The 142,036-nt window shown below is 48.5% G+C and overlaps 4 protein-coding genes and 1 pseudogene across 14 annotated transcripts; 1 reads left to right on the forward strand and 4 right to left on the reverse strand.

Annotated features, from left to right (window-relative positions):
• The first annotated feature begins 2,291 nt into the window (after positions 1-2,291).
• On the forward strand, positions 2,292-15,735 carry LOC138843096 (ATP synthase mitochondrial F1 complex assembly factor 2-like). 3 transcript variants are annotated; one of them, XM_070061750.1, is made up of 8 exons: positions 2,292-2,565; positions 9,728-9,772; positions 10,000-10,145; positions 11,494-11,591; positions 12,194-12,274; positions 13,778-13,890; positions 14,255-14,370; positions 15,379-15,735. In XM_070061750.1, exons 1-8 carry the CDS (start codon positions 2,454-2,456, stop codon positions 15,514-15,516), a joined length of 849 nt encoding a protein of 282 aa, XP_069917851.1. In that variant the 5' UTR covers positions 2,292-2,453; the 3' UTR covers positions 15,517-15,735. The 3 variants fall into 3 exon arrangements, with proteins under 3 accessions (XP_069917851.1, XP_069917849.1, XP_069917850.1); XM_070061748.1 differs by having other exon boundaries at positions 2,298-2,565; positions 13,778-13,929; XM_070061749.1 differs by lacking the exon at positions 13,778-13,890 and having other exon boundaries at positions 2,302-2,565.
• A 326-nt stretch (positions 15,736-16,061) lies between these two features.
• LOC138843228 (dynein regulatory complex subunit 3-like) lies at positions 16,062-81,261 on the reverse strand. Of its 9 annotated transcripts, XM_070061709.1 has the most exons (16): positions 81,138-81,261; positions 80,796-80,888; positions 71,901-72,014; positions 47,981-48,091; positions 44,848-45,012; positions 43,883-43,999; positions 39,462-39,628; positions 35,635-35,781; positions 33,237-33,356; positions 32,572-32,684; positions 30,765-30,939; positions 25,773-25,901; positions 24,301-24,371; positions 23,334-23,457; positions 16,835-16,966; positions 16,062-16,715 (listed from the first exon to the last, which is right to left on the reverse strand). In XM_070061709.1, exons 1-16 carry the CDS (start codon positions 81,259-81,261, stop codon positions 16,605-16,607), a joined length of 2,013 nt encoding a protein of 670 aa, XP_069917810.1. In that variant the 3' UTR covers positions 16,062-16,604. The 9 variants fall into 9 exon arrangements, with proteins under 9 accessions (XP_069917810.1, XP_069917811.1, XP_069917812.1 ...); XM_070061710.1 differs by lacking the exon at positions 80,796-80,888; XM_070061711.1 differs by lacking the exon at positions 47,981-48,091.
• Positions 58,855-84,538, reverse strand: LOC127485305 (estradiol 17-beta-dehydrogenase 11 pseudogene; annotated as a pseudogene).
• A 15,065-nt stretch (positions 84,539-99,603) lies between these two features.
• Positions 99,604-101,734, reverse strand: LOC100349893 (tropomyosin alpha-3 chain). The gene is given in 2 exon segments (XM_002708609.5): positions 99,604-101,451; positions 101,454-101,734. Coding segments are annotated over 2 exon segments (744 nt in total). The 5' UTR covers positions 101,650-101,734; the 3' UTR covers positions 99,604-100,903.
• Positions 101,735-127,064: 25,330 nt separating this feature from the next.
• On the reverse strand, positions 127,065-135,733 carry LOC138846315 (leucine-rich repeat-containing protein 37A2-like). The gene is made up of 4 exons (XM_070061718.1): positions 135,137-135,733; positions 131,944-133,709; positions 131,535-131,639; positions 127,065-129,013 (listed from the first exon to the last, which is right to left on the reverse strand). The coding sequence occupies exons 1-4, from the start codon at positions 135,237-135,239 to the stop codon at positions 128,960-128,962; spliced, it is 2,028 nt and encodes a 675-aa protein (XP_069917819.1). The 5' UTR covers positions 135,240-135,733; the 3' UTR covers positions 127,065-128,959.
• Positions 135,734-142,036: the final 6,303 nt, after the last annotated feature.

The following is a 142,036-nucleotide window of genomic DNA, read 5'->3' on the forward strand; positions in this document are numbered from 1 at the left end:
TGTGTCCACGTGCTGCAAAGAGAAGACACGCAGATGAACAACATATCCAGCGGGGGACACGCCGCGGTGCTGCGAGATCCCGCCAGGCCAGGCTGGGGAAGGCGGCAGAGCCCAAGGCTCCCCACCAGCCCCCGGGGCCCTCAGGAGTCCCCTGTACACATGCGCCAAGTGGCCTGTAGACAAAGCCAGCTGGTCCCAGAACGCTGTCAGCTCCCTGCAGCTGAGGACCTTGGACCGCTCACTGACCGCTCAGGCCTCTGGCTGGGCTGCAGGCTGTGGCACGAGCCCTCCCCACCCGTGCACGTGGTGCCCGCCACCCCTGACCCCGGCTGACTTCTCTCCCTAGTCCATTTCCGCGTCGGTGCTGCGTGACCGTCCCACGAATGGGCAGAAGACTCCAAGCAGCCTCTTAGCAAACCCCCGTGGCACAGCACGTGCCAGCCACAAACTAAGATGCCAGTCAAGCACCCTGACCACCCTGTGAGTGCCCGCCCTGTCCACACGCTCATGTTTCTAATGACAAGAGCCAGGAGCCCAGGAGGAAGAGGCGCGAGGGGCACAGTGGATTCTGAGGGTGGCAGCCGCCAGCCGATGCCCACCCACCAGCCAATTTCCTCTTCTTCCACGCTGGCCTCCCCCGCCCCAAGAGACCTGGTCAACCCTGTTGCCCTTGGAGCCATTAGGTTAGGGATGGAGGGCTTTCAAAGTGGTGAGTGAGCGAGCAAGGGCTTTTGCTACCCGGTGGCTGGAGGCTCTGTGTGCAGGGTCCATTCTCGGAGACCGAGACAGATGGGACAGGGAATGTCAGGGTTGGCTGCGAGGGAAGGTGGAAGATTACCGGGCCCGCTGTGGGTCCCGCCAGGAGCCAGCCTGCAACCACACCAGCTCCACACGCCTCGAGGTGTGCTGTGACAGCTCCAGTGACTTCTTATGTGGCTCTGAGACCGGCATGGTTACTTTGTGGCTGAACTCGCATAGTACACCCACACCCGTGGCGTCATCCTGAGCGGGATTCCTGGCACAGGAAACCCTCGGATTAAAGCATCGTGCTCCCTGGAGCACACGCTGAGATGTTTCACGTCACGCGAGGGCTCGGGCTGAGAAACTGGACAAGTTTTTGTGCCATTTATCAGGTCTGAGACGGCAACTACTTCCGGGTAACGCCATAAATCAGACACTAAGGCAAGGCCTCCACGCGGCAATGAACTCGGGCATCCAGAGGATGCCAGCACCGCAGGGACGCCGAGGTGCCTCCAGGCTTGGTGCTGGTGACAAAGGTGTTCCCTGCGAAACCTGCCAGAGCACTTGTAGGTACCGTCATCTGCTGACCTTGGCACTGGGGAAGCGTTTGGAACAGCTGAGCCACACTCGCTCACCCACAGCTCTGACCTGCAGCTCCCGTCCTGTGGGCGATTCTCCCTGAATTCCATAGAGTTTGGGGGTTTCACAGCCGCTCGAGAGGGCGGGGAAGGGCATGGCAGTTAATAAGATGCTGACAGCACCCGGGCGGAAAGTGCCCGGTCTGAGCAGCCAGCAGTCGTGGGTTGCACCGGGAGATCCTGCTCTGCCCGCAGCAAACTCCAGCAGGAGGAGGGCCCCAAGAGGAGGACCCTGGACAGCGGGTCTCGGTCTGGGAGACTCGGGGAGGCTCCCTCAGGGTCTTAGCAGGCGGGAGGACCCGGCCAGAGGGTCCTGCAGCACCACCTCTATGTCGTACGAATTCCCCTTGCTCTTCTGGTGGGCACGGAACTCGGAGCCGCTGTAGAGCAGGCTGGTGGCCACGCCGGGCTGCTGGGTGTTGATGGGCGGCGGCGGGTTGAGCGAGGCCGCGGACGCGGCAGACGCACTGGCCGGCGGGGGGCACTCGGTGCGCACCGGCATCGCGGGGAAGGGGCAGGGGAGGGGAGAGGAACCGCCACCGTTGCCGCGCGGGTGCCGGGCCGTTAGGGGCACAGCGCGCACGCGCGGGGCACGGGCGGGGGGGGGCGCCCGCTCGCTGCGCACCGAGCACTCCGGCCGCCCCCGCGACCCTGGACCTGCGAGCAGGGCCTCCCGGTACTGAGCTCGGACCCCTACTCTACTTTCCCTCCACCTGCTCCGGAGCGCCGGGGAGGGCGGGAGCAAGCTCACGCGGCGCTTCCGCCCATTGGCGAGCAGAGAAAACACGTGGCGGGCAGCGCGAGGGCTCTTCTGGGAATTGTAGTCTTATTCCGGAGGCGCGGCGCGGAGGAGGGGCGGGGCGAGGAGCGTTTGTGATGCAGGTTCTCCGGCGGGGGCGGGGGCGGTGTGCGCAGGAGGCGCGCGGCGGCTACGGTGCGCCGTAGGGCTCATGCGGAAGATGGCGGCGTCCAGAGGCGGCTGAGGGGATCCGGGGAGGCGTGAGAGGTTTCCGTACAGCCGGACAGCGCGGCTTGGTCTCGCGCCCCGCGTGCGCCCGAGGCCCTTGGGGCGCGATGTGGAGGAGCTGCCTCCGGCTGCGGGACCGGGGGCGCCGCCTCCTGACTCGGCCCGTGGGGCCGGGGCCAGCCCTGGGGTCCCCGGCCCGGGCCTACGCGCCGCCGACAGGTGAGGGGCCACGTCGGGCTGGGGTGGGCTGAGAGCGAGCTTTTGGGCGTGCAGGGCCGGGCGGCGGGACCGGGCTCGCATGGTTAATGGGAGCACGAGGCGTCTGCTAAGGGAAGCGAGGGTCAGCCGAGGTTTCAAACGGGGCAGGTTTGGGTCGCGGGTCAGGACTTGGCCAAGGTCACAGGGCAGAGGTCAAGGCTGCAGCTTCCTGGCCGTGTCTAGCCGTCTGTCCTGAACAAGTGGGCGACCCCTCTGCCTCCCAACTCGAGGAGGCCTGTGGGAGGCGGTGACGCTGGTTCCCCGCAGGAGCGGGGTTTGGGGGTGGGGCGGGGGGACATCGGGAGTGGCGTCTCTTTCCGCTGTTTTCCTGGGCCGGGGGCGCAGCAGGGGTGAGTGTGTGTAGCCAGGTGACCAAGCTGAACCTCTAACCCGCCGCGGCGATCCGAAGTCAGGAGCCAGGAGCTTTTTCGGGTCTCTCACGCGGGTACAAGGACTTGGGCCATCCTCCACTGCTTTCCCAGGCCACAGCAGAGAGCTGGATCAGAAGTGGAGCAGCCGGGACTCGAACCGTAGCGCATATGGGATGCCAGCACTGCAGGCGGCGGCTTTACCTACTACACCACAGCGCCGCCTCCTGGTTATACAAATGAGATGTGTCGTGTGTGTGTCGGCCCCCCCCCCCCCCCCCCCCCCCCGTCAGGGCCCGCAGGTGTGCCAGGAAGAGCCATTAGCAGAAAAGGACGGGCGTCCCCAGTGGGGCCCAGCACCAGCAAAGGGCGCAGAAGGAAAGGGTTGAAATGGAGGCCGCTCACTTGGCCTTGGACCCGCCGGCTTCCTCTGGAGTGCGGATCCCCCGGATGTCCCCGGTGCGTGGTCGGCAGTCAGATGCAGAGAAAACACGCGTGGATGAGGGAACGCAGCAAGGGGCGAGGAGACACGGAGACCAGGCCCCCGCGTGCACGCGCGCGCGTGTGTGTGTGTGTGTGCGTGCGTATGTGTGTGGGTGTGTGCGTGCGTGCATGCCTGTTTGTGTGCGTGCGCTCATGTGTGTGCGTGCATGTGCGCACGTGCGTGTCTGCGTTCTAGAAGGCTCCTCCAGTTCTCAGCTTCAGCGTGGGGGAAGTCGCGCCAGGCCGGTTGTTCTCGGGGGAGACTGCAGTGTGGCCCTGAGGTCATCAGAGGCCGGGGCAGGGGGGTTAGGAGAGGGTCTCTGAGGCGCTGGGAGACTTGATGTGACAGCCTGGCTCCATGCTGCCCCGTGTGGGAGGTGTCCTGGCTGCGTGGGCATGCCCAGTGGGGCCTTGTCTGTCGCCTGGGCCACACGGCTGCTCCAAGTGTGTACCGGCACCCCCTACCCCAGCCCCGGCAGCCTCCTAGGGTGCGCTGTGAAATCCAGGCAGGGTTTGTTATGCGTAGACCAGGAAGCTAGCCTGCTACTTGTTTTCTTTTTTTTTTTTTTTGGAGCAAATGACAAATAAAGTTTTATTGGCACAGAGACAGTGCTCTTTCATTTACCCGTCATTTCCAGGTGCTTTCACCGAACGGGCAGTTGGGAGTTCCCAGCAGAGACCGCGTGGCCTGCAAGGCCTGGAACGTGTGCCTTGTGGTTCTTGTTTTATTTATTCATTTTTATTTGAAAGGCAGAGTTACGGGGGTGGGGAGAGAGGGAAAGAGACAGAGAGAGAGAGCGCAAGAGCACTTGGGCCATCTTCCACTGCTTTCCCAGGCCACAGCAGGGAGCTGGATCAGAAATGGGGCAGCTGGGACTCGAACCGGCGCCCATCTGGGATGCCCGAGTCACAGGTGGCAGCTTAACCCGCCATACGCCACAGCACCAGCCCTGCCTTGTGGTCTTGACAGGAAGTTTGTCAGCCCCTGGCCTGCATGTCAGAGCTGTCTGGAAAATAGCGTGTTCATACATTTGGCCTGGGGCAAAAAAAAAAAAAAAAGAGTTGAGCACTTCATCGAGAGCTGATTCGCTTACGCTGCAGGTCATTCTCTTTCGGTCAGATTCAGGGGGTGTTAGTACATCCGATCGCGCACTCTGCATCACGCTCAATTTTGGAGCATTTCTGTCACCCCCAGAAGGAACTCTTACCCTGCAGTTATCATCTCCCCTTACCCTGTCCACTCTCCAGCCACGGGCAACCGCTACTGCCCTGTCTCCATTTCTAGATTGCTCTGCGTTGGACATTTCAGGTAAAGAGAGTGTAGTCTTTTAAAACCTATGTAGGGGGCCGGCGCTGTGGCGTAGCGAGTAAGCTGACGCCTGCAGTGCTGGCATCCCATATGGGCGCTGGTTCGAGTCCCGGCTGCTCCTCTTCCCATAAAACTCTGTGCTGTGACCTGGGAAAGCAGTGGAAGATGGCCCAAGTCCTTGGGCCCCTGCACCCATGTGGGAGACCTGGAAGAAGCTCCTGGCTCCTGGCTTTGGATCGGCACAGTTCCAGCCGTTGCAGCCATCTGGGATAGTGAATCAGTGAATGGAAGACCTCTCTCTCTCTCTCTGCCTCTCCTGTCTCTCTGTAACTCTGACTTTCAAATGAATAAATAATTTTTTTAAAAAATCTATTTGTAAAACCTTTTTAGCTGATATATAAAAATTGTACACTCTGACGGGGTCCCACATGATGTGTCAGTGCATCGCACACGCCGTGAGAACTCAAATCGGTTACCATGGGAGTCCCGGGGCTGGGAAGGTTTCAGCCCACAGGCCGTGTAAGGAACACAGAACCATGTGGTCTCAGCAGGGCTGGACAGAAATTCAGTAAACCTGCAGCAGGCTGAGTTTCTTTCTTTCTTTTTTTTTTTTTAAAGATGTATTTATTTATTTGAATGTCACAGTTACACAGAGAGAGAAGCAGAGGCAGAGAGAGAGAGGGCAGGTCTTCCATTCTCTGGTTCACTCTCCAATTGGCCACAGTGGCTGAGCTGAGCCGATTTGAAGCCAGGAGTCAGGAGCTTCCTCCAGGTCTCCCTCGCGGGTGCAGGGCCCCAAGCACTTGGGCCATCTTCTACTGCTTTCCCAGGCCACAGCAGAGAGCTGGATGGGAAGTGGAGCAGCAGGACTTGATCTGGTGCCCATATGGGATGCCGGCGCTGCGGGCAGCAGCCTCACCCACTCTGCCATGGCGCCGGCCACCTGTGGTGGTTCTAGCTGTAGTTTCTGGAGAAGCCTTTGTGTTGCCTTGCACCGCGACTGCGCAGATTCCCACCCGCAGCCTCCGAGGGTGCCCTCCCTCACCTCCTAGCTGGTGTGCGTTATCTCCTGCACCTGACAAGGGAGACGCTCTCTCCCCGGGCTGGCTCTGCGCTCCCGTGGCGATTCGCCGTGCTGAGCCTTTGCTCGGGTCCCTTTGGGCATCTGTGTGTCCTCCTTCGAGGGGTGTCTGTGTACAGCTCTTGCTCTCTCTCTGGCTCCTTTGGGTGCTGTTTTTGGGCTGAAATTGCTTCTTTGTGCCCCCTCGTCAGGGGCAGAGTTTGTGAATATTTTCTCCTGTTCTGTGGGTTGTGCCTTCGCTCTGTTGATTGACTGTTGCACTGCTGTAAGAGGGTTTTTAGTTTGATGGGACCCCCACTTGTCTCTTTTTTGCCTTCGTCTTTAAGGTCGTATCAAGTATTCGTACTTTTGGTTCTTTAAAGATTGATTGATTGATTTGAAAGGCAGAGTTACAGAGGGAGAGAGAGAAGAGAGGTCTTCCACCCACTGGTTCACTCCCCAGATGACTGCAATGGCTGAAGCTGTGCTGATCTGGAACCAGGAGCTTCCTCCAGGTCTCCCACGTGGGTGCAGGGGCCCAAGTCCTTGGGCCATCTTCTACTGCCTTCCCAGGTCATAGCAGAGAGCTGGATCGGAAGAGGAGCAGCCGGGACTAGAACCAGTTCCCATGTGGGATGTTAGCACTGCAGGTGGCATTTTAATCTGCTACGCCTCCATTACTTTTTGTCACTTGATGTTCCACTGTGTACATGGACTGTATTTCATTTTATCCGTTCATTCACTGATAAGGCATTTGGATTGGTTCTACTTTTTGCCTATTATGAATAATTTTGCTGTTGACATTTGTGTACACTTTTCAAAAAATTGTATTTTCATTCTGTCTGAAAGGCAGAGACAGACAGAGGTCTCCCACTCACCAAAGGCCCACAACGGCCAGGGCTGAGCCCAGGAGCCCAGGGACTCCACCCCAGTCTCTCCACAGGAGTGACAAGGAAGCAAACTCCTGAGCCATGAGCCTCCGCCTCCAGCACACTGGCGGGAAGCTGGATTGGAAGCAGAGTAGCTGGGGCTCGAATGGGCAGCTCTGATCCAGGGTGTGGGTGTGCCAGCAGCCATCTACGCTGCCGTGCCAGGCACCCGCCCTGTGCGTGCAGGTTTTCTGTGGGCCCTGGAACTGCCGGGTCAGATGGTGACATTAACTTTCTCCCGACGGGGGCTGCGCTGGGTCACAGGCCCCGGCAGCAATACGTGGGGATTGATTGCTCCACATCCTTGCCAACAGTTACTGCTATTTTTTTTTTTTTTTTTGACAGGCAGAGTGGACAGTGAGAGAGAGACAGAGAGAGAAAGGTCTTCCTTTTGCCGTTGGTTCACCCTCCAATGGCCGCCGCTGCAGCCGGCGCACCGCGCTGATCCTGGCAGGAGCCAGGAGCCAGGTGCTTTTCCTGGTCTCCCATGGGGTGCAGGGCCCAAGCACCTGGGCCATCCTCCACTGCACTCCCTGGCCATAGCAGAGAGCTGGCCTGGAAGAGGGGCAACCGGGACAGAATCCGGCGCCCCAACCGGGACTAGAACCCGGTGTGCCGGCGCCGCAAGGTGGAGGATTAGCCTATTGAGCCACAGCGCCGGCCAGTTACTGCTATTTTTAAAATGTTTATTCGGGGCTGGCGATGTGGTGCCGTAGGTTAATCCTCCACCTGCCGCACCACCATCCTATATGGGTGCCGGTTCTAGTCCCAGCTGCTCCTCTTCCCATCCAGCTCTCTGCTATGACCTGGGAAAGCAGTAGAGGATGGCCTAAGGGCTTGGGCCCCTGCACCCACATGGGAGACCCGGAGGAAGCTCCTGGCTCCTGGCTTTGGATGGGTGCAGCTCCGGCTGTTGTAGCCATTTGTGGAGTGAACCAGCGGATGGAAGACCTCTCTCTCCCTCTGCCTCTCTGCAACCCTGCCTTTCAAATAAATAAAAATCTTTAAAAAGCAGAAAGCCCAGAGCTGGTGGTGGGAACGCAGTTGCGTGAGCCATCACCCCTGCTTCCCGGGGTCTGCACTAAGCTGGAGTCGGGAACGAATCAGGTGTCAAATCGGGGCACTCTGACGTGGGACGTGGTGTCTCAGCCTCTACACTAAACAGCTGCCCAGGTCTTTTTGACAACAGCTATGGGACAGGGCGTGAGGCGGGATCTCCACCTGTGGTCTTGGTTTGCATCTCCCTACTTGTGAATGACCTCACGTGTGTTTGCACGTGCTTCTCGGCCACGTGTATATTTTCTTTGAGAAAAATGTCTATTTTAAAATCCCTCTTCCATTTTTTAATTGGGTTGTCTTTCTATTGTGGATTTGTTAAGGGTTCTTTATGTTATCTCGCCTGGAGATTTTGCTACCTAGAAATACAGCTGCCCCTAGGGGTGCAGACAACAGAGGCGGCCACCAGATGGCACTGTTTTAAAGGATAAAGGCGCTGGGGCTGCGCTGAGACCGGCACTTCCTCTTCCTGGTGCACTGTGGGAGTTGTAGTTCCTGAGACTTTGGGCCGGTCCAAACAGAAGGCCAGCCTGGACACTGGCGGCTGCTAGGTTTCCAGGCCATTAGCAGGAAGCTGCTTAGTTGGTTGGGGACACGGGGTCCCCGTCCTTACTCTACGGGAAAGCAGAGAGACAGAGACCCCCGTCTGCTGCCCCCCCAGTCTGCACTGCCTGCAGCATGCATGGCCGTGCCGGGCTGAAGCCAGCAGCCTGGGACGCAGGCCGGGTCTCCCCCGTGGGTGCAGGGACCCAGCCGCTTGGGCCATCGCCTCCTGCCTCCCAGGCTGCACTGAGGCAGGGAGCCGGGACTCGTGACCCAGGCACCCTGACGTGGATGCCGCCGTCCTGTGTGACGTTCAAGTGCCCACCAAACACCCACCCCGGCTTCCTGTCTTTAACAGGAGTGACACCGGTGTGGCGTGGAAACATGGGAACCCTGTGTCTGGCGAGAAACCCACGCCCTCTGCCCATCGTCCTGGGCCCAGGATGCACACGGCAGGGCCTTTGAATCTTCAGAGTCTGTTTGGATGAGTTTAACTTAACATTGCCCTTTTTAAAGCTTGAGAGCAAACTAAGGGATCTCCTTTTCCTCCACACACTACATTGCCATTTTCTGTAAAGATTTATTTATTTATTTGAAAGACAGAGTTACAGAGAGGGAGAGACAAAAAGACAGACATCTTCCATCCGCTGGTTCACTCCCTAAATGGCCGCAACAGCCAGAGCTGAGCTGATCTGAAGCCAGGAGCCAGGAGCTTCCTCCAGGTCTCCCACGCAGGTGCAGGGGTTCATCTTGGGCCATCTTCCACTGCTTTCCCAGGCCATAGCAGAGAGCTGGACCAGAAGTGGAGCAGCCGGGACTTGAACCAGTGCCCATATGGGATGCCAGCACTGCAGGCAGTGGCTTTACCTGCTACGCCACAGCGCCGGGGCCAGGCCTTAGGTTTTAATCCTTGCAGGGTAAAGAAGTATGTGTTTACAGCATCGTCCAAGATATTATTCAAGTTGTTTTCAAAAGAAAATGCTGAACACTGATTTTTTTTCTTCCCCTTCTTAAAGCAAAGGTTTGGAGTTCCTGCTGAATAGATGTGCAAGCCGGTTAATTAGGTTAATTAATTGGAGAGAGGGGGTGGGAGGCGCTCCTGGGAGCTCTACCTCCTGCCCACACACCACACACGCGTGCACACACACGCGTGCACTGCACACGCACACACTGGCTTCTCCTGAGAGGCCCAGAGTCTTGCCCGAATGGGTCTATGACTTTCACCCAGTCTGGGATGTGTGCGGGGCGTGGGCGGCCGTGGGGGTGGCCCAAAATCCATCCACGCTAGCGAGCCGTCTGCACACACAGGGCGGGGGCCCCCAGAGCCGCGGCAGCGTGGTTTCAACTGCCTTAATGAAGCAATCGTCTCTTACAGAGAGGAAGAGGTTTTACCAGAACGTGAGCATCAGCCAGGGCGAAGGTGAGTGTCTGAGCTCTTGAGCGTGGACGGCCAGCAGCGCGGGCTCCTTTGCTTGCTTGTTTGCTTGCTTGTTTTATTTTTTTCTTTATCCGCTGCCACTTCAGTGGCGGGATTGTCCTTTGCGCTTTCGTCCCTACGCGTTTCCGTAAAGGGACTCCGGCCAAATACAGGCTCGGCCCCCGCTGCCCCGTGACGACCCCTGAGAGGCCTTCATTTGCTGTCCCGAGGTGGCTTTGAGATAAACCTGGACCACAGGAAGCTGAAGACGCCCCAGGCCAAGCTCTTCACTGTGCCCAGCGAGGCCCTGGCCATTGCCGTGGCCACCGAGTGGGAGTCCCAGCAGGACACCATCAAGTCCTACACCATGCACCTGGTAACAAGCCCGGGGCTCCCTTCTACGTCCTGGCAGGGCCCGGGGGTGGGGGTGGGAGGGCTCCGGCCTGCCCAGGACAGCCGCACGTCTCGCCAGGCTCTCTCCCCAGCGGCCTAGCCACCGCAGTCCCTTGCGTGGCCCCTCGCATGGCCAGCTCTGGTCTGAGGACATTCGGACATTCGTCACCTCTGCCGGCTGCCCGGCCCTCTTCTCTGTCACGGCGGCTCGTCCTGCATCCGGGTTGTCGCTGTTGCTTTTTTTTTTTTTTTTTTTTTTTGGCGTCTGCACAGGTCCTGTCTGTCTCCCCTGCTGCCCGATGAGCGAAAGAAGGGCAGGGGCCACGTCCCTTGCACTCTTAACCAGCGACAGCCAGCCCCTGGCGGGAAGCCTCATTGGCACTCAGTAAATCCTGGCTAAAGGCAGCAGGGGCAGGAAGGCTCCCATAGTGCCAGCCCCACCCGTGCCCACCGAGGGGGCTGCTTGAGGCCCCCAGGTCCAGCCCGCAGCTGCCTGACGGTGACCCTGGGCAAGGGGCTCCCTGACGGTGACCCTGGGCAAGGGGCTGCCGCTTGCTCGGCCCTGGGCCCCCCGCCTCTAAAAGGTGGGTGAAGAGCACCCACCTCAGGGAGCTATGGTCAGCGCAGGGGGCACCCCGCCTGAGGATGGTGCTCCCACCCTGGCCTACCAACCCGGAGGGCGTCCTGTTGAGGGGCCAGCCTGCTCCTTGGCCAGCAGATGAGCCGGGGGCGACCAGGGCCGCAGACAGAGCACTGAGCAACCTCTTACTGTCCAGGCAGATCTGCAGAACCAGTGTGGGTGCGGCCTGGATGTCAGCATCCCCGCTGCCTGTGTGCTAAGGGCGCCCGCTGGAAAAGCCGTTCTGTCAGATCTGTGTCCCGTTCCTGCCTGCGGGTCTTATTCACTGTGTCTGACCGCCCCGGGCCTCAGTCTCTTACATCTGTGAAATGGGTATGATAATTGTACCTACTCCAGAGCTTTGTCATGGGGATTAAATTAGATAGGTACTTTGTTTTTAAATTTTTATTTATTTTAAAAGTCAGAGCTACAGAGAGAGGGACAGACACAGAGAGCAGTCTTTCATCTGGGGGTGAACTAGCGGGTGGAGGATCTCTCCCGCTGTCACTTCTCTCGTTCTGTAAATCAATGAATCCCGAGACCTCGGGGAGGCCCACCGCGCTGCTGCGAGCATCCCACAGCTGCCCCGGCACACGGGAGCACAGTCCCCGCCGCTCCAGGGCTCCCCGCCCTGCTGCCCTGCACCCGGCTTTCGGCCGAGCCCAGCCGGTGCTGACGGCCGCCCCCTCCCCTCACCCACCTCTTCCCGCAGACCACCCTGTGCAACACGTCCTTGGACAACCCGACCCAGTGGAGCAAGGACCAGCTGATCCGAGCGGCCATCAAGTTTCTGGACACTGACACCATCTGGTAAGTGACGCCCTGGCGGTAGCAGGTCCCGGGGGCCCTGGTGGGTGGGGAGGGGCCCGCTGTTCTGCACACGCACGGCCTCTCTCCTCCTCTCCCTTGCGCGAGACCATGGCTTTCCACGGCGCCCACCTGGGTTGCGGTCCCGTGACACCCCTGCAGCCCGGCTCCCCCTTAGCCAGCTGGGTCTCCGTGTCTCTCGGTCAGCGCGAGGGCCACAGCCTGGCCTTGAGGACCGTGTGTCCACACCGAGAGGGGGGCGGGCTCCTGAGAAGGCAACGGGCCATTCGTGTGCGTCTCTGGGAAGGCGGCAGCGACCGGGCCGGGGCTCAGCCTGCGTGCTGTGGCTCTCGCCCCAGAGGGTCCGGTTTCTGTAGATGGGTGGGGTGGGGTGTGTGGCCTGGGAACATGCATTTCTCACGGGCTCCCAGGTGCTGCCGCTGCCGCTGGCCCCAGGACTGCCACTTTAGGGGAGAGCCTTGCAGGGCTGGGGGGCGGGGCCAGGGCGGAGCAGCCTGTGCCCTCCCCCTTTGTGGTCCTTTGCGGTCACCGAATGAAAGAATTGTACTTTTCCATTAATGAAGGTGGTTTTTGCCATGAATTAGCTACAGGGTGGAAGAGCCCGAGACCTTGGTGGAGCTCCAAAAGAATGAATGGGATCCAGTTATAGAGTGGGCTGAGAACAGGTAAGAGGTGGCACAGACCGGCAGGCCCGGGCAGGCCGTGGAGGCATGGCTGGTACCACACCGCCAGCGCCCCGAGCGTTCGGAGCTCAGGGCGCCCTTGGGGCCCGGCTCCCCTCGGGCGTTCCGAGACCGCCCGCCTTACAGAACAGCGGTCCCTTGGGAGACACGTTCAGCGAGCCCGCAGCAGGCGCAGGGCCAGTCTGGCGCCCTCCGGGAGGGGCAGGAGCAGGGCAGCGGTGCCGGTCTGCGCGCCAGCTCCGTGACCGTGAGCGGGAGCCGTGTGCCTCTGGGCCACTGAGTCCGTCCAGCTTCAGTTTCCTCGTCTGCGAGTGGGGCCGGTGGTGTGGGGAGGACCCCAGGAGTGGGTGCGTTCAGTGCCGAGCCCACACTTAATGCGCAGATTTGGGGGACACTTTTCATTCTTCTCTTCATCGCCACGACTGCAGTGTCAGGCAGAGTGGTGGAACAGCGCGTAGGACACACGCACATGGAGAGGGTCGGGCGCTGCTCATGCGTCACGGGTCACGTCCGTGGGCGCAGGGTTCAAGGAGTTGCTGATACCCAGCGTCTTCCTTAATGGGAAGAGCTTTTTTTTTTTTTTCTTTTAAAGATTTATTTATTTGAAAGGTGGAGTGAAGAGGCAGAGAGAGAGAGAGAGAGGTCTTCCATCTTCTGGTTCACTCTACAAATGGCCATGATGGCTAGAGCTGTGCCGATCTGAAGCCCGGAGCCAGGAGCTTCTTCTGGGTCTCCCATGCGGGTGCAGAGGCCCAAGCGCTTGGGCCATCTTCTACTGCTTTCCCAGGCCACAGCAGAGAGCTGGATCAGAGGTGGAGCAGCCAGGACTCGAACTGGTGCCCACATGGGATGCCAGCACTGCAAGCGGCGGCTTTACCCACTATGCCACGGCTCTGGCCACCCTAAAAGGCTTTTTTTTTTTTTTTTTTTTTGACAGGCAGAGTGGATAGTGAGAGAGAGAGAGACAGAGAGAAAGGTCTTCCTTTGCCGTTGGTTCACCTTCCAACGGCTGCTGTGGCAGGCGCACTGCACTGATCCGAAGGCAGGAGCCAGGTGTTTCTCCTGGTCTCCCATGGGGTGCAGGGCCCAAGCACTTGGGCCATCCTCCACTGCACTCCCTGGCCACAGCAGAGAGCTGGCCTGGAAGAGGGGCAACCAGGACAGAATCCGGCACCCCGACCGGGACTAGAACCCGGTGTGCCGGCGCCGCCAGGTGGAGGATTAGCCTAGTGAGCCGCGGTGCCGGCCACCCTAAAAGGCTTTTAAAATATTTGAAAAACAAGTATCCCATGCTGTATTTAAAAAAAATTAATTTGATGTATTTTTAAAAATTATTTATTTGAAATGTAGCAAGACAAGATAAAAAGGGTCTCACTGCTGGTTCACTCCCCAAATGCCTGCAACAGCCAAGGCTGAGCCAGGCCAGAGTCAGGAGACAGAAACTCCACACAGGTCTCGGGCAGGCTTTAAGCCTTCTCCTTGCAGGTACGGCGTGGAGATCGGCTCCTCCACCAGTATCATGGGACCCAGCATCCCCGCCAGGACTCACGAGGTGCTGGCCAACCACCTGGCGTCCTACAACATGTGGGCCCTCCAAGGTGTGCCCGGAGAGCGCGTGCGCAGCTTCCTGTGGGCGGGTGACACACACTCGGCACCCCAAGTGAGGGGTGGGGCCCGGGTGGGGGGAATGTCTGGGAGCTGGCCGTCCACACAGCTCCGCGCCTCCTAGCAAGAAAGCGGGGCTTGGCTCTCCAGCCGATGTCTGCAGTTACAAGCCCTTTGGGAACCCACTGCGGGGCTGTGGGGCGGGGCTGCTCTAGTTGGCCAGGCTGGGTGGAGGAGGACGCCAGGGAAGAGAGCGCGGACCCCAAGGGTGCAGCACACTCTCCCCCTCCCTTTCCCTGCTCAGGGGTGCAGGGGCTGCCTGAGGGCGTGGGCCTGACTCCGCTCGCGGCCCCGCAGGGATCGAGTTCGTGGTGACCCAGCTCAAGTCCATGGTGCTGACCTTGGGCCTGACCGACCTGCACCTGACGGTGGAGCAGGCCGCGCTGCTGTCGCTCCTGGAGGAGGAGTACCAGGTGAGGGGCCGCGGCCCGGCGGGGAGGGGCACCGCACGTTCACCTAACCCTGGCCTGTGTTGCCGTCGAGTAAGTCCAGCCACCAGAATAAGGCCCGTCAGAGGCACTGGCAGGCACAGGAAGTGCCCCCACCTCCTCTTGTGCACAGCCCGGCCAGCTGGGGGCTGTGCGGGTGCCCATTCTACACAGGGGGCCCCTGAGTCACAAGGCTGTCCCTCTTGGACCTGTGGGAGCGGGTTGGAGGGCTGCTGGCTGCCTGTGGGTGATCACCACGCCACCCTGGCCTGACTCAGCCCCTGCTTTGGCCAAGCCTGCCCACCCCGAGTCTCTTCCCGGCAGGGGCTGCTGCGTTCGCGGGCTCGGGGTTGCCGTCTTGCAGCCGTGCCTCCAACCTCGGCTGCTCTGAGGACTAGACAGAGAAATGCCTTCCTGTACCGTGTGCCCCTCCCCCGGCCTCTCAGGAGAGCCTCGGGGACAGGCACTGCCTGCGCCTGGCGGAGCATGCTGGGTACTCTGGATGCCAGGACCCACCGCACAGGAATGGGGAGGGGAGTGGCTGGGGGAGCCAGCTCGTGTGGTGTGGCAGAGTCCAGGTCCCTGGGCGAGCGGGGGCAGCAGCCGGCCTGGCCTGCCGGGCCCTGGCCAGGGATGAGCCCACAGGCCAGTTTGGAGTCAGAGATGTTCAGACGGCCACGTCGTGTGTCCGAGGAGCGCTCAGTCACAGGCCACTCCACGCCGGGGTCCTGGGAGCAGGGGCTGCAGGCGGGCTGGGTGCCCTCCCAGGAAATCCATGGGTGGTGTGGGTGCCCAGCCCGCCCAGCCGTGGGCAGCCACCGCCGGCCCGGGCCTACACGCAGCTCCTAGACCACACAGGGAGGGTCGCCTGCTCCGGCCATCCACAGGAGTGGGTGACGGGGGGGTCCTCCCCCAGCGCCCCTCAGCCACGCTGGTCTCCCACGTGATGGACCCAGCCAGGCGCCCGTCAGCGGCTGCTCTCCTCCTCCTCAGATCCAGAAGTGGGGCAACGTGGAGTGGGCCCACGACTACGAGCTGCAGGAGCTGCGGGCCCGCACGGCCGCCGGCACCCTCTTCATCCACCTCTGCTCCCAGAGCTCCACGGTCAAGCACAAACTCCTGCAGGAGTGAGGCCGGGCGTCCAGGGGCGGGGGGGCAGGACAGAGGCTGCACGGCCACAGCCCCCATCCCCCCAGCCCGGCCTGCACATCCTCCCCGAGTCACCCCAGGACTGCAGCCGACTCGGGGTGCCGCGGGCTGGCCAGCGGTGACGGAGGGGTGGGGCCGAGAGACTGGGCGAGAGACTTCCCCTCGACCCTAACTTTATTAAAATAGCCCTTTGCACTGGCAGTGTGTGGTGCCCCCAGGTCTCCCCCGCCGCAGCTCGGGGTCCCGAGATGGAGCAGCAGGGGAGCTGCAGGCTGCGTGTGTCCCTGGCTGTGACGAGGCCGCCTGTGGAAGGGCGCCCCCTCGGGCCAAGCTGCTCGCTTCTTACTGTTCTGGAGAGAGCGACCCCTCGCTCTGGAAACAGCCCAGCGGGCCGGCACAGTCGCCGGGCGTGGGTGTGTCCGCTCAGCCTCCCCACGGGAGCCCAGAAGCCTCCGTGGCCCCGGGAACAGGCAGTGGGGCGAGCCCAGGCTTCCTCCGGCTGAATGTCCTCCCAGCTGCTCATCCCTGCTTCCCACGCGCTGTCTCCTGGGACCCCAGGACACCCCGGGGGGGAAGGCACTGTCCGGTGTTGTAAAATAGGCCACTCTGCCCACCCCCGCTCAGAGAGAAGCATGGTCGGCGGCACCCGCTCCTGCAGGGGTGAACAGGAGCCACAGCGCCCAGCTGGGCGGCTTGGCCCCGGCACCCAACACTGGGGGCAGCTGCAGCGTCTCCTGCAGGCCTGGCTCCGCAGCACCCACGGGCCTCGGGCTCGGCCCCCCGACCTGCAGCCCGCACGGGCGGTGCCCGGGTCCCAGGGGCAGCCGACGCCGGCCCCGCCCAGGCCCCAGCCTCTTCCTCCCATTCATACACGAACGTGGACTCGGGTTTGAAAGCACAGGGGAAGGGCGGCTCGGCCGTTTATTTCTCTCCGTATCTGGATGTTTTCCCACGAGCAGGGGAAAGACAGGTGCGAGGGGGCTGAGACCCCCTCCCCCCCCAGCCCCGTGGCCGTCCTGGGACAGCCGGGGGCGCATGCGCGCTGCCGCCGGCTGGGGCCGCCGAGGCCGCTAGTCCATGTCGGGGCTCTCCAGGCTCTCCAGCTCTCTCTGCGCGTGGTCGATATATTGATTGATCTCCCGCACCCGCTTGCGGTTCCGCGTGATCTCATCCCTGTGAATCTGAGGAGTGAAACCGAACCCCAGCGCCCTCCGTCAGACCCCTGTTAGCCGCAGCCCTCGCGGCGGTGGGGGTGGGGTGGGGGTGGGAGGGGTCCAGCGCCGGCCCCGCGCGAGCTCACCTTGTCCACCAGTTGCGTGCACCAGGAGTTGATCCTGGTCACCAGCTCGTCCTCTCGGTTGTCAATCTTCAGCAGGTGAATGTCGTGCGAGGCCCCGACGGCGTTAACGATCGTGTCCTTGTCCACGAACAGCTGGGGGGGGTGGGGAGGGGGGATCAGCACGCTGCTCCGAGCCCACCGAAGGGTCCCCCAGCCCTGCCTCGGCTGCCCCGGGCACCAGCAGGTGGTACCCCGCACCCTCCCTGGCTACCAGGGCAACCTCGCTCAGCACACCTGTTCCCATGATGCTCCCCTCCCTCGGGCACCGACAAGGCTCACCTGCCCCAAACCTCTGTCAGCCAGGTGGAGACCGCTGGTGGCAGGCGGAGGACAGCGGGAGCCCAAAGCCGCGGGTGCTTGCCCGCAGTTAGGCTACACTGCCTCTCACGTCCACAGCAACACACTTGGGAGTCCAGGAGGGGTCTCCTCTTGCCTGCCCTTGCTCCTGACCTTGGTTTTGCCTTACGAAAAGCTGCCAAGGGGCTGGCATTTGGTGTCGCAGAGAAGACACTGCTAGGGACACCTGCATCCCATATCCTCCGTGCCGGGCAGCGCTCCTGACCCCAGCTTCCTGCTGAGGCAGACCCTGGGAGGCAGCAGTGACGGCTCCAGTCGTCGGGTGCCCGCCACCCACGGGGGAGATCTGGACTGAGTTCCTCCTGGCCGCCAGCCTCGGCCTGGCCCGACCTGGGCTGTTGTTGGGGTATAAACCAGCGAATAGGAAATCTCCGTTTCCCTGCCCAGCAAGTCAATAAAAATTTAAGACACAGCATGTTACGGCTCTGCATCTCATGTCGGGGTGCTGGTGTCAGTCCCAGGATCCCAGATTCCAATGCAGCTCCGTGCTGATGTGCCGAGGAAGGTAGTGGAGGGTGGCCCAAGTGCTTGGGCCCCTGCCACCCACGGGGGAGACCCAGAGGGCGCTCTGGGCTTCATCTTGGCCCAGCTGCACCTAATTTTTTTTTTTTAATTTATTTGAAAGAGTTACACAGAGAGAGGAGAGGGAGAGAGAGGTCTTCCATTCACTGGTTCACCCTCCAACTGGCTGCAACAGCCAGAGCTGCACTGATTGGAAAGCTGGAGCCAGGAGCTTCTTCCAGGTCTCCCACACGGGTGCAGGGGCCCAAGGACTTGGGCCATCTTCTACTGCTTTCCCAGTCCATAGCAGAGAGCTGGATCAGAAGTGGAGCAGCCGGGTCTCGAACCGGCACCCATATGGGATGCTGGCACTGCAGGTGGTGGCTTTACCTGCTACACCACAGCGCCAGCCCCTGAGATGTCACTGTTTCTGCAAAAAATACTCTGGCCAGACAGGTCAGATGCATTTGCGAAAACCGGCACATCCCGGGCTGCTCCTGAAGATTCCCCAGGCCCAAGGGGTTCTGGGTCTCGGCAGAGTCTGGTGGGACAGAAACCGTTTTCACCTTGTCTGTCTCGCCTCCCTGACTGGTCTGGCCACGGCTCCTTCTCAGAGTGCATGCTAACTTCTGGGGTGCTGGTTTTCTGCACCGTGCCACATCGGGGGGACCAGGGGTTGGGGGGCCAGGTCAGCTGCCATGGGGCATGGGGCATCTGGACCCAGATAGCACAGTCGGGGAGAGAAATAAGAGGAAGTGACCAGGTTCCTTCTCTGTATGTCAGAAAGCCATGCCAGGTGGCAACAAGGGTTCAATGACAATCGCCGGTGCCGTGGCTCACTTGGCTAATCCTCCGCCTGTGGCGCCGGCACCCCGGGTTCTAGTCCCGGTTGCCCCTCTTCCAGTCCAGCTCTCTGCTGTGGCCCAGGAAGGCAGTGGAGGATGGCCCAAGTGCTTGGGCCCTGCACCCGCATGGGAGATCAGGAGGAAGCACCTGGCTCCTGGCTTCGGATTGGCGCAGTGCGGCTGTAGTGGCCATTTAGGAGGTGAACCAACAGAAGGAAGACCTTTCTCTCTGTCTCTCACTGTCTATAACTCTCTCTGTGTTTGTCTCTCTCTCTCACTGTCTAACTCTGCCTGGCCAAAAAAAAAAAAGACATACAATCTCAGGGCAGGCGTCTGGCGCAGCAGTTACGTCATCGCTTGGGATGCCCATGTTTCCATACTGGAGCGCCTGGTTCAAGTCCTGCCTACCCTGCCTTCCATCCAGCTCCCGGCTGCTGCCCGTGCGTCCTGGGAGGACAGAGGTGGCTCAGGGACCCGGGTCCCTGCCACCCACGTGGGAGACCCCAATCGAATCCTGGGCTCGCGGCTTTGGCCTGGCCCAGCCCGTCGTGGGTCTTCGCGGGGAGTGCTCCAGTATACTGATCACCCCACCGTTTCCCTCTCTTGCTCTCTCTCTGTCTCTGCCTTTCACATGAAAATGAAAAAAGAACAAGTGTGCCATCTGCCCACCAAGAGCCTCAGGCAAGGGCTCAGAAGTGGGCGTCCTGGTTATTCTAGAAATAGCCGCCAGCGCGTCGATCCGTCCTCCCGGCTCCTCCTTCACCCTGGGAAGTGGGTCGTCGTGGCTGCCCTCTGAAGCCAGGCGGAGCGATGGGTCTCCCCCGGAGCCCGAGCGCAGAGAGGGGCTCTGGAGAGGCCATGCGCCCGGCCGGCAGCCTGCTTGGATACCATGGCCTGCGTGCCGTTTGTAAGGGGCCAACGAAGGCAGCCTGGACCAAGGCGGTTAGGTAGGAATGGGAGCTGTCAGTTCTGGTCTCCAGGTGACCTGGAGGGGGCGGCCACTTCTGTTCTCTCCTGGACTGTGCTGTGCTTGGGATCGGGCTGGCCTCTGCTGCTCATACTGGAATTATTGTTATTTTTTTAAACATCTATTTGAAAGGCAGAGGTGGGTGGTGGGGGTGGAGGATGGTTTTCCATCTGCTTGTTCACTCCCCAAATGGCTGCAATGGCCAGAGCTGGGCCGGTCCGAAGCCAGGAGCCAAGGTCACCCATGTGGGTAGTAGGGGCCCAAGCACTCGGGCCATCCTCTGCTGCTTTCCCAGGTGCATTAGCAGAGAACTGGACTGGAAATGGAGCAGCTGGGACTCGAACCGGCGCCCCTATGGGATGCCAGTGTTGCAGGTGGAGGCTTAGCCCATTACACCATAGTGCCAGCCCCCTTTGTGGGCCAACCCTTCCCCACCCCTGCGAGACAGTCTGCGTTGTTAGGGAGGGCCTGGCTCCTCCCGCCAAAACCTGCTTGCGAGGTAGAGCAGCAGCAGGCCCCGCTGGGGCTCTGAGCCTGTCCTGGTATCCTGTGCCCTGGGAGCTGGACACGCCCCTCCTCTGCCCCACCCCCCGGTCTCCAGTATGCCCCCGTACCCACAGCAGCCCAGGAGTAGTTCTTACGGAGAGACTGTTCCAGACTCCCCTGCAGCTGCTGCAGAGTTCCAGGGCGAGGCAGGGGCCACTGCTGTGCCACCCCCCCTCTGTCTGGGTCTCACGGCTGTGCAGATACATGTCTTCCCAAGCCACTGCTCAGGGGCGCTTCTGAGAGCTGGTACCCCACCCCCACCCCGGAGAGCCCCTGTGGTGCCGGCAATCAATCAGGTCATCCTATCCATCTCCCACCCCAGGGCGCCCAGGACCCCACAAGTCCTCACCCCCACCCACAAAGGAGCCGCTCAGCCTGATGGGGCAGGGACTTGTGCCAGGGGAGGGAGGCAGCCTCCTGGGCCCGGCTGGGGCTCCTCAGGCCTGCAGTCACTTGGGCCCTCCCTGGCCGCCAGCTCCAGGCGAGTCTAGCCCTAGGAACACAAATCCCTTCTTGAGAGACGGCCTCATCCATGGGACTCCACCGGGTGGCGCTCATCACCAGGTAGGAGGAGCTCAATTTTTGCACAGTGGACATTGTTGCAAAATCTTGGGGTCGGGCTGGAGCTGTGGCGTAGTGGGTAAAGCCGCCCCCTGCAGTGTCCACATCCCATATGGGCGCCAGTTTGAGTCCTGGCTGCTCCACTTCTGATCCAGCTCTCTGCTGTGGCCTGGGAAAGCAGTGGAAGATGGCCAAGTGCTTGGGCCCCTGCACCTGCATGGGAGACCTGGAAGAAGCTCCTGACTCCTGGCTTCAGATCAGCGCAGCTCCAGCAGTTGTGGCCAATTGGGGAGTGAACCAGCGGATAGAAGACCTCTCTCTCTCTCTCTCTCTCTCTCTCTCTCTCTCTGCCTCTCCTTCTCTAACTCTTTCAAAAACAAAACAAAAAAAAAGTGCAGTTTCACTTGAGGTCAAGTGGCCTGTGGGCTCAAGTCCAGCGCCTGGACGCCTCCCCCCCAACTGGAGTCCACAGTGAGGGTCCCCATGGTGGCTCTACAGTGACAACAGCCCAGGCTCTGCTTCAGTCACCCTAGAGCCTGGTCCTTGAAAGCTCTGGCACCTCGGCCAGTACGCCCGACCTCTGCCAGCCCCAGGTGCACCTGCTGTCCCTCATCTGTAAACAAGGGTGATAGACAGGTCGGGTATGCCCCATGCAAAAGTGCCCAGGCCGGAAGTGCTTCCAGTTTTGAAGCTTTTTTTTTTTTTTTGAGATTCTTGAAATATCATTTGCATAGACTTTACCAGTTTGAACATCCCCAGTATGTGTATGTGTGTGTGTGTGTGGGGGGGATTCGTAAATCCAAAATGCTCCCAAAAGTGACAGTTTTCAAGGTGCCTACCGAAGCACCTCTGTGGGTGCAGTGAGTGACACGGATCATGGGGCCCTCGGGGGGGGGCTCTGCACTGCCGGCTGCCTCGGTCAGCAGGTGCCACCCCAGGGTTCCCAGGCCTCATGAGCCGGCGGTAGATGGGTGGGAAGGGGGGCTGGCCACCGGAAGCACCAGCCCGGCCTGGTTCTCAGCCCTCGGCCTCCAGGACCCATGTTTCTGGCAGTGTTGCGGCCGTGGGAGCGAGCACCTGTCTGTCCTGTACCCACTGGGTGTCACAGAGCTGCGGCGGGGCGTGGCGGTCGGCATTGCTGTGTGGACGATTCCAGAGCGGGCTCTCTCTGGGGCAGCCTTGCCTCCCGGCTCCAGGAGGGTGGCACTCTCCTCTGCTGGCCCACAGCAGTCGGCTGGGGTTAACACTGTGGCGTAGCAGGCAAAGCCGCTACCTGCAGTGCCAGTATAACCTGTGGGCGCCAGTTCGAGTCCCGGCTGCTCCTCTTCTGATCCAGCTCCCTGCTAGGGCCTGGGAAAAGCATCAGCAGATGGCCCAAGTGCTGGGGCCCCTGCACCCACGTGGGAGACCCGGATGGAGTTCCAGGCTCCTGGCCCAGCCCTGGCCATTGCGACCACTTGGAGAGTGAACCAGTGGATAGACGATCTTACTCTCTGTCTCTCCCTCTCTGTGTAACTCTGACTTTCAAATCAAGAAATAAATCTTAAAAACACCGCCATCAACAACACACAGCACCATTCAGCTGTGGTTCGTGGCTGAGAGAGGCAAAGCCGGGGACAGAGAAGCCCTGTCCCCCATGCTGTCGGGCGTCTGTCTGTCTGTCTGTCTGGGACCATGGGACAGAGGCTGTGTCTGCAGGAATCAGCCGAGCACGTGACAGAGGAGGGCGTGGTGCACACACCTGCACCATCTGGGGATGCCTCCCGGCTTCCATGCTGTGCCCCGTGCCCTGCTGCCTGCACAGAGAGACAGACAGAGGGAGACCCACCTACACCAGACAGCGAGGGATGGCAATGCAAGACAGAGACCCTGAGGGTGTCTCCTCCAAGGGGCGGACGCTGGAGCTGGGGTCTCAGGGGCACAGAGACCACAGGAAGAGCACACCGGAGAGCTGGACTCTCAGCTGCCCGGGAGATGGGACTGGCTCAGGCCGGGGCACTGGGAACCGGGCATGAGAAGGGCGAGAGGCAGTTGCTGACGCAGGGCAGGCCCGGTCATCGGCGTGTGGTGGGCTGCAGGAAGAGCTTGATCTAGGAGCCACAGGAAGCCATTAGCAGGCAACAGTGTCACAGGCTGGAGGGCAGCCTGAGAGGGTTCTTCTGGGGCTGAACGCACAGGGTGGCGGTGACTGGGCTTGGCGTGACCAGCAGGGCAGGGGAGAGAAGCTGAGAATGTGGAATGCCAGCAGCAGGCATGCCGGGACACCTTCCAGGCCCCGGGCCCTTCCTGTCAAAGCCTGGGCTTTGTCCCAAACACATACACAGGCCAGGGCTGTGTCTGCAGCTGGGCCCACCCGTGCACAGGCCCCGGGCAAGGAGCGGGGAGCCTGGGCTGCCTCTCGCTTCCTGCCCACGTCCATCCCTGGACCGGGCCGGTGGGAAGCGGGAGAACGTCCCGTTGTATCAGGAACCGTGCTGCTAAAAGTAAGACGACCTGCACGCGGGGGCCACCTCAGACGCAACACGTTTGTAGTGGTGTCTTGTAGAAAGTTCCAGAAGCCCCGGCCTGCTGGAAAACTGACGCCACCCCCTCCTCGCGCCCTCCTTGGCTGACGGCGCCCCCACCGGGCACCTGCTGCGGGCTTCCTGTCTGGGGGGGGGCCCTCCCCCGCGGCCGCACTCACCGCTCGCACGTCGTCGGGCAGGTCCTCGTCCGGCTCGCCCTTGACCATCTTCTCCAGGGTGTTGATGGAGATCTCCAGCAGCTTCTCGTGGTGGTGGTTCTCCAGGTCCCGACACTGCGCCATCGTCCCGCCGGGAGTCAAGCAAAGGTCCCAGGACAGCTGGCCGGGGCTGCCCTGTGCCCCTGGGGTGGCGGCCGGGGCGGGGGTAGGGGCTCTAGCAGGTGCATGGCAGGCCGAGTGGCTCAGCCAGGGCCAGGCTGCCAGGGCCAAAGGTGGCTTCATCGCCTTCACTGCCCACAGGGTAGGAGGAGCTTAGGGGGCTGGGTGGGAGGTGCCTAAGACACTGGGTAGGAGGAGCTTAAGGGGCTGAGTGGGAGGTGCCTAGGGGACTGGGTAGGAGGAGCTTAAGGCACTGAGTGGAAGGTCTCTAAGACACTGGGTCGGAGGTGCCTAGGGGACTGAGTGGGAGGAGCTTAGGGGGCTGAGTGGGAGGTGCCTAGGGGACTGAGTGGGAGGAGCTTAGGGCACTGAGTGGAAGGTCTCTAAGACACTGGGTGGGAGGTACCTAGGGTACTGGGTGGGAGGAGCTTAGGGCATAGGGTGGGAGGTGCCTAAACACTGGGTAGGAGGAGCTTAGGGGGCTGAGTGGGAGGTGCCTAGGACACTGGGTAGGAGGAGCTTAGGACACTGAGTGGAAGGTCTCTGAGACACTGGGTGGGAGGTGCCTAGGGCACTGAGTGGGAGGAGCTTAAGGCATTGGGTGGGAGGTGCCTAGGGCACTGAGTGGGAGGTGCCTAAGATACTGATTGGGAGGAGCTTAGGGCACTGGGTGGGAGGGGTGAGGGCATGACCCTGCAGACGCTGCCGGCAAGGGGTCCTTGCTGGGTTTGCTTCACCCTTCCTGGCCCTCACTCCCCCTGGAGGCCAGGGCAGCCCTCCCTACCCTGGGCCGCAGCAGCTAGGATATAGGCTTTGCACGTTCTCAATGAAGAGCCCCACCAGGTCGACAATGTTCCTCTCAAACATGCTTATGGTCTCCTGGAAATGAGAACGCAGAGTCACTGTGCGTCTTCAGACGCCCAGCACCACGGCATAAACACCCTGGGGACCGAGCAGCCGCCTGCCCGCTCACACACCAGCCACCGCACCCTCTCAGGCCCGACTCACTCATCGCCAGCACCCTCCGAAGTGTCATGTCGGTGCCCTGTGCCGGGCCCACCTGTCACAGCCTGACTCCTCTCAACCCCCCCCCCCCCATACACACACACACTCAACAGACAAACGCTGGAGGCAGCCCTCAGGGGCCGCGTCCCAGCTCCACCACTGTGTGTGACTCTGGGAAAGTCACCTGACCTCCCCGAGCCTCGACTTCCTCATCTGTGAAATGGGTTCCCCACAGAATGCTTTGCAGGCTGCTGAGCAGAGTGCCCCCCCCCGCCATGAGCGCTGGCTGTTACCCCAGAACTCTCCCCATCAGTGTTGCTTCCTGCGCTTAGAAGGGCACAGAGGCCTACGTGGGGACTTCTGCTGGCTCCCTCTGGAGCGCGGACACCCCCCCCCCGCCCCGCCTGATCCGCGGTGGGCCGCAGCTGGTGCAGTTGCACAGGGGAGGGGGGAGGGGGCCGAGCGCGGGTCTGCAGGCCCAGCCGCTTCCTGGTAACACAAATAGGGCAGTGCCTGGGCTCCGGGAGACACGTGGATGTTGGAACGTGGTCTCCCTGCCTGGACTGCGTGGGAGAGCCGCGGCCCAGCCCTCCCCAGGGCCGCCAGCCGGCCAGCGCTCAGCTGCCTTTGCAAGTCCCCAGCGGGGGGGGGGGGGGCGAGCCAGCCTCTGCCTGGGACGGGAAGGGGGGAATCCATCCCCCAGCGGCGGAGGAATCACTTGAGTATCGATTCGGCGCTACCTCTTGGCCCAGCCGTGGCAGCCCCTAATGAGGTTCCAGTCATTGTCACATCCCTTCCCACTCCGGGCCCGCGCTCCTCCTCCCGGGGAACACGCGAGGCTCGCCCGGCTGCTCCAGCAGCCATCCGGTATCATTTCTACCGCGTGCTGAGCGGCAGGTGCTTCGGTCTGGTCCCCAAGCTGCGTGCGCGCGCGTGAGAGTGGGGGTGGGGTGGCCCGCCTGGTCTCGTGGGCACCCGGCCCCGCTCCTGAGGTCGCATCAGAAACCCTTCCCCACGGAGGAGGCTCGGGGCTCTCCCAGGATGTGGGGGAGAAGGTGATGTGGGAAGGGGCTCACTCTTCAGTTCCCCTGCAAGGACCCCTTCCCGTCTGAGTTTTTTAAATGGACGAAAAGCAGACGCCGGGCTGGCAGGCGCCGAGTGCGCAACAGGGGCGCGCGCCCAGGGTGGGTGGGTGGTCTGCGGTTCACAGGTGCGCGCGCAGCTGCGGGACCAGGTGGCACCTGCGCCCGCCCATCCCCCCCGGGCCCGCCTCACCTCCAGCTGCTCCGCCAGCTGCATCTCCAGGGTCATGAGCGCGTTGAACAGCTCGGTGATGTCCTGGTCGCACTCCGCGATCCTCTCCGCGGTGGGCAGCTCTGATGCCTCGCGGATGTTGCTTAGGCTCTGCGGGACAAAGCCAGGGCTTGAGCCAGCCGCGCGGGAGAGCTGAGGTCCCCCCCCACCCCCGGCAGGTGCCAGCCTTGCGAGCTTGCAGAAGCCACCGGCCCTCTCTCCTGCCTCAGTTTCCGTCTGTAAAAGGGGAATGCTAGCCGGCGCCGCGGCTCACTAGGCTAATCCTCCACCTTGCGGCGCCGGCACACCGGGTTCTAGTCCCGGTCGGGGCGCCGGATTCTGTCCCGGTTGCCCCTTTTCCAGGCCAGCCCTCTGCTGTGGCCAGGGAGTGCAGTGGAGGATGGCCCAGGTGCTTGGGCCCTGCACCCCATGGGAGACCAGGAAAAGCACCTGGCTCCTGGCTCCTGCCATCGGATCGGCGCGGTGCGCCGGCCGCAGTGCACTGGCCGCGGCGGCCATTGGAGGGTGAACCAACGGCAAAGGAAGACCTTTCTCTCTGTCTCTCTCTCTCACTGTCCACTCTGCCTGTCAAAAAAAAAAAAAAAAAGGGGGGGGGGGAATGCTGAAGCACAGGCTCACGGGCACCAACCGGGGCTCGCCGCTGCTCGCGTGCGTTTCTGTCCCTGCGAGCAGGGCCAGGTGGAAGGTGCCGGGGCTCGGGGGGCTTCTGAGTGCCAACCCCCTACGCCACACCACTTTGCCATGTGGATCGCTTTTGAGCCGAAGACACTTGAAGACCGCAGCTGCAAGAAGTCATCTGTCTCCTCCACTTTTTTACCTTGAAAGAGCAGGTGAGACGTGCCCTTTCCTGTGCCCCAAGAAGAAGCCATTGCTGTCTCCAGCAACCAGAGCTTGGAGGCGGGGGGCCAAGGGACCACTGCACACGTGAGCCTTCTCTGTCCGTTGGTCCTGCGCCGCCGTGCCCGGCCCTGGTCTAACCACACTGTTTTGGTCGTTTTCACAGGGTGCGGCTCTTTGTCCAATTTTGTGCTAAGATTCCAGCCCCAGCTGTGTCTTTGGGTCTTCCCGTTACTCTGGTGTGTAATATAGAGATCACTAAATAAAATGTACATGTGCACATCATGGAATAAAATGTGTATGCTTTTCCCCTCTTCATCTGTCTCGTGCAGGTTGCTTTTTTTTTTTTTTTTTGGACAGGCAGAGTTAGACAGTGAGAGAGAGACAGAGAGAGAGGTCTTCCTTCCGTTGGTTCACCCCCAAATGGCCACCACGGCCAGTGCTGCGCCGACCTGAAGGCAGGAGCCAGGTGCTTCTCCTGGTCTCCCATGGGGTGCAGGGCCAAGCACTTGGGCCATCCTCCACTGCACTCCCAGGCCACAGCAGAGAGCTGGCCTGGAAGAGGGGCAACCGGGACAGAATCTGGCGCCCCGACCGGGACTAGAACCCGGTGTGCCGGTGCCGCTAGGTGGAGGATTAGCCTAGTGAGCCGCGGTGTCGGCCAGATTGCATTTTTTAAAAAAATGTATTTGCTTTTATTTACTTGAGGGAGACACAGAGAGAGACAGAGAATGAGAGAGAGAGAGGGAATCTTCCATCCACTGGTGCACTCCTAAATGCCCCCAACAGCCCTGGCTGGACCAGGCTGATGGCACGAGCCTGCAATGCCATCCAGGTCTCCCACACGGGTGATGGGGACGCCGGCACTTGAGCCATCAGCTGCTGCTGACTCCCAAGGTGAGCACAAGCAGGAACTGGACCGGAAGTGAAGTAGCTGGGACTCGAACCAGGCACCCTGATATGTGATAGCCTGACTCCAGCGGTGGCTTAACCTGCTGCTAACACCACGACACCTGGTCCTCAAGGTATTTCATTCTTGGTCCTGGTCAGAGACCCCTCCCCCCAAAGGGGGCAGACAAGCAATTTTGTCTGTCCTGTAATATCGGAGTCAGGTGGAGCTGACCCACGATGTGCAGTGTAAGCTTGGCACGGCCGCTTAGCGTCTCGCAGGCTTCCTGCGCTCACAGGGTCCTGGGGACCATGGGCCTTGTGCGGGAGGCCTGGCACACACCGTGGGCTCCAGTGGCTCCTATAGCAGGCACAGGTCAGGAGAGGTGCTGGACAGGGAAGAGGCAGCCGCACCCACAGGCAACCCCAGGGGGCAAGTGGGAGACGTGGATCCTGGACCCATCTGGAGGGAGAGGGTGCTCTGGCGGGGGGAGAGAACGAGCCAGGCTGAGGGTGGCACTGCATGCCAGCTGTCACCAGGGAAGGCCCGGGACGCCCCTGGTGCCAGGTGCCACGTCCACTTGTCTCGTGGATGCTTGGCATCAGTCCCGCCGGAGGACAGAGTAACTGGGCATGATTCGGAGGGATGAGCGCTGTTCTCATCATGGTTTCCCCATTGGGAGAAAGACAGAGCTGGCTCCCTGACCTGATGGGAGGGAAGATTCCCATGAAAGACATAAACCCATGGGGGACCGGCGCTGTAGCGTAGCGGGTAAAGCCACTGCCTGCAGCGCCGGCATCACAAATGGGCACCAGTTCGAATCCCAGCTGCTCCACTTCCAATCCAGCTCTCTGCTGTGGCCTGGGGAAGCAGTAGAAGATGGCCCAAGTCCTTGGGCCCCTGCACCCACGTGGGAGACCTGGAAGCAGCTCCTGGCTCCTGGCTTTGGATCAGCGCAGCCCTGGCTAGTGCGGCCAATTGTGGAGTGAACCAGTGGATGGAAGACCTCTCTCTCTCTCCTCTCTCTGTGTAGCTCTTTCAAATCTTTAAAAAAAAAAAAAAAAAAAAAAGAAAGAAAGCAAACCATGGAAGGGCTAATAGAAGAACACGGGGTTTTTCCAATGATCTCTGAGTGAAGAATTCCTTCCCGAATACTAGCAACAAAACAGACTGACAAATACCACGTTAAAAAAAATTAACACTGAGTGGCCAGGTGGGTGTCGGGTGCAAGAGTTGAGTCTCTGCTCGGGGTGCCCACCTCGCATACCCAAGTGCTAGGTTCGAGTTCCAGCTACTCCCCTTCTGATCCGGCTTCCTGCTGATACACACCCTGGGGAGCTGTTGGTGACCGATACAGCACGTGGGTCCCTGCCCCGCGTGGGAGATCCCAACTCAGCCAGACCCATACCTGGCTGAGGGGACATTTGGAGAGGGAACTAGCAGCAGGGATGGGGGACATTTTTTTCTGCCAAGGGCCTTTTGGGTATTTGTAATATCACTCATGGCCCATATGAAATTAATTAGCCTGCTATAGATCGACTGGATTTTGAGTCCTGCCTATGGTTGCCTCGGCAAGGCCAGACTTCATGATTTCGAGGGCCTTGTGTGGCCCCTGGGCTGGATGTTCCTCACCCCTGCAGTACGTGAAAGCTCTCTCTCTCTGTCCCCACCCTGCTTCAAATAAAGTGAAAATTGCAATAAAAATCGCAATGGTGAGATGCAACACAGACAAGATGGCAAGACGAACAGCAAAGTGGGGGAAATGTTTGCGACTCATCTCACGGAGACAGGGCTCACCTGGAAATCTCTAAAGCACTCCTATATGGTAATTTTTTTTCTTTTTAAAGAAAGAGGCACAGAGAGTGAGAAAGACCAAGAAACCAAAAACCAAATAGAAAAAAAAATGGGTAAGGGCAAACACAGGCAGACGTAGTTGACAGAATAGGAGATAACGATGGTTGGAGGACAGGTGCAGCTCGCCTTGCTCAGGAGAAAATAAAACGGCTCTGCGGGGCGCAGCTGGGCCACAAGCATTGTGGGAGTCACTGTGTACCAGCAGCAGGTGTTACGTGCAACGGGGAGGGGTAGGGGGCCTTCAGGGCCTGTGGGTCCTGGGATCTCCCCAGACAGTGGACTCTGAAACACCTGGGGAGCTCTGGCCAGCCCCAGTGCCCGCAGGCCACGCCCACAAGGCCTTCAAGGAGGGCGCCCGGCCCCAGGCCCGCTCTGTGCAGCTGGGCAAGCTCCACTGCCCTGGACCCAGGCTCAGGCGAGTCAGCTCATGCCTGGTGGCCTTGTAGGAGGAGGCAGCCACTCCAGACCCTGGGAGCAGAGTCCTCATCAGCCCCGTTCTAGCTGCTCCTGCTTCCCCAGAGGTACCTGTTGCTCCAGGAAGCACTGACCGGCTGACCCCCTGCCATCCTAAACCCAATGGCCACTGGGACCAGAAAAGAGGCGTCACAAGTGTGGGGCCAGGGTCGCGACACTGGCACCCCATACGAGCGCCAGTTCCAGTCCCTGGCTGCTCTGCTCCGATCCAGCTCCCTGTTTAAATGCCTGGGAAGCTCCTGTCCCTGTTTGGAGAGCTTGATGCAGTGGCTGGGATTTCTCTGTCTCTCTCCCTCTCTCTCTGCCGCTCTGCCTTTCAAATAAATAAAAAAGGACGTCCTGGGGCCGGCGCTATGGTGTAGCGGGTAAAGCTGCCACCTGCAGTGCCGGCATCCCCTGGCTGCCCCACTTCCGATCCAGCTCTCTGCTATGGCCTGGGAAAGCAGTGGAAGATGGCCCAAGTCCTTGGGCCCCTGCACCTGCATGGGAGTCCCGGAAAAAGATCCAGGCTCCTGGTTTTGAATCGGCTCAGCTCTGGCCATTGTGGCCATTTGGGGGAGTGAACCAGCGGATGGAAGACCTGTCTCTCTCTCTCTCTCTGCCCCTCTTGAACTCTGCCTTCCAAACAAATAAATAAAATAAAATAGTGACAGTTAACAGATGAGGTAATGCAGGGCGAGGATGACCTTGAACCCCGGGGCATGTTATACGATGGAGCCACAGCCCCACCTTCGTGGCCACAGTGGAGCAGCAGGGGAGGCGGTGAGTGGGCTGGGCCTTGGCTCTGCTGCTCGCGGCTGTGTGACCCCCTGGCCTGGGCCGCAAGGGCCAGCAGGGGCACAGGTGCTGCAGCCCTTCGGCGGGCGCAGAGCTGCGGCTTCGGGAGGGGCGGGCCCTACCAGCGAGTGCTTCTCCTCGAACTGGGCGATCTTGAGTTTGCCCTGCTCCTGGTTCTCCTGGATCGCCTCCTGGATGCACTCAGTAAACGTGTCCAGCTCGATCTTCCGCTTTTCCTGCTGTTTCAGGCCGTACTCGAAAATGTTCACGCAGATGGTGACAAATTTGTCCTTGTAGGTGGGTGGGCGTTAAGGAAGCTCAGGGCAGCGTCTCTCTCCCTCGGAGCAGGCCACCGGGGAGGGCCACAAGGGTGCAAGGGCTTGCTACGCTGAACGTGTGTGTGTGCAGGACTCGAACTCAGGGTCTCGTCTGATGGAGGAAGCCACTGAGGGGCCCAGAGACCTGGCACTGGAGATTCAGAGGGTAATGGTGTGGCTGAGGTCTCGCCACCATCGGAGGCCTGGTGGGGGAAGGAGCTGGGGACCACGGGCAGAACCCACAGGGCAGAGCAGGCCCCAAACAGACTGCTTGGCGGGACAGGGAGGGGCTGGCAGCCCGAGGAGCCAGCCCTGGCCAGGGGATGAGGTGGTGTGTGTTGTCTCTGGTGTGTGACCGAGATGGGCTCTTGGGCAGAGGGCCCATTTTGCTGCTCAGCTGTGCTGGGGTGGGGTAGGTGGGGGTGGAGGGGCCAGGGGTGGAAGTGGAGGATCCAGGTTCAAGTCCTGGCCCCGCCACTGCCACTGGGAAAATTGTCAAGATTTGAAAACAGAGTCATCCGTGTCATACCTTGGCAAAGCAGAGCCAAGGCAGGCTGTGGGGCGGTGTGTGTGTGGGGGGGCTGGCAGTGCAAGATGTGCCTGATCAAAGGGACTGTCACACACCCGCTGGGCCACTTTCACGAGAGCACCTGCCGGACAGTGGCTCCACCAGCCCCACCCCGCACAACAGGCTGCGAAGGCCTCGAGGTGTCAAGTCTCGCCCAGTGACTGCTGGTACCCATGAACCTTCTGCTGTAACAACTTAACATGGGGCCGGTGCCGTGGTGCAGAGGGCAAAGCCTCTGCCTGCAGTGCTGTTATCCCATATGGGCGCCGGTTCTAGTCCCGGCTGCTCCACTTCCGATCCAGCTCTCTGCTATGGCCTGGGAAAGCAGAAAATGACCCAAGTCCTTGGGTGCCTGCACCTGTGTGGGAGACCCGGAAGAAGCTCCTGGCTTCAGATCAGCCCAACTCCGGCTGTTGCAGCCATTTGGGGAGTGAACCAATGGATGTGAAACCTCTCTCTGTCTCTGCCTCTGCATCTCTGTAACTCTGCCTTTCTAATAAATAAATAAATTTTAAAAAAGAAGATAGCCCTCCTCCGCCTAGCAGCGCCGGCACACCGGGTTCTAGTCCCGGTCGGGGCACCGGATTCTGTCCCGGTTGCCCCTCTTCCAGGCCAGCCCTCTGCTGTGGCCAGGGAGTGCAGTGGAGGATGGCCCAGGTGCTTGGGCCCTGCACCCCATGGGAGACCAGGAAAAGCACCTGGCTCCTGGCTCCTGCCATCGGATCAGCGCGGTGCACCCGCCGCAGCGCGCCGACCGCGGCGGCCATTGGAGGGTGAACCAATGGCAAAGGAAGACCTTTCTCTCTGTCTCTCTCTCTCACAGTCCACTCTGCCTGTCAAAAAATAAAAAAAAAAAAATAAAAAAAAATAAAAAAGAAGATAGCCCAAGTGCTTGGGCCTCTGCCACAGACATGGAAAACCCAGATGGAGGTCCAGGCGTCTGACTTCAGCCTGGCCCAGGATGGGGAAACAGTCCCAGCAGGGGCTGGGGGCTCCGTGAGCAGGCTCTGCCAGACAAGAGGCGGCGAGAGCCGGGGCGGATATGTCTCCAGCAGCTCCCCGACGCCGGGCAGGTAGGACAGCTTGTTGCCTTCCACATCTTCAGCGTACATGCTGTCAAACAGGAAGGAGTCGTTCAGGCGGTCCACGAAGGCAGCCTGCGGGCAGAAACAGGGCCCCGCGGTGACCCAGGCGGGCTCCAGGGAGGACGCGCTGGGCACGGGCCCCCCGGCTGGGCACTAACACAGACAATACCTCTTGGACTTCAACCCTCTCCGATGTAGAGGGGCGGCGGGAGGGGGTGGTGGAGGGGTGCCTCCCAGGCAGAAGGAACAGCAGGTGCGAGGCTGCTTCGGTCTGGCTGCACGGAGGGGTGGGGCTCATGGCGGGAGGCCGGCAGGTGCCCTAAGTGCTCAGCCTGTTTCTGGCATGCCATGCCGTGGTGGAGGGTGTGTGGGGAGGGGGCATCTGCCCGAGGGTCTTAAGGCGCAAGACTGTAGCACCCTCTCGCGGCCCAGAGTGTTGGACGCAGGGGTACGCCAGCAAGCGCGGGACAGGACCGACCGGGAGTCTGCGCTGTGGTTGGAGCCAGCCCCAGGGAGGGGGGCGGGGCGGGGAGGGGTTCGTGGCCTGTGCGTGGGGCATGATTTCTCCCAGGGCGCCCAGGGATCCCGGCGGGCCTGCGTTGAACGTGTCCGTCCGCGAGAGACCTTGTGCGCCTCCAGCTCCGCGCGCTGGGCCTGCTCGGCCTCCAGCCGGGCCTGCGCCAGGTGCTCCCGGTGTTTCAGCTCGTCCGTGCTGTACTGGTGCTTTGCCTCTGCGAGCTCTTTCTGGTCGGAGAACAGCAGGTGGCACCGTTAGCCGTTAGCGGAGCTCGCCTGGATGTCCCCACCACCACCACTTCCCTCCCTGCCGTGGGCTGGGGGAGGGGGCCGGGCCGGACAGACCCCTTCACAAGGCAAGGTTGGCTGAGGGGTCCCAGGGAAATTAGGGAGCTGAGAAGGCCCCTTCAAGAGCCTGGGTTTCGTTTCCGATTTGTCCGGATGATTCTAGGCGAGGGTCTGAGTCTGGAGGGGGCCTTGGTTTGCTTCTGGGACTCTGTGCGCCCTCCCCTGCCCCTCATCCCCCAACCCCCGACCCCTGCTGTGCTGGGGGGGGCTGGGGCACTGCTCAGTGAGAGCCTTTCTTTTCTAAATTCTTTTATTGTTAGATTTTAAAATAAAAAACATTGAAAGGCAGTGAGAGAGCGAGAGAGACATCTTCCATCTGCTGGTTCACTCCCCATATGCCTGTTAACAGCCAGCGCTGGGCCAGACTGAAACCAGGAGCCCAGAACTCCATCCGGGTCTCCCACGTGGGTGGCAGGGACCCAAGTATTTGGGCCGTCTTCCGCTGCTTTCGGGAGTAGCCGGGGCTCCCAATATGGGATGTGGGCGTCCCAAACAACTTATAGCTAACACCTGCCTCTGTCCTATTTTTATGATGTCTTTATTACTATAAAGAGAGCAGATTTTATGCTCTCTATAGGTGCAGGTCCAAGGTGCCCCATGGTTTCATAACAAGAAGAGCACACTCAAACAGGTATGTGGCCAACCCAGGCATCCTAGAGCACTGTTGCCTTTAAAACTGGCTCCGGGGCCCGTGCTGTGGCTCAGCGGGCACAGCGGGTCAAGCAGTGGCCTGCGATGCCAGCATCCCACGTGAGCCCCAGCTGCTCCACTCCCTACTGATGCACCTGGGGAACCGGAACATGACCCAAGTGCTTGGGCCCCTGCCACCCACGTGGGAGACCCGGATGGAGTTTCCGGCTCCTGGCTTTGGCCTGTTTGCAAGCCATTTAGGGAGTGAACCAGCAGATGAGAAATCTCTTCTGTCTTTCTGTAACTCTGCCTTCCAAAGAAACAAATCAACCAATAAATCTTTAAAATAAAAAAAAGGGGTGAGGCAGTGCTGTGGCATCACAGATAAAGCTGCCGCCTGCAGTGTCCACATCCCATATGGGCGCCAGTTCTAGTCCTGGCTGCTCCACTTCCGATCCAGCTCTCTGCTGTGGCCCGGGAAGGCAGTGGAGGATGGCCCACGTGCTTGGGCCCCTGCACCCACGTGGGAGACCTGGCAGAAGCTCTGGCTCCTGGCTTCAGATCAGGCCAATTGGGGAGTGAACCAGCGGATGGAAGGCCTCTCTCTCTCTCTCTCTCTCTGTGTAGCTCTGACTTTCAAATAAACACATAAATCTTTTTAATAAAATAAATAAAATAGATACAGCTGCAGTCTCAGCTTCCGGTCCCATGCAGGGACAAGAGAAAGCCTGTGGCGGGAGGAGGGGACTCCCCCTGAGGTCACCTCCTCTCTAAGCCTCCACAGCGGTGCTTGGACGGCACCTTGGCCCACCCAGGAGAGAGGGGGCTCCGCTCACTGCAGGTTCTGGGGGCTCAGAGTTGAGGCTGGGGGCCCACCCTCCTGCCTGCCTCTCCAGGGTTCCCCCCCCGGGGGGGTCATTTTAGTGCTCCTCAACACAGCTCCTGTCTGCAGGACAGGTACCAGCAGGCAGGTCAGCTGGCCGGACTCAAGGTGCCACCCCAGTCCCAATGGGTCAGTACCCCCCTCCCCCGCCACCCCTTCCCACAATGGATCACGCTGCCCAGAGTGAGAAGCAAGGGCTTCACAGCAGGGGGTGGGGGGCGGGGAGGGAGGCAGGCAGGGGGCAGCAGGAAGACCCTCCCACAGGCAGGCAGCTCACTCACAGGGACTGACTCCCAGCTCCAGCCCCGCCCACTGGAGTCCCCGCCCTTGAGCGCCAGTTTGGCCACTGGGACGACAGCGGGGTCCTGGCTGGCTGGTGGTGAGACGGCGCCATGGGCTTGATTGATGAACGCCCAATAACAGCTAGCTCTTAATATTGCTCCCGGGGTCACAGAGACCAGGGTGGAGGGGGTAGGGGGGAGCCCTCTCCACTGTTTCCTTTAGGAAACCACACAGTGGCTGCGAGGTGGCCTTGGGACAATGCGCAGAGATGGGGGAGCCCTGGTTGCTGGGAGCCTGGGCGAGAGGGCACCCACGCAGGTGCTGCGGGACCCCACGGGGGTGGGGGAGGGGGAAGACACGTGCCATGTGGTCACCGATGCGCCGGAAGTCCAGGTACACGAGGTCGGGCAGGTAGGCGTAGATGAACATCTTGTAGTCCTCCGCTTGGGCGATGGGGTTCCCGGCGAGGCTGAGCGTGCGCAGGCACTTGAACCGCCGCAGGTAGACGAGCTGGGGAGGAGAGGACGCTCCGTCCTGGCTGCCTGGAAACACACCCCCGCCTTCTCCCTGCAGCCGGGAGGGCCCTGGCACCTTCAGGCCTCAGGCAGGGCGGGGGGCGGGGCACAGGTGCAGAGTGGGTGGGTGGGGGTCCAGGCCTGCAGGTAGGGGACTAGGTAATGCCCTGAGATATTGGATCAGGCACGGACAGACGGGAGCTCCAATCCCAGCTATGGGCCCTTGGGCAAGTTCCCCTAAGCCTCAGTGCGTGTAGAATGAGGAATGAGCGGAGGGATGTTACGTGTGTTACAGCCGTCGTAAAGCAAGGCCCAGATGAAAGGCGCCTGACATCCAGACACAGAAGCCAAGTTAGGGCTGTGGTGGTTGTCGTCTGTGGGCCCTCGGGGCAGGGCTTCGTGGATGCCCCACCCCCACCCCATCTCATCCATCAAATGGATCAAGACCGGCGGCCAGCCAGCGGGAGACAGCCATGCGCAGCTGCGCTAGAACCGCAGCGCACAGCGCCTCCCAGCTCCCAGTGTCGGAACTGCGCCCAAGGCCGTCAGTCATAATAAATAGCATTCACGACCAAGCAGGCAGCAAGCCTCAGGTGTGTGCCCAGGGAGACCAAAGCCCACGTGGACCCCAGAGCTTACACGGTGGGTGGTGCTGGGAGTGTTTTTAAAATTAAGTAGCATCATCACAGACTAGGCAAAGTGCTACAAGGAACGTAAAGACAGCACCGACCGTGAGAGGTGGCATTTATGGGAGACGGGAGGGAGCCAGTGGTGGTAGTGCAAGGAGAGCACTTTCTCAGGAGCCAAAACAGCACGGGCAAAGGCCCTGGGGCAGCGACAAGTTCAGGGTACACCAGGAACAGAGAAAGGCTGGGGCAGCTGCAGTATGATGGAGGAAAGACTTGATACAAGTGTGGAGACAAGGTCAGGGGCTGGTTCATGTAAGACCATGCTGGCTGGGGCCAGTGCTGTGGTACAGTAGGCTAAGCCTCCCCCTGTGGCGCTAGCATCCCATATGGGCACCGGTTCAAGTCCCAGCTGTTCCACTTCGGATCCAGCTCCCTCTGTGGCCTGGGAAAGCAGTAGAAGATGGCTCAAGTGCTTGGGCCCCTGCTACCCACGTGGGAGACCTGGAAGAAGCTCCTGGCTCCTGGCTTCAGATCGACCCAGCTCTGGCCATTGCGGCCATTTGGGGAGTGAACCAGCGGATGGAAGACCTTTCTCTCTGTCTCTCCCTCTGTCTGTCTGAAACTCTGCCTCTCAAATAAATAAATAAATCTTAAAAAAAAAAATGCAGGCTGTGGTCGAGGGTTTGGATTTTGCTCTAAGGATGATGGAAGCCAGTGGAGTTTGAAGCGTGTATGAGAAAAGACGGGGCCGGATTTCATTTTTAGAGATCTCCCGGTGAGATTCCATTTCTCAGCTTGTTGGCAGGCAAAGAGAAAAGCCTCAGAAGCGAGCGCACTATAGAAAGTTGACAGGCAGCGGGCCACACCGGGGGGTTTGTAAACGGTTCCACTTCCCCGGAGGCCGAGTTGGCAGAGAGCCGTCCAGATTGAAGATGCACCTGCCTTCTGGTCCAGCAACCCTCGCTGGGAGTGTATCTTACATGTGGGCTGACCCAGGCACACGTGACCCCTGCTCGAGGTCATCCTGGGGTTCAAGGACATCTGAGGTGGTCTGTGTGATGCCACCAGCTTGGAGCAACTTCAGCGTCCACCTCCGAGGGACGGGGGAAGTACATCGCGTGGCATCGGAATATGGCGCAGGCAGTGGAGTGGGCTGCTAACGGGGGTGGAGATGGGACATGAGGGCGGGGCTTGGAGGGCAGCTGGACAGAGCCAGGATGCCTGGCCGCAGCTGTGGTCTCGGCCAGGGACGCAGGTACAGAGGGTGAGGGGGTAACAGAGGCTCTTTCCCGGGGGCCCTGATTTTGCTTCAAAGTCCGCGTGTTTTGAAATGGGCGCTGTGGCTCATGGGTTGAGATGCTGTCTGGGGACCCCACACTGGAGTACTGTCTGAGTCCCGGCTGCTTTGCTTCTGATCCGGTTCCATGCCCCTGCACCTGGGAAGCACCGGCTTGGATCCCTGTCACTCAAGTGGGGGATCTGAGTGGAGCTCCCGGCTCCTGGCTTCGATGTGGCCCTCCCCTCGGCTGTTGTGGCCATTTGGGGAGTGAACTGGCAGAGGAGAGCTCGCTCTCTCTCCCCTCCCCTCTCTTTCTCTGCCTTTCAAAGGCGCACGCACACACGTGCACACACACACAGACCTTGCATTCACTGTTTTCACTCCCCACATGGCAGCAACAGCCAGGGGCTGGGCCAGGCCGAAGCCGGGAACCAGGAGCTCCATCCGGATCTCCCACGTACGTGGCACGGAAGCCGTCACCTGCCCACCCTCCCAGGCTGCACAGCATAAGACGCTGGAACTGACAGCAGAGCCAGGACCCAAACCCAGGCACTCGGATACAGCTAGGTGGAGACAACCGGGGGTCTCCAGGACCCGGGTGCAGCCTGGCCGCAGGAGCTTCTGGCCCCGGCCACTTCTCCCTAGGGGCCTTCTCTCTCCCCGACTCTGGGAACCAGCAACCCTGCCTCTCACACATGTCAGGTACTGAACACTCTGGGGTCCACTCGGTCCTTGCTACAGCTCTACTGGCTGAGCCCATTTCACAGATGGGCAAGTGGACGCTGGCCCCAGCTCAGACAGCTGGGAGGTGGCTAAAATCTCAGCCCTTGATCCAAGGCCACGTCCTTGGTCCACGGTGGATCTCCCCCACCCCCACCCCCACCCCAGCAGAGCAGGGAGGGGGCAGGCTGTGTGACCAGTTCTGGACCCCCGACAAGCACGCTGGCTTCCATGGGGCATACAGGGCAGACTACTGAGACTACACTGCCTCCAGGATTTGCCCCGTCAGATGGATGGATTTACGTATAGGGACCATCTGGGTGACTGACCTCCTCCCCCGCCACCCCGGGCCATCCATCTCAGTCAGCCTCACGTAGAGCTGGGATTCCAGCCCAGGCCATCCATCTGACCCAAGCAGTAATGGAATTCGGGGCAGCTCCCAGGGGCCCTGGCCAGGAACCACAGGGGAAGGTCTCTGTTGGGTCACCTCTGATGTGGGCCCCTTCCCGAGGCTGCCAGACCCCCAGCTATTGGGGGGGGGCGGTCTCAGCCCCAGCCTGCTGAGCTGGGAGCCCCCTGTGGGGAGTGCAGGGGCAGCCAACCAGCCTTCCCTGGAGATGACCACTGTCAGTGTCGCACAGATGCCCCCGGCGTCCGCGGACACGGGACACCAGGGGTTCTTTTAACCTGTGGGCTGGTCAGCCCCGAGGGGAACCCGCCTTGTCCGGCTCTGTCCCCACTGAGAACAGAGCAAGTGCACCCAGCAGGCAAACGTTGGCTAAATGAGCCAGAGACCGAGGGGGCAGAACGAGACGTTGCCGTGGCAAAGGCTGTGAACGGGCAGCCACAGACAGATTTTGTGAAGCGTGCTGTCCCAACACGATCGGGTCCCTGGTGGACTAAGCCGGCTTGTCAAGCGACGCGGAGGTGGGTTAGGGGTAGGGGGGAGAAGACTTGCGATGCTCCAGGTGCACCTGCCCACGCGGCAGACCCCGCCCTGTCCGAGCCCCGCGCATGCGCACGGGTGTGTGCGTGTCGGTCACTCACATTCATTATGTTGTCGATCTGGTTGTTGCCCAGCGACAGCACCTGCAGCTTGCCCAGCGCGTCCAGGGAGTCGATCCTGGAGATCCGGTTGTTGAACAAGCTCAGGTCCTCCAGGTTCACCAGGCTGTCCAGGCCCTCGATGACCTCGATGTTGTTGAAGGACAGATCTGGGGGAAGGGAAGGGGCGGATCTGTGAAGAGGCTTTGCTGTCCGGTGCCTGGGCTGGGCGGTGGGCGCTCCGCGAGCGAGGCCATCAAGGGGACTTGGTGCTCCGCGGACCGGCAGCAAGCGGCACGCCCTCCACACCCCCGGGGCAAAGCCTGCGATTATTTCTGGAAGCCTCACACGCTCACCACATCACCCCTGTGGGCGGCGCTCGCTGGGTCAGAGCTCGGAGGAGACCGGCAGCTCTGAGGCAGCAGACCATGGGCTCAGGGACGCCCCTAGCCTCAGGCCTCCCATCCGCGTAGCAATTCCGGGTTTATCCAGTGCTCTGTGTGTGTGCATCTCATCTACCCCGCTTAGGTATTGTGAAGTAATCCAGAGATACTTTAAAGTACTCGGAAGGATGGGTGTAAGTTACACACAAATATAAGGGTACTTTAAGAAGTTCACGGATGGGGCCGGCGCTGTGGTGTAGTGGGTAAAGCTGCCGCCTGCAGTGCTGGCATCCCATAGGGGCACCGGCTCGAGTCCCGGCTGCTCCACTTCCGATCCAGCCCTCTGCTGTGGTTTGGAGAAGCAGTGGAAGATGGCGCAAGTCCTTAGACCCCTGCACCCGCGTGGGAGACCCGGAGGAAGCTCCTGGCTCCTGGCTTTGGATCGTGCAGCTCCAGCTGATGTGGCCATCTGGGGAGTGAACCAGCGGATGGAAGACCTGTGTGTGTGTGTGTGTGTGTGTGTGTGTGTAACTCTTTCATATAAAATTAATAAAACTTTAAAAAATTATTTACACCAAATAAAGTGTTTTTTTTTTTTAAAAGATTTATCTTATTTGTTTGAAAGGCACAATGATGGTGGGAGGCGGGTGAGAGAGACAAAGAGAGGTCTTCCATCTGCTGGTTCACTCCCCAAATGGCTGCAACAGCTGTGGCTGGACCAGGCTGAAAACAGAAGCCTGGAACTCCATCTGGGTCTCCCACACGGGTGGCAGGGGCCCAAGCACTTGGGCCTCTTCTGCTGCTTTCCCAGGTGCATTTGCGGCAGCTGGATCAGAGCAGCCAGGACTGGAACCAGCACTCCAATACGGGATGCTGGTGACATAGGCCTCGGCTTAACCCACTGTGCCAGGACACCAGCCCCAAAATAAAGGTTTCTTTTTAAACACCAATTTATTTATCTGAGAGGCAAAAGAGAGACTACCATTTGCTGTCTCCTCCCTAGATGTCCACAATGATCAGGACTGGGTTGGGCCAAAGCTGGGCCAGGCTGAAGCCTGGAGTCGGCAACTTAGTCCAGGTCTTCTAGGTGGCTGGCAGAGGTCCAACTACCTGAGCCGTCACCACTGCCCCCAGAGGCCGCACTGGGAGGGCACTGGGGTGGGGGGTGGAGCCTGGCAACAATGCAGGTGTCTCACTGCAAGGCTACATCCTGACTCCGAAACTTTTAATTTCACTTTTCCACTAACTTTTTGAAGTGTCCTCCTGTTATGCCATTCCCCCCCTCAGATTTATTTATTCTTATTTATTTACTTGAGAGGCAGAGTTACAGAGAGAGGGAGAGACAGAGAGAGAGGTCTTCCATCTGCTGGCTCACTCTCCAAATGGCCGCAATGGCCAGAGCTGTGCCAATCCGAAGCCAGGAGCCAGGAGCTTCCTCCAGGTCTCCCACATGGGTGCAGGGGCCCAAGCACCTGGGCCATCTTCTACTGTTTTCCCAGGCCATTAGCAGGGAGCAGGATCAGAAGTGGAGCAGCCAGGACTTGAACTGGCGAACCTATGGGATGCTGGCACTGCAGATGGTGGCTTAACCTGCTGCCCCACAGCGCTGGCCCTGTGTTATGCCATTCTACACAGGGGACTTGAGCATCCAGGGATGTGACCTCAGGGGGTCCTGGAACCCATCTGGCACGAGCTTTCGGGCTTGGCTGGTGGCTTGGGTTGTAACCCTGTGCAGGAGGCCAGTGGGCCAGCGGCCGGCACTGGGGATTTGTCCTGAGCTTGGCAGTACGGACAATCCTGGCAGACAAGCGGTCACTTTGCAAGGGTGAGTTGGGAGTCAGCTTAACCCCAGCATCGTCTGCATGTCCGCGACGCCCATCTGTGCACGGGTGACACTGCCAACATCTCCTTGTCCCATGCTCTGTGCCAGGCCCTGGACTGGCACCGCCTTATTTAATCCTCATAGCACAGGTGTCGTCATCCCACCGCAGATGAGGGAACTGGGACTCAACGGCGCCCCCTGGCGACCTGCTGCAGATAGCACAGCACAGAAACTGAGGCGATGTCTGCAGTCAGTTCCGAGTCGGCAGGGGCAGGCAGCTGGCCCGATGGTTAAGAGGCAGGTTCGGGGCCAGCGCTGTGGCGCAGCGGGCAAAGCCACCGCCTGCAGCGCCGGCATCCCATAGGGCGCCGGTTCGAGTCCTGGCTGCTCCACTTCCAATAGAGCTCTCTGCTACAGTAGATGTTCCAAGACCTTGTTGGGGAACCCAGAAGAAGCTCCTGGCTTTGGATTGGTTTGGGGAATGAATCAATGCATGGAAGATTCTCTCTGCCTAAATAAATCTAAGAGAGAGAGAGAGAGAGAGATGCAGGTTAAGATGTCCACATCACGTGTTTGATGCCTGCCTCTGGCTGCATCCACTGGTTCACTCCCCAAATGGCTGCAACAGCTCGGGCTGCATGGTAGAGGCCCAAGCACTTGGGCCATCTTCTGCTGCCTTTCCAAGGCACATTAGCAGGGAGCTGGATGGGAAGTGGAGCAGAACTGGTTCTCACGTGGGAGGCTGGTGTCCCAGGCAGTGGCTTCACCTACTGCACCACTACATTCGCCCCCAGGTTCTGTTCTTGAGGGGCCTGGCCCAGCCCCTAAGAACGCGTGGTGAGTGTTTAACAGCAGGGGTTGGGGGAAGCCCTGCTTTGTGGTTCTTTCTCAGTTCCGGGGGATGGGTGGGTGTCCATACTCCCACTGTGGCCAATTCCAAGCTACCCACAGAGCATCCCAGGATGCAGGACACTAGGCACACCTGGCACCCTCGGCCCTGTGTCCCGGGTGGGTGTGGGGGCTGGGCTGCTGGCTAATGTGCCAATTAAGATGCCCGCGTCCCACAGTGGAGATCCTGGGTTTCACACCCAGCTCTGGTCCTGACTCAGCTTCCTGCTAAATGCAGACCTGGGAGGTCCCTGCCGTGGGTTCCTGCCACCCACGTGCCTCCTAGCTTTGGCCCAGCCCGGCCCCTGACGCTGTGCTGGGGGGTGCAGAACTTGTAGATGGAAGCTCTCAATGAAACTTTAAAAGGAAAAAAAAAAAAAAAAACAGTGGCATTCAGATGGCCCGTGCAGGGTGGCCTTGGGTGGGGGCGGTGGCTCAGGGCTGGCTAGAGAGAGAGAGGCCTCCTGATGGTGTGGACAGGCCACCGTGCCCAGGAATCAGCAGTAAGGAATGCTGGGTAAGGGGTGTGTGTGTGTGTGTGTGTGTGTGTGTGCTGGGGGCGGGAAGAACATGGGCTTTGGGGTCAGACTGGTGTGGGTCCGAGTCCCAGCACTGCTACTGCTTGGTCCTTGGCTCTGGGCACGCGCCTTGGCCTCTCTGAGCCTTGGCTCCTCTTGCGTAGACTGTACCAGGCACCTGTATCCTAGGGTTGTTGTGGGAACGCAGCAGGCCCATCCTTTTCTCCCTGTTGGGTGCCTACCTGCCCCTCACCAGATGCCCCTGGGAGGCCAGTGCATGGCCCCTGTTCATCCAAACGGCCTCATCCTCCCCACCCAGGCCTGGGCAGGGAGGGCCAGAGCCCATGTCGCTCTTAGGCACTGTGACCTCTGTTTGCTTATCTGCACAGTGGGGGTGCTGGGTGCTTGTGTGGGGTCACGGAGCTCACGGAGCCCACGCACAGGCCCACCGGCTTCTGTGATGACTATTGCTGCTTTGCTCCCGGGGCCCTGCCAGTCAGTGGCTACCTGTCAATCCGAGTGGAAATTGAAGGGGAGGAGTCTGTAGCAGCCCCCTGAGCGCCCCGCCCAGCCTGAGAGGCCGGCGGGCGGCAGCAGAATGGCCCGTCTGTGCTGTGCTCTGTCCAGTGTGGATCCCGGGTCTTTTGAAAGACAGCAGCCGTGCCCAGGCTAAGGACCGTGCCCAGGTAGCTGAGGGTCAAGTGTGAGAGTGCCGTCTCCCGGGGTGGGGGGCAGAGGCGGGGAGGCGGGGCGGGGCGCGGCACAACCTTGGCAGGTGGGCGGGAGCAGACGCATGCGCAGAAGGGGCCTCACCCAGCCAGACCAGGTGGACGAGGTTTTCCAGGCCCTCGATCCTCTCGATGATGTTGTTGTCCAGCTGCAGCTTGCGCAGGTTCTCGAACTGCCAGAGGTTGTCAATGTGCAGGATGTCTACAAAGACCAGAGGAGAGAGGCGCGTGGGCTTCTGGGCCGGCGCACGGCGGCACCGAGACGCCTCACCTTCTCTTGCCCTGCCCTGGAGGAAGAAGCTAGGTGCCCTGGCGGCGAAGGCTGAGCACCCAGGACGGGGGAGGGGCGGTCAGCCACAGGCTTCTTAATTAAGGCCGGCCTGGACCACACCCCGTCTTGCCCACCAGGGAATCCCGCTCCCTCCTTGTTGCTGGCTGGTCGCCTGGGCAGCCTGGAGGGCTCAAGACGGAGCAGGGATGAGGATCAGAGCAGGTGCACAAAGCACGGGGGGTTCAGGATCCCCGCAAAGCTCTCCCCACTTCCTCTCGAAACGCCCTCGCTCTGCCCGGCAGGGCTGTCTCCCGTCGGGAGCTGCAGGCGCCCATTCCACCGCTGGGGACGCGAGGCGGGAGGGATCCACCTGTCCCCAGCCCCATCGTCCACGGGCTGCCTCTCGGCCTCAGGCGCCCTGCGCCCTCCTGCTTCCCTGCCCTTTCTTCAGCCACCCCGCCCCCACCCCCCACCAAGGCTACTGGGCCCCTGCTTCCTATCTCCAGCTGCCGGCTGCATAGGACCCCAAGCTTCTACCTGCTGGGAGCTCCCTGCTGCAGACACCAGTGTGGGGTCCCCTCGGGGCTTAGACTGGCAGCGGGACGGGTTTCTAATCTGTTCTGTTCTCAATCAGGTCAGGGGCGCTGTGGACAGTCACACGACGACGGCACTAAGTATGGCGTCCTCAGCGCATCCGTGCTGGGACCCGCAGTGGGTTCCTGGGGGGGGGGCGAGGGGGCTGCTCCCGGGCGGGGGGACCAGGGGACATGGACACGCACTCTGGAAGTCCAGCCGCAGGGTCAGGACATCTTTGAAGAGGATGCCCTCCTGTTTGGCCAGCTGCCCGGCCTCCTCGCGAGGCCCCTGCTCGCTCACGGCCAGCTTCAGCATCTCGTCGTCCATCACGCGCGGCTCTATGGAGTTGTGCAGCCGGCTCATGTTCCCTGCAAGACAGCGCCACGCCCTCCTGAGGCCCCGCCCTCCTGAGGCCCCGCACCCCTCCTCCGTCGGGGGACAGGCACTGCTGAGGTCTCCCTTGCTTTTATTTTTTTAAATATTTATTTGAGAGGCACAGTTAAAGACCGAGAGAGAGAGAGAGAGAGAGGTGTCTTCCATCCACTGGTTCAATCCCTATATGGCTGCAATGGTCACACCTGGGCCAATCCAGAGCCAGGAGCTTCTTTCGGGTCTCCCATCGGCATGCAGGGATCCAAGCACTTGGGCCATCTTCTACTGCTTTCCCAGGCCACAGCAGAGAGCTGGATTGGAAGAGGAGCAGCCAGGCCTCAAACCAGCGCCCCTAAGGGATGCGGGCACTGCAGGCGGCCATGTTACCCGCTACACCACAGCGCCGGCCCTCCCTGAGGTCTTCTCTTAAGGTTTCTCTCTGTTTCCTGTTGTTTTTTTTTTTTTTTTAACCCAAGATTTCTTTCTTTGAAAAGAAGGACAGAGAGAGAAGGAGGGGAGGGGGGAGGAGAGAGGGAGGGAGAGAGAGATCCTCCATCTGCTAGTTCACTTCCCAAATGGCCACAACAGCCAGCGCTGGGCCAGGGCAAAGCCAGGAGTCTGGACTCCATCCAGGTCTCCCAAGCACTAGGGCCATCATCTGTTGTTTCTCAGGCGCATTAGCAGGGAGCTGGATGGGAAGTGGAGCAGCCAGGACTCGAACCAGTGCTCCAATATGAGATGTGGGCATTACAAGCGGCGGCTTAACCCACAACGCCAGGTCCTGTGACGGCGTCTTAACTCGGAGGGCTGCCCCTCAGGGTCCGTACATGTGTCCCCAGGGAGCTCTGGGTGCTCCTGGCAAGCACCTGGGCCACCTGCCGGGGTCCATCTCTCGGCCCCACAGCTACAGCTGGTCCCACTGGGCTGTGGCCTGGTGCCAGGCCTCCCCGTCCAGGTCTCTTGGTGCCAACCATTGGCAGCCCCGGTCAAGTTGCCGGCTGACAGTTGCCTTGTCCCCTGCAGGTCCAGTGCTCAGTGAGGCACTGACCCAAGCTGCCCACTCGTGTCCCTGCCTCCTGAGACTCGGGACTGGGGATGAGGGTGCTCAGCAGAGGTGGGGACCCCACAGCTGGCCTGGCCGGGCACAGGGCGAAGCCAAGAACAGGAGGAACAGACACAGAGGCAGAGAGAGGAAGATGGGGGCTGGGGGGTACACACAGGACAGACAGACTGACACAGACAGACACTGTCTTCCTCCTGCTGGCTTTTCAGTCCTTAACGTGCCCGAGTCCAGGCCTTGCGAGTTCTGTGTCTCCTTCTGTGGGCATTTCCCATCCCTTTCTCTTAAGGTCTCTGTGATCTCTTACATTTCTTTTTGGGGGTCGGCGCTGTGGCATAGCGGGCAAAGCCACCCCCTGCAGTGGCCGGCATCCTATATGGGCACTGGTTCGAGTCCCAGCTGCTCCACTTCTGATCCAGCTCTCTGCTGTGGCCTGGGAAAGCAGAAGATGGCCCAAGTGCTTGGGCTCCTGTACCTGCGTGGGAGACCCGGAAGAAGCTCCTGGCTCCTGGCTTCGGATCAGCACAGCCCTGGCCGTTGCGGCCAATTGGGGAGTGAACCAGTGGATGGAAGACCTCTCTCTCTCTCTAACTCTGCCTTTCAAATAAATAAATAAATCTTAAAAAAATTGTTTTCGACAAGCAGAAACAGAGACGGGGGGCAGGGCAGGGGGGGGGACACGAGTGCAAGCAGGTGCTCCCAATGGAGGGGGTGGGCAGGGTGAGAGGGTGAAGCTAAGAGCCCTAAACTCCATCCAGGTCTCCCGCACCGGCAGCAGGGACTCAACCACTCGCACCATCACTCCTGCTTCTGGGGTGTGGGATGTCGGGAAGCAGAGCTGGAAATCAAATACAGGCCCTGTGAGGTGGGACAGGGGGCGTCCTCACCGGTTCTTCCTCCTCGCCCCCCGCCTGGATGCACCTGACGCAGGTATGCACCTTCCACTCCCAACCTGGCCCTGGCCACACGTGCCACTGCTATCCCACCTTCTGCCCACGGAAGCAGCACAGCCGTCACATGCCTGTGACGGTGAGGGCTGGGCTGAGCTGTGCTGAGGCCAAAGCCAGAAGAGCTAAAAACTCCATCTGGATCTCCCACGTGGGTGGCAGGAACCCAAGCACTCGAGCCCTCCCCTGTTGCCTCCAGGGTCTGCATTGATGCGGGGCTGGAGTCAGGAGCCAGGGGTGGCTACTTACCCTGGGCCCTGGTTAAGCCACCCATGCCCAGACTTTAATAATTATTATTTTTTAAAGATTATTTATTTCAGAGGCAGAGTTGCAGACAGAGAGAGAGAGAGAGAGAGAGAGAGAGAGAGGTCTTCCATCTGCTGGTTCATTCCCTAAATGGTTGTAATGGCTGGAGCTGCACTGATCTGAAGCCAGGAGCCAGGAGCTTCTTATGGGTCTCCCACGTGGGTTCAGGGGCCCAAGCACTTGGGCATCTTCTACTGCTTCCCCAGGCCATTAGCAGGGAGCTGGATCGGAAGTGGAGCAGCTGGGTCTCGAACCAGCACCCATGTGGGATGCCAGCACTGTAGGCCAGGGCGTTAACCTGCTGCACCACAGCGCCGGCCCCTGGACTTTAATAATTCTAAGAAGCACATTCCAGCTACAGTACTGAGAACCCCAAGAGGAGTGAGGTTGGTGACAACCGAGGTGGGGGTCACACTTGAGAGCTCCCTGGGGACTCGATTTACACATAGGACGAACCCCAGTTTCCAGGTAAGAAATGGACCCATTTTTCTAAGCATGGCTCAGCTGTACCCAGGGTTCCAGACACTCTCACTGCCACCGTGCACAAGGTTTCTCACAGCTGTCCCAGGTCAGGGATGAGGCCCGAACAGCCCTGTGCTGTGGGGATACAGTCAGTAATTCCCCACCCAGGCCAGGTCCCTGCCGACTTGCCTGTCAGTGGCGTCAGTGAGCCCAGAGTTAGGCGGCAGAGACAGCAGCTTCGAGTCCGACGCCGCTGCGACCTGAAGAGCCTCTTCGCCGGGAAGCAGGTGCAGCAGTTTCCTGGGAAACAGGAACCGTGGGCCAATCGGCTCTGCGACGCACAGTTCCCAGTGCCCATGAATTACTAAGGAGGGGAGCAGCCACTAACAGGGTTTGCGTGGACTCTGCGCACACGCACTATTGAATTACACGCCAGCTCTGCAGGCCGGGACACGGCACAGGGTTCAGATACGCGGTGGAGGGGAAGAAGGTACTTGGCCAAGGTCACACAGCGGAGTAACTAACAGGGACGACCCTGCATTCCCAGCCAAAGCCAAGGGAGAATGATCACATGGACGTGCAGAGGTTGACGATGACAGCCGGAACCTGGAGGAATGATCAGCAGACAGGAGAGCAAGCACACCGTGTATGGAAAGGTTTAAGGGGCTGGCGCTGTGGCGCAGCGGGTTAATGCCCTGGCCTGATGTGCCAGCATCTCATATGGACGCCGGTTCTAGTCCCGGCTGCTCCTCTTCTAACCAAGCTCTCTGCTACGGCCTGGGACAGCAGTGGAAGCTGGCCCAAGTCCCTGCACCAGCGTGGGAGACCTGGAAGAAGCTCCTGGCTCCTGGCTTCGGATTGGTGCAGCTCTGGCTGTTGTGGTCATTTGGGGAGTGGGCCAGTGAAGGGGAGACCTCTCTCTGGCTCTACCTCTAACTCTGTCTTTCAAAGAAATAAAATAAATCTTTAAAAAAAAAATCTAGCCGGCGCCGCGGCTCACTAGGCTAATCCTCCGCCTAGCGGCGCCGGCACACCGGGTTCTAGTCCCGGCCGGGGCGCCGGATTCTGTCCCGGTTGCCCCTCTTCCAGGCCAGCTCTCTGCTGTGGCCAGGGAGTGCAGTGGAGGATGGCCCAGGTGCTTGGGCCCTGCACCCCATGGGAGACCAGGAGAAGCACCTGGCTCCTGGCTCCTGCCATCGGATCAGCGCGGTGCGCCAGCCGCAGCGCACCCGCCGCGGCGGCCATTGGAGGGTGAACCAACGGCAAAGGAAGACCTTTCTCTCTGTCTCTCTCTCTCACTGTCCACTCTGCCTGTCAAAAAAATAAAATAAAAAAATTAAAAAAAAAATAAAAAAAATAAAAAAAAAATCTTTTCTGGCCCTGCGCCCTTACCCTCTCCTTCCTCACCCAAAGAAAGCCCAAGACTAAGTGATGTGGCCGGCTGAAGCCAGCGTGAGGTGGCTGGCCCAGGAGCCGTGAGCTCACTTCGCAGAGGTGGGCGTGGGATTCGGCAGCCCTTAGGACACCGCTGGGGCACCCACGTCTCGTGCTGGGGTGCCGGGGTTCGAGTCCCGGGAGCTCCTGGCTCCCGCTTCCTGCTAACAATGCACACCTGGGAAGGGGCGGGTGCCGGCTCAGGTGCTCGCGGCCCCACCGCCCACGCGGGAGACCTGGGCTTTTGAGGTTATCTGGGGAGCACACTAGTGGACCGACCTCTCTCCCCGCTGTCCGCCCCGGGTCTCCTCTCCTCTCCTCTCAGGCGCCGGCTTCCGGGCTGGGTCTGTGCAGCAACAGCGTCCCCCGGTTGCTAGGGAACCAAGCGCCGCCGCTTGGTCGCTAAGGGGAAGTTAAGAGGTAGACATCCTGGGTGAAAGTGGACGCATCACGTGATCAGTTCTCGGGGCGGGGAAATCCTACCACACCAACCAGGCTTAGAGAAAACAAACGTTTACCCAATCAGCACTTTCTGTGGGCGGGGATCTTCGTAGATCCACCTCCTCTCCCTGTCCCTATTTAAGTGATTGACTCGTCTTTTATCCAATAATACTAAGGATTCTCTAGCTTGACCGATATATGGACGAATCAACACGCAAAGCCTCTCTTTCGGAGGCGGGCCAGGGGAGGTGCCGCTACGCCTGACGGGGACTCCAGCGACCTAGCTCGCTCTCCGGCCAATCGGACGCCGCGGGGTGGGTGGGAGCTTCACTGAGGTAGAGGCGAAGGCCAATCGGATGAGGGCTGTGTAGGCGTTGCCCAATAGAGACGCGACAAGGGGGCGTGGTCAAGGGCCCGGGGCTCGGCGTTCCTGAGGGTGGGGCGGGGGCAAGTGTCAGTCAGGTCGGGACCGCGGCTGGGGACGGCGGAGACCCGGGCGGGCAGACTGGACGCCCCGTCCGCCGCCGCGCTTTCCGTGCAAGATGGAGTTCCTGCTGGGGAATCCGTTCAGCACGCCGGTGGGGCAGTGCCTCGGTAAGGCCCTGGAGCGGCGAGCGGCGAGCGCCGGGGTGGGCGACGGCGGCGGCTGTCGAGGCTGGTGCGGACCGCGCGGGCCGCTACCGGCTGAGGGTCGCCCGCCTCCAGCCCCGCAGCATCTGTTGGCGTCGCGCCTGGGCCGGGCAGCGGGGCCAGCTCACGGGACGGGTCCGGCATCCTGGTCGCCAGGCCTCCGCTGGGCAGCGGGATGCCCTGCCAGGAGGCGCCCCTGGGGCCCAGCTCGTACTCTTGCGAGACTTCCAGCGGCCCTAGCCATCCGGGCCGGCCCTCCCTGTCCCCTCGAGGTGGTGCTACGCTGAGCGCCCTCCTCCACCCTGCCAGCCTCGCGGCCCTGCCCCCCACCCCGCCAGGACCCGCTCACCCGGCCGTCCCGGACGCCTGTCCCTCCCCGTCAGTTCCAGCAGCCCTCAGACTGGGCGTCTCCCCAGAAAATGCCCCGGGTTGCAAGACTCGCTCTTGGCGAGGCGACTCAGCCGAGCTGTAGAGGGGGTCGTGGTGGGGCGGGGTGCTGGGGGCTGGCGGGGCGCCCTCTTCCACCCTGCCAGCCTCGGGGAGAGAGAGAGAGAGAAAGGGAGAGAGCGTTGTGTGTTCAGCATAGTATTGGGCATTACGTTGACTCCAGAGGAGTAGAATAGAAGTCCTCTCCCTGCGGCTGAGTGCTGAACGTTTATTTTATGCAAGCGTGGGTCAGCCTCAGTGAGAACTCACCCCTGCTTACTCACTTCTTTCCCCTCCTCACTAAACTGAGAAGGCCCCCGAGAAGTAGTGATGACGTTTAGAATTACCAGGTTGGTGCTAGCAAAACACTTGTTAATTGCTGTCATTAAAGAGCAGATTGGTGACTGTTAGACACGCTAGCATGTCATTTCTTTCTGTAGTGGTGTCTTATTACCCCCAGCCACAGGAAAGTTTGAAGATTTCTGTATATTTTTGATTACTTCATTGATGAGTAAATTGGAGTGTCTCCAATTTTCATCCTATTAAATAATTATTTTAATAACAAATAATATTTTTGAGATTGCAGATCTTAATACTAATATACCTATGTAAAAATGAATTTTGGTGGACTACACATCTGAATATTAATAAAAATAAGACTTGTATATACATGATTTTCAATTAGAGGACAATGATATATCCGTCTCTTAGAGTTAATAATTATTACATGCATAATAATAGCAAGCTTTTTCCACGATCACTAGACTTAATGTATACTTTTTTCCTTTTTAGTCACGATATCATTGGAGAATTTACAACAAGCTACCGGGAACTTTCTAGAGGGCAGTCCCAATTCAATGTATACGAGGTGAGAAGCATTTTATTTTAATCACTTCCAGTAACTCTATGTCTTAAAAATATGGATTTTGCAAAGGATAAGGATAAGTGCCACAGGTTAACTTAGCAACAATATATGATTTTAAGAATATTTAAATTCCTTTAGCCAACTTGTTTCTTAGACTAAATGATATTATTTCTCTTCAAGTCCCAAGGCCTTTTAAATCTGGAGTGATTTTGAATTTTTGCATGTGAAACTTTAAAAATTAAGTATGGATATGTTAATTTTTTAAGCTTCATCTTTTATATTTTGTCTTCCTACCAACTTGCCCACCAAAACTTCCCTAATAAGAAAAGAGAATGTGCTTCAGTTGTGATCAGTGGCACTGCACAGTGGCCTGTGATCTGCAGAGTGCCTTCGCTCTCATTCACGTGCAAACTAGAGGGAGTGACAAGGCCATGAACAGTCAATAAGAAATCATGCTGGGGCCTGCAGTGTGGCCCTGGATTGAGCTGCTGCTTGTGACACCTCTGGCGCCCTTATTTGGAATGCCAGTGAAGTCCCTGCCGATCTTCTGATCCACTTCCCTGCTAATGGGCCTGGAATGCAGTAGAGGATGGCTCAAGTACTTGGGCCCACTTCCCATATGGGAGACCAGGATGGAGTTCCTGGCTCCTGGCTTAGGGAACGAACTAGTGAAGAGATCTCTTTTTCCGTCTCTTCCTCACTTTGTATGTCTCTGCCTTTGAAATAAATAAATCTTAAAAAAATCCATTTATTAAAGCAAGTCCACAGTAGTTACTTCTGCCTTAAAGCACTCCACTAGTTGATCAGCAAGCATGTGTTGGGACACCTGGCGTAGTTTAGCACTGTTCATCCTTGAGCTGTGGTATTGCTGTGTTCCTATAATTTAATACTTGTGGAGGTCAAAGGAAAATATTATTATTAGTGTTTCGTCAAGAATAATAACCTTTCTCTGCCGAGTGGACATTAAAATTGGCCTCTTTTAAGTTAAAAGTGAAGGAGTCTCCTTCACCTACCACCTTCTTACTGCACTAAGTATTCCACACACTAATTTGTACACTTGTAAAAATTACTAAATGTCTTCCATAGTCCATATTTTGTGTATCCCTCTGGGGATACAAAGATGACTAGAAAATGTCAGTGTGTAATGGGAGAGGCAGACATATGAAGTACAGCTGACATAGGCCCTCTGTAGTGGTGGTCCTAATCCAGTTTAATCTGTTTTCTGAGTTCTCCTCGGGAGCCAGGCTTCCTGGCACTGCTTTATCCAGTGCCTCGTTACCTCTTCAGAGGTGGTTAGAAATAGAATCCTGACTGTTGTCTCCAGTTTCTCTACGTGGATCTCTGTGCTGTCGACTGAGTAGACCGTGCTCTGGTTGAAACCTCAGTTGAAGAGCGTCCCAACCCTGCGCTCTGATATTTAGGATCTCCTCAACATGGCTCCCGCTCACTTTTTCAGACTCATTTTGAATCTGTTTGTCTGTGACCTCTGTTTCAGTCAAACCCTTTCTAGACTGCTGTCTTTGTTCATTTCATTTTTATTGGAACCCTGGTTTACGTTAATAAATTCTGGCTCAAATAGTACTTACTCATAAAGTCTTTCATCTTTCTTTCCCGGTCAAGTGCTGTCCCCATGCTGTGGATTGAGAAGAGCTGGCAGAGCCTCTTAAGGCACTGCTGTATTTTATTGATCCTGTGAGATTGACAGGTGGCACTCTCTTGTTCCTTGGTGCCTTCAATTTTGTTCAAATGTAGGAGTGCATTGATACTGCATTGATACTTCTTCGCGAAACCAATGGTCAAAAAAAAAAAATCAGTCTTGTGTCAATAAAATAGACTACCTACTAGGTAGCATGGGCATTCTGTGGAAATTACTAACATGATGAAGCAATTGATAGGTTGGTAAACCTCTTAGATATTCACACGTTGGGTGATCTGTTGTGTTAGGGTATTTAATTCTAACAAGCTACATTTCTTAGATATGCATCACTTTAAATTTTCTAGAAAGTAATAATAATTATTGTGGGCCTTGGATGTTAACAACCTGTTCCCAAGAAGCAGATGGTAAAAGATACTCAGTGCATCAAGTGAGTGAGGAGAGTACCTCTGACAAACGAAGCTCTCTTTCCCGAGTCTCCCCAGCAAGTGTGCAAAGAAGCAGTGCCCAGATAACTGGCCAGGAGTCCTCAAAGCATTTGTAAAGCAATACCTGCACCAGACGCCAAGGCAGCCGATTAAACTACCGTCTTCAAAATTACCTAACGGGTTTGAATTGTTTCATCTGTTTTTTTAGGTGGTGAATCCCAAAAAGAAAGGAAAAAAGAAAAAGTATACGAATTCTGGAACAGTAAGTCAATTTTTGTGTTACCCATTAAACATTAAAATTAATGAATAAAGCCCAAGTGGACATTTTAAATCAGGCTGGAAACAAGTAAGACTGGGGCTTTGTTTCACGTAGGATTGCACTGTGAACATGACACAGGAGTCGCCTGCCTAGGGAGTGATCACAGGGGAGCACACCCGCTGGGGCTGGTGGCCTGGCTTCCTGCAGGTCCTCCTGTGGGCTGAGTTCCTGGAGGGAAGCTCATGTGTTCTTCAGTGGAGTCAGAGTACAGAGAATCAGGCAGACATGGAAAAGTTCAAGTCATATTTAGAAAGACCTGGGGCCGGCGCCATGGCTCACTTGGATAATCCTCTGCCTGTGGTGCAAGCATCCCATATGGGCACCAGGTTCTAGTTCTGGTTGCTCCTCTTCCAGTCCAGCTCTCTGCTGTGGCCTGGGAGGGCAATGGAGGATGGCCCAAGTACTTGGGCCCTGCACCACATGGGAGACCAGGAAGAAGCGCCTGACTCCTGGCTTCAGATCAGCGTAGCTCCGGCTGTTGCTGCCATTGTGGTGGGGGGTGAACAACGGAAGGAAGACCTTTTTCTCTGTCTCTCTCTGTCTAACTATATCTGTCAAATAAAATTTTTTAAAAAAGGTAGAAAGACCATACCCTTAATGTTTCCCTTAACTGTTAAGTAGATTTATTTTACGGGTGTGAAGGTGCTTGTTGATAATGCATTAAGCGTTACAACTGTGGGAATGGATGCTGCGCTAAATCAGTGCAGTAGGGTGCAAAGATGAATGTATCTGAAAATAGTGTTAAAAAAAAAGAAATCTTCTTATTGAGTAAAAAAATACTGAAATTTTCCCCCTGAGATTAACTTTCCGTTGGAGAGGCAAAATCTGAGTTTTCTCTGCATTCCTGTGTAAGGATTCCCGAGAGGCAGGACACCCGCAGGGAAGATGATCGTGCACAGAGCTGAGTCAGAAGCGTCGGGCCCCTCCCTCTGCAGGGTGGCTCACTGACTCTGGGTTTTCAGTTTGAACCATTTTCCAGCGCCCTTTCGTCTCCCCTTTGATCTAAAATCAGAAGGAGCACAGTGTCCTCTTAGACAATTTTCAAGCTGTTCTTCAAAGCGAGAAAACTGGTCATAGAAAGGAGTTAATTTTTTCTTCTTTTCTGGTCCAGTCTCTTCTGCTAATTTTCAACGTAAGAGCAGTCAGTCCTAGCAGATTTTAATAAACTATCATGTATTTAGTGCTTTTTCCAAATGCTAGGAAGTAGGGTTTTCTCTGTGTCATTTAGGGGAAAAATGTCCTTCGGGGTTACAGTTAGTTCTGCTAGAGCTAATTCTGGGTTTCTTTTCCAGGTAACGTTACTCTCCTTCTTGGTAGAAACGGAAGTTTCTTTCCTTGACTACATCAAGGGAGGGCAAGTAATGCTGTGAGATTGTTCGTTGCTTAGGCATTCCTGACGGTATGTGGCAGGTGCTCCCACGCGGAGCCCAGCCACTGAGCTGAGCTCGCAATGCTGCACCTCTCGCTCTTCTGTTTTAGACTGTGTACATCCCACTGCTGTCATTTGGGGGACAAGCTGCATCTCTAACCAAGAGAAGGGACTTCGTTGTACCATTAATGGTCGTAGGTGGAGCTGTTACGTATACTTTCTTGAGTGTTTTTATTTGCCCAACCTGCAGAACCTTGTGTTATCTTTAAAGGGGGTGAAGTCTGGAGGGCCTGATAGAATGTGGGTGCTGACTGTAGAATGTGAACGGAATGCAGCATATCACAGGGTGACCTGCAGGAGTGGGGGGAACGGTCACTTGCTGTCCCCCAGGCTTCTGGGCAGGAATGCATTTCAGGAACAGACACTGTGGCCATTCTCAGCACCTTCCAGGACCTATCCTGTGCCGGTAATGCGTTGTGCATTCTTGCACTCAGGCCAACAGGGAGATCTTCCCAGTTTTGTTTCTGTTTTTAATCTGGTTGGTCCTGTGTTAACCTAAGCAAGCACAGGTGGAGACGGAGAATAGGGTTCCTTGTTCCACAGGATCAAACGTCCACTTTCCCCTGTATTTACCACACACAGAAACATTGAGAGGAAGGTGGAGTGTGTGGGGGGAGTTGATGGGGAGTGATAGTTGGAGGCATCACCCAGGTAAACCACTTCCGAATGACAGTTCAGCGGATGGTTTCCCAGGCCACCTCCCTGAGGCATCACCATCAGGCTGAGGAGAGCACCGGGAAGGAGGGGCCAGGAGACCCAGGCCAGTGTCACAGAGGACACAGCTTGGCCTTTCTCGCTCTAATGAGATGAAACAAAGGAACAAATACCAGTACCTGCCTAAACAGGAAGTCCTTGGGCAAGGGAGGGCTTTCGATGGTTTGTGGGCAAATGAAAGGAAAAGATAAGCTTACTTGGGTGCGAGACGCCTTGGGAGTCCATGCACCGTTTTGTTCATAATATGCATCTTCATAAGCTTTTTGGACACCCCTTCCTGTGTGGGTATCTTGAACCCCACTCTGAAGCCTCAGGTGGCATCCATAAAGTTAGAGAAGTGGTGACCTTAACGAATCTTGTCGTCATACATCTCCACTGCTGTCGACCTCGAGGTTCCTGCTCTCGGCTTGCACGCTTCTTCCTCCCAGTGCTGCCTGTGCTGGCGGGAATGCCAATACCTTTTCTGTTACAAGCCAATGTGTAAGCAGAGCCCCAGCTTAGGAAGTACCCTTTGTTCAAATCTGACTTTGAGAATTTTATAAGAAGCTATTTAAAAAAATATTTATTTGGGGCAGGCACTGTGGCGCAGCAGATTAACGCACTGGCCTGAAGCACTGGCATCCCACATGGGCACCAGTTCAAGACCCGGCTGTTCCACTTCCCATCCAGCTCTTTGCTGTGGCCTGGGAATGCAGTGGAAGATGGCCCAAGTCTTTGAGCTCCTGCAGCCCTGTGGGAGACCCGGAAGAAGCTCCTGGCTTCAGATTGGCACAGCTCTGGCTGTTGGAGCCGATTGGGGAGTGAACCATCGGATGGAAGACCTCTCTCTCTCTTTCTTCTTCTCCTCTCTCTGTGTAACTCTGACTTTTAAATAAATAAATATATCTTTAAAAAAATTTGGTTAATTGAAAGGCAGAGTTTCAGAGAGACAAAGATGAAGAGATTGTATATTCGCTTGTTTGTTCTCCTAATGGCCACATGGGTGGGGGCTAGGCCAGGTCATAGCCAGGAGCCCGGCACTCTGGGTCTTTCACAAGGGTGCAGGGGCACATAGACTTGAGCCACCTTCCACTGCTTTCCCAGGCACAATAGAAGGGAGCTGAATCAGAGGTGGAGCAACCAGGACTGGAACCGATGCCCAGGTGGTTTGCTGGCATTGCACAGGGCTGCTTAACCCACTCTGCCACAATGCCAAGCCCCAGAAACCTATCTTTGATTTGCAAATGTAGTCTAAAGATTTAGGTTAACTTTCACCACATAATCATTCTAACTGGAATTCAGTTAATTTCTATAGAATCAAATTATGTGCGAAAGATAATGAAAAAGATATATATATATTCTGCAGTATTTTATGTGGAATATTTAATAAATGTGTATATATCTTAAATATATTAGAATTTTACATTTATATATCATTTACCACTCTTTATAGTATTTATAACTAAAACACAGAACTTTTTTTAAAAAAAACTTTTATTTAGTAAGTACAAATTTCATAAGTACAACTTTGGGAATATAGTGATTGTTCTCACCATACCTGCCTTCCCACCCCCACTTCCACTGCACCTCCTCCTCTCTCTCCCATTCCCAGTCCTATTCTCCATTAAGATTTGTTTTTGGTTAACTTTATACACAGAAGACCAACTCTATATTATGCAAAGATTGTAACAATTTGCACACTCACATACACACAATATTTTAAAAAAACTATTGGAGAACAAGTTTTACAGTTAACTCTCCTAATACAACTCAGTGAGGACAGAGGTCCTGCATGGGAAGTTAGTGCACAGTGACTCCTGTTGTCACACATTCTTATGTATGATGTCAGTGACCACCCAAGACTCTTGCCATGAGCTGCCATGGCTGTGGAAGGCATTTGAATCCACAGTCCCCATTAGTATCTAGACAAGACCATGAGCAAAGTGGAAGTTCTCTCCTCCCGTCAGAGAAAAGTACATCCTTCTTTGATGGCTGCTTCTTTCCACAACACAGAGCTCTTAATGTACAGTCCAAATCACTAGCAGTAATTATTCTTAAATGACTTTATGTGTTTCTGCTCAAAAGGACTTGCTGCAAGTTACTGAGCAGCACAGTTGAATTGTGAGTTTTTTATTAAGTTTTATTAAGGAGATCATCTCTGTCATGGCAGTCCTTATGTTGTAATGACAGGCAAATCACTTTATAGTTTAGATATCAGTTTTCTGTACTTTACATGACTCCGGTATTCTGAGGTCCACTGGTAAAATGATTTGATTCCAGTAGATCTTCCAAACAAACCTACCGTGGCCTTAATGATACCTGATGTGTTTTTCTTGGTTCTGACCATACTGTTTATGTCCTTATAGAGGACTCACTCCAACGTACGGATGTACCATACATGGTCATTTGCTGACCCCTTATCCTGTGCCTGGCCAGTGAGCTAAGTGCCTTCAGAGAACTAACTGTCCCCTCTCTCCATGGCCCCTTTGCCATGACCTCTCCTTACTCCTTCCCTCTCTTCCCCACTTGAGAAATAGACATGCTGATAATTTTCTCTTTCTAGAAATAATTACAGTAAAGTTCATCTCTTTGTACTGTTTACTTTTCGGTATGTGTATACTTGATGTGTAATTTCTGTTCGCTGCTGAAGTCCTGTTTAGTTTACATAGCCTGAGTGTAAATTCATATCTTGACTCTCAGAAAACGTAAGAATGTTATTAGAAGACACTTAGGAAGATCGAATCTTCATTGAGCTATTAGTTACAGGGATTGGTCAAGGCATGTACTTCATGGAATATCTGATGTGTTTTACATGTAAGAAATGAGAACTCAAGTTTCATATTCCAAGGGTTTTAAAAAGATTCAGTTGGATAGGGAGGAGGCAAGATGGCGTAATAGGAAGGGAGCACACTGATAGTCCGGGGAGAGACAGTTTAATAAAAGTGGAGATACTGCAGGTTCGAGGAAGAGTAGGGGAGGAAACAGCAGAAGAAACTCTTCCGGAATGCGTGATTCACAGTGGACCTGCGTGGAGAGCATGGGAGCCCACAGTTCGGGACACCAGCGGCAGACTCAACACACCATCACTGGAACGCGAGGTGAGCCGAACCTCAATAGTCCAAGACACCGGCAGGCAAGTGAAGAGAGGAGACTAGAGGGAACGACCCCTGGGGGGGAAGTTCACCAGGCTAACTGGAAGAGAGAGAGAGAGAAAAAAAAGGTGACTGGTACGGACACGGGTTTCTCTCTCTCTTCTCACCTCTCAAGGGCGATCAAGACAAAGAGCAGGCGCCATCTTGGACATACGTCATAAGCAGAGCAACCTCAGGTCTGCACCAGCCCTGAGCCTAGCAGAAAAACCTGACTCTGGGCGGGGCAAATTAACAGGAGATTAAGACCTAGTAAATTCGTGGTGCTACTGAACTGAGACTGTGAAAAAAGAGACGGTGGGGGAGAGAACTCACGGAATTCATGTGAGTACTCTCCAGAGACGCTACAATTCCATAACTTTGGCAACCCAGTGGGAGACTGAAGGACCTAAATCTACGACCTGACACCATCAAGTTATTAGAGAACATTGGAGAAACCCTTCAAGATATTGGCACAGGCAAAGAATTTCTGGGAAAGACCCAGGAGGCACAGGCAGTCAAAGCCAAAATCAACTATTGGGATTGCATCAAATTGAGAAGTTTCTGTACTGCAAAAGAAACAGTCAGGAGAGTGAAGAGACAACCGACAGAATGGGAAAAAATATTTGCAAACTATGCAACAGATAAAGGGTGAGTAACCAGAATCTACAAAGAGATCAAGAAACTCCACAAAAACAAAACAAACAACCCACTTAAGAGATGGGCCAAGGACCTCAATAGACATTTTTCAAAAGAGGACATCCAAATGGCCAACAGGCACATGAAAAAATGTTCAAGCTCACTAGCAATCAGGGAAATGCAAATCAAAACCACAATGAGGTTTCACCTCACCCCGGTTAGAATGGCTCACATTCAGAAATCTACCAACAACAGATGCTGGCGAGGATGTGGGGAAAAAGGGACACTAACCCACTGTTGGTGGGAATGCAAACTGGTCAAGCCACTATGGAAGTCAGTCTGGAGATTCCTCAGAAACCTGAATATAGCCCTACCGTTCCACCCAGCCATCCCACTCCTTGGAATTTACCAAAGGAATTTAAATTGGCAAACAAAACAGCGGTCTGCACCCTAATGTTTATTGCAGCACAATTCACAATAGCCAAGACCTGGAACCAACCTAAATGCCCATCAACGGTAGACTGGATAAAGAAATTATGGGATATGTACTCTTTAGAATACTATACCGCAGTAAGAAACAATGAAATCCAGTCATTTGCAACAAAATGGAGGAATCTGGAACACATCATGCTTAGAGAAATAAGCCAGTCCCAAAGGGACAAATACCATATGTTCTCCCTGATCGGTGACAACTGACTGAACACCAAAAAGGAAACCTGTTGAAGTGAAATGGACACTATGGGAAACGGTGACTTGATCAGCATAGCCCTCACTGTTAATGAACAATTAATACATTATCCCTCTTTAGTAGTTTTTTTTGTCTGTTCTACTTAATATGACTGGTTTAATTCTGTAATTAATACACAGTTATTCTTAAGTGTTGAAATTAAACTGAAATGTGATCCCTGTTAAACATAAGATGTACAATTTGGGACATGCTCAAGCTGACTTGCCCCAAATGGTAGAGTTAGAAACATACCAGGGGACTCCAATTCAATCCCATCAAGGTGGCATGTACCAATGCCATCTCACTAGTCTAAGTGATCAATTTCAGTTCACATTGATCATAATGAAAGGACTAAGAGTCAAAGGGAGCACATAAACAAGTCTAGTGCCTGCTAATACTAACCGATAGAATAAATAAAGGGGAGAGTGATCCAACATGGGAAGCAAGATACTAAGCAGACTCATAGAATGGCAGATGTCCTAAACAGCACTCTGGCCTCAGAATCAGCCCTAAAGGCATTCGGATCTGGCTGAAAAGCCCATGAGAGTATTTCAGGCATGGAAAGCCAAGACACTCTGGCAAAACAAACAAACAAACAAACAAAAAAAACACAACAACAACAACAAAAAAACAAAACCTAAATGAAAGATCTCTGTGAGAGTGAGATCCCAGTGGAAAGAACAGGTCTTCAAAGAAGGAGGTACCTTTCTCTGAAGGGAGGGGAGAACCTCCACTTTGACTATGACCTTGTCTAAACAAGATAAGAGTCGGAGAACTCAAGGGGCTTCCATAGCCTTGGAAACTCATGACTGGAGCATAGGGAGATTACTGATGCCATAGACAGGAGTGTCAATTGGTAAAGTCAACAACAGGAGTCACTGTGCACTTACTCCTCATGTAGGATCTCTGTCCTTAATGTGCTGTACATTGAGACTTAATGCTATAACGAGTACTCAAACAGTATATTTCACTTTGTGTTTCTATGTGGGTGCAAACTGTTGAAATCTTTACTTAATGTATACTAAACTGATCTTCTGTAAAAAAAAAAAAAAAAGAAAAAAAAAGAAATTATCAATTCCCAACTTGACTCTCACTGGGATTAAACATGACAATAGGTCTGATCTGATTTCATCATCATTTAAAAAATCATCTATTATTTTTCACTTTATGTTTCTGTGTGGGAGCAAACTGTTGAAATCTTTACTTAATGTTTGCTAAACTGATCTGTATATAAAGAGAATCGAAAATGAATCTTGATGTGAATGGAAGGGGAGAGGGAGTGGGAAAGGGGAGGGTTGTGGGTGGGAGGGACGTTATGGGGGGAAGCCATTGTAATCCATAAGCCGTACTTTGGAAATTTATATTCATTAAATAAAAGTTAAAAAAAATGTACACACACAAAAAAAAGAAAGAAAAAGAGTACTTAAAACTCATGTCCACTCTCACTGTATTCTAAACTTTTCACTCTAGTTCTAAATTAAAATTGCATCAAAATTTATTTCAGGCTCCATAAATATTCAGAATGTAAGTCTACTGCCTGGATGGGAACATCAGTTGTGGCTGCCCTACATTGCAGTGGGTGAAGCATGGGGAGATTTGGAAAGTACATGGAAAGAGACTTAAAAGTATGAGTTTACTTTGGTATAGTTTTTTGGCAAAAAAGACATTTTTTTAATATATGGAAAGTGTGTAAGCTAAAAATGCATTTTATGAATTCCAAATTGTTACTGCACCAAAATAAAATCATATATTTAATTTAATTTTATGAACCCTTAAAATATTTTTATATTTGTTTATTTGAAAGAGCAACAAAGAGTCGGGTAAAGCATCTTCTCTTTCTCGGCAGAATTTTTAAAGAGGGATGTGGTAACCTTGAGCAGAAAGACCCAAGGCGGCCTGGGCCATAAGCTGCAGGAATGATGTCGGGGAAAAAGCGAGGCACCGACAACAGCTGTGCAGCAGTATCGGCGGCGGCCAGAGAGAAATGGAGCACCGTGGGCAGAAGAAGAAAGGCGCGGGCCCGGTGAGGAAGAGGATTCGTCCGTGTCACACTGCAGAGCGCCCCAGCGAGAAAGATGAGAAGAGGCAGAGAAGGAAAAGACCAGAGAGAAAAAAGGGAAATGCGATGACCACGAGGGGAGGCCGAGTATGGTCATCATCTGCCTCCCACTAGAATTGGTATGAAAATGGAGGAGAAGCAGAGGTGGGACTTATCCTCAGCACTCTGCAGTTGTATGTGACATCCCAAATGGTGTGTTAATCTGTTGCACATCAAATCAGCTACTCTTCTAGTGGTTTGTAGAACGTGCATACTTTGATGTTACCATGTCTCTGATATTCCAGATGTGACTTATTACCCACACAGGACCTCCTTTCCCCTGTCCAGCAAAGAATATCATGAATGAGTACCTTGAAAAGAAAGGTTAGCAAAGACAAAACAAGTCTTGAAACGTGATGATTAATAAGGAAACTAATTTCAGAGGATTAAAACAAAAAGATTTTTCTATGCAGGGTCAAATATTTGGTAAAATTTTTATTTAGTAGATAGAAATAGTGTGAAAGCAGATGATTCCATTAAATAATAGTAAAAAAAATAGTGTTCAGCAATGTGATGATTTCTAGGATGGGAAAATTTGCTTTCAAACCCCAAGCATGAAGCAATCAATTTCATGAGACTTTGATATAAAAACTGAGTAAGAATTTTAAAGAAAATAGTGTGCTCTAGTTTAAAGACCACATTGAAGGAAATATTTCTTACTATCATTTTTCCACTGTGCTAAGGGCATTTCCATTAATTTGAGATGAAGTATCATGACCAGGAGAGAAGTAATAAAAAGATGGCTTGTGTCTGTCATGAAAATGACTTGTAACAAGGTACTCTTTGGAGCCAAAGTGCCACAAGGCCCACTGAGTCTTTGAAGGCATTATTTTATTAATAAACCATGAGCCCCTGCCTGAATTTTTAGTTTATTTCCCATGAAGGAAAACCTGATGAGGCTGGGGCCATAGTAGAATATGTGGAGGGTGGTATCAAGATCATTATTTCAAAGTGGTTTTTCTATGTCAGTAAATAGATCCCTAAAGGGACTAAATATGTATATGGCCAATACACATAACCACAATTCTTTTTTTTTTTTTTAAAGTAAGAAGTATCCAAGATCCAAAATTTCCAAGAAAAGTGAAGTCTTCGTCCTGAGGAGAAATTTGATGGGATGCCTTTAAGAGAAAAGCTGAAATCAGCTAAGATGTGTTAAAGAGTAGCAGGTTTTCTGTAAGGTTCATTGATGCTGGTGGGGCCTAGGAAGAAGTAACTCACAAAAGTCATAAGCACATGCACTTGTTTCCGAGCAGAGATCTACAATGAGGAAGCTCCACTGGGAGGAGAATCCAATGTGAATGTTGGCAAAACTAAAATCAAGGTAAAGAGAAAGTTCTAACATATGATGAAAAAATAGCAGAAAGGAAGCTTCCAGAAAATAGAGAAGAGCCATGTTTTAGTACAATTCATAAGCTCATATGAAACTTTAAAATATGATGCCAGAAGATTCTTCCCTGCCTGTCTCCTAACAACCTACACAGAAGCCTCCCCATAAAACAGCATAGAGCCATTGTGCTCCAACATGAACATGGAATAGGCACAGTTGCAATTCACACACAGAGCAATAGAGAATAAAAAAGCAAAGTGAAGACACATGAAAGACATTATTACTAAACAACAACAAAAATATATATAGCATTAAAATGATCTGACATAAATAAAATATTAGATTGAAAAAGAACAAATTTGTCATAATCAGAACAATTCAAGTATGAATAATAATTGGATTACTATGTAAATACCCAAAAGAAAAAGAATTAGAATTCAGTAAAAATGAATTAGAGAAGAAAAAATTAAATTAAATAGGTAATACAAGAGTGGTACATAAAGGAAGGTAATATAAGAATGAACATAAATCAAACAGATTTGAGAGGAAACTAAGAATGTACAGAGTTAGACAAGATTATTCAGCAATGGTGACAACACAGAAGCAAGCTGAAGCAATGGAACAGAATACATGCTGAAAATCTAGAAATAAAATACACTGTAAATGCAAAATATGCTTGTACAGTGTAATGTGTTTAATAAAATCACCCCATAACATTAAAAACTTATACTAGCCACTGATGAGGAAAATGCATGGGAACGAGGGTTTTCACATTATCTGAAACTACAGAAAGAAAAATTTGAAAACATAAAGCATCTCTCACACAGATGTGCTAAATGAGAATCTTTTTTAAAATTCCACTCGATGGCTGGTGCCGTGGCTCACTAGGCTAATCCTTCGCCTAGCGGCGCCGGCACACCGGGTTCTAGTCCCAGTCGGGGCGCCGGATTCTGTCCCGGTTGCCGCTCTTCCAGGCCAGCCCTCTGCTGTGGCCAGGGAGTGCAGTGGAGGATGGCTCAGGTGCTTGGGCCCTGCACCCCATGGGAGACCAGGAAAAGCACCTGGCTCCTGGCTCCTGCCATTGGATCAGCGCAGTGTGCCGGCCGCAGCGCGCTGGCCACGGCGGCCATTGGAGGGTGAACCAACGGCAAAAGGAAGACCTTTCTCTCTGTCTCTCTCTCTCACTGTCCACTCTGCCTGTCAAAAAAAAAAAAAAAAAAAAAAAAAAAAAAAAAAAAAGAAAGAAAATGGAGTGGAAAAAAAAATTCCACTCGAAAACGGCATTTACAAATTTTATTCTTTTTTCTGTAAAATAATAGCCATGTCTTTAATGTGGTTTAAAGGACACAAATATACTAACACACTTATGAAGTATGATAAATTTTAAATGGAAAGACAGAACAAGAGAGAAATCTCTCTTCCATCTGCTAACTGACTACCCAAATGGCCACAATGGCTAGCATTTCTCCAGGTCAAAGCCAGGATTATGGAGCTCCATCCAGGTCTCCCACATGGGTGGCAGGAGCTCAACCATATGGGCCATCTTCTACCTTTCTGGGAACATTACTAGGGAGTTGTATTGGAAACAGATGATCTAGAACTCAAACTGACACTCAGATATGGGATACCTGCATTGCGAGCAGTGGCTTAACACCAACCCCAGATATTTTTTTTTTTTTTTTGGACAGGCAGAGTTGGGAGAGAGAGAGACAGAGAGAAAGGTCTTCCTTTTCCATTGGTTCACCCCACAAATGGCTGCTATGGCCAGCACGCTGTGCCAATCCAAAGCCAGTAGCCAGGTGCTTCCTCCTGGTCTTCCATGTGGATGCAGGGCCCAAGCACTTGAGCCATCCTTTACTACCTTCCTGGGCCACAGCAAAGACCTGGACTGAAAGTGGAACAACTGGGACAGAATCTGGCACCCCAACTGGGAATAGAACCAGGGTACTGGCAACGCAGGTGAAGGATTAGCCAAGTGAGCCGTGGCGCCAGCCCAACCCCAGATTATTTTGACGTTACATCTGGTCATTCAGTGTATCTTCCAGCTATGAAATTCTACAACAGAAAAATATTTATCTTTAACTATCCAGAGCCAAACACTTATAGCACATTATTAGAAAATTGGTTATCATAATGATTAAAACTTCTGTGCCCTGAAAGCCACTCTAGAAATAATGGTATTTAGGTACAAGACCTTATTGTGTTAATTTAGGTGTAAATTTTATTCAATGACTTTCCATTTAATGACCACTGGTGCTGAAGTAATAATCTAGGCTAAATAACTAATTCTTCTGGAAACTTGGGATTTTCAACTGTATTTAAGGTATGCAAGTTTCATGTTTTTCATATATACAGATTATGGAACATAGTTTAACTTGATTAACACAGTAAGGTTGTCCATTATTCATGAGGCCATTTCCATGGTTTAAATCCCCAAATACAAGCCTCCTCTCTCCCATTCACAATCTTTCTGGTTTTCAATTGTCACTCTTATCCATAGTTTTCAGGAAAAATAAATGACAAAAGCAGTAGGCAGCATGAATACTTTTGAAAAATATGAAGTCATTTAGGAAAAGTGGTTTATAAGGCAAAAACTCTAAACTTGATAGGATAATAAATTTTTATTCTATAAAAACAGTTAATCATAAGACAAATTGTCAGTAAGACAGGATGCTTGAAATGTAAATGGCCACAAAATATTGTTTGTAATGGTCAAATTTGTCTCTATGAAGTTGATTGGAATGATTACGATTATAATGGAGAATATCACAAAATCAATACATGTGAGATAAGTCAAGACTTTAAAATAATTATTTCTATATTAATAGAATACATTTTATATTCAATAAAACAAAACATAGAAACATTTTTATGGCGGTCCATAAAGAAAATGATACTCATGGATTACAGTTAAGAAAACACAACATCAAAGCACTGGCATTGTGGCACAATGGGTTAAGCTGCTGTCTGTGATGCTGGTATCCTGTATGAGAACTGGTTTGGGTGCCTACTCCCTCACTTCTAATCCTAACCTCTTCTCTTCTTCCCTTCCTTCCCTCCCCTCCCCTCTCTTCTCCAAGCTTTGCTTCTTTTATCTGCTCTGCTCTGCTCTTCTCTCTCTCTCAGCTCTGCTTTACAAATAAAATACATCCATAACAAAAAGAAAGTAAAAGCAACATCAAACAAATGCAAAACATTTGTGGCCTTTTAAAAATATTTACTTATTTATTTGGAAGTCAGAGAGAGAGAGAGAGAGAGATGATTATGTAATTGTTCACTCCCCAAAAGGTTGCAATAGGTGAGGCTGAGCCAGGCTGAACCAAGAGCCAGGAACAGGAACTTCCTCTAGGTCTCCCATATAGTTGCAGGGGCTCAAAGACACAGGCCATTCTCTGCCACTTTCCTAGGTGCATAATCAGGGAGCTGTACAGGATTGGATGGACATCCATATGGGGTTCCAGCAATGCAGATAGTGACTTAACCCACTGTACCAAGCTCTGGCCCTTAATTATTTTAGAGGCATGGTTGTGGGAAGAGAGAGAGACAGAGATAGAGAGAGATGGAGAGAATCTTGCATTCTCTCATCCCCAAAAAGCTCTACATATGTCAGACGATACTTATCTCTCTTGTTTGTGCCTGCTTGTTATTTTTCTACAGTGATTAGTCTGGCTGTGCATTCCTAATTGTTATGTTACTAGTTGAACACTAGATTAAATAATAAAAAGCACTGGTTGGAGCTATCCAGCAACTCTCTCCAAAGGAAGAGGGCTGTGCCTCAGCTCATCATTTGAAACTCCACAGCCACCAGCTGTCAGAGGCCAGCCCTCTTTGAAGTTGGCAGAAAAATCTCTCAACATCACACAGCTCCAGAGAATCACTATACACTTCCCCTTACAGAGCTCCTATCCATCTGGTCAGAGGCACAGACAGCCTTAAAGACAGGTGGATGACAGGAGCTAGACACCTGGAAGGGTGACTTAGCCAATAGAAGTGTCAGAGGGAGAGCTAAATAGAAAAAGTCCACGTCTCACCTCCCTGGTCCACAAAGAGGCAGCTTCTCACCCAATTGGCATTGGGTGGCCACCAGTTAAATTGCCACACTCACAGGATTCATCTGTCTGGTGCATTCATTGCAGGCCCATTGCCCAATACTGCGGTCAGTGCTGACTGCCCAAAGACCCATGATCCAAACACAGACACACCAAGTGTACATGCTCACTCACCCCCACAGGGTCATATTAAGGAATGGGAGAAATTTACACAGTCTCAGTGTGGGGGAGGCTGAATCCGGAGAGGCCTAGAGGAACTTCCTGAGCCTGCCTCAAATTTGAAAATCTGTCTTTAAGTTTCAAATCCCTGGTAGCAAACACCCCAGCCCCAGGGCGCTTCTGCTTAAGGATCATTAAGGTGGTATAATAGGAGTGGCTAAGACACTTTTGCATCTCAACACCCCACCCCTTGCCCGCATCTGCTCATCTGCTCTGTACCATCTGCTCTGTACCTCAGCTATATATACACCTCCCTTTTACAATAAAGTGAGACCCTGCTTCGACTGGGCTCCACACCATGCCTGATTGTCCCCCAGGTTTGGGGAAGGCTGAGTGGTGGGTGGCATACTTCCCCTCCTCGGTCAAGGTATGCTGTGGGCAGCCTGCCTAATTCTCCAGCGGTGGCGAGGAACAGTCACCGCAGTCTCAGCACACAATAGGCAGCACTAAGGGATCAACTGTCATCAGTCTCAGCAGAAGATAGGAGATCAGGGCTACACACATGGGGATGGCTGTCCCACATCAGCAGGGCATAAAAAGTGCTATTCCCACATATCTGGATCCAGAATCCTCCCACTCTGCTGATGGTGCCTTCTGCCTAGAGAAAGAACACCAGTTCAGTCAGACCCTGGACACACTGGTGGCTTCTAACTGCTACAGAACATGGAGGGAGAGGTGGTAGACAACAGTGACATGATGGAGCTCTGCCAGCCCTGTTACAGTTAAGTTCCCCCTGTCAAGAGCATCCAGGGTCGGCATCCTCAAACCCTCACTACTCACAAATAATCTAAAACTGCTATTGCTGGATACTCTGATTTTTCCAAGCCATGATTGAAGAAGACATGTCTGTACCAAGTGTGCTATAGACCCAGATGAGCCACTGTTGTCACCTTTTGGACAAGGTACCAAGTCCCCATGAGCCTCCTCCTCCTACCAGTCATTTGCCACCAGCACAATTTTGTAACAACTTTTAAGCCTTCTCATTTTGTGTTAAAGTTAGTATAATGAATCCCCACTCAAATCTCATGTAAATTGCCAAGTGCCTCGTACTGTGTCAAACACTGCAATGGCCAGAACATGAGAGTACCAGACATGACAAGCCTCAGCACTAAAGATACACAATGGGCCCCTGCTCTGATCCTCCCTGCTACTATAGGTGCAGGGCAACAGAGTTCTGGTACTTGGAGAGGGGTGTAGCAGGCTAAGTGCCACCTGCCTCGGATCATAATTCTGGTCTCAGTTAACATAGACCTTGCTTGCCACTTCCAGAAACTGAGTAGCATTCATGCCTGCAAAGCCCTTGAGTTTCTGGAGCTTTTGATGAATGTCAGGCGCACTTTGAGCACAAAAGTGCTGCTGACCTTCTGTTCATTTTCTGGGGCTTCAGGGTTGAAAGGGAAATAAATCTGAATGCCTCAACTAGCCACTCATAAAAATCTTCTGGTGCCTCATTACTCTTCTGGATGACAGTTATAATTTTGGCTGTGTGGTGAGCTTTCTGGATGCCACCCAGAGACCCCTCAAGAGTATCTCTCAGTAGTGGTCTAGGAGGACTATTTCTTCTGGCTGGTAAAGTTTCCAGTATGGAGCCTGGCTAGGAACAACCTGGGGGACCTATGTGTCAGGATGGAATGTCCAAGCTGGGTACTGTTTTTGAGTCCATTTGTGGGCCTTGAGAATTCTCCATCTCTCTTCAGTATTGAACAGGGTCGGGGGTGTTGGCGACAGTCCCTCTATGTTAGATGATGGGTTTGGAAAATGGTCTCAAATAAAATTAAAGTGCCTGCAGTTACTCCAAGGAAGAGGGTATATGATGTTTTCAATTTAAAAGGTTGGTAGTGTTGAATACCTGATTGTAGATCATGACAGCTGCTGGCTGAACATTGCCATCTGCTTCAATGACAGGGGGTGCCCTTGTCTTTCTCAATGGTATCTGTAGGGCTAGTAGAAGGTTGTTCTGTGATGCCCAGAGACATTGATTTACTGGGAGTTGGGAGACATGGAGCCATAGGAGGTAGAATTGCTTCGGACAGATCTGGGGGTGGCTAGGTGTCCACAAGCCCTGCTAGTGGAGCATGGATACTGAAATTGGTAAGAGTGTGGCAGGACTTTGTCCTCCATTGTTTTGCCCTGGAAAATCTTTGGTGAGGGTTTTCCTAGAGTCAGAGTGAGAATGTTTTGGATCCCAGACCAAAAGAAGCCATGGACAGCCATGATTTGATCTAGGGAAATTGATATGGGTATCTGAGATGTTCTGTAAGGACTCTTCAGACTATTTGATCTATGGCAACATGTTTCATTCCCTCTGAGGGCCAGCCAATACTGAAAGTGGGCCACTCAAACCCACACAAGGTTCTAAGTGTAGCACAGATTGGTTTGATTCCATAATCCTCACTAAACCTGTTTTAAAATGTTTTAACATGTCTAACACAGAAAGGGACCCATCCATTATGCAACCACACTATGATTGTAGACACAGGATAAACAAGGGAGTTGTGCCTCCAATAAAGATCAGCCAGATGCCTATTTGAGCACATTCCTTATTGGAATTTAGGTGATAATTCACTGTAGCAATGTCAGAATGTGACTCCAACTACCCTTGACCATATGAGGATCACCAGAGAACTTCAGTTTCAGGCCCACTCATAACTCATAGCTTCTACTGGGGACAACAGATTCAAACTGCCAATGCATGCAAAAGCAGCCATACATTCAAACACCTTTCAGAGTGTAAAACATTCCCTCCCTCTAAAGGTGAGTCCCATCTTGAAACCTAAAATAAATATTTCTTGGAGAGTCTGCCATCCACCCATAGGGTCAGGCATGTCTTAGACTCTGGTGACGGGTGATTCTTATCTCATTTGGTGTTTCCAGGTCCAAATGCCCCAAGTCTCTGTGAGTCTGAATGAGCAGCAGTGGTCAGGGTGACAGCAAGCTTTTGCATAGGGAGGAATCTCTCCAAAAGTATTGGAAATGGTGTCTAGTCATCTGTCCTGCAGTGGTCACCTCTGATCTATTTGTCCCCTGTACAAATGGCACAATGGGCCAGCTCATTCAACTTCCTGGTCAGGAAACCAAATGTTACAGAAAAGAGACCAAATAAAATGAAGTCACACATGAGATATTCGGGAAAAAAGACACAGAACTTATTACACGTGCAAACTTGACTGGAATCCTGTCCCAAGTGAACCCTGATTCCCAGCTCTACTTTGTTTTTACATCATAAAATCAGGAAATTGCAGTAATAGGGTTATTCCTTGAGACACCTAAGCATATGTAGATAACCATCTCTAGCACATAGCTTAGCTGTCTGCAAAAGCAATCTCTTGTGGGAATTCCTGACATGTATTATTGAACAGTAAAACAAAACAAAAAAAATCTCTAAAAAGCCGCTGAGCAGTCTTTGGCCACATCCTGTCTGAGACGATAGTGGTGGGTAATGGGAGCTCCAACCCTATAACAGGAATCATACCCTATTAATGCTAACATATAGGAGTCTTGCAGAAAAAAAGAGAAACCTCTGATTGCAATTAACCTTACCAGGGTACAGCCAAAACAAAGCCTCTAGCAAGATCAGTGTTTGAGAAAGGCAGCAACTTTTACCTCGCATTGACATGAGTTCTCCCATATATACTGAATAAGAGGATGTGTTGTGCTGGTCTCCTCCACTGATAATAGTCTGAGGGGGTGTAGGTACTGGAGGTAGATTCATATAACCTAGTGGGAAAAAAAGTAAAGGAGTATATAGGTCAGAATTTTGAAAGGGATGTGATCCACCAGTTGTAGAATATGAACTGTCAATGGTGTGTCCTAGGAATATGATAAGGTATCATGTTTTGTGTCCCCATGAAGAACCCTGCTTCTCCATGAGTGATGCAGACAGTGGGTGTGGAGGTAGTGGCTAGATCTCATGGGGCAGACTAGGAACAAAGCCTACATTGGACCAAGGATTGTTTCCAGTTATGGTCCATGCTATCTCCACATTTTTGTGATGATTCCATCTCTCAGCAGTGTGTAACTAGTTAATTTGAGGCCTCACTGAGCAGGAGGGGAGATCCAACAGGCTCAGAGAGGCAGTCCAGGGTCATGAATTAGAAAGTGATGGAGCTGAGTGACATGAGTGACTTTATTGGCACTTGTGATTATAGCCAGGGTTACATGGTAAACCCACGCTAACTCATTTCAAAGTCTTCAACATAAGCACATATGTAAATTTTTTCAAACATAATATTCATAGTTTCCATGATAAAAACACGTATTTAGGTGAGAGCTTAGCAATATTGTGGAAATTGAGTTCTGAGTGAAGAAAATACAGAGGCACATGAGGACTTTCTTTGGAGAGTGGGCCAGAGAAGATGAAAGTGATTTTCATGCCCTGCTGGCTGTTGCTCCAGGAGAAGATCCCACCTCCTCTTTACCCAAACTTATAGGTGATTAGAAAGCACAGGGTACCACCTCCATGTTCTGGGTAAGGAGAAATATTTCCTGGAGAAGGGGTTATCTGACTGACAGGTAGATGGATATAGGAGCATAGGGTGGGTAAAGTGTGGCTTCCAGATCATGAACTTAAACTATCTAACTTACCCTATATCAACATCACTCGTTTGCACTACAATAATGTTGGGCAAAAATCATGCACAGACATCAAAACTAATGTACAACAAATAAATTTATAATTGATTAAGACGGCATTTCAAAAAACTGTTGAAATAACTGTTGTATCAACTGCTGCAAGTGTTGAATATTTGTCAGCAAACTTTATACATGAAAACACAGTTCATTTGTCTGGTTCCATTCATAATAATGGGAAACTAAAAAATGAAGGTAGTATAAGAGAAAGAATCTCTCAAGAATGGTTAACCAGTCTTCATGGCAATTCATCACACTTGCTGAGGTGTGATTCCAAAAAAACAATTCCTCCAGACACTTCACAGTTTCAGAGACTTTTCTGTAAATGTAATCTTGTTTTCTGGAAATTTGCTTTACAGTAAAGGTACTCCCAATTCCATTACATTCATATGCCTTTGTGTGAGTTATCAGTTTACCATCTAGAGGTGACTGGTCGTATAAAACTTTTCTTTTTTTGCAAGTTTTCTCACTTCTGAGCCTCTTCGTGTGAATAGAAGACTGACTTATAGCAGAAGGATTTTTTTCACATTCATTACATTGATTTTTCACTTTATGAATTCTCTGAAGTCTGTTGATGTCTAATTTCTGGCTAATGGAATGTTCATACTTACAGCATTCAAACAATATGACCTGTTGTGAATTCTATATTCATACAAGCCTGAATTCCCAGAAAATGTCTTCCACATTCATTACACTAGACAGGGATGCCCACTTTCACCATTGCTATTCAATATAGTACTGGAAGTTATAGCCAAACCCATTGGGCAAGAAGAAGTTTCACCTCACCCCGGTGAGAATGGCTCACATTCAGAAATCTACCAACAACAGATGCTGGAGAGGATGTGGGGAAAGAAGGACACTAACCCACTTTTGGTGGGAAGGCAAACTGGTCAAGCCACTATGGAAGTCAGTCTGGAGATTCCTCAGAAACCTGAATATAACCCTACCATTCAACCCAGCCATCCCACTCCTTGGAATTTACCCAAAGGAAATGAAATTGGCAAACAAAAAAGCTATATACACCTTAATATTTATTGCAGCTCAATTCATAATAGCTAAGACCTGGAACCAACCCAAATGCCCATCAACAGTAGACTGGATAAAGAAATTATGGGACATGTACTCTATACAATACTATACAACAGTCAAAAACAGTGAAATCCAGTCATTTGCAACAAAATGGAGGAATCTGGAAAACATCATGCTGAGTGAAATAAGCCAATTCCAAAGGGACAAATATCATATGTTCTCCCTTATCGGTGACAACCGAGCACCAAAAAGGAAACCTGTTGAAGTGACATGGACACTATGAGAAACAATGACTTGATCATCACTTGTCCTGACTTTCGAGGGAAATCTTACTACTTTATTACTTTTTTTTTTTTTTATTGTACTGGATACCATTAGTTGAACTCTTTATTTAACACACAATTATTCTTAGGTGTTTAAGTTTAACTGAAGAGTGACCCTGTTAAATATGAGTGGGAATAAGAGAGGGAGTACAGGTACAGTTTGGCACATGCTCAACTGGACTTACCTCTAATGGTATAGTTAGAAACATGCCAGGGGATTCAAATTTAATTCCATCAAGGTGGCATGTACCAATGCCATCTCACTAGTCAAAGTGATCACTTTTAGTTCATAATTGATCGTAATGATAGGTCTAAGAGTCAAAGGGATCATATAAACAATAGTGTCTGCTAATACTGATAGAATTAAAAAGGAGGGAACCATAAAACATGGGAAGTAGGATACACAGCAGACTCATAGAATGGTAGATGTCCTGCTAAACAGCACTCTGGCCTCAGAATCAGCCCTTAAGGCATTCATATCTGGTTGAAAAGTCCATGAGAGTATTTCAGGCATGGAAAGCCAAGACACTGTGGCAAAAAAAAAAAGTGACCTAAATGAAAGATCTCTGTGAGATCCCAGCAGAAAGTATGAGCCATCAAAGAAGGAGGTACCTTTCTCTGAAGGGAGGAGAGAACCTATAATTTGACTATGGCCTTGTCTAAAAAAGATCAGAGTTGGTGAACTCAAGAGGCTTCCATAGCCATGGTAGCTCATGACAAGATTCTCGGTTGATTACTGACATCTATTTATGAGTGTCAATTGTTAAATCAACAACAGGAGTCACTGTGCACTTACTCCCCATGTAAGATCTCTGTCCTTAATGTGTTGTACTATGTGAATTAATGGCATAACTAGTACTCAAACAGTACTTTATACTTTGTGTTTCTCTGTGGGTGCAAACTGTTGAAATCTTTACTTAGTATATACTAAATTTATCTGTATATAGATAATTGAAAATGAATCTTGATGTGAATGGGATGGGAGAGGGAGTGGGAGGTTCGATTGTTGAAGGTGGGAGTGAGGTTATGTGGGACAAAAGCCACTATAATCCAAAAGTTGTACTTTGGAAATGTATATTTATTAAATAAAAGTTAAAAAAAAGAAATCCCCATCTGAATTCTCTGATGTATGATAGATTTGTGACAAATGCTTTTTTAACACTATTAATATTTATAAGCTTTCTCCGTTACATGCGTCCCTGTTGGATAAGATGTGATTTCCAGCAGAAAATTTTGTCCTAATACTTACATTATTTGAAGGGAAACTCTTCCACATTCAATATATACATTCTCTCCCTCTCTCTCTCTCTCTCTCTCTCCCTCCCTCCCTCCCTCCCTACCTCTCTCACTCTTTCTATGACAGATAGAGTTAGAGAGACAGAGAAAAAATCTTTCTTACATTGGTTCTCCCCCAAATGGCTGCTGCAGCTGGAATTATGCCGATCCAAAGCCAGGAGCCAGGTGCTTCCTCCTGGTCTCCCATGCTGGTGCAGGGGCCCAAGGACTTGAGCCATCCTTCACTGCCTTCCCAGGCCACAGCAGAGACCTGGACTGGAAGGAGTGACCAGTACTAGAACCTGGTGCCCATATGAAATGCCGGTACCACAGGGGGATGATTAACCAAATGAGCCACAGAGCCAACCCCTTATTATATTCTCAAAGTCTCTCCCATTCAAAATAGATGATGGATTATGAGGTATGACCTATGACAAAAAGCTTTCCCACATTTATTTCATTCATGAGATCTCCACTTTGTGAATTCTCTAATGTTGTACCTGAGATTTTGGCAAAGCTTTCCAACACTCATTACATTCATAAGATTTCTCCCCCATGTGAATTCTCTGATGTCTTGTGGGCTATGACTTCTAAGTAAAGGCTTTTCCACAAGATTACTTTCAAAGGTTTTTTTCCCTGTATGAATTTGATGATGTGCAATGTGGGCTAAGTTATGGTAAAAGACTTTGAGTCATTACATTCATAAGATTTTCCCCATGTGAATTCTGTTATGCTTGATGAGGTATAATTGGCACCAAAGGCATATCCACACTGACTATAATCTTATTGTTCTCCCTTGATGGATTCTGTTATTTAATGAAAAGGAACTTGCACAAAAAGGCAATTGTGTGGAAAATTCCCTGTTAATTCTGTGATGTTTTATTAGTTGAAAATTATAACAAAAGGCTTTCTACTATCATTATTCATGACATTTCTCCCCATGTGAATTCTCTGATGCTTTGTGATGTTTGTCATATGAAGAGGCTTCTGCACAGTCATTGCCATCATAAATTTTCTCTCCTGTGACTTCTTTGATGTTCATTGAGCTCTGAATTGCATAGAAATTTGCAAAGAAAACTTCTCCACAGTCATTACATTCATAAGGTTTCTCCTGTATGGCTTCTCTAATTATTTACAAGGCTTGACTTTTGGCCAAAGGCTTTTCCAAGTCATTGCATTCAGAAGGTTTATCCCCTGTGTGACTTCTCTGATGCCTTTTGAGGTTTGACTTATGGGTAAAGACTTTTCCAGTCTTTACATTCATCAGGTTTTTCCCCTGTGTGAATTCTCTGATGTGGGTGCTAGAGCTGACTTACTCAGAAAGGCTTTTCCAGTCATTACATTCATAATCTTTCTATGCTGTGTGAATTCTCTGATGACTTATGAGGCTTGATTTGTGACCAAATGGTTTCCCACTGTCATTGTATTCATAGGGTTTCTCCTCTGTATTACTTCTCTGATGTAGGATGAGAGATGACTTCTTAAGAAAGGCTTTTCCACAGTCATTGCATTCATAAGGTTTTTCCCCCGTGTGAATTCTCTGATGTAGGATGAGATGTGACTTCCACATAAAGGCTTTCCCACAGTCATTACATTCATAAGGCTTTTCCCCTGTGTGAATTCTCTGATGATTTATGAAATGGGACTTCCGGCCAAGGCTTTTCCACAGTCATTACATTCATAAGGTTTCTTCCCTGTGTGAATTCTCTAATGCTTTGTGAGGGCTGATTTACAGCGAAAGGCTTTTCCACAGTCATTACATTCATAAGGTTTCTCTCCTGTGTGAATTCTTTCGTGATTTATGAGGTGTGACTTCTTCCCAAAGGCTTTTCCACAGTCATTACATTCATAAGGTTTCTCCCCTGTGTGAATTCTCTGATGATTTATGAGGTATGCCTTCTTGCCAAAGGCTTTCCCACACTCATGGCATTCATAAGGTTTCTCTCCTGTGTGAATTTTCTGATGAGTTATGAGCTGTGACTTCCGGCCAAAGGCTTTACCACAGTCATTGCATTCATAAGGTTTTTCCCCCATGTGAATTCTCTGATGTAGGATGAGATGTGACTTCCACATAAAGGATTTTCCACAGTCATTACATTCATAAGGCTTATCCCGTGTGTGAATTCTCTGATGATTTATGAAATGGGACTTCCGGCCAAAGGCTTTTCCACAGTCACTGCATTCATAAGGTTTCTCCCCTGTGTGAATTTTCTGATGCCTTAAGAGGTGTGACTTCTGGCCAAAGGCTTTCCCACACTCATTGCATTCATAAGGTTTCTCCCCTGTGTGAATTCTCTGATGATTTATGAAATGTGACTTCTGGCCAAAGGCTTTATCACAGTCACTGCATTCATAAGGTTTTTCCCCCGTGTGAATTCTCTGATGTAGGATGAGACATGACTTCCACATAAAGGCTTTTCCACAGTCACTGCATTCATAAGGTTTCACCCCTGTGTGAATTTTCTGATGAGTTATGAGGTGTGACTTCTGGCCAAAAGCTTTGCCACACTCATTGCATTCATAAGGTTTCTCTCCTGTGTGAATTTTCTGATGAGTTATGAGGTTTGACTTCTGGCTACAGGCTTTACCACAGTCATTGCATTCATAAGGTTTTTCCCCAATGTGAATTCTCTGATGTAGGATGAGACAAGACTTCCACATAAAGGCTTTTCCACAGTCATTACATTCATAAGGCTTATCCCCTGTGTGAATTCTCTGATGCTTTGTGAGGGCCGATTTACAGCGAAAGGCTTTTCCACAGTCACTGCATTCATAAGGTTTCACCCCTGTGTGAATTTTCTGATGTGTTATGAGGTGTGACTTCTGGCCAAAGGCTTTTCCACACTCATTGCATTCATAAGGTTTCTTCCCTGTGTGAATTCTCTGATGATTTGTGAGGACTGATTTACAGCGAAAGGCTTTTCCACAGTCATTGCATTCATAAGGTTTCTCCCCTGTGTGAATTCTCTGATGATTTATGAAATGGAACTTCCGGCCAAAGGCTTTTCCACAGTCATTACATTCATAAGGCTTATCCCCTGTGTGAATTTTCTGATGCTTTGTGAGGATTGATTTATAGTGAAAGGCTTTTCCACAGTCACTGCATTCATAAGGTTTCTCTCCCATGTGAATTCTCTGGTGATTTATGAGGTGTGACTTTAGGCCAAAAGCTTTTCCACAGTTATTACATTCATAAAGTTTATTCCCTGTGTTAATTATCTGATGCTTTATGAGGTGTGACTTCTGACCAAAGTATTTTCCACAGTCATTACATTCATAAGGTTTCTCACCTGAGTGAATTCTCTGATGATTTATGAGATGTGACTTCTGGTAAGTGGCTTCTCCATGTTCATTAAACACATGAGAGTTTTCCACTACGTGAGTACCATAATTAATTGCACGGCAGAATTTATAACTGAATGATTTTCCACAAGGCTTACATGCATAGGGTTTCTTCCCTATATGTGGTCTATGATTTATTTTAAGAGGTGATTGATCAATGACAGGTTCCAAAGAACTACTATATTCATAAACTTTCTCTCTTCTGGGACTTTGTTGATGCATACTGAGGTTAGAATTTTTATGGAAATCATGTTCTATTTGAGTTGTCTTGCCAATATTGGCAGTTGACTTCTTACTTTCTACCATAAAATGCCTCTCAGATTGACAAAATATATTTTTCCTTTTGAAGACTTTGCCTTTTCTGATTGGTTCAAATGACTGTTGCACAGTCTGATTTTTGTGCTGTTGATTAAGAGCCTCACAGATCTGGAGAGCATTCCCAGGCACATTAGTAGCATCAAATTTTTCTCCAGTTTGTAGTTGAACAGGCCCACAGTGCAGATACACATTGTGACATACATTGCATTCTTCAGGTTTCATTCCTGAATAGATTCTCTTTTTGATACTCAGTTTTGGAATATGGTTTGAACTTAAACGAAGTGTTTTTCTTAATTCAATGATCTTGGGAGTTGATGTCTTATTGTTTTTCATAACATTCTGGTTCAGATTTTTGTCCTGACTTTTCTGGTTTTTCCTAATCAGGTCATCCCTTTTCGTGGCAACTGAAGTGAGAAAAAAAAATGGTGCTGTCAATAAATCAAATATAATTCTTTTTCCTGGCATACTCATGTAAAAGGAATGAAGTTACTTGTATTTAAGAGGGATAGAATTAACAAAATGAATACAAGTCATTGCTTGGAATGTCTGCATCCAAACACAGTGCCAATTTAAGCCCAGGATACTCTGCTTCAAATACAGCTCTCTACTAATGTATACCAGGGGGCAGGAGATAATGGTTCTTGTGCTTGGGACCCTGTGATACATCAGATTGGAATAGTTGGAATGCCAGGCGTTTGGCTTCAAATTAGTCAGACCTAACTGCTGCAGGTATCTGGGGAGGTAGCTAATAGGAAATCTCTTTCTCACTGTTTCTCCTCTCACTGACTTTCTGCCTTTCACAAAGGTGAAACAACTATATAAGATTTTAAAGAAAGGACATATGTTTGGTAAAAATAATCAGCTATTGCCAAGAAATCAATTTTTCCTTGTCCTATTCATTCCAGTTCATTTTTCTAAAATTGTCTGTTTTGTACTTCTCTGATATTTCAAACATCAATATGGGAAACTTTTGCTGGATCATTTTCTTGCAGGTGGAGAAGAGTTTAATGTGTCTGTATTCCAAGCAGGATCACATTTAAGGGACAAGATTTGCATCTGTGGTTGTCTCATGTTCTGTCTTCCCAGGGAAACAGCATTTGTGGGATTTTTCTAATGAAAAACTGTTTTATCTGCACTCTATTACAGTTTCCCCATATTTCTAAGGAAATCTGATATCCTCAGCCTCTGAGAACTACAATAGTTACAGAAAGTCCCAATATACCACCTTCGGTATACATTCACAAGCAATTTAAAGAATTTGTTTCTGCAGACCAGAATCTGCTTAATTTCTTCAAAATTTATTTCTATCTCATTGTGCAGTTGTCATTCCTGGTGACCTCCTTTCATTTTTTACATAAACACTCCTCTGTGATAATATGCAATTCTGGAGATTTTGATCAGTTGCCGATTTACACATGAAACTTCATTTCCTTTGCCTTTACCAGAGATACTGATCTCCATAGATACTGTAGAATAACTGTGTCTGAAGTAAGACTTGGAAAAAATTAAGAGAAAGACCACCACTCAACATCTGCTGCAATGATTCTACTTTGGCCTCCCTGACCATTATGTACACACTCACCTGGGAGGCTATGATGTAAGCATTCTTCCCCCATCCAGGGCTCTGCTCCTTGCTCCAACTTCAAGATCAAGTCAGGTTTGGTCATGCAGTGCCCTAGTAATGGAAATAATGTAACACTTTGTGAAATCACTATCTTGGGTTAATTAAAGGTGAACAGCATGGTCCAGGAGCTATGCAACAAATGTTCCAATTTGAATTCCTTCTCAGATGGTATATAATCAGATTCTTCATGGACTCAAATTCTATTCCTGTCCCTCATTTATAAAGTTTATTAATAGTGCTCACTTATTTGTCAAATAGTGACAAAATGTTACCACTGGGCATGTGATGAGTGTCACTCACCCAAGGAGAACAGGCTGCTGTAGGTCTCCAGCATCACATCCCTGTACAGGATTTTCTGAGCTTGGTTCATGTTCTGCCATTCCTCCCAGGTAAAGTACACAGCCAGGTCTTCAAATGTTATCATCACCTGTGATAGAACACTCCTGGTCAACATGTCAACTCTGTCACATAACAAAAAATGGCAGTTGTATAACTTCTGCATGCATATGGAGGAAGAAGGAAGGATGCCATTTCATTTCAGATTTGTTGAGCATTTGGACAGCCACACAGAAGCATTCAACAGGGGATCAAACCTGTGGTATAAAGGCTGTGAAAAATGCCCAAGCTGGAGGGAAACAGGAATTTCTGTTCAGAAAGGCCAGACTATGTCAAGGGCAATTGCACAGGAGGCTGAAAGGGGGACAATAGTCACTCTGGAATGAGCAATGTTCAGAAGAATGTAGAAGTATTCAGGGAAAAAGACAAGAAACCATCAGGGAAGCTATGAAGAGATTGAACAGAGAAGAATTTCCAGGAAAACACCATGCACAGTAAATGCAATTATGGCAGAGAAAAAAATATTTTAAATTGAGACATTACAGACTTAACTTAGTGTTTATGAAGCCAGCTCAGATACTCTATCTCTGCATCAAATTTCCAAAGAAATTTCCTTGAGAAATTCTGTACTATAATCTGCATTTGTGACTGAGGGAAATGCAGAGAGATTTGTTTGAGAACAGAGTAGGCACCAGTATTATGGTGCAGCAGATAAGCCTGCACCCTCCACCTGCAATTCAGGCATCCCAATGTGAACCGTTTGAGTCCTTGGTGCTCCACATGGGATGCCTGTGGTCATTTTGTGAACGAACCAGTAGATGGAAGGTATCTCTTACTACCCATCCTTCCATATCTCTATTTGCCTTTCAAATAAGTTAATAAATAAATCTTGGGGCCAGAGCTGTGGTGCAGTGGGTTAACACCCTTGCCTAAAGTGCTGACATCTCATATGGGTGCCATTTCTAGACCCAGCTGCTCCACTTCTGATCTAGCACTCTGCTATGACCTGGGAAAGTAGTAGAAGAAGAACCAAACCCTTGGGTCCTTTAACCCATGTGGGAGACTGAGAAGAAGCTCTGGCTCCTGGTTTCAGATCAGCACAGCTCCGGGCATTGTGGGCAGCCAGGGAGTGAACCAGCAGATGAAGATCTCTACTCTCTCTCTCTCTCTGCCTCTCTCTCTTTGTAACTCTGACTTTCAAATAAAAAATAAATTTTTAAATAAAAACGTAAAACATAAAAGAACCTGCAATAGATTTTTTTTCCTCACACAGCCCTTATGCTATCTCTGAATCAAGGTCAGCTCCCCCAATTATGAAGGTCTGCATTACTCTAACAATTAAAAAAATAAATGCAACTGATTTGTGTTTTAGCACTAGCTAACTCTTACCCTTGCAGAATGTTCAGTGTTTATTTCCATGGTGGTACTGAAACACTGCCCACTACATCATCTATATAACAATAATGACTGTATTTGACATCATGACCCCCAATTTCGAATATTATCCTTGAAGCCTCATTTAAAAATATAAATAATATGTATTTTGCTATGGCAACAGAAAGATGAGACCAAATTGCCTTATGTTAGATTACTTCAATGCTTGATAGTCATGACAAATTCATTTGTCTTGTTTTTATATATTCCCTAAGAATAAAATTTATCTTTATTTTCCCATTTTTATTAACAAATTATTATAAATCTAAAAAGAAAACTGACAGCAACCTGAGAATAATTAAAAAAAAAAACACTTACAGGGCCAGTGCTGTTGCACAGTGGGATAAAGCCCCAGCCCTCAGAGCCAGCATCCCATATGAGTGCCAGTTTGAGTCCTGGCTTCTCCACCTCAAATCCTGCTCCTACAAATATTACTGGGAAGGTACTGGAGGATGACTCAAGGGTGTGGACCCATGCACCTATGTGAGAGATGCAGAAGGATCCTGCCTCTTGCCTATAGATTGGCTCAGCTCTGACCTTTGTGGCCTTTTGGGGAATGAACCAGCAGATGCAAGACTCTCTCTCTCTCTTTTTCTGTTACTCTCTGTGACTCTGTCTTTCAAATGCATAAAATAAATATGTTTTTAAAAGTACACAATCTGCAGGTGATGTATTAATTTTCTCTGCTCTTTGAAATATCTGGAGGTGTCATGAATCATTCCTGGAAGAAAACATAAATGCAAGGATTTAAAAGAAAATTTCATGGCTTTCTTTCTACATTGTACTGTAGAAAACGGAGTGCTAGAATGAATAAAGAATCATGAATACATAAATAAAGAAAACATAAATTTCAAGGAGGAAAAATCATTTAAACCTGCAAATATACGGCAACTGAACCCACCTCTATTAAGTGGCAGAGATTAATCAGAAGTTATCTTTGGTTTAATGAAAGCATTGCAAAAAAAAAATTTTTTTTTCCCCCAGGAATTACTGTCATATTGTTTTTGTTCCTTTTCCTCATTTTCTGTAAAGTCAATTCCTATGGTCATTTCTGTGATACAGGAAATCATGTTTCAGATAAACAAAAAGTGGAGATAAATGAGAATAGTCAGGGTGATACTGAAGAAAAAAGGACAATTAGGATAAAGGGAACTTCCAACGTTGAAACTGATTAATGTTACGAGAAATCACTTAAATGTGGGGAATCAGTGTTCAGGAAGACCAGACACTTATTCTTTCTTTTTATATCCAATTACTGCATCAAACTTAACATTGAGCTTTCGTTTTGCAAGTGCCAGGAAACGCTCAGGAAGGATCCTTTCCAATATCATTAAAAAGCGTATAGAAGACGGCACAAAGATCATTTTCTCCTCTGTCAGGATCCCATTCATCAGCTTGTTTACCACTTGCTCAGGTTCCAGGGTGGGTCCCAGGCTGGTGCTTGGATTTTTGATGAAGCCAGTGTTTATGAAATTCGGGCAGAGACATGTCGTCTTGACTCAGGTTCTTTCTAAGGCAGCCAGCTCGTCAGTCAAAGCTCTGTGAAACCCAACAGCAGCAAACTTGCTGGAACAATAAGCCAGTAAGAAGGGGACCACAGTATGTCCACCTGCGGAAGCCACAGTGACAATATGACCATGATTGTTCTTCATCATCGCTGGAAGAAATGCCTTTGTAGTCCAGAAATGCGCAAGCACATTAACTTCAAAAGCTTTTTCAATCTGAGGGTCTTGTGTAGCAAACAAATCAGATGTGTAGACTACACCAGCATTATTTACTAAGATGCTAACATCTCCAATTTCTGCCTTTACCTTCTTTGCAGAGCTGTAAATATCTTCTTGGTTACTGCAGTCAACCACAAAAGGATGAGCCTGGGCACCCAGTCTCCTGCATTCAGCAGCTGTTTCCTCAATTCCATGCTTTGGAGGTAGTCAGCAGGAATGGAGCATTGCAAAAATTTTATTAAATGATATTGTAACAATAAAAAAGAGTAAAACTTTGTTATTGTTGAAATTAATTACATTCAGTAAAATTTACATTAATGAAAGTTATTTTGGGGACTGGCACTGTGGCTTAGTGGGTAAAGCTGCTGCCTGTATCCCATGTGAGTGACAGTTCAAAACAGTGACAGAGCTGCAATTGACAGTCACCCATACAGGTTTCATCTCAAATGGCCTGAACACCCAGCTCCATCACATTGCCATCTTGGATGAAACAGACTTTCTTTCTTTCTTTCTTATTTTAAGAATTTTATTTATTTATTTGACAGGTAGAATTACAGACAGTGAGAGAGAGAGGCAGAGAGAAATGTCTTCCTTCCATTGTTTCACTCTCAAAATGGACACAATGGATGGAGCTGTGCTGATCTAAAGCCAGGAGTCAGGTGCTTCTTCCTGGGCTCCCACCCAGGTGCAGGAGCCCAAGCACCTGGGCCATCTTCTGCTGCTTTGCCAGGCCACAGCAGAGAGCTGGATAAGAAGAAGAGCAGCCGGGACTAGAAATGGTGCCCATATGGGATGCCGGCACCCCACATGGAGGATTAACCTACTGCACCACAGTGCTGGCTCTGGATGAAACAGTCTTTCTACAGAACTTTTGTAGCTGCCTCTGTACAACTGGAGACACATTGGTCTTGTTTCAGTGCACCAATTTTTGATAAAAATATCTTTAAAATCTCAACCTTATTCACCCTTTCTCCAGGTCCAGAACTGAGGATGTGGCATTGGTGTCCCTTCCTAGGCCAGCCAAGATCTACAGGGTGCATCTGAATGACATAACTTAACACCTCAGATCTATGACTGTCACCTATGCCACCAAGAGCAGACACCTGTCCTGCTCTCCAAGGTTCCTTTCACCCTCACACTAACATCCACAGACACAGAAACCAACCACACAGTTCTTGAGCAATATGAGGAAAGCCCCAGAGTCAGGAATTCTGTGAAGATGGTGGGAGTGGTTGGAATGGCACATGCTGAGAAGGAGGCCAGAGGAGATTTCCCATGGTCCTGACCTGCTGACATCATGGGCAGATGAGGCTAGATTCCCAGATACCAATGCACGTCTCCATTAGAAGCAATGAAGATGATCCATACATCAGCTAGAAAATCAGCCTCCTGGGACATGGAGGGGATACATCAGAACTTGTCTAACCACAAGAGATATCCACATAGTAATCAATTCCTCATTAATGCTTGACATATTTACAACCTAAAGGAACATAGTATAAGTGGAGAAATTCAAATGTGGAAAGAATTCTTGGGAATTGTATTTAAATTTATCATGATTTGATCCTATTGAAAACCTAAAATTTGTTTTTAAATTTTATAATGAAAAAGGATAAAAAAAGATGTTCCATCTTATGTCTCTACAGCATAAGATATACATCAACTTTCCCAGGTTCTATATGCATTTATGAACAAAGTTTCATAGGTGTACTCAGTAGTGTGGCTCCAAAAGTCTTAACCAGGGATTCAACTAAATTTAACAAGGAATTTTAGAAGAATTCCAAAATACGTATCAGAAGAAAAATACATACTTTACTTGGTACATCTCATTTTAATTATACTATTGTCTCCATTTCCAATTGTCAGATGTACAAAAAAATCCCAGAAGCAGCAGAGTTAGTCCAACATGATGAGGAATAAAATACTTTTTAAGTTACAATTTGACTAGAGAAAATGAGAATTCACAGATCCCAGATTAAAATAACCAAGATGGCTCAATAAAAGAAAACTCAATGTCTTCTTACACTGACATTTATTACCTCAGATTTATTTAACCAAAAGGAGATTACTCCAGCTATTCCCCATTAGGCATCCCAATTTCATCTGCTAAATCTATTAAAAAAAAAAGCACCTCATGATAATTACTAAAATCATACTGCTGTATGCCACCCACCATGTCCACTGTACCTTATACCTAATGTTAACAAATCTGATGCATCTCAATAGATAAATGATGTGTCTTAACTATTACAAGTGTGGCAAATGTGTTTTGTTCAAAGTTTTTCCAAAAGCCCCTCCGTCTCAGTTTGCCTTCACCTTGAAAAGATACTTCTTCTGAGGTATACATGGACACCTCATTGACTTTGCCATCAAACAGAATTTTTGCAAAAAAAATTAACCACACCCACCACTTATCAGGAACACAAGCATGCATCACATAGATGACAAGCTCCATGAATGAGATGATCTGACAGGCTTCTCAAGTACATACAAGCCTAATCATCCTACTTGGGTTTTAGTGCAATGCATACCTCATTTACAAAATTAATTGTCACCTTTGCTACAAATCAATCCAGCTTATATGGGCCTCCCTCTGATGAAAGGGGCTAAAATCCATCAAAATAAACTCTAGAAACTGTCCTTGTGCTCTCAGTGACTTTTTCATTCTAGGGGCTCACAAACCTTCTAAATTCTTTAGATCACCTATGATGATCATTAGTTCTCAAGGACTATGATGCAAGTAATTTCCCCTCTTGGCATCTTGTTATTAACTATGCTGTATGAGAAATGAAGTCTACACACCTTGTGCCTACAATTCTCCAAACCATGTTGTCTGCTAGAACATTGGCCATGAATATAGGACAATAAAATTTGGGCATGGTTGCTGAGGTCTCCTTAATAAAAGATGGACTGGGGCCGCAACTGTGGTGAAGTGGTGTAATCCTCCACATGCAGTGCTGGCACCCCATATATGCACTAGCTCTAGTCCCCACTGCTCCTCTTCCCATCCAGCTCTCTGCAATAGCCTGGGAAAGCAGGAGAAGATAGCCTTGGACCCCTGCACCTATGAGGAAGACCTGGAAGCTCTTGGCTACTGGCCTAGCATCTGCCCATCTCCAGCTGTTGCATTCATTAGGGGAGTGAACCAGTGTATGGAAGACCTTTCTCTCTTTCTCTTCCTCTCACTGTCTGAACTGTACTTGTCAAATAAATAAACCTTAAAAACTATATGTAGGATGGACCAAAATGTGGCATACTCTATTTCAGCTCCAGTATCTACTGTCTATGTAAGTGTCTCAGAGTAACACAGTAGGTCACCCTCTAGCAAACAAGAAAAGCTATTTAAGTTCAGAGGACACCATTCTGCTGCCTGTTGACTTTATTACTGTTAGTCTGGATGCTTTCATCCATTGCAATCCAGAGACCCAATTTTCCCATAGATATTAACATCAGGAAACATAAAAATATGGTAAGAAAAGCTTAAACTGAGAGTTATTATTAATAAGTATTTTAACAAACTTTCTTAGAACCCATCTAGTCCAAACCTTGGACAATTGGAAGCTGTTGTACTTAGCCCACCCATAATCGAGATGCGTTCTAATTCTTTTAACTGCAAGGAGAGTATCATAGACATTAATGCTCCAAACTGATCCAGTTCCCTGCTAATGTGTCTGGGAAAGCAGCACAGGATGACTCAAATTATTTGAGCTCCTGCTCCCATGTGAGAGACCTGGAAGAAGACCCTAGCTCCTGACATCAGTCTGGCCTAGCCACAGTCATTGCAGCCATTTGAGGAGTGAACAAATCAGAAGGAAGATCTCTCCCTCTGTCACTTTATAGCACTGCCTTTCAAAGAGCTGAAAAACTTACCATGACTCATTATGTCATTAATTTAGTACATGACGCTGAGAAAATCAGAACTATTTGTTAAAAATTGGTTGCAATGCACTAGATTTATAATTTTTGAATGTATCTTTCCAATGTATAATGTAGTCCTGTGCTAGTTTAGAGTATCAGAAATTTAAAATGTGCAAAGTTTTTAAAAATATTTATTGTGAGACAGAGTTAGAGATATAGAGAGGAAGAGAAAGAGAGAGAGGCTTCTACCCACAGGTTCACCCCCCAAGTGGCCAAAATGGCTGGAGCTGGGCCAATCTGAAGCCAGGTGCCAGAAGCCACGAGTCAGCAGCTTCCTCCAGGTCACCCATGTGGGTGCAGGGGCCCAAGCATTCATGCTATATTCCACTGCTTTCCTAGGCCATTAGCAAAGAGCTGGATTGGAAGTGCAGAAGCAGGGACTCAAACTGGTGCCCACATGGAATGCTGGTGCTGCAGGTGGAGGCTTAATTCTACTATGACACAGTGTGGGCCAGTGACAGGTTTTAGGAAGATGTCTTTTATGTAGACTAGGCTACAATATTGTAAGGTAAGGTTTAGCTTTTATTTTCCACACATCAGTATTCATCTTTTAGCAATTATAAATATTGACTATCATATGCATCTTATGAAGCATTATATTGATGTTACCTGTACACAACCATCAGGCACTTCCACTGTAGAATGCATTAATGTGTATATGTATTTTTGTTTGTGTGTACATGAATGCACAACTTTTGATGGAGTTAGTACTGAAAGTAATACTGTAAGAAATCCTACACTCATTTCAAAACTTCTGTCCTCCCCAGAGTTGGCTGTCTATCAGGCAGACCACAGGGCCCCTTTTGCTGTTATGGATTGAAATGTGCCTCCCTAAAACTCAAACATTGAAGTGCTAACCACCAATGTGACTCTATCTGAAGAAAGTGCTTTTAAGCAGGTTAAATGATATATATATATATATATATATATATATATATATATATGTCTGTCACATCAGGAGAAAGGCTTCTGGAAAAATCAAGCCTATTAGGGCCTTGATCTGATATTTTCAACCTCTGCAACTCTCAGTTGTAAAATTCCACAATTTAAATCAAATTCTCTGAGGAATTTTGTTAGCAAATTTATACATCCTCATTTCTGCCAGTGTTTTCTGCAGTCATCTGGAAGGTCCTCATGATTAGCAGAGAAATATAGAAACTAAAAACTATGATTTTAGATGACCAAATATCTACTAACACAAAAAAGGATATCCCAGAAGCAACCTACTACCATTCCACAGGACCCAGAAAAAAACAAGAATGAATCAAGTTGCAGGGCAGTGAATAATGAAAAAAAAGTGAATAATGAAAGATAACTGTAGGGCCGGCGCCGTGGCTCAATAGGCTAATCCTCCACCTTGCGGCGCCGGCACACCGGGTTCTAGTCCCGGTTGGGGCGCCGGATTCTGTCCCGGTTGCCCCTCTTCCAGGCCAGCTCTCTGCTATGGCCAGGGAGTGCAGTGGAGGATGGCCCAGGTGCTTGGGCCCTGCACCCCATGGGAGACCAGGAAAAGCACCTGGATCCTGGCTCCTGCCATCGGATCAGCGCGGTGCGCCGGCTGCAGCGGCGGCCATTGGAGGGTGAACCAACGGCAAAGGAAGACCTTTCTCTCTGTCTCTCTCTCTCACTGTCCACTCTGCCTGTCAAAAATAAAAAAAATTTAAAAAAAAAATTAAAAAAAAAAAAAAAAAAAAAAGAAAGATAACTGTGGCCGGTGCTGTGGCTCAATAGGCTAATCCTCCGCCTTGCGGTGCCAGCACACTGGGTTCTAGTCCTGGTCAGGGCACCTGATTCTGTCCCAGTTGCCCCTCTTCCAGGCCAGCTCTCTGCTATGGCCCAGGAGTGCAGTGGAGGATGGCCCAAGTGCTTGGGCCCTGCACCCACATGGGAGACCAGGGGAAACACCTGGCTCCTGGCATTGGATCAGCGTGGTGCACCAGCCGCAGAAGCCACTGGGGGGGTGAACCAAAAAAAAAGCAAGACCTTTCTCTCCGTCTCTCTCTCACTGTCCACTCTCTGTCAAAAAAAGAAAAAAAATTATGGGGGGGAAGCCATTGTAATCCATTAACTGTACTTTGGAAATTTATATTTACTAAATTAAAAAATATTTAAAAAAAGAATGTCAGTGATATATTCTGAGGTAAGCTTTAACAAAGGGAAAGCAAATTTTACTTTTAATTTTTCTCATATTGCTTTTGAGGAACCTGTGATGGTCATAGTTGCATATATGAGTTCTGTGTTCAGGATAAATGTAAATTTCTTTAACAAAATAATAAGTATTAAGTCATGAGGAGTAGATGAGTTTACCCAGGCACTACACATATTTGTAAAGTAGGAGGACAAGCACTGCAATGGTAAACACCTGAGCAATATCCACATCCAATTTTAGGCAGAAGAAATGGCAAATGAACTGAAACAGAGTAATTGAAATGATAGAGAAAAGCCAAGGAGATGAGAGGTGATGAATGGTGAGGGTGCAGTGTTTGAGGAGGGAGCTAAGAAATGTATGCTGCCTTCCAAACCACTTTGTTCTCAATCTCTTTACTCCGCTTCATGTTATATTTTTTAAAGATTTATTTATTTGAAAGTTGGAGTTATGCAGAGAGAAATAGAGAGGGAGGTCTTCTATCTGCTGGGTCACTCCCCAAATGGCTGCAACAGCTGGGGCTGCACAGATCCAACACTGGAATCCAGGAGCTTCCTCCAGGTCCTCCATATGGGTGCAGGGACCCAAGCACTTGGGCCATCTTCCACTGCTTTCCCAGCCCATAGCAAAGAGTTGAACAGCCAGGACTCGAACCAGCACCCATGTGGGATGCTGGTACTGTAGGCAGCAATTTTACCCACTACATCACAGTGCCGGCCCCTCTGCTTCACTTTCATAATGCAACTTATTCTTAAGGAAACTATATTTTACATTTTCCTGTTAGCATATTGTCATATTAACTCCTAAGAGAGAAGTGGCCTGTATTCTGTGCTTAGAAGAGGATTTGGCGCATAGTAGAACTTCAGTGAAGTGCTACATGAATGATGTGCACTCAGTAAATGAGGTATTTAAAGCATACATTGCATGTAACCAACACAGATATCACTAATGACCTTGGGAAGACCAATTTGAGAGGAATAGTGGGGACAAAAATAAGACTCCAATAAGTTGAATAATAACAGAAAGGAAAGGAAGTGAGATGGATGCAAAACTACTGACCACTTTTTGAGGAATTAAATTCACAAAGGGGCTAGCATTGCAGCAAAATGGGTTAAACTGCCACCTGTGATGCCACCATTCCATGTGAGTTGCAGTTTGAATTCAAGCTAATCCACTTCCAATTCAGCTCCCTGCTAATGCACCTGGGAAAGCAGAAGATGGACCAAGGACTCGGCCCCTGCCTCTCATGTGGAGGACCTAAATGAAGCTCCTAACTTCAGCCTGCCCCAGCCACAGTTGTTGCAAATTTTTGGGGTATGAGCCAGCAGATGGTGTCTTTCCTTCTGTAACTCCACCTTTCAAATAAATAAATCTTTAATAAACAAATAAACTGATTAAAAAACAAAAACCCAATATCCTATCATCTTATTCCAAAAAGACAAAAAAGGACAAATCCTAGAGATGATATTGGAAAAGAAAATCCTCACACATGGAGGGTGAAAACATGAATTAGTATAGCTGTTATGGAGAAAAGAATGATCATTCCTCAAAAAAGAAAAATAAATCTACCATTTGACAGAATTATTTTGCTCTTCGCTATATATTAGAAGAAAATTTTATTAGAAGGAAATTATAAGGAAATGAAAAGAGCATATCAAAGAGACAGCAATTTTCCCATTGTCAGTATAACACAGTTCACTGCAGCCATGATTTGGAACCAACCTAGCTGTCCATGAATAAAAAAATGTACAAGGGATCATTATTTAGACACAAAAAAGAATAAATATTGTTACATTAACTGAAATAAGCCAGAAACAGAAACACAAATGTCACATGTACCTTATCACATATGGAAGTGAAAAAAAATTAATGCATCTAAACAGAGAATTGTTCTTGTCAGAGAAGGGTAGAGGCTAGGGACAGACGAGGATTGGATGACAGGTACCAAACTACAGTGATTCACAAGTAACTGCTGGTGTTCCACAAAATCATTAGATGATGATAATATACCATATTAGGTCCTTTGTAAAGAACTGAAGAGGAGCTGGTAGCCTCAAATCATGAAGAAGAAACAGAAACGATAGTTGTTTAGCATAATCACTTTCATCTAATCAAATAGTGCAGTATACCCTATAATAATGAATGCCTAGTACACATTAAAATCAAAAATTATTTCAATAACATTTTAAAATCAAAAGCATCCCATTATACTAACAATGAGCTATTTGAAAATGAAATTAGGAAAACACTTCCATACTTAACAGCATAAAAATAGGAACAAATATCCTCCAGCACTATCTTCATTGGTTAGCAGTGATTAATCAAATACACAGCTCAAAAATCAATAAATTGGGGTAGGTGCTGTGGCGCAGCAAGTTAATGCCCTGGCCTGGAATGCCAGCATCCTTTATGGGCACTGGTACTAGTCCTGGCTGCTGCTCTATGATCCAGCTCTCTGCTGTGGCCTGGGATATCAGTGGAAAGTGGCCCAAGTCCTTGGGCTCCTGTACCCATGTGGGAGACCCAGAAGCTCCTGGCTCCTGGCTTTGGATCAGCACGGTGCACTGGCCGCAGTGCACCTGCTGCAGCAGCCACTGGGGGGTGAACCAATGGAAAAGCAAGACCTTTCTCTCTGTCTGTCTCTCTCTCACTGTACACTCTGCCTGTCAAAAACAAAATCTTTAAAAGAACAATAAATCAATATGGTCTTTCAACTTGAAATTTCTGATCAGCCTTACATGGTTTATAACCAACAATGCCAGCATCCCATGAGCACCAGTTCCAGTCCCAGCTGCTTCATTTCAAATCAGTCCCCTATTAATATGCCAGGGAAAGGAAGCAGAAGATGGGCCAAAAGTCGGGTTCCTGCCACTCATGGAAGTCCAAGAGTTCCAGGCCTTTGGCTTCAATCTGGTGTTGTCTGGCCACTGCAACCACTGTGGGAAGTTCTGCAACCATTGGGGGAAGTTTAAAACAGATCCCTCCCTCCCTCCCTCCCTTTCTTCCTTCCTTCCTTCCTTCCTTCCTTCCTTCCTTCCTTCCTTCCTTCCTTCCTTCCTTCCTTCCTTCCTTCTTTCCTTCCTTCCTCCTTTCCTTCTTCCTATCCTTTCCTTCCTCTTTCTTTCTTTCTTTCTTTCTTTCTTTCTTTCTTTCTTTCTTTCTTTCTTTCTTTCTCTCTCTCTCTTTCTTTCTTTCTTCTCTCTCTCTCTCTCCCCTTCTGCCTTTCAAATTCACAAAGTAAGCCTTTTTTAAAACATATTTTTAAAACTATTTTAAAAGAAAGATAGGAGAAACTTTATCAAAGCAAGGAGAGCATACGATGAATAGTAGGACTCCTAATTTCAAAAATCTACACTCTCTCAAATTATAACCAAACATCATTATCTATTATCTACTATAATCTTTATCTTGAGAGTTAGGGAAAAAAAATGTTCATTCCCTGTGAAAAAACCAACCTCGGGTGGGCATAGTGGGTTAAGCTGCTGCCTGCAGTGCCAGCATCCCACACAGTACTGGTTGAAGATCTGCTGCTCCATTTCCAACTCAGCCCCCTCCTAATGCACCTGGGAAAGGAGCAGAGGACGGCCCAAGTGCTTAGGCCCCTGTTCCCAAGTGGAGACTAGGAAGAAACTCCTAAATCCTGGCTTCAGCCTAGCCTAGCCACAGCCATTGCAGCCATTTGGGAAGTGAACCTATTGATGGAAGATCTCTCAGCCTAAACTTCTCTCTCGGTACATATGCCTTTCAAGTAAATAAAAGAAATCATAAAAATAAACCATACACAATGTAGTATTTTGGCAATTCTCTCACACAGAAAATCTTTGATAAACTGTAGATGAGTGTTCCCGCATTAATGCAATTCAGAAAGAGGATTCCTTTCTCCCAACCTGTGGTAGACATCATAAATGTAATTAATGGGAAGATGAATGGACACCATCAGACTGCTTCCTCACAAGGCATCTTTCCTTAAAGCCATCACTGCTATGTTACCAGATTATGTACTTCATATGAAATATTTGTCTCTTACAAATTTTGAGTACATTGCCAAAACTGACAGCAGTGCAGGGACTGATGTGCCAAGGACAGCCAGTTAGGGAGATGAATCTAGGAATCCTATTCTTGGCTGCTTCCAAGTCCTATTAACAGGCACACAGCATGTTTGCTCAGAAAAAGGTTTTACTGTTGTTTCATGGGTGTGAAGCAGCTCTTCCCAGCAAAAACACAAAACTACTTGTCCATTCACAAGCTCTGTGATAGGAAGTGCACAGGAGAATAGTTCAAACACACTGGGGTTAAGAGGAGAAATGCTGTCACCCTAATACCTCAAACTGGAATTCAGTTTCTATTTTTACTTTCTAGATGCCCTCATTGTTCTAAATGAGTTTCATAAATTAGTAACTTGGGGGCCAGTGCTGTGGCATAGCCAGTAAACCCACTGCCTGTAGTGCCAGCATCCCATATGGGTACTGGTTTGAAACTCAGCTGCTCCACCTACAATCCAGCTCACTTCTTTGGCATGGGAAAGCAGTGGAGGATGGCCCATGTCCTTGGGTCTCTGCACCCACATGGGAGACTTGGAAGAAGCTCCTGGCTCCAGGCTTCAGACCGGCACAGCTCCGGCCTTTGCGGCCAATTGCAGAAGTGAACAGCAGATAGAAGACATCTCTCACTCTTTCTGCCGTTCTTCCTCTCTCTGTGTATTTCTGATTTTTCAAATAAATAAATAAAGCAGTAACTTGGTGACAACAACTATCTATAAGAACATGTGAAGTATTCAAACACAGTTTGTCACATAAAGTCAGCAAGTTTTCAAGGGCACACCTTCTACACTATGTGGGCATCTCTGCGGGGGGGAGAGGTGCATTTTTTTCTTCCCCTCTTCTTTCTTACCATTCTCACATTAATAAATTCTATAGATGCTTCCACAGACCAGTCTCTATGAAAATGTAGAATATCCTCCCATGACAAAAATGTCATGGGTTTAAACACAGAACCCAAAATAAGAAAAGTATTTGGCCTTCTTAATTAAACACTGGGGAATGTAAGATAATGAGTGGATCATTCAGTAACTGTAAAGACCTGGGCGGAGAAAAACTGTCACTTTTCTATATTTATGATGTTGTAATTCTCCACGTTATGCAAACTCAGATTAAAATAACTCCAGTTAGTGGGCAGCACTGAGGCAAGAGTGTCTACTCTCTACAAATGCTATTCTCTACAGAGTCAGCAAACCATATGGGCGCTGGTTGGAATCATGGCTGCTCCAGTTTCCATCCAGCTCTCTACTGTGGCCTGGAAATACAGTAGAAGATAGCCCAAATACTTCATCCCCTGCACCTAGGGGTAGGAGACCTGGACAAAGCTCCTGGCTCCTGACTTCGAATCAACACAGCTAGAGCCATCTATCTTTACTTCTGCCACTTTGTAACTCTGTCTTCCAAATAAATAAATAATTAAAAGAAAAATAGCTCCATCCTGGAAGAAGCTCTTGGCTCCTGGCTTCGGATCAGCATACCTCTGGCCATTGCCGCCAAATGGGAGTGAACCATCAGGTGGAAGACATCTCTCTCTCTTTCTCTCTCTGCCTCTCCTCTCTCTCTGTAACTCTTTCAAATGAATAAATAAATCTTTAAAATAATAGCTCCAGTTATTGACAACACAGTAGACTTGCATTAATTTTAGTTCACTTTTCACTTTACAAAGGGATCAGTGGCAGGTAAAAACAGTTGACAGCCTTGCTAACAGGAGAAGAAATAGCTGAAGACAGAAAAAGAAAAGCAGCCAAAGAAATCATCAGCTACGATTGCATGGCCTTGTAGAAGAAATACAGCCACAACCTGAGGCAAAGAAAGAAAAGTGGACCCCATCCAACACAAACCTTGAAAAGTGGATGCTCACAATTAATGAGTGAAACAGCTGCCCACTGAAATCTTGTCTAGGGAGGGAAGATGTCCTAAGTTCTGCTTCTGTAAACTCCAGTCATAAATCAGTCCCTGGCATCTTTTTTTACAAACATACTGGACCCACCAACCATTGGAAACGTGGTCCTAAGTCATGTAGGCTGCATTTAAACCCACCAATGCTGTAACAGCTGAGGTATGATGCTGATGAGCCTATAAATATTCTAAGAAACTTGAGTTTGATGCTCAATTCTCAGGAAAACCCTTCTCCCACATGCGTCCCCGACCCTTCCTGTACCCCAAATCTGCTGCAGAAAGCCCCGGGAGCAGGTACTCTTTCTTCTGCACACACGGGGAGTGAAGCGGGGAGTGCAGGGCAGAGAGTCCCTGCACGTGGGACCCACAGGCGGAGGATGAAGAGGGAAGCAGCAGCAGGAGGCAGGCTCGGAGTGAGCACCTGGAAACTGCCTGGGATCACACGTGCAGAGCAGAAGATGCAGCAAATGCAAGAGAAGGCACAGCACAGCCTCCAGGGTTGACTCAGATCAGGGAATGAACTCCCTCTGGTCCCAACTCAGAGGCCCATGGGCGGGCACTAGTACGCGCATGCGCACAGGCATTCGGAACGCAGAATACGCCTGAGCTCCTGGGAACTCTGGGAAATGAAGTCCAGGCCACAGCATCCCTAGAGACACAGGCTGCCCCCCACCCCCAGGGCTGCAGTCTGGGGTGGGTGCCCATGACCAGAGGGTGTTTGCTTTTGTTTATGTCCCTCTTTCCTGTCCTTCCCAACCCAAAATCTCAAGGATCATTTGGTGTCCTTCCTTTCCAGAAGCAAAATGTTTTCTTTTTATATGTGAATTTTCTCTCCTCTTTTTTTTAAAGATGTATTTATTTATTTATTTGCAAGTCAGAGTTATGAGAGAAGGTGAGGCAGGAAGTGAAAGACAGGGAGAGAGAGGTAGAGAGAGAGAGAGTGTGTGAGAGGTCTTTCATTTACTGGTTCACTCCCAAATTTGTTGTAACCGCTAGGGCAGAGCCGATCCAAAGCTAGGAGCCAGGAGCTTTTGCCAATTCTTCCACGCGAGTGTAGGGGCCCAAGGACTTGAGTTATCTTCCACCACTTTCCCAGACTACAGCTGAGAGCTAGATGGGAAATGGAGCAGCTGGAATTTGAACCGGCGCCCATATTGGATGCTGACACTTAAGCAGTGGTTTTACCACAGCGCCAGACCCAGAAGCAAAATCTTACAGAGTGACAACCACTGCTGCTAATTGACCCCAAATCCTAACTCTCTTATAACCTCTGTCTTCTTTCAGAAAAAATCTTATTTGCTGCATTGTCCCTGGAAACTTCTCTGAAATCATAAATGACAATGAATAAAATGTAACTTTTAGTGCAGGTGTAAAAGGCACAGTTTAACATCCAGTTCTGAGAATACAATTTTTATTTGTGTTGTATTGATTGTTCTTTTCAAATCATTTTACACCTTCTTTTAATTTACCAAGTACAGAGGCCAACAGAGGAACTGGATGCAGAGCCAACATTGCTGAGTATCTTCAAGGAGCCAGGTTAAGCGGCTAAATGTCTTACATCATGTCATTTATACCTTAGAATAATTCTGGGGTCAATATGATCAATTTTCAAACAGGAAATTGAGTGGAAAGAGTTCAGAAAAAGCCCATGACAACATCATTAAAAAGGTCTAAGCTAAAAGCCAATGAAATATAATACTAATTTTAAAAAATCATTCTTTTGGGGCTCAGTTTCTAACACCTTAAATTTCTCATAGGGCAAAAAAAAAAATGAGAGAGAAGAAGAGTACCTACAATAATTTACACTGTAGAGAACCACATATGATTATAACTTTTCTGAAAAAGGAGGAGATTCAAAGTTGCTATTATTCCATGGTCATTTTTTCTTATGTTTAATATAAAAATGGCATGTATGCATTATGAATTCTTAGTTGTGTGTTTTCTGGATTGTTTTATTTTTTAAGTAGAAGTTCAAATGGATAACTGGGTGACATCAAGTTCTTTGCTTATGATTACTTCTCTGAATTAGAGTTCATGGAATTAAATTTGTTGCTGGATTAGGAGTGGTTAAATCTTTATCCACTGACTTCACACTAGTATTTTCAAGGTCAGGCAATATACTTTGGGTAGATTGTTCTCTCTTGCCAGATGGAAAACTTCATGGGGCAAGAAACATATTTGATGTGAAATTAAAATTCAGCATCTTGACAGAGATAGTATTTTAGTTAAATGAATATTTGAAGATATACAAAATAAATAAATAAGATTTCTGAGCTCCAAGAAATACTTAATAGATGGGCCTAGGAAATAGAGATCTATTTGATGACTGCCACACTTAAATGAATATGTAATTTGTTGTTCTGACACAAGTTTGATCATAAAAGGGGCATATTAATAATTATACACTGTTGATATGTATAAACCAGAATCATCTTGGGCCAAACAAGTTAAATGTTCACCCTAGCTATGGAAGGCATTCCATTTCTTTATTTAATAAGCATTTCTTTAAATATTTATTTGAAAGTCAGAGTTACACAGAGTGAAGGAGAGGCAGAGAGAGACAGAGAGACAGAGAGAGAGGGGTCTTCCATCCGCTGGTTCACTCCCCAATTGGCAGCAGTGGCCAGAAATGTACCAATCTGAAGCCAGGAGGTAGGAGCTTCTTCTGGTCTCCCATGTAGGTGCAGAGGCTTAAGGGCTTGAGCCATCTACTACTTTCCCAAGCCACAGGCCACAGCAGAGAGCTGGATTGGAAGTGGAGCATCCAGGGCATGAACCAGTACTCATATGGGATGCCAGCATTGCAGGCGGTGGCTTTACCTGCCTAGCCACAGCACCAGTCCCTTTAATAAGCATTTATCGAGCATTCCTTTGTGTGGTATGTTGAAAGAATTACCAGCCACTTGATTTCCCTAGAAATTGGAGTAAGAGATACTCAGCAGCAAGATGTAGGCAGGGAGAGTGGACTGAATAACAAAAGGCTTTGGACACAAAGGAAAGGAAACAAAAGGTAGGGAGGATAATTAAAAAGTCTATTAAAGGTAATTTAGTAGGACCTGAACCAAGGAACTGTGGCAGTGGGAATGTAGAAGAAGCAAGATTACAATGAGATCTAAAAGGTAGAATCAACAGGAGTTCAATGCTTTACTATGGCAGATGAAAGCAGGAGAAAAGTCATGTGTAAATCTGAATTTGGATTGTATTATTAAAGGACAAAGTGTTCTCAGCACATTAATGTTCATCAGTAATACATGCTTTCTCCAATCCGCTTATTTTTTTTTTTTTTTGGAGGGACTGGTTCTTTATTTCAAAAAGACACTTATTGTCAATAATCAGTATCAAAACAGTTACACTATTGGTTTTTCTTTCTCCCAACAGGCCCCAAAGAGACCACACCAAAGGAGAGTACATTTTAAGCCAATAAGCTGCAGGATGTACACCTAACAGACCTCACAGAAACCTCACCTAAAGTGGGGACAGGGTGGGGGAAGGAACTTGGAAAGACTAGCACACTGCCAGCCCAGACTGTGGAATGCTCTCACAGCCAGAAGGGCTGGCCAGGGTCCCCAAGGCCAGAGAAGCAAAGTTTCAAAATAATATAAAATTTTAAAAGTTTTGTACAGAAGCTATTCAAGATTTCTCCAGCACTGACTGATACAAAGCACAATGAGATGGCACTTTTAGAAACAGCAGCTTCAGACCCAGCAAAGGGTGGTGAGATGAGTTTTATATGGCTAAATCAGTGGCAAAAACATAATTTTCTTTCTCTCAAGGAGGCAGGAAAAGCAGTGAAGTGATCACCTCAACCTAAGAGGCACATGATCCATTCTGCAAGCTGTTGGGAAGGGGCAGAGGTGGGGCAAAAAATTGGTCTCAGAGGTCTTACCATTTTAATTTGGTCACTTCTGATGAATGAAAACAAAACAAAACAAAACAAAAACAGTGCCAAAGATACCTTAAAGCTGTAAACCTGAACAGCGCGAGGGGTTTTTGTTTTTGGCCAACTCCTCCCAGAATCACCTTTCTGGTTTGGCTGATGCTTTGTACAGAGCAGTGAGGTTCCCCACAGAGGAGTCTTTCCTGGGCTCTGTCTGGTGCCCAGGAAGGCAGGCCCAACACCTCTTTCCTTGCTCTGCGGACAGGGTACTATGCATTAAGCTGAAAAGTTACCTTCAAAAAGTAAGAAAAGTATTAGATTGCTCCTCCCGAGTGTGGAATTACTTGGAATGTTTTACAAAATGGTCACTACAACAACAAAAAAGGTAATTACAAAATGTGTACATCACAACATGCTTTGAAAGACACTTTGCATTGTGCTCACATTCCCTTAAATGTTGTTCCCAAAAGTGCTCAGCCTCTGGTCCCACTGGAATCTCTGGGAAGAGGCAGAGACAGTTTGGTGAAAGGACACGGGGGCGGGGTCTAAGGACAGAGGAGGTGGGTGGCAAAAGGAGAAAGCAGCCTTCCAGTTAAAAGATCAGCCCTCAGTTTAGAGGTCAGCTCCGGGCAGGCTGGCCTCAGGTGGAGTCGGGGTCAGAGGGAGGAGCAGCGGCAGGGCGGGACTGGGGTGCTCTACATCTCGTTCAGGTCAAGCAGAGTCTGGTCCAGCATCCTTTGTGTACAGAGGTGCTCCTCTTTGGTGCATTTCAGTCTATCTTCCAAATCATCAATTGTCTTTTCCAGCTTGGCTACCGATCTCTCAGCAAATTCAGCACGGGTCTCCGCCTCCTTGAGTTTATCGGTGAGAATCTTTATTTCTTCCTCATATTTGTCCTCTTTTTGAGAGTACTTTTCCTCAGCAGCACTCAGACACTTCAGGTTCTGGTCCATCAGTCTGATCTGCTCATCCATCTCTCGGCAACGGGACTCTGCCAGCTCAGCTCGTTCCTCTGTGCGTTCCAAGTCTCCTTCAATAATCACCAATTTACGAGCCACCTCTTCATACTTCCTGTCTGCCTCTTCTGCAATGTGCTTAGCTTCTTTGAGTTGGATTTCCTGGAGTTCCATCTTTTCTTCATCTTTTAAGGCCCGGTTTTCAATAACCTTCATACCTCTCTCACTCTCATCAGCAGCTTTTTCTGCTTCTTCCAACTTTTGCAGGGCAGTGGCCAAGCGCTCCGAGCACGATCCAGCTCCTCTTCCACCAACTGGATCCTGCGGTTCAAGGAAGCCACCTCAGCCTCAGCCTGCTCTCGGGCCCGCCTTTCTCCCTCCACCTCCCGCTGAAGGCGCTCGGCCCTCTCCTCTGCATCATCCGCCTGCTGCTGCAGAACCTGGATCTTGCGCTTCACCGCCTCGATGGTGGTGATCCCGGCCATGGTGCCCACCCAGCTGCTTCTCGCGCTCCGGCTCCTGCCTCCTCCGCTCGGCGTTGCAGCCGCTTCTCCTCTCCAATCCGCTTATAAAATGCCCATAAAGCCAGGACACAATCTCATAGGAATATGTGACCTGTAATCCCTATGTCAATCATCAAGCCAAACATTTTTAACTGCTACTATATACAATTGTCCTCATTATGATGCAGTTATTTAGAAACCAGAAGGCATAATCAGGGGCTGTAAGAACAGTCTTTAAAAAGTTAAATTCAAATTACTTAATTCAAAGCTGACTTTGGAATACCTCACAAATTCAGAGTTCATGTGTCTACCAACTTCAGGTACTCGAAGTACAATAAAGGAGAACATGAGTAAAAATTTTTCCCAGAATAGCCAAAATATGCATTATAAGGTTCAAGTGAGGTGTCCTGCCACAGGCTCACCATAGTGATTCTTAAATAAACTCACTCTGTCTTGGTTGCTCTGGCAGGAGTAGTTGGGCACACAGAGAAGAGGAGAGCAACAGATGTGAACTGTGAATAAGTTGAAAGGGTTCCAACAAGAGTGCTGCGGAGCTCCGTGGCCCTACCTGAATGTAATATGCAGGCAGGCATTTGATTTCTGGGAGACTACAATGCTCTAGGAGAACTGAGCACCATCAGAGCATTCAAGGCCAACATCCACAACTCACTGAGTGATGATGGATCACAGTATCTTGGCTTCATGGACAGAACTAAGCTTGCTGCATCTTTCTGTTTGGAGCCACTGGAACTGAAGAGCACATGGGGTCATAGAGGGTGGAGGAGAATGGTGTGTGGGGGTCTCATGGTGGTGGTAGCTGTGCAGAGGGAGGGGTGGAGGAGGAGAAGATTGAGGGCCCTTAACACTGTGGGAGTGTGGAGCAGAGAAGGGAGGGAGACAGGGATGACTTGTCTGCATCATGCCTGGTACTCTCTTGGGTGTAAGTGACAGAACATGAATGGTGGGAATATAATGCTTTCCCTAACAGCACTTCCAGCCCTGGGGGACAGATGACAAGACATAGACAACTACAAAACCATGTGAGAAAGGATGTAGGGACACAAGAGATTCTCCTACATCATTTGTGAATGCCATGCCAGTGTCAGGTAAGAATATTGGGTTAAGGTCAGATCTCAGGGGTAGCAGAGCCCAGAAATGACAGCACTGTCTGAAATGAGAACAGGGAGATGGTAGTCAGAGGTAGGAGGGGCAGCACTGTGAGGGCTGCATGAAGAGCCCTGGCTGCTTGCACAGTGCCTGCCACCCACTGTGCATGTGAATTTGCCACAATGGCAGAGAGGGCAAGTGTTGTGACAAAGGCAGGAGGGGAGCTGCTGTGTTCCCAGCTACCCTGAGGGGCCATCACTAGCATGTCTTCCCCCAGACCCTGTTGCTACCCTGCCCCCACACTATGCTCCAGCATGCCAGGACCAGGAATATCAGGTTAGCAGCTGTCAGCAGTGCTGGTGCTTGGAGAGACACTGAAATGTTTCCATTTATGAAGATTGGGAGAAAAGTGAACCAGGGAGATTTTTTTTTAAATAAATCATTTATTTTTAGATTTTTTTTAATGTCTTGATCTGAGAGGTAGAATTACAGGCAGTGAGAGGGAGAGACAGAGAGAAAGGTCTTCCATCTGCTGGTTCACTCCCCAAATATATACAATGGCTGGAGCTGCACCAATCTGAAGCCAGGATCCAGGAACTCCTTCCAAGTCTTTCACCTGGGTGCAGGGGCCCAAGGATTTGGGCCATCTTCTACTGCTTTCCCAGGCCACAGCAGAGAGCTGGATGGGAAGAGGAGCAGCCAGGACTAGAACCGGTGCCCATGTGGGATGCCAGCACCGCAGGTGGAGGATTAACTGATTGCTCCACAGCACCGGGACCAAACCAGGGAGATTTTTAAAGAAATATTTATTTGTTTATGTGAAAGCAAAGTACATAGAGAGAAGTAAAGACAGAAAGAGACATCAAAGCAAGGAAAAACTTTTTAAAAGCCCTATTATGAAATCAGTGATAGGGCATTTTGTAAATTACTTTCTATTTACATGTGAGAAGAATAAGTAGTCAGAAAATAAATTATGAATGCATAGGCCAGGATGATAGATGTTTCAAAGGCTTCACAGCATTCCCCCATTCTGTTTTCCCAGGAAACACATTGCTAATCATGGAACTACATTCCTGCACTTTCTGATGCATCTTCTGAATCCTTTACAACAGTGTTCAGAGTCAGAGACCTGGAAGAAGCTTCTGGTTTTTGCTTTGGATTGGTGTAGTTCTGGCCATCATGGCCAGTTGGAGAGTAAATCAGCAAATGGAAGACATCTCTCTCTCTCGCTCTTTCTCTCTTTCTCTCTCTCTCTCTCTCTGCAAATGGGATTGTCACAGAGTATCCAAACTTCCACATTTTTGCAAATTAGGTCTTGTATAAAGTTCTGTAACCTTGAAAGACTAGTGCAAGGCAGGCTACACAATGCAGGAAAACAGACATTTTACTATAAGAAGACATACCATGAAACCCCAAAAATGCAACTGCCACATAGTGTAAGTCAGCCTGCACACACCTCACAAGGATTTCTCAGGAAATGCAGGGACATTTCACTAGCAGTGTTAATGTACTCATCTTACAGACAGGTAAAGAGTGACAGAGGTGCAATCAACATTCACCCACACACATTTCATCCAAATGGCCTGAACATCCAGCTCCATCCCATTTCCATCTTGGATGGACAGACTGTCTACAGAACTTTTAGAACTGCCTTCTGTACACCTGGAGACACATTGGTCTTCTTTCAGTGTAGCATTTTCTTACAAAAAAAATCCTTAAAAGTTCAACTTGCTAAAATATTCTAATAAAAATTCACCCTTTCTGCAGCTCCAGAACTGAGGCTGTAACACTAGTGTCCCATCCTGCACCAGCCAAGATCTACAGAGTGCAACTATTGTGGCCCTTTGGTGAATGAACCAGTAGATGGAAGATATCTCTTTCTCACTACCCATATCTCCCTACCTCTATTACTCTGCCTTTCAAATAAATTAATAAATAAATCTTGGGGCTGGCACTGTGGCACTGTGGGTTAATGCCCTGGCCTAAAGCACTGGCATCCCATATGGGTGCCATTTTGAGACCCAGCTGCTCCACTTCTCATCAAGCTCTCTGCTATGACCTGGGAAAGCAGTTGAAGATGGCCCAAATCTTTGGGTCCTTGAACCCACATGGGAGACCCAGAGAAGCTCCTGGCTCCTGGCTTTAGATTGGTGCAGCCCAGCCATCGCAGCAAATTGGAGAGTGAACCATCGAATGAAAGATTTCTCCTCGCTCTCTTTCTCTCTGCCTCTCCTCTCTCTGTGTAACTCTTTCAAATAAATAAATTGTTAAATAAAATCTTAAAATATGAAAAAACCTTCAGTAGCTTATTTTCCCCACACAGTCCTTACTCTATCTCAGAATCAAGTTCAGCTACTCAAACTATTAAGGACTGCATTATTCTCACAATTAAAAAAATAAGTGCAACTGATTTCTGTTTTAGCCCTAGGTACCTCTTTCCCTTGTAGTATGCTATGTGTTATTTCTAGGGTGGCACTAAAACACGGCCCACTACATCATCTGTATAACAATAAAGATTGTATTGGACATCATGACCCCTAGATTTAGAATATTAACCTTGAAGCTTCATTTGAAAATATAACTAATACATATTTTGCTATGGCAACAGAAAGATGATACCAAAGTGCCTTATCTTGGATAACTGCAATGCTTGATAGTCATGACAAATTCATCATTCATCTCGTTTTTATATATTCCCGGAGAATAAAATTTATCTTTATTTTTCCATTTTTATTCATAAATTATTATAAATCTAAAATGAAAACTGACAGCAAGCTGGGGAATAATTAAGAAAACCACTTGGAGCAGCTAGTGCACAGTGGGCTAAAGCCCCAGCCCACAGAGCCAGCATCCCATATGAGTGCCAGTTTGAGTCCTGGCTTCTCCACCTCAAATCCTGCTCCTGCTAATGAGTGGGAAAGTACTGGAGGATGACTCAAGTGCGTGGACCCATGCAACTATGTGGGATACGCAGAAGAATCTCCTGCCTCTTGTCTGTAGATTGGCTCAGCTCTGACCTTTGTGGCCTTTTGGGGAATGAACCAGCACATGGAAGACTCTCTTTCTCTCTCTCGCTCTCTTTTCCTAGCACTCTCTGTGACTCTGTCTTTCAAATGTATAAAATAAATATGTTTTAAAAAGTACACAATTAGCAGCTGATGTATTAATTTTCTTTGAAATATCTGGAGGTGCCCTGAATCTGGAAGAAAACATGAATGCAAGTATTAAAAAGAAAATTTCTTGGCTTCCCTTCTACATTGCACTGTAGAAAAAGGAGTGCTAGAATGAATAAAGAATCATGAATACATAAATAGAGAAAATGTCAACTTCACCATGGAGGAGTAAGCGTTTAAACATGGAAATATATAGGCAAGTGCTCCCACCTCTATTAAGTGGCAGAGATTAACCAGAAGTTATCCTTGGTTTAATGAAAGCATTGCCAAAATTTTATTAAATGATAATGTAACAAAAAAAACAGTAAAACTTTGTTATTGTTGAAATAAATTATGTTCAGTAAAATTTACACTAATGAAAGTTATTTTGGGGACTGGCACTGTGGCTTAGCAGGTAAAACTGCTGCCTGTATCCCATATGGGTGTCAGTTCAAATCCCAAATGCTGTACTTCAGATCCACCTCTCTGCTATGGCCTGGGAAAGCAATAGAAGATGGCCCAAGTCCTTGGGCCTCTGCACCCATGTCAGAGACCTGGAAGAAGCTCCTGGCTCCTGGCTTGGATTGGCATAACTCTGGCCATTGTGGCCAGTTGGAGAGTAAATCAGCAAATGGAAGACAACTCTCTCTCTCTCTCTCTGCAAATGGGATTGTCACAGAGTATCCAAACTTCCACATTTTTGCAAATTAGGTCTTGTATAAAGTTCTGTAACCTTGAAAGACTAGTGCAAGGCAGGCTACACAATGCAGGAAAACAGACATTTTACTATAAGAAGACATACCATGAAACCCCAAAAATGCAACTGCCACATAGTGTAAGTCAGCCTGCACACACCTCACAAGGATTTCTCAGGAAATGCAGGGACATTTCACTAGCAGTGTTAATGTACTCATCTTACAGACAGGTAAAGAGTGACAGAGGTGCAATCAACATTCACCCACACACATTTCATCCAAATGGCCTGAACATCCAGCTCCATCCCACTGCCATCTTAGATGAAACAGACTTTACTTTTTTTTTTAAACCTTCTTTATTTGACAGGTAGGATTACAGACAGTGAGAGAGAGGCAGAGAGAAAGGTCTTCCTTCTGTTGGTTCACACTCAAAATGGTCACAATGGACAGAGCTGTGCTGATCTGAAGCCAGGAGCCAGGTGATTCTTCCTGGGCTCCCACATGGGTACAGGGGCCCAAGCACCTGGGCCATTGTCTCCTGCTTTCCCAGGCCACAACAGAGAGCTGGATGTGAAAAGGAGCAGCCGGGACTAGAACTGGCACCCATATGGGATGCCGGCACTGTAGACAAAGGATTAAGCTACTGCACCACAGCACCGGCCCTGGATGAAACAGACTCTACAGAACTTTTGGAGATGCCTTCTGTACACCTGGAGACACATTGGTCTTCTTTCAGTGCACCTATTTTTGACAAAAATATCTTTATAGTCTCAACCTTATTCACCCTTTCTCCAGGTCCAGAACTGAGGGTGTGGCATTGGTGTCCCTTCCTAGGCCAGCCAAGATCTACAGGGTGCACCTGAATGACATAACGTAACACCTCAGATCTATGACTTTCACCTATGCCAACAAGAGACAGACACCTGTCCTGCTCTCCAAGGTTCCTTTCACCCTCACATTAACATCCACAGACACAGAAACCAACCACACAGCTCGAGTATATGAGGAAAACCCCAGGGTCAGGAATTCTGTGAAGATGGTGGGAGTGGTTGGAATGGCACATGCTGAGAAGGAGGCCAGAGGAGATTTCCCATGGTCCTGACCTGCTGACATCATGGGCAGATGAGGCTAGATTCCCAGATACCAATGCACGTCTCCATTAGGAAGCAATGAAGATGATCCATGTATCGGCTGGAAAATCAGCCTCCTGGGACACGGAGGGGATACATCAGAACTTGTCTAACCACATGAGATACCCACATAATAATCAAGTCCTCATTAATGTTTGACATATATACAACTGAAAGAAACATAGTATAAGTGGAGAAATTCAAATGTGGAAAGAATTCTTGGGAATTGTATTTAAATTTATCATTATTTTTAAATCTCATAATTAAAATATGGTTCTAAAAACCTCACATATTTCTTGTGCTTTTTTTTATTTTAACTATTTGAAAGACAGAGTTATAGAGAGGGGTAGAGCAAGAGAGAGAGGTCTTTCACCTGCTAGTTCATTCCCCAAATGGCCACAACAACCAGAGCTGAGCTATCCAAAGCCAGGAACTAGCAACTTCTTCTGTGTCTTCCATGCAACTGCAGGGGCCCATGAACTTGAGCCATCTTTCACTGTTTTCCCAGGCCATAGCAGAAACAAGGTTCAGAAGTGGAGCAGCTGGGACTCCAATCAGGCCCTATATGAGATGGCAGCACTGCAGGCTAGGGCTTTCACCTGCTGCACAATAACACCAGCCCGCTTAAATATATAATTCTTACAGATACTCAGGAAAAGACTCCAAGGATTCTTTGTAACTTAAAATATTCAAAGAAACCAATCTTCCTGAACAACCCATTTTTAATCTTGTAAAATGATGCTTGATTTTACCTACTAAAACAATTTTTCAGCTATCAATGCATCCTGTTTCACAGTAAGGAAATTTATTTGAATACATTCAGTAGATTAAAATGGCTGGAAGTTGGGCTGAGTGCCTTCTAAAATCTTCATGAATATTTAAAATTGCGCTAACTGGTAATTCCTGAAATTCATCTATGAATCACTCCATTTAGTTACATATTTATTAAAACTTTATTTTTTGAGATTTGCACTTAACTTGTAGTTTCTATGAAAAATTAGGCAGAGAGACAGATATAGAGGTGCCACAGAACTCCCGCTTTTCTCCTTTTCCTGTATAAATGAGAATGGACATGAAATTATGATCAAGTTCTTGAGGATTTGAGTGGCAATGTAAATGGGCACTGACACTTGGCCCACAGCTTTTGGTCAGTTTTTACTAGATATAATGTCTGAATTGTGCTGTTCAAATTCCTGTATCATCTCTGAACTCAGTGACTTTATTCTGCAAATTGAGGGAGGACAGTCTTCTTTATTTTTTATTTTTAAATATTTACACAATTTATTTATTTGTCTATCTATTGATCAATCTATCTATGTATCTGAGAGGAAGAGTTACAGATAGGGAGAAGCAGAGACAGAGACACCTTCCAGCCACTGGTTCACTCCCAACTGGCCACAATGACCAGAGCTGGGCTTGACCTGCTATATCACAGCACTAATCTCAGTAAAGCTTTTTAAAAATCTGAAGAAGGAAAATGTAAAATCATAAATTATAGTGGTCTGCATGTGTACATTTCTGAAAAGTACATAATTTGATCCTATTGAAAACCTAAAATTTGTTTTTAAATTATATAGTGAAAAAGGATAAAAAAAGACGTTCCATCTTATGTCTCTACAGCATAAGATATACATCAACTTTCCCAGGTTCTATATGCATTTATGAACAAAGTTTCATAGGTGTAATCAGTAGAGTGGCCCCAATAAGTCTTAACCAGGGACTCAACTAAATTTAACAAGGGCAATCAATAGGAATTTTAGAAGAATTCCAAAACATGTATCAGAAGAAAAATAAATACTTTACTTGGTATATCTCATTTTAACTATACTATTGTCTACATTTCCAATTGTCAGATGTACTAAAAAATCCCAGAAGTGGCAGAGTTAACATGATGAGGAATAAAATCAAGTTTTTAAGATACAACTTGGCTAGAGAAAATGAGAATTCACAGATCCCAGGTTAAAATAACAAAGATGGCCCAATAAAAGGAAACTCAATGTCTTCATACACTAACATTTATTATCTCATATTTAATTAACAAAAGGGTGATTACCCCAGCTATTCACCATTAGGCATCCCAATTTTATCTGCTAAATCCTGTAAAAAAAAAAATAGCACCTCACGATAGATTACTAAAATCATATTGTTATATGCCATCCACCATGTCCATTGTACCTTATACCTAATGTTAACATATCTGTTGCATCTCAATAGATAAATGATGTGTCTTAACCAGGTATGGCAAACGTGTTTTGTTCAAAGTTTTTCCAAAAGCCCCTCCGTCTCAGTTTGCCTTCACCTTGAAAAGATACTTCTTCTGATGTATACATGGACACCTCATTGACTTTGCCATCAAACAGATTTTTTTGCAAAAAAAATTAACCACACCCACCACTTATCAGGAACACAAGCATGCATCACATAGATGACAAGCTCCATGAATGAGATGATCTGACAGGCTTCTCAAGTACATACAAGCCTAATCATCCTACTTGGGTTTTAGTGCAATGCATACCTCATTTACAAAATTAATTGTCACCTTTGCTACAAATCAATCCAGTTTATATGGGCCTCCCTCTGATGAAAGGGGCTAAAATCCATCAAAATAAACTCCAGGCACTGTCCTTGTGCTCCCAGTGACATTTTCACTCTAGGCGCTCACAAAACTTCTAAATTCTCTAGATCACCTGTGATGTCCATTAGTTCTCAAAGACTATGATGCAAGTAATTTCCCTCTTGGATCCTTGTTATTAACTGTGCCATATGGGAAATGAAGTTCCTACACATTTTGTGCCTATGATTCTCCAAACCATGTTGTCTGCTAGGACTTTGGCCGTGAATATAGGACAGTAAAACCTGAGCATGGTTACTAAGGTCTCCTTAATAAAGGATGGACTGGGGCTGGCACTGTGGTGCACTGGTGTAATCCTCCACCTGCAGTGCCAGCATCCCATATGTGCACTAGTTCTAGTCCCCACTGGTCCTCTTCCCAGCCAGCTCTCTGCAATAGCCTGGGAAAGCAGCAGAAGATGGTAAGTGCCTTGCTCCCTGCAAAAATATGGGAGACTTATAAGCTCCTGTCTAAGATTGGCCCAGCTCCAACCATTGCAGTCATTAGGGGCGTAAATGAGCATATGGAAGACCTTTCTCTCTGTCTCTTTCTCTCACTGTCTCTAACTATATCTGTCAAATAAATAAGTAAATCTTTATATATATATATATGATATATATATATATATGTATGTATATATATGATGGACCAAACTGTGTCATTCTCCATTTGGCAGAAGAATGGGCTCAATACCTACTATCTATGTCAGTGTGTCAGTATAATGCAGGAGGTAACCCCTCTACCAAAAAAGAAAAACTTTAAGTTCAGAGGACACCATTCTGCTGCCTGTTAACCTTATTACTGTTAGTGGATGCTTTCATCTGTTGCAATACAGAGACCCAATTTACTGTTAGATATTAATAACAGCAAAAATGAAAAATTGGTAAGAAAAGCTTAAACTGAGAGTTATGATTAATAACTATTTTAACAAACTTTCTTAGAACCCATCTAGTCCAAACCTTGGACAATTGGAAGCTGTTGTACTTGGCCCACCCATAATCGAGAGGTAGTCTAAATCCTTTAACTGCAAGGAGACTATCATAGACATTAATGGTCCAAACTGATCCAGTTTCCTGCTAACGTGTCTGGGAAAGCAGCTCAGGATGACTCAAATATTGGGGCTCCTGCACCCATGTGAGAGACCTGGAAAAAGCCCCTGGCTCCTGATATCAGTCTGGTTTAGTCACAGTCATAGCAGCCATTTGAGGAGTGAACAAACCAGGAGGAAGATCAACCTCTCCCACTCTCTCTTTCTAGCACTGCCTTTCAAATGCATAAATAGATCTTTTAAATATATTTGCCATTGCTCAGTCATGATGACTTTTACTACCTTAAGTTCTTTTTCAAAAAATTTATTTATTCAAAAGGCAGAAAGAGGAGCTGGTGTTGTGGTGCAGTGGACAAAGGTATTATCTGTTACATTGGCATCATGTATGTGCACCAGTTCAAGTACCAGCTATGCCACTTCTGATCCAGTGCCCTGCCAATGGACTTAAAAGCAGTGGAAGATGGCCCAAGTGCCTGGGCTGCTGTCACACACATCAGAGGAGAAGCTCCTGGTTTCAACCTGGCCACACTCTGGCTATAGAAGTCATCTCAAAAATGAATTAGGTGGTGGAAGATTTCTGTCTCTTCCTTTCTCTGTAACACTTTCAAATAAATAATTAAATATTTTAGTATGATAAAAAAAGGCAGAGAGACACAGAGACAAAGAAAGAAGGAAAGAGAAGCATAGAGATCTCCCATTTGCTGGTTCACTTTCTACATGGCTACAACTGTGCAAGACCAGGTTCTCAAGTCCCCATTTAGGTTACAGTTCTCCAAATTAGATGACAGGAATCAAAGAATTTGAGCCATCATCCATTGTTTCCAAGGGATATTAACATGAAACTCACTTGGAAGTGGAGTACCCAACTCAGATTAGCACTGCAATATAGGATGTGGGCATCTGTTGTGATGACTAACAAATTGGAAAACCTAGAAGAAACCAACAGATTCCTGGACACACACAGTATACCAAAATTGAGTCATGAAGACACACAGAGAAGCTAAACAGATCAAAAACCAAGACAGATTGGATGAGTAATAAAGACCCTCCCAACAAAGAAAAGTCCAGGATCAGACAGCCTCACTATTGAATTCTACTGCACATTTAAAGAAGAACTACTTCCATTTCTTCTCAAACTATTCAAAAACAATTCAAAGAGAGGCAATCCTCTCAAATTCCTTCTATTAAGCCTGCATCATCTTAATTCTTAAACTAGAAAAAGATACAGTGGAGAAAGAGAACTATAGAAAAATATCCCTGATGCGGGCCAGTGCCGTGGCACACTGAGTTGATCCTCCACCTGTAGAGCTGGCAACCCATGTGGGTGCTGGTTCTGGTCCTGGTTGCTCCTCATCCAGTCCAGCTCTTTGCTCTGGCCTGGGAGGGCAGTGGAGGATGGCCCAAGTTCCTGGGCCCCTGCACCCACATGGGAGACCAGAAAGAGGCATCTGGCTCCTGGCTTCAGATCAACACAGCTCTGGCCACTGTGGCCATTTGGAGAGTGAGCCAGTGAAGGGAGGACCTTTCTCCCTGTCTCTCTCTCTCTCACTGTCTGTAACTCTACCTGTCAAATAAAAAAATTTAAAAAAAAAGAAAGAAAAATATCCCTGATGAACATAGATGCAAAAATCCTCATAAAAAACATTGCTAATTGAATCCAAATGACCACAATACCTGGAGCTGGGCTGATCTGAAGCAAGGAGCCAGGAGTTTCTCCAGGGTTTCCCATGTGGGTGCAGAGGCCAAAGTACTTGAACCATTTTCCACTGACTTCCCAGCCCATTCACAGAGAGCTGGATCATTAGAGCAGCAGCCAGGATACAAACTGATGCCCATATGATATGCCAGTGTGGGTGGCAGAGGCTCAATCTAGTACACCACAGCACCAGCCCCCAAAAGCAATTACAGATTCAATATGATCCCAATCAAAATACCAACAACACTCTTCTGAGATCTAGAGAAAATCATGCTAAAACTGGTATGAAAATGCAAGAGACCCCCAATAGCTAGAGGAATCTTAAACAACAAAAACAAAGTTGGAAGCCTCACAATACCAAAATTCAAGACCTATTACAAGACAGCTAGAATCAAAAGAGCCTGGTACTGGCACCAAAAAGTCATGTAGATGAATGAAGCAGAGTAGAATCCCCAGAAATAAATCCACAAATCCATAACCAACTAATTTGTGACAAATGATCTAAAAGAAATCCCTGGACAAAGAACAACCTTCAAAAATGGTGCTGGGAAAATTTGACCTTCTGATGCAGAAAAATGAAACAAGATCTCTACCTTACAACTTATATAAAAATACATTGTAAATGGATCAGTGATCTAAATCTATGATGTGATACCATCCAATTCCTAGAGGGAAACTCTGCAAGATATTGGCATTGCCAAAGCCTTCTTGGAAAAAGCTCCCAGAAGCACAGAAGAAAAGTATAAATACTCAAATGGGATTACATCAAGCTAAGAACCTTCTGAACTGCAAAGTAAACATTCAACAAGATGAAGCAACTGACAGAATGGAAGAAAATATTTGCAAACTAGGCAACTGAAAAAGTAAAATATCCAGAATCTAGAAGGAGTTCAAGACTCAACAAGAAACCATCCAGTCAAGAAATGGGCAAAGGATATAAATCGGCATTTTCCCAAGGATGGATTTCAATTAGCAAGCAGACACGTGAAAACATGTCAGGAACAATAGCCACCAGAGGACTGCAAATAAAAGCCACAATGACCTTTTGCCTCACTCAGTTAGAATGGCTCTCATACAGAAACCAAAAGTCAGGGGAGGGAGGTTTTGTGCAGCAGGTTAAGCTGCTGCCTACAGTGCTAGAATCGCACATAAACACCATTTTGAGTTCTGGCTGCTCCGCTTCTGATCCGGCTCCCTGCTAATGTGCTTGGGAAGGCAGCAGAAGATGGCCCAAGTGCCTGGGCCCCTGCACCCACTTGGGTGACCAGGGAGATGCTTCTAACTCTGGCTTCAGATTGGACCAGCACCACCTGTTGGGCCATATGGAGAATAAACTAGCAGATAAAATACATATGTCTCTCTGCCTCTGCCTCTCCACCTTTCAAATAAAGAATTCTTTTGAAAAAGTCAACAAACAATAAAGGCTGGTGGAGAGGTAGAGAAAAAGGTATCCTAACCCACTGTTGGTGGGAATGAAGCTAGTACAGACATTATGGAAGGCAGTATAAAAGTTCCTCAGCAATCTGAAAACAGATATACCATAATGATCCTGCCATCCCACTCCTGGGAATTTATCCAAAAGAAATGAAATTGAATATGCATGCATTATCTTTACCCTCATGTTTATGACAGCTCAATTCACAATAGCTAACATGGAATCAACCCAGATGTCCATCAGCTGGTTTCTGGAAAAAGAATATGAGCTATATACACAGTGTAAAATACTATTCAGCCATAATTGAGAATGAAATCCTATCTTTTGCAACTAAATGGATGCAACTGGAAACAATTATGCTTCGTGAAAGAAGCCAGTCCCCAAAAGACAAATACCATATGTTTTCTCTGATTTGTGGTAATTAATATATAGACAACAAAAAGTAGCATCTGAGTTAAATTGATATTTTGAGATTTGAGTATTGTTCATAGCCCTTTTCTGTACTCTTTGAAAGAGTATAGAAAATATACTCATTGATATTTCTGCTACTACGTGCTGAATTTTTTTATTTTGTAGAAGGTTAAAGCTTGTGATTCTAAAATAAACTCAAAGCATGCAGTTGTAAAAATTAAAAGAAAATAAAACAAGAAGGAGGGAGTTGGAAGTATATGAGGCAAAGGAAGATAGAGCAGGATGTATCATTTTGGTCTTAAATCTATATATATAAATTACATGAAATTTGTTCACTTAATATGAATTCTAAAATATAAACTTAACACTAGAAGAAAAAGACCTGATCAGTGTTTTCTGGATCAACACTAATAAAATTTAGTCTTCATTTATGTCTGACCATATTTGATTTTATATTTATTTATTTTATAAGAAAATTAACATCACCATTCCTAATGAGGCATCCTGAATCATCTATATCTATTGGCTCCTACTATGCTAATACTTTCTCATGAACTTACATCCATATCATCTTTTTTTTTTTAAGGGAGAGTGGACAGTGAGAGAGAGAGACAGAGAGAAAGGTCTTTCTTTTGCCATTGGTTCACCCTCCAATGGCCACCACGGCCCGCGCGCTGTGGCTGGCGCATCGCGCTGATCCGAAACTGGGAGCCAGGTGCTTTTCCTGGTCTCCCATGTGGGTGCAGGGCCCAAGGAATTGGGCCATCCTCCACTGCACTTCTGGGCCATAGCAGAGAGCTGGCCTGGAAGAGGGGCAACCAGGACATAATCTGGCACCCCAACTGGGACTAGAACCTGGTGTGCCGGTACTGCAAGGCAGAGGATTACCCTATTGAGTCACGGCACTGGCCCCATCTATATCATCTTAAAAAGATGCAATGTGCGACCGGCACTTTGGCATAACAGGTAAAGCTGCTGCCTGCAGTGCTGGCAACCCATATGGGTGCCAGTTCAAGTCCCAGCTACTCCACGTCTGATCCAGCTTTCTGCTAGGGCCTGGGAAAGCAATAGAAGGTGGCCCAAGTCCTTGGGTTCCTGAATACATGTGGGAGACCCAGAAGAAGCTCCTGGCTCCTGGCTTTGGCCAACTGGGAGTAAACCAGCAGATGGAAGACCTCTCTATCTATCTCTGTCTCTCTCCCTCTCTCTGCCTCTCCTCTGTTGGTGCAACTCTGATTTTCAAATAAATAAATAAATCTTTAAAAAAAAACCTGATTCATGTTATTATTTATGTGTTGGAGGCTTTTCAGATATTGATTACATGTGCCATTAAAATGCATTAAAATGCAAATCCTATAATAGGCAACTCCATATTCACTACACTGGTAAAATCCAGGGCATGTGTTGAAAAGAACACACTAGCAATAAATTTGAAAAAGTATTATAAGTGGCTGTCAAAGAGCTAAAACTCTGACAATGACTCATTATGTCATTAATTTAGTATATAATGCTGAGAAAATCACAAGTATTTGTTAAAATTTCTGCTCCAATGCACTAGATTTATAATTTTTGAATGTGTCTTTCCTACATGTAATGTAGTCCTGAGCTAGGTTAGAGTATCAGAAATTTAAAATGTTGGGCTGGCGCTGTAGCAGGGCAGATTAACGCCCTGGCCCGAAGCACCTTCATCCCAAATGGGCGCTGGTTCGTTACCTGGCTGCTCCACTTCTGATTCTGCCCTCTGCTATGGCCTGGGAAAGCAGCAGAAGATGGCCCAAGTCCTTGGGCCCCTGCATCCATCTGGGAGAACTGGAAGAAGCTCCTGGCTCCTGGCTTTGGATAGGTACAGCTCCAGCAGTTGCAACCAATTAGGGAGTGAATGTCAGATGGAAGACCAATCTCTCCTCTCTCTATAACTATGACTTTCAAATAAATAAATATTTAAAAAGTAAGAAATTTAAAATGTGAAAGGTTTTTGAAAAATTTATTAATTTATTGTGAGGCAGAGTTACAGATATAGAGAGGAAGAGAAAGAGATGTCTTCTATCCACTGGTTCACCCCTTAAGTGGCCACAATAGCTGGAGCTGGGCCAATCTGAAGCCAGGTGCCAGAAGCCAGGAGTCAGCAGCTTCCTCCAGGTCTCCCATGTGGGTGCAGGGGCCCAAGCATTCAGGCCATATTCCACTGCTTTCCTAGGCCATTCACAAAGAGCTGGATTGGAAGTGCAGAACAGGGACTCAAACTGGTGCCCACATGGGATGCTGATGCTGCAGGTGGAGGTTTAATCTACTATGCCACAGTGTGTGCCAGTGAAAGATTTTAGGAAGACACCTTTCATGTAGACTAGGCTGCAATATTGTAAGGTAAGGTTTAGCTTTTATTTTCCACATATCAGTATTCTTCTTTTAGCAACTATTAATATTCAATATCATACATATATACATAAATATAGGTACCTGCAGATTTTGTTGTCATTCTTTCTAATTCTCTTTTTAATATCTGCTTATAGGCTTCTGGAAAAATCAAGGCTATTAGGACCTTGATTTTGTAGTTTCAACCTCCACAACCCTCAGAAGTAAAATTCCATGATTTAAATCACAGTATCTGTGGTATTTTGTCAGCAAATTAATACATCCTCATTTCTGCCAGCATTTTCTGCAGTCATCTAGAAGGTCCTCATGATTAGCAGAGAAATATAGAAACTAAAAACTATGACTTTAGATTACCAGGTATCTCCTAATGTAAACAAACATATCCCAGAAGCAACCTACCACCATTCCCCAGGACCCACAAAAAAACAAGAATGAGTCAAGTTGCAGGGCAGCAGAAAAACATGAATAATGAAAGATCACTGCAGAAATAAATAAGGAAGGGGCTGGTACTGTGGTGCAATGGGTTAGAGCCATGACCTGCTGTGAATGCATCCCATATGGTGCTGCTGGGAGACCAGGTGCTCCACTTTCAATCCAGCTCCCTACTAATGCACCTAGGAAATTGGTGGAAGATGGCCCATGTTCTTGGGTGCTGGCACCCACATGAGAGACTTGGAAGAAGTGTCTGGCCTTTCAAATAAATAAATAAATCTTTAAAAAAAATAGAAGCAGTGTTTGTACTTTTGTAAAAACAGACACATAGTTCAATGGAAAATAGGTTGCCAAAATAAACCGACGTTTCTACAGGCAACTCACATTTAACAAAGGAAATAAAACAGACAGGAGAAAGAAGAATCCCTTTAGCAAATGGTTTAGAGGAAAGTGAATATCCATATATAGAAGCCTGAAAATATACCCCAACACCTCATACACTATGTTAAAGCAACTCAAGGTGAATTAAAAGTCTAAATATAAAACCAAAACTAAGTAATCATAGGAGAAACTGTAAAGCATTAGCATAGACAACAGTTTTGGGTAAGAGTCCAAAAGCACAAGTAACAAAAATAAAAACATACAAATTTGAGTGTATCAAATTAAGATACATCTTCACAACAAAGTAATCATCAGAGTGAAGATACAATGAACGGAATGGTAGAAAACATTGAAAACTCTGAATATGAAAAAAGATTGATAGGCAGAACTTACATATACAGAACTGTAAAAGCCCCAAACAAGAAGCAAAATGTACAGTTAAGAAAGAGACCCGGAGGAAGCACCTGGCTCCTGGCTTTGGATAGGCACAGAGCAAGCCATAGCGGCCATTTGGGGGGGGTGAACCAACAGAAGGAAGACCTTTCTCTCTGTCTCTCTCTCTCACTATCTAACTCTGTCAAATAAATAAAAAAATTAAAAAAATTTTCATGAAATCATATAACTGGTGCTCATAGAATGTTCTCATACAGGAAAAAGGTAATACTGTGTTTTCATTATGAGATATGGTTGATATTAGTTAAAAATTAATAGAAAATACATACTATAAAATTTATGCTTGGAGTTAAATATTTTTGCACAAAGTACATGTCTTTTAATCCCATTTTCCACAATCTCAATATTCCCTTGTGTGTATATGCTAAGCAACCTCCTATGAATCCCATGTTGTTTTTGCACTACCCAGTATTCAAAGTGAGTCTTAACATACTGTTCTAAGGTTGTACATTATGACTAAATGAAATAAAATACCACATCTGCAGTTGTTAAAGTTTGGACTTTTTATTTTTAAAGATCTATTTATTTATTTGAACGGCAAAGTTACAAAAGGAGAGGGAGAGATAGAGATCTTTCATCCTCTAGTTCACTCCCTAAATGGCCACAGTGGCCAGAGCTGGGCTGTCTGAAACCAGGAGCCAGGAATTTCTTCCAGTTAACCCATAAGGTTGCAGGGGCCCAAATAGTTGAGCCATCCTCCACTGCTTTCCCAGGCATATTAGCAGGGAGCTGGATGAGAAATGGAACATTCGGGACTCACACCAGCACACATATGCGATTCCAGCACCATGGTGGCAGTTTTACCTGCTGTGGCTCTGTGCCAGGTGCCAAAGGACTTTTCAATCAGAGACCTCATTGGTTGGAAATTAAACATGTTGATCTTCCTTTTTCTCACAAATATTTGTTAGTGATTACCAATAAATTCAGGGTGCCAACCTCACTTTTTGAATTGCTGTCTATGCTGATATGCATTTATTGCCAGTTGTCTCTTTTATGTGAAATTTGGTTGTATTTAAACACAAAGCAACAGAAATACCAGTACTGATGACACACATACAATTTATGATGAATTACACAATACCTAAACCTTCAGTTGCAACAATCTGTAGTTTCATCCTGTAAATTTTCAAAGCAGCCAAAGCCAACAAGAATAAAATGAGGAACAATAAGACTCAAAGACAATACTTAGCAATACTATTAATGTCAATGATGCTAACATTTTAGTTACATGCCCTATACTAATTAACTTCTTTCAAATTCTGACCCAAACACACAGATCCCCACAACTACCTTAATGTATACTTAAACATATGAAATCCTATGTAGAAAAGTGCCAATGTAAAGCAGCCTTCATTTGACAAGAGAAGACTTGGAAGTCTACCATATGCACACTGATTTAGCACACTAACAGGGAAAGAAAGCCGATGCAAAACAGTCCAAATGAGGAAAACTCTGCTTATTGTGATTTCAGATAATAAAGCTTTTTTTTTTTACTTTTTGACAGGCAGAGTGGACAGTAAGACAGAGAGACAGAGAGAAAGGTCTTCCTTTTGCCGTTGGTTAACCCTCCAATGGCTGCCTCGGCCAGTGCGCTGCGGCTCGTGCACCGCACTGATCTGATGGCAGGAGCCAGGTGCTTATCCTGGTCTCCCATGGGGTGCAGGGCCCAAGCACTTGGGCCATCCTCCACTGCACTCCTTGGCCACAGCAGAGAGCTGGCCTGGAAGAGGGGCAACCGGGACAGAATCCGGCACCCCGACCAGGACTAGAACCCAGTGTGCCAGTGCCACAAGGCGGAGGATTAGCCTAGTGAGCCGTGGCACCAGCCTCAGATAATAAACTTTACAGTTGTTCTCATGGATAATCCACACATACATAATTATTCTTCATTTTCATATATTTCATTTTCCACATGAGGACAAAATGGTGTCTGTAAGCTTTTTGAAGGGCATTATAAAAATCTATTAGCCGGCCAGCTATATATTATTATCCTGACAGCTTTGTCAGAGTACGTTGAGCCTGGTGTCTGAGCACTGCCCTTTTGCTGGAACTAGCATGAGGCAGCTCATGGAATTCAAGCAGTCTTATGCAAGAGAGAAAATTGCATACCCATTTGCTTACATGTTCACTCTTCTTTTGCTTCTGAAATAATCTTGTAAAATATTCACATCACTTTTATAGAGATTAGCCAAATTAGATTGGTTATTGAAAGTGTTTTCTCTTTGATACCAGCAGTATAATGATATACGCATAACTTAAAATCAGCAAAAAGTTGGATAGAGAGAACACTTCAGTTTTCATAAATATAATAGTTTATAAATTGTTTTTCCTTTCTTAAATAGAGAGAAACCTCCAGAGCACTTTGATAACTTCTCTGAAGACAAATAAAGCAGTGTCTGAACAGTAATACTGACTTTCTTCACCATTACTTTGATGTGTAGATGATAGAGAATAAAGCAAAAATAATGCCCTGTGTTGCACTGTTATCTTTTTTTTATCTTTTATTTAATGAATATAAATTTCCAAAGTATGACTCATGTGTTACAATGGCTTCCCCCCCATACCGTCCCTCCCACCCACAACCCTCCCCTTTCCCACTCCCTCTCCCCTTCCATTCACATCAAGATTCATTTTCGATTATCTTAATATACAGAAGATCAGCTTAGTATACCTTAAGTAAGTATTTCAACAGTTTGCTCCCACACAGAAACATAAAGTGAAAAATAATAGATGATTTTTTTTAAATGATGATGAAATCAGATCAGACCTATTGTCATGTTTAATCCCAGTGAGAGTCAAGTTGGGAATTGATAATTTCTTTCTTTTTTTTTTTTTACAGAAGATCAGTTTAGTGTACATTAAGTAAAGATTTCAGTCGTTTGCACCCCCATAGAAACACAAAGTGAAATATACTGTTTGAGTACTCATTATAGCATTAAGCCTCAGTGTACAGCACGTTAAGGACAGAGATCCTACATGAGGAGTAAGTGCACAGTGACTCCTGTTGTTGACTTTACCAATTGACACTCCTGTTTATGGCATCAGTAATCTCCCTATGCACCAGTTATGAGTTTCCAAGGCTATGGAAGCCCCTTGAGTTCTCCGACTCTTATCTTGTTTAGACACGGTCATAGTCAAAGTGGAGGTTCTCTCCTCCCTTCAGAGAAAGGCACCTCCCTCTTTGAAGACCTGTTCTTTCCACTGGGATCTCACTCACAGAGATCTTTTTGCCAGAGTGTCTTGGCTTTCCATGCCTGAAATACTCTCATGGGCTTTTCAGCCAGATCCGAGTGCCTTTAGGGCTGATTCTGAGGCCAGAGTGCTATTTAGGACATCCGCCATTCTATGAGTCTGCTGAGTATCTCACTTCCCATGTTGGATCACTCTCCCCTTTATTTATTCTATCGGTTGGTGTTAGCAGATACTAGACTTGTTTATGTGCTCCCTTTGACTCTTAGTCCTTTCATTATGATCAATTGTGAACTGAAATTGATCACTTGGAGTAGTGAGATGGCATTGGCACATGCCACCTTGATGGGATTGAATTGGAATCCCCTGGTATGTTTCCAACTCTACCAATTGGGGCAAGTCAGCTCGAGCATGCCCCAAATTATACATCTCTTCCCTCTCTTATTCCCACTCTTATGTTTAACAGGGATCACATTTCAGTTAATTTTCAACACTTAAGAATAACTGTGTATTAATTACAGAATTAAACCAGTCATATTAAGTAGAACAGACAAAAAAAAATACTATGAGGGATAATGTATTAAGTTGTCCATTAGCAGTCAGGGCTATGCTGATCAAGTCACCATTTCTCATAGTGTCCATTTCACTTCAGGAGGTTTCCTTTTTGGTGTTCAGTCAGTTGTCACCGATCAGGGAGAACATATGGTATTTGTCCCTTTGGGACTGGCTTACTTCACTCAGCATGATGTGTTCCAGATTCCTCCATTTTGTTGCAAATGACTGGATTTCGTTGTTTCTTACTGCGGTATAGTACTCTAAAGAATACATATCCCATAATTTCTTTATCCAGTCTACCGTTGATGGGCATTTAGGTTGGTTCCAGGTCTTGGCTATTGTGAATTGCCTGTGTTGCACTGTTATCTTTAAAACTAACTTTAGTTAGTGAGATACACACACACAGAATAAAACCATTTCAAATAGACAATACATGCATAGGGCTGCATATTTCAAATATATTTATAGTAAAAATAATTTTTGTGGAGTTACATAACTCCCAGCATTCTTATTCCTGTCAAGGGAACATAGAATTTCAGTATTTCACAAATTTTGATGGAGCATAACTATTAACTTAACTACAGAGAAACAATTACAATTGGAAAATGTTAACAGTTGGAAAATCAAACCTTATAAGTATGCTAGAAGTTCCCATACCATCTGAACACTTGAGCCTGAAATGGTATCCATTCCACACATTTATATTCAGTAGTACAAGCTCAAACCTCAACTGCTCAACTCAGAGCCAACTATCCCACAGACAGAAAATAATCAAATTTGATAAGAGTTGAATATTATACTATGGGTTGCAATAATGATGAGAAATATCATGATTTCTCTGATTTTGTATCTCATGCTCATTTAAATTCAGCATGGTATCTTCAAATTCATCAAAGTACTCCATTAAAATTCATAACATTTTTGGAAATAAGGTGAAAACTGTAGTTTGACAGTTATACAATTATTCATGGGCAGGTAAATACATCTGAAAATATATTTAAATTATGCCTTAAAATATGTTGTATATTAGTAACACTGAACAAATCAAATACTCTGATTAGAAAAGAAAACATATCTAGCTTTTGATGATAAAGTAAAATGTAATAATATTTTCTGAGGCTTAATAAGTACTGTAAGTTTGAAATTTTAGAAATTCAATACATGGGTCTGGCACTATGGCACAGTAGATTAAATCTCCACCTGTGATGCCAGCATCCCCATATGGGCACTGGCTCATGTCTTGGCTGCTCCTCTTCCAATCCAGCTCTCTGGTCCAAGGCCTGGAAAGTCAATGGAGGTTGGCACAAGTGCTTGGACCCCAGCACCCACATTGGAGACCCAGAAGAAGTTCTTGGCTCCTGGCTTCAGATTGGCCTAGTTCTGGCCATCATAGCCTTTGGAGAGTGAATCAGTGGATGGAAGACCTCTCAGTCTCTCTTGCCTTCTCTCTGTAACTCAGCCTCTCAAATTAATAAATAACTCTTAAGAAAAATCAAGTCTCAAAACAGCATGATAGGCTGGTGCCATGGCTCAATAGGCTAATCCTCCACCTGCGGCACTGGCACACCAGGTTCTAGTCCTGGTCGGGGCACCGGATTCTTTCCCAGCTGCCCCTCTTCCAGTCCAGCTCTCTGCTGTGGCCTGAGAAGGCAGTGGAGGATGGCCCAAGTGCTTGGGCCCTGCACCTGCATGGGAGACCAGGAGAAGCACCTGACTTCTGGCTTCAGATCAGTGCGGTGCACTGGCCACAGTGGCCATTGAACCAACAGAAAAGGAAGACCTTTCTCTCTGTCTCTCTCTCACTGTCCACTCTGCCTGTCAAAAAAAAAAAATCCATCTACCCATTAAAAAAAAAACAGCATGCTAAAGATTGAATTTTTTTTTAATAGAAAGAAACTGAATATACTTGGGGCCAGCTTTGTGGCATAGCAGGTAAAACTGCTGCCTGTGATTTTACCATCCCACATAGATACCGCTTTCTGTTCCAGGTGCTTCACCTCTGATCCAGCTCCCTGATAACAGTGTGGGCAAAGCAGTGGAAGATGGACCAAGTATTTGATTCTCTGCCCCTCATGCAGGGTAGCTGGATGAGGCTCCAGCTCCTGGCTTTCACCTGGTCCAACGATGGGAGTTATAATCATCTGGGAAGTGAACCAGCAGACAGAAGATTTCTCTCTGTGTCTCTCCTGATCTCTTTAACTCTGACTTTCAAAATAAATAAGTAAATCTAAAAAATGAATGCACTCATCAAGCTGCACCTACTGTTTTATCATAAACTTAATGAATGCACTGATAATTCTAACAGATGGAACTAGACATAAAGAATTAGAATTTTAATACTTACTAATGTATAGAAACCAAGGTGAGGGATTACATTCAAAAGATGAGTATAAAAACATATTTGACTTTGGAATGTGTTGCTGTTATATTAATATGCATATAGTTCATACTTCAGAAAATTCACTTTCTGCAAAATAGTCTATAAAATCAAAGCTTTGAAGGAATCTATCTCAATCAATCATCTCTTTGTATAAAGAACTTTCGAGTGCCCTTGGTAGATACCATTTTGTGCAATAGTTCTAAACGTGAAAATCAGATGATTGACTTGTAAATATCCATTTTATTTTTTCAAGTGAAACTATACTTGAATGCCAATATATGGACAGGAAAAACTTGCTGAAATGAGAAGCCTAATATGCTATCTCTCATCAGCCTCTCCTTTTCTTAGGGGTTGTTTCTGAGCTATTTGTGAGGATGGCTAAGATTTGTAGAACCATTTAAACTTTAAACTTTAGGGAGATTTTTCTTTCTCTAAGATTTTGCTTTAGTTATAATCTAAAAGTGAGTTAAGCATGCATCTACATTTTTATTGAGAGTAAAGTTTGGACTTTCACAGACTGATTTTTGATTTTGTAAATAGATGGCAATAACGAATCTGAGTTTTCATTAATATGTTGTATTTTATTTTTGTAACATTGTACCAAATCTATTTGTTTCAAACAAATAATTTTGAAAATTACTTCTTCCTAAGAGAAGAATTTTAAAAATTATTTTTAAATAGATCTATCTATCTACCAGAAAGGCAGAGTATTAGAAAGGGAGAGACAGAAAGGTCTTCCACCTTCTGGTTAGCTTCCAAAATGACTGTAACAGCCAGCACTGGGCCAGGGTGAATTAAGGAGCCTGGAACTTCATTCAGGATTCCCACATGGGTTATCAGTGGCTGAGTACCTTGGCCATATCCTCTGCCTGCCCAAGTGCATTAGCAGGCAGCTAGATTGGAAATGCAGAGGACTAGGACTCAAACCAGGATTGTGATGTAGGATGGTGGTGTCCCAAGTGGCACTTAACCTGCTGCATCTTAATGCCAACCATAACAGGAGTAATTCTGAAATAATTTTCAGGCTTTCATATTTGCTTACTGCACTTTTCAGAAAGAATTCTTTAAAGTCATCCTGAGTTTTATAGTATGTTTTTATGTGGAATATAAATAAATAAATAAATATGGAAACATATTAGCTACAGCTTCTAGTTTGACAATATTATGTGTTGATTTCAGATTTTGATTGTTCATATGCTGTGCTGTCTTATATTAAGGTGTGATTTGAATTTATTACAGGTGCTGTGCTAGAGATGTTAGCAGTTCTCAAAAGCAATGTTGAAGGCACTAAGCATGTCATGTCTTCATTTTCAATATTGCTTTAAATAGAAATAAATTGTGTTTGTCACACAGAATTGGAAGGATTTACAGGGAAATGGTTTGATGAAAAAAAGTGCTGAAAACATAAACATATCAACATATCAACATGAAAAACACAGCAGTGTTGGATTGTGTTGGGGTGGGATGGTTTACTACAATGAGGCATATAGAGCTCTTATTTGTGCACGGCTGCTTAACATTACAATGTTAGAAGTGAATAGTTGATGGAGAATGGAAATGCACTCATAAGTACATTCCACTGGAATTTCCATAAACTAACATAAGTACTCTTCAATAAGCTCATATATAGTAACCATATATTTAACACTGTAAGTAAATCATTGGCACACATTTTCTTTTTCTTTTTCTTTTTTTTGGACAGGCAGAGTGGACACTGAGAGAGAGACAGAAAGGTCTTCCTTTTGCCATTGGTTCACCCTCCAAGGACTTGGGCCATCTTCTACTGCTTTCCCAGGCCATAGCAGAGAGCTGGATCAGAAGTGGAGCAGCTGGGACTTGAACCAGCTCCCATATGGGAGGCCGGCACTGCAGGTGCCAGCTTGACCCACTACGCCACAGCGCTGGCCTCTGCTCATTGTTATTAGTACCATTTCATCTTATATTTTAGACTCAGGAATACTGGTAGCTTGCTGAAGTGCTTCTCACTCCCAGTGACAAACTTTGGACAGTGACTTGGGAGGTATTAAGATCCAAATATTCTGACCACCCCAAGGCCCTCCGAGACCGACCAGAGGAAGCGGGTCCTCTGTGAGCTGGAGGTCTAATCCCCCTCTGTTGATTGGTTCTCAGTGATCCAGGGGAAAGAAAGCACCAGAACACCCGGTATTTGATTTAAAAGTCTACACCTTGGGGATGTGTTTTCGGGTTCTTGGAGACTGACTTAATGGAAGAAGAGAGGTGAGAGTTCTTGCTGGTGCTGTGCCCCTGGGGAGGGCTTGACTCCCTCGGAGGCTTCTAGAAGCAGTCCTGCTTTTCTTGCCTGTGGCCCCTGTTACTGCATACAATAAATATTTGACAACATTTTAATTTCTCGCCACCTGGCTAGAATTGCTTACGAATATCACACCCATGAATGTAAGCAATTAAGTATTTTATAAGCACCGCTGAGATGCCAATATCAGAAAACAGGACTTGCAGGTGACAGAGGCGGGACGGTCACTCCGTGTTTTCCTCGGGGGCTTCGCTCTCTTCACCTTCTGCCGAGGACTCTGGAGGGGGCGTTTTCTTGGCGGGGGCCTCGCTGAGCTCCCTGTGGGAAGAGAGCAGAGCAAGGCTTCCACTCCTGCCACTCTCCCCGCCTCCCCAAACTCAGTACGGTGAAGTGGCCCTGTCAAGGACCCTGCGTCCTTGTCAGGAAACTCTTCCTTTACGGAAGGCTCCTTGTCTGGGGGCAAGTCCTTGGCTTTCTTGCGTGTGCCACCGAAAGGGCTGAGCAGACGCCTCAGCCAGAGTGGCCACCTCAGCCGGAAGAAGCCCTAGGAAAGACAAAAAGACATGTGAATTGAGCATTTTCCCTGCTGTCTCCAGCCACACACTGCAGCCTCCTCCCATTTACCTGAGTCTCATCTTCCGAACACTTTCTAGGCACTGATTGGTGAAAGCTCCTTGGGGAAAAACACACACAAGACCATTAGAGACGAGTGCCATTGTTCACTTCTCACAGTGTGCATCTCCGGTCTTCCTGGGACGACACATGCACCTCAGCCATCACTGCAGTGAGTGCTCACTACAAGCCTGGGGTCTCAGATGCAGTACCCAGGGCGCTGGGCTTCCAGGAGCCCTCTGTCCCTACAGACCTGCAGTGTCTCTGGGGAGACTTTTGTCTGTTGTCAGTCCCAGTGCCTTTCTCAGCCAAGTGTGCTTGCGCAGTGGGACACACTGCACCACCACACGGGGCAGAAGTATTTTCTCTCTCCAGAGGCATTTGACACCTGCCCCTTTAGGATTTAGCCTCACAAGCATCATTCACTGGGGTGTAGGGAGAAAATGCTTGTGTTTCCATAGCTGCTCTAGTCCCCTATAAATTGAATCCTATGAAGCAATGTCCGAGTCCAATAGCAACGTTACCCAGCTCAAAGATTTTTCTCACTGCAGGGTGTCTGTCACTGATGGAAGATTGAGTTGTGAAACCAGTTTAAAGGGCAAAACCAGTGTGGAAATACAAGGTACCCTTTTTGAATATGATTAAAACAGAAAAAGAGTGCATTGTTTCAGCAACTGCTTGTGTCTACAGAGCGTGTGGGTATTGATTTGCAATAGAAATTGTAGCACACAGCCCAAGCTCACTATGACCAAGGGAGAAGTCCCTGGCTGGGGAGGAACCTTCCTCTCTGTAATACTCACTGGCAGTGTGACTATGGGACCAGTATTGTCCCTTTCTCCTTGTATCCTTACCATAACAGGGAGAGACAAACGGTCTGAGAAGGTGTGAATAAAAGGCATAGGCAGCGGGGGTCTGGAAACCAGTAAGTTTTCCAGCCACCTCATATGTTTTACTCTCCAGCAGCCTTGAGGGCGACTGTCCCCCTTCCCCCAGTGTCATGTGTCTTTCCATAGCCCTTCTCCGAGCCTCTGGAAAGGCCTCTGAACTGGCCAGATGCCACCAGCAGCAGGAACAGCACAAACAAAGCCCCTCCCTAGCTGCTGTGTCTCGGAAGGACCACTGACAGCACATGTGTCCGTGCTGGTGCCGTCTCCCCAGCCATGGCTGGGGACCAGATTTGCTGGAATCAGGCAAAACACTCAGATGGATAGTCTTCTGCCTCTGGCAATGTCCTCATTCTAAAATGAGCAGGTTTAAATAGATGAGTTCTCAGTACTCCTCTACTTCTAAAATTCTAATGTAACAATTGTCAGACTGATACTTACGTTGAAGATTTTTCTAACAATTGTCAGACTGATACTTACGTTGAAGATTTTTCTATGTCTTCTCTTCCTCTTCCTCTATGAGAGTAAATCTTTTTTGTAAGGAAAAGCAATCATTATTCACCATAATGATTCTATCTCCAAATCATTTACCTTCCCTTTCTTTCTCTAAAAGCCTTGCCTGCCCAATAAGATAACTTTTTTGAGGACAGGAATTCTGTCTTGTTAATAGTTCTCACTCTTCCACAGTCCTTGGTCTTGAATGCCTCTGGGACTTAATACATTCTATTGACAGCCAGTCATCAGTGAGTCCTCTTAAAAGTGGAATGGGAGTGCAGCGTCATGCATTTAATCTATACTAATTTGGGAACATGGAAGTTGTAGTCCTTAAACAAAATTTAAAAAATCTGGAAGAAAAAAAAGTGGAGTAGTAGGAAACACCCTTAACCTGCTGAAAGTATGGACCAGAAACCTAAACAATGGTGTTTTAAAGGCAAGAACAGGAGTAGGATACTTATTAGACTGCTACTAGTCATCATTGTTGAAAAGGCTGAAATTAGTGCAATAAGAAAAATAAATGGGGTATAATTACTGCAAAGGAAGAGACAAAACTGTCATCATTTGCATAGGAGATGGTGGACAACCTAAAAAAAAAAGCCCAAGATAATCAGCTGACATTTTGTTGGACGTAACGTGTGGGTCCGGGGAGGTGACTAGGTGCTGAGTCAGGAGAGTAGTACAGTGAATCTCCTGTTTGTTGTGCACCACCAGTGACTAGAGGGAAAATGGAGTACAGAGCCCTTCTTTAATAGCAATAGAAAGGAATAAACTATCTTGGAATAAACTCAACGAAAGTTGTGTAAGATTTATGTGATTAGGATGCTCTTCTGAAGTCCATAAAATGTCATGTTTCTAGGGTATCATAAAGACGTCAGTTCTCAAATTAATCTACAAATTCAAGGCAACTTAACTCAAACCCCAAGAAAACTTTTTACAAAATCTGACCAGCTGCCATCTTTTAGGAAAAAATAGATGATAAAAACTACTAAATTTATGAAGCAGGAGCTGCCCTACACTGAAACTGTGTAGTGTTAGGGTGGGCACTGCCCATGCTGGTCTCTTTCTCATCTCTATGCTGTGATCACTTACTTCTTGTGGCTAGACATGTCTTTTAAAAAACTTTCATTGAAGATAGACAGATTTCATGTATACAGATTCAGGAACATAGTGATACTTTCCACCTTACCCTCCCTCCTGCCCACACTCCCATCCCTTATTCTTCCCCCCTCTCCTATTTCCATTCTTATTTTTTATGAAGATCTATTTTCAGTTAACATTATACTCATAAGATTAACCCTACACTAAGTAAAATGTTCAACAACTAGTATGAAGAAAAAAATTCACTGTTCTTCAACAGTTCACACAAGGGCTATTTAAAATCATCACATCTCAGGGATTTTTCAAGATGGTGGCATAGGGAGGCAGCTTGCTGCTCTAGTCTGGGGGTGGATAGTTTAAAAAAAGTGGAAGGAGTGCAATCTCAGGGAAGGTTTAGGGAGAAAATGGTAGAGGAAACTCCATGCAAATTGGATGGACGCTGTGGACCTATGTGGAGGGTGTGGACTTGCACAGTTTGAGACCCCAGCAGCTGAGAGCCTCAGCACCAGCTTTGGAATGAGGCAAGACCATACTGCAACAGCTCAAGCCACTGGCAATAAAGCTGTGGGAAAAGCCTGGCATGGGTCTGGCTTGGAGCTCTGTGGGGGATGATGTACCTGCCAACCTAGAGCAAAAAAAAGTGGGGGAGTTCACGTTTCTCTCTGCCCGACCTCAGGCACTGGCATGCTGTAACTAGCCAAGAGAGGGCAGGCACCATTTTGGAGATATGTAACAGCTGCTCCAGCTAGTGACCGTGAACCCAGAAACCAACCTAGAGGAGATGCCAGACTCTGGGAGAATTGACAGGGGGCTGGGTGCTTGTGGCTGTGGGAGCCTTGTGTGGTGGGACTGTGAAAACACTGGGCTGTGTGGGAGGGTGCAGGCAAGCTCCAGGGAGGGAACACATCTTAGAGCAGCTTGATGCAGGAATCAGCTGCAGTGCATCAGCTGAACTCATTTAGACAAAGTCTTAGACATTGGAGCAGTGGGATGCTACGTAGATCTAATGACTCTGTAAGACAATACTTTTGTCTTTCGGCTGCATCCTTTCTCCCAAGGGCAGAGACAGTTCCTCGAGGGTGGAGAGTATATAATCTCATCGTTTCAGCAATGAGGAAAGAAATCAGTGGTAGAAGAGAGTACATCAAATCCCTGACACAATTTTGGAGAACTTCTGCCACTTTACTCTGGCCTTCTTACACTTAACCTCTCCAAATGTCCAGTCCCTTGTTATCTCGGTTCCAGTTGCACAGAGATTTCCCACGAGTGGGGTTCCTTTAAAAATCTGTGGAATGTGCTTTTCAAGGGAAAGAGTAAAGCGCATCTCGGTCTTGGTGACTAAAGAGGAAGGTCAGCTCGTGGTACGTGGAAAGTGGCTTTGATGTACAGTCTGTGGATTCCGAATCTATTACAAAGGAAGGATGCACTCTGGCAACCTGAATGAGTCGTCCCTACCTCAATGAGACAGAAGATGATAACCAGCATTGTGACCACTGCCGTCACAGATATTGCCACGATGAGCTTGTTGTGATAGCCGTGTTCTTGAGCTCCTTTTGCGAGCTAAGAAAGAGCACAGTTTAAAAAGACAGAATAAAGAGCTGGAAAATATGGATGCTAAATATTCAGAACCCCGTTCTTCAGGTGAGTGGTGTAAAAGATCTTAAAAGACCATACAAAATCTGCTGTATTATATATAATCTTGGTATTACTCATTTTCTCTACAGTGTGTTAGGTCTGCCTCCTAACAAAGTGTCACCGTCTTGGCAAAAGTTACATTACCGAGACAAGATCTGGACTGGGAGCCCCTGGTCTTCCCGCGTGGGGTCTCCTAAGTGATGGGAAAGTGCAGATCTCCTGTCCTCACCTTACTCGACTCCTGCTCTTTCTGTCCACTCGGGGCTTCTGTACTCTCATTGATATAGGTCTCAGTCCTCCACTGCTCTGCGTCCCATTCTTTCTTGGCTATCTTTTCTTCCTGCTGCTCACTGAGGAGCTTCATCAGGATGCCTGTTTTGGAGATGAGCTTGGCACAGGGCAGTTGCACCTGGGCCTCAGAGCAGTCCATTTTCAGAGTGCGGATGACGTGAGAAATGAGCCTTCTCACGTCCGTGTTGGGGATGAGGGACTGTAGCTGCTGGTTCAGCTGAATTTCAAACTGTTGCCCCTGGGACAGCATCACGGGGTAGGTGAAGCCTGCGGGCATGGTGGGGGCTTCAGTGCCCTCGCTGGTGTATTCCCACTGTGTTTCCTTGGTTTGGTCCACAGTCGGCATTAGGTCGAACTCGGTCCCAGCAGAATCTGTAGCTGAAGGATCTGTGTGCATTTTGTCGCCAGGGAGCGTTTCTTCATGTGCAGTGGTGTTTTCTGTCAAAACATTTTCTTCGAAAACACGCCCTCCGGAATGGTTTTCCTCCCTAGTGTCTTCTATAGAAGGTTCTCTCAGAGGAGGACTCCCCTGAGAATGCAGGCCTCCAGGGGATGAGAAAGCCTCTCCGGAGGGGGAGTTTATGAGACTCCGCAGTGCAGGGAACGGAGGCCTCTTCCCAGCCGTCAGCCTGTTGAGGGAATTTTTCCTTCTGAACTTCCGACTCAGTTTGGCCTTGGGGGTTTGGAGGACCAGGTGAGAGCGAGTTTTGTGAAAGCGGTAATTTTGTCTGGAATGCCAGATTGGTTTCCCTGCCGCCTTATTTTTAGCTCTAGCATTGGCATCTTCTAAGACAAAAATGGTGTAGGTTAAGTCTTTTCCTTTGTTGTTGATCTCAGAGAGAGATTTTGCAGGGGAGGTAGAAGGCCTGCCCAGGATGTGTTTCTTCAGGAAAGAGGAGGCTGCAGCCTCACGTTCCTTTGTGAGCAAGGGCTCCATGTGCAAGGAGTTTCCGGCCACCTGCCTGGGCCTCTGAGCCACTTGAAGCTCCTTCAGCTCCCTGGAGCCTGCTCTCCCAAGCCTTCTTCCCCCAATGCTCTCCGCAAAGGGCCAGGTGCCCCGTCTCCTCCCGAGGCTCTTCCTCATCTCCTGGAGGTGCCTTTTCCGTAAGCCCTTTGGCCCCTTGATGACTTTTTTCACTCTCTGCAGCCTGTACCCCACACTTGGCATGGTTGCCAGGCTGTTCTCCTGTGACGGGGCAGTTTCTGATTTCTTTTGGAGGATTTGAGGGTTAAATTGAGGACCTAACAGGATAGGCTGCATAAGCATGGCCTTTTCTTCCTTCTTAACCTCATCGATTTTTTCTTGAATTTCTTCATCTAACAAATTCTCCAGAAAATAGAGCTTTCTCAACTTATTTCTGTAAGGATGAGAGGGCCTCCTTATGTGGGTTTTCACGTAGCTCAGGGACTTATCTCTATCTTGCACATTTGAAAAAAGCAGTGTAATGAATGGTAATAATGTTGATTCTACATTTTGTAGATTTTCCTCTGAGAAATAAGGCAATATGTAATTCAGTGCACTAATAATGTCACTTTCATTGTTGAAGTCCCGCTGTTCACTCATACGGCCTGGGAAGTCCACGCTGTTTCTCTCTGATACTGGGTTCCCTGGCTCAATAGTCAGCTGCTTGCTGGTGTTGTTCTTCCGGGCTTGCAATATCTTCATGAATGCCCCCTTTGGGTTCCCTATAGATGCTTCTTCAACTGTCAAAAAAAGAAGAGACTGCTTTTTGGTACGGAAGACTGATGGGACAGCTTTATGTCAGTCCACAGCCCTACACTCTGATCAATTAAATTAGGAGTCAAATCCAATATTTGGGGTACCATTGAGACTTTAGAGAGAAAAGTAAAACCAAACTCAAACCTATGAAATGGCAACAATAAAGGAGAAAAAGATATTTTTGAGAGTGGCATTCAGAAGAGTTCGCAGTGTTAAAAAGCAGTAACTATGATCAGTATTATTTCATTGGTTTCCAATGACCAACCACTCCAGGCTTAGAATAAGGCTGGAGGACAAATGGCCCCACCCAGCTGCCCCTTCTGTGGCTCTGCCCCTGCTTCTCAGCCACATCATTCCACAGTCCTGCCTCATGCTGAGGGAGCCCAAGGCTTCCTCCCTCCCTCCCTCCCTCCCTGTGGCCCTATGTTCTTGCTGCCATCACAGGTGTCCATGGCAAAAGATAGGCATGTAAGGGGAGCGAGGGCAGAGATGGTCAAGCCAAGGGGCCTTGCTCCTCACCTCAGTGTGTTCTTTCCCACCCTTGTAAAGGGAGATTAACAATGCTTGTCCTTCTCACCTCTTGAGATGAAGGGAATAATATAATTGGTAGGAAACTGGTCTGGAAGGTGAGCAACACTGTGTAGATGGGTATACAGTTATCACTATGCTAATGCCTCAGATCCCTGACTGAGATCCGAATTCAAGCTGTCTAAGGAAGAAAGCGGTCACATTTTGGAAGTCACGACATCAGTGGTAATAACCCTCATCTACAGAAGGATACTTAAAATTACCCGAGTGTTCTGTGGATAGAAAAGCGTGAGACTCAGAGCAGGTTCAGAGTTGGACAGTCTACAAGTGCATGGAGGAGCCTTCCGACTCCATCAGAGGAGCCAGGCAGCCATTTCTGGTTATGGAACCAGAAACTCCCCGGCTCCAAATAAAACAGCATCACTTGTACTCTTTTATACAAGTGCAAAAACAAACAACCGCGGTGAGCAGTGTAGACCTGTTCTATAAGACAGAGGGCCCTTGAGGCCCAACACGTAGAAAACCAGTTTATAGACTGTGTGCAAATGAGTTATCATTGAAAAGCAAAGCACCCAAGAGCACAGAACACCACGTGTGTGGTTCCCAACATTGCTTCCTTCCCCTTCCACCTCTTTTCCATGATCCTTTGTGCATATGTAAATTACATAGCGGTAACTATGTTATTAAATTACATAGCGGTGATTGCGAACCTGACTTTCAGCAAGGGAGCAGTGTAGCAATTTAGGGAGTTTAAATCTGAATGAATGAATAAAAATTCAGCAATTAATTACATTGTTACTTTAAACTTGACCCTAAAATTTTAAAATAAGAAATTTAAAACAAATAAATATTAAAAAAAGATCCTCAGGAAGTTCCGACTCACGGCAATGTGTCGTATTTGGCAGGCATTCATTGTCACAGTGAAGCTTGACGGTGTTGCAGACAACCTCGATAGTATGTTTAAATTGGCAGAGGCAGCAGGCCATATGGCTGGGTAAGATCCTATGAATAGAGACAGAGAATTAAGTTACCTGTAAAGGGGTTCCTTGGGTGGGTCAAACAGGTGAGCCAAGGTGCCAGCAAAGGCGTTCTTGAGGTATGTGTGTGGCCAGGGCATTTGGGTAGGAGCCTGGTGGCCAATTGTTGGTCTTGAATATGAGAATAAAGGAAGGAGGGAGAGGTGGCCCAAGGAGGCATAGGCATGGAAGTGGGTGTGGTGTATCCAAAATAAAGTCAACAGGGTGAGCATTGGGCACCATGGATCTGTCGTTTGACTCAGGGGTGTCTCCTTCCAGTTCACAAGTCTCATTGTGGGTTGGGAGTGCACAGGAGGACTTCCCCCAACCTCTGGAGTACTCTTCTCCATCCCTGTTGGAAGTGTTCACTATTAGAAACTACTCTGGTCCCAGAAAAATGACTGACTGCAGTAATTGTTGGAAAAGATGTGGAGAAAAAGGAACACTTGCTCACTGATGGGTGAGTGAAAGTAATTTGACCAGGCAGGTGTTTAGCCCAGCCATGAAGATGCTGCTTGGGACAAGCACATCCCCTGCTGGAGTGCCTGGCTCCATTTCTGATCCCTGTTTCCTGCCAGGGAGTGCCCTGGGATGTGTCAGGTGGTGCTTCCCTAAATACCCAGAAATGGAAAGGCTGCAACTTATGGTAGGTGTGTGTTTTTAAGAAACTGTCAGTCTATTTTCATTATATTTTTTTTTTCAAATTTATCATTTCGAAAGTTTCTGTGGAAGGAAGAGAGAGAAACACACACAAACACATCTTTTCTTTTTTTTTTCTTTTTGACAGGCAGAGTGGACAGTGAGAGACAGAAACAGAGAGAAAGGTCTTCCTTTTGCCATTGGTTCACCCTCCAATGGCCGCCGTGGCCGGCGCATCGCGCTGATCCAAAGCCAGAAGCCAGGTGCTTTTCCTGGTCTCCCATGCGGGTGCAGGGCCCAAGGACTTGGGCCATCCTCCACTGCACTCCCGGGCCATACCAGAGAGCTGGCCTGGAAGAGGGGCAACCGGGACAGAATCTGGCGCCCCGACCGGGACTAGAACCCAGTGTGCCAGCGCCGCAAGGCGGAAGATTAGCCTATTGAGCCACGGTGCCGACCACATGTTTTCATTAGGTAGTTTACTCCCCAAATGTCTGCGACATGCAGGGCTGGGCCAGGCCAAAGCCAGGAGCTCAGAAACTAGTTTGGTTTTCCATGTGAGGAGCAAGAACTCAAGTCCTTGGGGCATCACCCACTGCCTTCCAGGGTACATGTTAGCAGGAAGCTAGGGTGGAGCAGAGCCGGGACTTGGATCCAGGCATTCTGATGTGGGATTGGAGTATCCCAGGTAGTGGCTTAACGGCTGCACCAAATACCTGCCATCATAAACAGTTTAATTTTTATTTGTTTTATTTTTTAAAGCTTTTATGTAATGAATGCCAATTTCATAGGTACAACTTTAGGAATATAGTGTTTTTTCCTCCATACCTGCCCTCCCACCCCCACTCCCGTCCTACCTCCTACTCCCTCTCCCATCCCATTCTTCATTAAGATTCACTTTTGATTGACTTTATATACAAAAGAGCAACTCTATACTAAGTAAAGATTTCAACACTTTGCACCAACCCCCCACCCCACAACATAAAAAGTACTGTTTGAGAACAAGTTTTGCAGTTAATTCTCATAGTACAGCTCATTAAGGACAGAGTTCCTACAGGGGGGGTAAGTGCAAACAGCTTCATTTCTAATACCCCCAAATTGGAACAACCTAAGTGTTCACAAATAGGTGAATAGATAAACTATGGTAGGTTACACGTAGTGGGCCAGGCTCTTTCTAACCAATAGAATAACCAATGGTTGAGTTGTTACAGATGACTAATGTTACTTCTTTGGGTCCAGGGAAAGCTTCATATAGAAAGAAAAAAAAAAGAAATTATCAACTCCCAACTTGACTCTCACTGGGATTAAACATGACAATAGGTCTGATCTGATTTCATCATCATTTAAAAAAATCATCTATTATTTTTCACTTTATGTTTCTGTGTGGGAGCAAACTGCTGAAATCCTTACTTAATGTATACTAAGCTGATCTTCTGTATATTAAGATATTCGAAAATGAATCTTGATGTGAATGGAAGGGGAGAGGGAGTGGGAAAGGGGAGGGTTGTGGGTGGGAGGGACGGTATGGGGGGGAAGCCATTGTAATCCATAAATCGTACTTTGGAAATTTATATTCATTAAATAAAAGTTAAAAACAAAACAAAACAAAAAAAAAAGAAAGAATGCACTCAGAATGCTAAGCTAGTGTTTTACTAGACTTCAATTCTAACAGGAAATTTTCGTTAAGTCCTTTCTACCCCTAACTTCGTATTTTGAAAATTTTCAAGCCTACAAAAATATCCGAAAGATTGGTGTCATGAGTTTACATGTTCTCTCACTTAGATTCAACTGTTGCTAACATTTTGCCACATTCACTTTCCACGTGTGTGTCTCTATGCACTTCTTGGACAAACCATTTGAGAATGAGCTGTAGATATGATGACCTTTTCTTGCTAAACCTGAAGTCTGCGTCTCCTAAGAACAAAGGCATTCTCCTGCATATCCACAACACTATTATCACCCAGTCAGCTTTAACATTAACATCACCGTCTATTGTGGTCCACATGCAGGTGCTCTCAGTTGTCCCAAACATGTCTTGGCTACTTTTAAATCAGGCATTGCATTTTATTTTCATGGCTCTTTAATTTTCTTCAGTTTAGAACTGTTCCTTTTTTGCAGTGTTTCATGGCATTGGGATTTTTGAGGCATTCAAATCAGTTGTTTTACAGCATGCACCTCAATTTATCCTTCTAAGACCAATACTGAATATAATCACCAGGGAACATTTATTTTTTTGAGTGGCTAAGATTTTTTTTAAAAAGTTTTATTTATTTGAAAGGCAGAGTGATGGTTGGGTGCAGGAGAGAGAGAGAATGAGTGGAGGGAGAGGGAGAGGGAGGGAGAGAGAGAGAAAGAATGAACGTGAATAAATCTTCCAGCCACTGGTTCATGCCCCAAATGGCCACCGCAGCTGGGGTTGGGCTGGGTTGAAGTCAGGAGCCAGGAGCCAGGAGCCAGGAGCCAGGAACTATATTCAGGTCTCTCCTGGGTGGCAGGGGGTCAAGCACTTTGGTCATCCTGTGCTGCTTTCCCAGGTTCATTAGCAAGGAGCTGGATGGGAAGTGGAGCAGCTGGGACTTGAACTGGCACTCCCATATGGGATGCCAGCATCACAGACAACTTCACCTTATGCCACAACACCAGCCCCACTAGGGACCATTTCTGGCAGGAACACTGCATCTTGCATAGAGAATGTTGTAGTTTTGCTGCTTACTAAAATGGATGCACTAGGGATGATGTCAGTGATAAAATATTTATTTTTTAGAAGATTTTTATTTATTTGAGAGGTAGAGTTACAAACACAGAAAGGGAGAGACAGAGACAAAGATCTTCCATCTTAAGCTGGTTCACGTCCCAAATGGCCTCAATGGCCAGAGCTGGGCCAATCTGAAGCCAGGAGCCAGGAGCTTCTTCCGGGTCTCCCATGCAGGTGCAGAAGCTCAAGCACTTAGGTCATCTACTGCTTTCCCAGGCCATAGCAGAGAGATGGATCAGAAAAGGAGAAGCCAGGACTGGATCTGGTGCCCATATGGGATGCTGGCACCGCAGGTGGAGACAGCCCACTATACCACAGCGCTGGGCCCCAAATCATTATTTTCAAAAATATTGGCAAATCTGGGGCCGGCACCATGGTGCAGTAGGTTAATCCTTCACCTGCAGCACCGGCATCTCATATGGGCGCTGGTTCTAGTGCCAGCTGCTCTGCTTTTGATCCAGCTCTCTGCTATGGCCTGGGAAAGCAGTGGAAGATGGCCCAAGTCCTTGGGCCCTGCACCCGCATGGGAGACTGGAAAGAAGCACCTGGCTCCTGGCTTCGATCAGTGCAGCTCCAGCCATTGTGGCCATTTGGGGAGTGAACCATCGGAAGGCTTTTTTCTCTGTGTCTCTCTCTCTCTGTCTATAACTCTTATCTGTCAAATAAATAAATAAAATTTTAAAAAATATTGGAAAATCTTTTGAAATTGCTAATGACCTGAGGTATAACTTATTCTTACTAGATAATATTTAAGTATTAAAGACCATTGCACATTAATATGCAATAAAGGGGCCAGCGCTGTGCTGTAGCAGGTTAAGCCTTCACCTGCAGTGTCAGCATCCCTTATAGGCACTGGTTCAAGTCCCAGCTGCTCTGCTTCTGGTCCAGCTCCCTGCTAATGCACTTGGGAAAGCAGCAGAGGATGGTCCAAGTGCTTGGGCTCCTGCTCCCACATGATTCAGAATAAGCTCCGACTCCTGACTTTGGCCTGGCCAAGCCCTGGCTGTTGTGGTCTTTTGAGCTAGGAACCAGCAGATGGAAGATCTTTCTCTCTCTCTGTATTTCTGCATTTCTTTTTTCTTCTTTTTTTTAACTTTTATTTAATGAATATAAATTTCCAAAGTACAGCTTATGGATTACAATGGCTCCCCCCCCCATAACTTCCCTCCCACCCGCAACCCTCCCCTTTCCCTCTCCCTCCCCCTTCCATTCACATCAAGATTCATTTTCAATTCTCTTTATATACAGAAGATCAGTTTAGCATATATTAAGTAAAGATTTCAACAGTTTGCACCCACATAGAAACATACCAGGGGATTCCAATTCAATCCCATCAAGGTGGCATGTACCAATGCCATCTCACTAGTTCCGGTGATCAATTTCTGTTCAAATTGATCATAATGATAGGACTAAGAGCCAAAGGGAGCACATAAACAAGACTAGTGTCTGCAAATACTAGCTGATAGAATAAAAAAGGGAGAGAACGATCCAGCATGGGAAGTGAGATACACAGCAGACCCATAGAATGGCAGATGTCCTAAACAGCACTCTGGCCTCAGAATCAGCCCTTAAGGCACACGGATCTAGCTGAAAAGCCCATGAGAGTATTACAGGCATGGAAAGCCAAAACACTCTGGCAAAAAAAAAAAAAAAAAAAAAAAACCCTACATGTATTTCTGCCTTTCGAATAAATAAGTAAGTCTTTAAGAATGCATTAAGGACCATCGCTTATGAGTCACGACACAAGTGAGCTGGCCTGCTTTGTCTAAACTCCTGAGGACTTCCAATAATGAACTCCAGTGTAACAATTGCTTTCAGGTTTTTATAGCCTTGGTTGCACATGGCTCCAGAAAATGCTAGCACTTTTCCTGTCCACTGATGGTCAAGTATGAAAAAAAGCAGCTAGAACACCACAGCCTTGGCTAACTGAGAAAGCTTGTTGATGATGAGAGCTTTGACTCTTTGGAGAGGAAGGCCTCTCACTGACCTGGGAGGATCCACTGTGGCAGATGCTGCCCAAGGTTGAGGAAGAGGAGGCTAGAGCAGAAACCAGTGGACTTGATGATGTGGGAACGTTAGTCAAGGAGGTGATCTGACAGAAGTGATTAGGGCAGGGTATGCTGTGAGAGGCCTTTCCCCATTCTTATCTTGTGGAGTCCGCTCAACTAGCCTTATCATAGTTTCTGTTTAGCTTGTCCAATTGGCAGGGGGGAGGTCACAATGGAAGTTGCAGTGAGTTTATGGTAAAATGTCAGAATAGGGCTCTAAGGAAATCCTTTTTAAAACTTCAAAACTTGAGATACTTCAAACTCTGCATGAAAATTAACTAGAAAGGATCATGGACCTAAATGTAACTCTACAGTTTCTACAAGAAAACAGGAGAAAATCTCTGTAACTTTAGATTAGACAATGGGTTATTTGAAAGATTTTTTTCAGGAAAGGCACAATAAAAGGACAAACCATACAAGATAAAAGTTGCTATAGGCTCATCAACATTAAAAAAAAATTAACTTCTACTCTTCAGAAGGTACACTTAGTAGAGTGAAATGATAACTCACAACCAGAGAGAAGATATTTACTAAACATACATCTGAGAGAAAGTACTCATACCCAGAGCATATAAAACACTCTTAAAACTCCCTAAGATTACCATCAAATTACTACATGGGAACAGATTTGAATAGACACTTGGTAAAGATATTTGCACAACAGTATCGTCAGTTATTAGAGAAGTCTAAGTTTAAACTGCAGTGAGTGTACCCAAGGTGCCAGCGTTAGGATGACTGAGTCCCGCATTTGAGCACTTGCATTTGATTCTTCTCTCTGGTTCCTGATTCCAGCTTCCTGCTAATATAGTTCTTCTGCCTTTCTTTGGTTGAGTAACTGGGGTTCCTGCCACCTACATGGGAGATCTGGGTTGAATTCCCAGCTGTCAATTCCAGCTTCAGCCCAATGCTGGTCTTGGTGGCATTTGGTGAGAGAACTGATTGACTCTCTAGTAACTATTTTTAAATACTAAAAAAACATATAGAGATTCCACTATTTATCTACTGGCAGAAGAGCTACATTAAAAAAAGTTTTATTTTTTAACTTATTTGAAAGAACGAGAGAGAGAGAGAGAGAGAGAGAGAGAGAGAGAAAGAAAGAGATTGATTGATTGACCTTCCATCTGCTGGTTCACTTCCCCAAATGCTGATAACAGCCAGGGTTGGGCCAGGACTATGCCAAGGACATAGGTCTCAATGTGTGGGTCTCCTACATGGGTGGCAGAGACCAGAATACTTGAGTTACCATCGGCTACCTCCCAGGGTGCACATTAGCTGGAAGCAGAGTAGCTGGGACTCAAACTTGGCACTCTGATACGGGATGTAGG

The sequence above is a fragment of the Oryctolagus cuniculus genome, chromosome 17 (assembly GCF_964237555.1).
Source record: "Oryctolagus cuniculus chromosome 17, mOryCun1.1, whole genome shotgun sequence".
NCBI classification, from domain to species: Eukaryota; Metazoa; Chordata; class Mammalia; order Lagomorpha; family Leporidae; genus Oryctolagus; species Oryctolagus cuniculus.

Coding starts and splice junctions, on each gene's coding strand:
- LOC138843096 (XM_070061748.1), top strand. CDS start 2,454: ATGTGGAGGAGCTGCCTCCGGCTGCGGGACCGGGGGCGCCGCCTCCTG. Junction 11,592..12,193: donor CTGGACACTGACACCATCTG/GTAAGTGACGCC, acceptor GCCATGAATTAG/CTACAGGGTGGAAGAGCCCG. Junction 14,371..15,378: donor TCCTGGAGGAGGAGTACCAG/GTGAGGGGCCGC, acceptor CCTCCTCCTCAG/ATCCAGAAGTGGGGCAACGT.
- LOC138843228 (XM_070061708.1), bottom strand. CDS start 81,261: ATGATAACATTTGAAGACCTGGCTGTGTACTTTACCTGGGAGGAATGG. Junction 80,889..81,137: donor CAGCAGCCTGTTCTCCTTGG/GTGAGTGACACT, acceptor TTCCATTACTAG/GGCACTGCATGACCAAACCT. Junction 79,618..80,795: donor CTTACATCATAGCCTCCCAG/GTGAGTGTGTAC, acceptor TTCTCACTTCAG/TTGCCACGAAAAGGGATGAC.
- LOC138846315 (XM_070061718.1), bottom strand. CDS start 135,239: ATGGCCTGCTGCCTCTGCCAATTTAAACATACTATCGAGGTTGTCTGC. Junction 133,710..135,136: donor GCCAAATACGACACATTGCC/GTGAGTCGGAAC, acceptor TTTTTTTGACAG/TTGAAGAAGCATCTATAGGG. Junction 131,640..131,943: donor AAGAGCAGGAGTCGAGTAAG/GTGAGGACAGGA, acceptor GCTCTTTCTTAG/CTCGCAAAAGGAGCTCAAGA.